The sequence below is a fragment of the Aythya fuligula genome, chromosome 8, assembly GCF_009819795.1.
Source record: "Aythya fuligula isolate bAytFul2 chromosome 8, bAytFul2.pri, whole genome shotgun sequence".
In the NCBI taxonomy this organism is placed as follows: Eukaryota; Metazoa; Chordata; class Aves; order Anseriformes; family Anatidae; genus Aythya; species Aythya fuligula.
In genome coordinates, this window is record NC_045566.1 from 16,119,707 (window position 1) to 16,263,885 (window position 144,179).

The following is a 144,179-nucleotide window of genomic DNA, read 5'->3' on the forward strand; positions in this document are numbered from 1 at the left end:
AGGTGATGCAAGTAAGAAAGCTGCATATGAACACACACAAACGTTTCGGTATTTTACCTGTATTATATCAAACACTGGTAACAACGTGAAGTAAACTCAAATTCTCAAGCACTTTAATTAAACTATTAATTCTAGTTGTCTAGCAATCTACATCATGTAATCTTCAGGAACATTAAGCATTAAGAAATATGAGGCAGTTTTCTCAGAGTATTATGCTCTCTATTCACCACTGACACAAGAGGAAGTGGTATCTTAGCCTTCACACTATTAAATATTTAGAGTTCTTCTATATCTTAAAACAGAACTGAGAATTAAGAAGATTTTGTACCAGCACATAAAAAAAAAAAAAAAACTCTTGACCTCATTAGTCAGAATTTCAATTTATATCAGTCCTATCTAAGATCCCTGCAGAACTGCCTGTGCCTTCTGTCAGCGTAAGACCAGAGTTGAACTGATGTCTATCTAAATTTCAAATACCAAGCAACAATTTACAATTGTTGACACCCAAAAATACTTCCTGGTAACATCAATCCGTACCTTGTAAAGGTGACATGTATGTTTAAAAAAAAAAAAATTAAACAGCAATGTTGTTGCCGAATGCAGTTCTGAGGCACCAAAGGAAGTAAATCCTCAATGATTACATAGGCCTTACAATCCTTCTTAAATACAGGATTTGCTGGGAAAAGGGGAAGCAATAAACAGTTAAAGGCAGCCCGTGAATGGCAAACCCACTACTGACCTCAGTTTCACCTTTTTCTTTTAAATGAATTCTGTTAATTATACTTACTAAATATTCATATTTTCAAAGTAAGTTTTGATAATCTGAATGCTATAAAAACAAGTTATAACATATTGACTGCTGTAACTAAAGTCTGCGTGCCTCCTCAGAATACAATACACAGCTTTATTACCATGCCTGTTATTGCACTCTTCTAATGTTAAATTAACTTCTACCTTCATGGCAGGTGTAAATAGGCACTGTATTAGCTATTGGGTTCAGGTCCATGGTGAAAATACAAGCTTTTAATGTCTAGACATGTTGCTTTCTTCTAATAATTGTTACTATTATCTTTCATGATTAATAAAAGAGCAAACATCAGGCTGATTATGCAACTCCTAATTATACACTTCTGTCACACAGTATTCGGTCATGGTTCCAAAGATACTGAGGACATATAATTGATATGGTCCTGTCATCTCCATCATTATTATGACCACATTACTCTTAGCTCCAATTAAGCTAAATTCTTCTACCTCAATCAAATAGTCTTTAAGGACACTGTAGCTGAAGATTGGCCTACTAGATGGATCTGAGGATGGAGAGAAAGAATATAGAACAGAGGGAAGGTAAGCCCTATTATTTTATTTTTAGATTATTACACTTCATTTTTATCCTTTGTTCCATCACTGCACTACTTCCAGTAAGGAGGGGGGGAAAGGGAAGAGACAGAAGGAAAAGGAAAAAAAAAAAAAAAAAAAAAAAGGAACAAGTCAAGGAAAGAATGAGAGCACGCTGAATAAGGCATTCCACTAGTTACAGACATTTCTAACACTTGTGTAAGAGCTACCTTCATTAAAACTAACGTCAGCACTGCAGCAAGCAAAGAGGTCAACGAATGTAAAGAAAATCCAGGTTATCACATTTCAAATACCAACCTAGAATATTTCAGCCTTCTCCTCCATTAACACCACCTCAATGTTTGCCTCTGGCTGACTGCTCCTTGACAGCAGAGATACAGAAAACAGATCAAGGCTCCAAAACATTTCTCCACACGTTCTTCACTAGTTTCTTCTTTGAACAAGAAATGAGACTAGTAGCAAGTTTACTGACTGCACACTACCTGCTAGGCAGCAAAGCAACTTTAAAGTGTTTTATATTTCTATTGATATATTTTGTTATGTGATTACAATAAATGGTTCAAATCTGAGGCCATACTTTGTGGGATTTCAGTGAATGCATTTCGAGATATCTCAAAGCTACTTAAATGAATTCAGCTTAGTCCTTTAGATATCCAGTATTTGCTCTATAATATAAAAACAGACTAAATCATAACATCAAATGTTTATAGGAAAATTAATTAAATTAAAAAAAAAAAATCACTAACATCCATGTACCTAAGTAAATTATGAGAAGCACAAGAACTTAATTGTTGTTTCTCTTTCAGATACCTAACCACTTTCCAATCAGAGCTACTCCACAATTAACTTTGTAGCTAGTCTGCAGTATATAAATCTCATCTGAGCCCTTCTACACTGCGTGTATTTTCAGGCATCACATGCCTGCAAATTTCTCCACGTAATAGATAATATCTTTGAAAACACCACAGATGTGTCAAAGTTTCAGTTACCACCAGGTAAAAAGGTATTGCAAGCAGAATGTGTGATTAATTTCCATGCCTCACCTCTATTATCACCATTCCACTCAAAAAGGAAAATAAAATGTAAAAAATAATAACACTCTTACTTCCTTACTGATGCTTAAACAACAGTGTACTAAGGTTACATGTGGAACACCGTAACAGCCACTCTCTGAACCATAGGGTTCAGAAGCAGAAGAACATGAATCAAAACAATCTGAAGCTGCACTAAATTACAAGAGAGTACGTTTGTTTGCCATAGCATGAGAATAAAAGACTGGAGGGATGCAGGGGGAGGATGGAGAAGAGGGAATGGGGTGGGAGGGAAGCAGAAACATATCTGGTATCAGCATGACCATTTTTTTCAAATGCATCTTTCCTTTTACACTTTTTGATGCAACTGTCCTTTCCTCTGAAAATTCTTCAGCTCTCTTCTCTCTTGGGGATGTCAATCCCAGCAGACCAAGAACTGTGGACCTTGTAATGTAAGGCACCTTTTATTTGATGAGCACGGAGAACACAATTAAAGCCAGGTATAAACCTGCCTGGTAACTCTCTTGTTTTAAGTGTTCATTAGATGAAGATAGATCTACCCTTTTAATTCAGGGACGTTGCACACTAAGAACAAGTTAATAACTACTTAGGACTTCAATCCCTGACAGAGTTACATATGCAGGCTACTGTCTCTGAGAAGAGATAAAGACATGGAGAGAAAAAACAGCCATCAAGTTAATCATGACCAAAAATCATTACCATCTAAGACTGAGTGTCTGATGAAGTCTGTTTCAGGATCATTTGGCATGGTTGTTTATAATACCCACAAACATATTAGAGCGAAAGAAAGCTTTGATGTATGGCCACTACATCACCAGATGTGGCACTGCAGCAGTACTTCTTTCCAAGCGAAGGGCTTAGTGCCTGCTTCTCTCAGTTTTTGCTCTACTTTTCAGAGCACCAAATCAAACTTGGCTGAAGACAGCCTCAACAATTCACGAGCCACACACACAAAGTTCCACAATACACAATGAGACCATCTGTCAGTACCATCATGCAGTGGAAAACGCACACAACCTTCTACCTCCTGCATACTCTGCTGGGAGCTGCTAGCAGATATGCGGAGGTTAGCACTGCTGGCAGTAACAAACTCATCAAACTTGGGTCAAATCCCAGCTCAGAAGCATGCAGAGACATCCCCACAGCAGATTTTCAAGTACAGATCCTCTGCTCAGTGGAGATTTCTCTGGAGATCCTCATACCTGACTCCCTCCCCTTACAATACATTTCCCTTCCCTCCAAACACAGCCTGGGACTTCAGCTACCTCACAACTCTCAAACTCTCTTGATTTTTAGTCTGTTTGTTTAAATTTGCTGGTGTTTTTTGTTTGTTTTAATATTTGCAAAGCCTTTTGTAAAAACCTGATTTTAGAATCACAGAATTATGGAAAACAGCACTCCCTAAAGACACACATGAAAATGCATTGATCACCACCAGAGCCCCAGTTTTCTGATGTCTCCTCACAACAACTTTAGGTAACGATCACCCACGTTTCTTCTGAAAGTCAGTCTTCTTCATAACAGCGTAACATACATTGAATCACTCTTGGATGCACCTTACCTTACTTTTGTAATGAACTAGGGTATTTTAGATCAGCTATCCTTGTAGCTGACAGAAGTAAAGGTGTAGTTACCTTGCCTGAACTGACCTCTTACCTGCATTCATGGAAAACAAGGCCTTAACGTTGCTCATGCTGCGCCAGGCCCTATTCACTTCACTGGGTTCTATAAAATCACAGAGCCCATCTGTGCTGAGCTCATTGCAGAAACAATGCTGAGTATGTTAAGCTTGATCCTATCATCAAGTTTAATTAGAATCACTGGGACTTAGCATAGGTGTAAAGATCCATCATGATGATCCACTTGTAGGATCATAGCCTTAATGTAAAGGCACATAGCATTTTGTTATTACATCAAATAATCCAAGTTGATCTCCTTTAAAGAAATATGGTCTGATCTTACAGCTGGTTCCGTACAGGTAGGGCACTTCGTCTCCACAGACATTAACTGGCATAAGTCAGAGTTTCCCTCATAAGTGGAGAAGGGAAAAGAACATGAATGAACCTCCTTCCCCTCCAGCACTCTTTTCTCACTGACTGCTAGTCTTCCCAGGGTCCAAAATTAATAAATGATAGTAAGATAAGGTCTGTTGTACTCCACTCCTCCTGGCATCTGCCTGCTTTGCTGGGTGATAATATCCTTACATGTAGCCCTGGGTAATAGTATGTAAATCCAGAAGACAATTTTTAACTATAAAGTGTGCAGCAACTGGTAGCAGAGCTACAATTACATCACAGTAATTTTCACTCAAAAGTTGTAAGATTAGCTACTTAATTAAAAGAGTATTAAAGGAATAGTTTAAAAAATAAATAAATAAATAAACAAACAAACAAACAAACTTGCAGGCACCAGAAGAGCTAAACAAACAAACAAACAAAAAAAAAACTTAAAGTGATTTTAGTTTTCTGCTTAGGATGTGTCATCTCTTCCCCTTCACTGCCAGAGGTATATCAGTAACAGCCTCAGAGTTCTCATGCTTTTTTAAAAAAATATTGGAATTCCCTTTAAGAAATTACTCACCTTTCATTCAGATTAACTTCTAAGAAATACTGTGGTAGAAATGAGTTTTCAATACAGGAAACAACATCTCAAGCTAAACACAATACAATTACATCTCTGAAACTCCCCCTTCCCCTTCACCGTTTGGCATTTTCATTACTAAACACCAGCCAGCTCTGGTCTAAAAAAAGATTATGATATTAAATTATTTTTTATCACAAATTTTAATCTAACCTAGACACATGTCACTCTAAATTTAATGCAGGGATTATTATTGGAAGCTCTTTGAAGCAAAGCATTCTCCTATCCCCACAGTGATCTGAGAAGCAAGACAGGAAGGTAAGAAGCTATTCCTCATTAATATACTATTCTTTAAACATCTCCAGGCTACCACGCTATTATTTAAAAAAAAAAAAAAAAGGCAAAGTTGTATACATTCTCCCATCTAATTTTTCCTATGCCTGACAGCTCCAGAACTTCACAGGATCCAATCTAGAAGGCCAACTATGGGAATACAAAAGTAATGCTACCATGTCTACAAGTCAGGGAGAACACATGCTAACACTATTGAAAAGCTTTTTTTTTTTTTTTAACTAACATCAGGATCACATTTTACATATGACTCTTTATTTTTAAGCAAAAGAACTAAAGAGAAAATGTTATCCTAAAGTAGACTTGTACTGTGAATTTTAGCATTCCCACTTTACCAGTGAACAAAGGAAAATGATTTTCTTTAACAAGTATCAATATTACTTAAAAATTAAATAATCTTCCCCCCCCCAGCCCCTCCCCCATCAAAAAACTCATTTATTTTTAGATCTTATTATGTGCCTAAAAATTAGTGGGCTGCACTACAAGTGCTGTGCCCTCACTCACTAATACAGTGCAGGTGGAATGCTATGTAATTTCTTCCTTCCAAGAATTTCATTTAATGCCAACCCAAACACATCTATGCATGGTTGTCCCTCTAGAATACAATACTAATTTAAACAAGACAGATTACAACACTAATTTAAACAAGACAGATTAACCAGAAGGTTAAAGGAAAACTTACTTCTTTCCCGGTAGTCTTGATGGCAGTAAACATAACATCATTATTACACCTGTTGGCTGTTCTTCACAAACCTTCCATCCTAATTTCTGTATGCATCACTCATTGAAGTCACACTCTTCCTTAGATAATGTATAGGACTAGCTAAACCTAATCCAAAAAATACCCTCGATTTTGCTTACAGTATCTTCGATATGTTACTAATTAGTTCCATAATATTCACAAGGATTCATAAGGCGTGCTTTGTCAAACTAGAACACCAGAAGTCACAGTACTTTTCCATCTCTTTGGGACAAAGGCCTTAATAATACAACCTCAAGAAAATAAATAATTAAAGGCAACTTAGCTAATGGTACTGACATTCCTCTTATTTATTTTGCTTTTTTGGCATGTTAACTGAGTACAGGGGATGAACTAACAGAATAAGGGCTGAAGAAAAAGCATTCAGATATTTTAAGGCAAGGGCTGAACTCAGGATTCCATATAATGCTAAATTCATGGACTTACATACTTAACTACCTTCTATTTTGGGACTCACTTGGAATGTTCTCGTTTGCTCAGTATTTCACTGTCATAGTACTTAAACGTAGAGCTACAGTTGTTCAGCACTGCCTTGTGCTTTCCAAAATCTGTAAGAAAAATGATTTAATTATCAGGTATTTAGAACAGATAATGTTGCTCTTTCGAACTGGTTCCTCTTTTGATTCCTGTACCAACACACTTCTAACAAAGAATCTAGCACTTCAGGAAAATGAGAAAGCTTATAGTCCCTGTCTTGGCAGGGATAACAGTATTTCTAGTCTACACCCAATTGGCAGACTAAACTGAGCATGAACTAAATCAGCTGCCTGTTTTACACTGAATCTCGGAGCTTCGCTAACTGTGGACACCTGCTTATACAGCTACAAGTTTTCTTTAGGGCACTTTCTGTGTTTGCCTCTGACCACAACTTGTAAATCATACACACCAGCACATGGACTCCTCCTCTGCAATAGGAGCATTCTAGTAGACAAGCTGCAGCAACGGAACATGTACATGATGACAAGTGTATGAAGTCATTAAATCACATAGTTTGGTCATTTCTGATTACTTCTATGTACCCTTAAACATCTGTTCTCAAAAATGGTTCAAGTTAACTTAAATACAATTTAGCATCACTCCAGCATGTTCAAAATGATAAATTATTGTATAAATATCTTGTCTTGCCTCCCCCACCTTGTCCAACAATGTGCCCCAATGTGCATCATGCTCCACAAGTAAAGCCAATTTACGCCTCTTGACTTCTGTCTGCTAAACTAAGACCACTTCATATAAATTACAGCAAAACTGTGCTAGCCTAGATTTTACTGGATAATCTGAAACTCTGTCCACAGTAAAAATTGAGCAAGAATGTCTGGTGAAGGCAATATAAGTACGATTCCCCCACTTTTTCACAACTGAGTTACATGAACAATTTCTGAAACTCTTCTTTATACCCAAGAAATGAGTTATGTACCTTGGGGCTTTCAATCACATAAAGATGTTTACATGATGCCCACAGACTCAGAAAAGAGACACCCCCCCCATGACCTTCCAAGTTAGAATTCTTTCAGTACTTTAAAATAGCACATTAAGTAAAAATCACTGAGGAGCCCAAAGCACACCTGAAGCACTTCTGTTCACCACAGAAGGCGTACACCTCAACAATTTTATCCAGCTGCTAAGGCAATTCCGGATATTATCTACAATTTAGCCTGGGATGGTGCACCTTCATCTATGATATCTAGTGTGCTTTCCTCACTGGTTGCTCTCACGTACTAGTGTGACAGCAAACGATAATTAAAACCTTGCCTTAAAACTGTTATCCGTGATTTATGAACTTTCAATATTCTTTGTAAAACAGTGACTGTTAGACAAATGGCAGGTAAAGTTTTCCTCCTTCCTTCCCCTTTTCTTCTTAGCCTATAATTGTCTGGCCACTCAAAACAAAAATTAAAGCCGCTGGCTTCAAGCGAACTAAGCCTATATGCAAATTTGCATATGTGCAAGCTTATGAACCATATCAACATAGTTTTGTATGCATAAGTCAGTGGAAAAAAATCTCATTTGTGTAAAGATCTGCATTGTCATTGTACAGCTATCTTAACATCTCTTTTATGTGAAATTAACTCCGTGAATATGTCCATAAACTTCTCTTGTAACGCACAATAGACAGTACTGCAGGTTGTTGGGTTTGTTTGGTGTTCAACGATGGAAGTCTAAGAACATTTAAAATGTTAATTTCTTTGCTTTTTTCAAAAAAAAAAAAAAAAAGAAAAAAGAAACTCCAAAATTTAACCAGCAGTTCTAGAGCACAGAGGCTATGATTAGGCCACAGCAATGCAGAGATGCACTACGACAAATAGAACAAATATCAATGCTTGCATGAAGATGTATCTAGCAAAAATGCCCCAGCTTGTGTGAGCCTGGCAGGAACTGCACAGACAAAAACAGTTTAATTGCTTTCACATAGCGTCCTGAATGAGCTCAATTAGCCTAATGCGACACCAGAAATTACGGTGGAATGGGAACGTGCGGGTGTGTACAGACCAGGCAGCAGAAAGCGTGTTCTTATGGGCAGGTGAAAAAACACACAGGCAGGAAACTACGAGTAAATACTAGGGCCACACGCCGCCGGGGGTTGGGGGAGAGAGACCATTTCTTCACAGGCGCTCACTTTGAAGCTCTGAGACTCCCCGGCCCCCCGAGCACCCCCAGGGCAGCTCGGCCCATTCGACTACCGAGCACCGCCCTGCCAGCCCCTCACTCACCTCGACCTCCTGGGCCGCCGCTGCAGCTCCCGGGGGCGGCAGGGGGCTGCCCCTACTCGGGGCGCCTGGGGCGAGCGAGCCCCGTCCTTCCCGAGCTAACTGCCTAGGCTACAAGCGGCTGGAGGAGGCTCCCGCCGGCCCGGGGGGTCTGCCACACGCACACCCCAGAGGAATCCCCACAGTACGGGGGAAACGGCGGGACACGGAGCTTCGCAAACGGGGCGGGAGCTGAGGGCGCTGAGGGGGCTGAGGAGCTGAGGGGGCTGAGGAGGTGGGGCGCTGAAGGGGTGGAGGGGGCTGAGGAGCTGGGGGTGCTGATGGGCTGAGGGGGCTCAGGAGCCAGGGGGCAAGGGCACCGAGGGGGCCCAGGAGCTGAGGGGATCTGAGCGCGCTGAGGAGCTGAGGGTGTGAGCAGGCTTAGAGCGCAGAGTAGGTTGAGGAGCCGAGGGGGCTCAGAGTGCGAGAGGGCTGAGGAGCAGAGGGCGCAAGTGGCCTCGCAGCGCCGAGGGAGCTAAGGAGCTGAGGGGGCTCAGAGAGATGAGGGGGCTGGGAGCGCTGAGGGTGCCAAGGGCACAAGGGGTTCGGAGGGGGCTGGGGGCGTCGAGGGTGCGAGGGGGCAGAGGGGGCTCGGGACACAAGCGGGCTCAGAGATCTGAGTAGGCTGAGGAGCTGAGGGGGCTGAAGTGGTGAGGTGGCCGAGGGAGCCGAGGGTGCAAGCAGGCTCACAGCGCTGAGGGAGCTGAGGAGCCGAGAAGGCTGAGGGCACTGAGGGGGCTCAGAAGACGAGGGGGCAAGGGCGCTGAGGGCGCCAACAGGGTTCTGAGGGGCCGAGGGGTTCTGAGGAGACGAGGGGGCTCAGAGCACTGAGGGGGCCGAGGGCGTGAGCAGGCAGAGGACGCAAGTGGCCTCACATCGCCGAGGGGGCTCAGAGTGATGAGGGGGCTGAGGGCAAGAGGGGGCTGGGGGTGCTGAGGGTGGGAGGGGTTCCGAGGGGGCTCAGGGCATGAGCGGGCTCAGAGCGCTGAGTAGGCTGAGAAGCCGAGGGGGCTGAAGCGGTGAGGCGGCCGAGGGAGCAAGCGGGCTCACAGCGCCAAGGGGGCTGAGGGCACTGAGGGGGCTCAGGAGCAGAGGGGATCTGAGCACGCTGAGGGACCGAGGGGGCTCAGAGTGCGAGAGGGCTGAGGAGCTGAGGGAGCTGAGGATGCAAGTGGGCTGAGGGTGCAAGAGGCCTCACAGCGCCGAGGGGGCTGAGGGGATCTGAGCGCACTGAGGTGGCGAGGGGGCTGAGGAGCCAAGGGGGCTCAGAGCACTGAGGGGGCTGAGGAGCCAAGGCCACAAGTGGGCTGAGGGCACAAGCGGCCTCACAGCGCCGAGGGAGCTAAGGAGCCAAGGGGGCTGAGGGGGCTCAGAGTGATGAGGGGGCTGAGGGCGGGAGGGTCTGGAAGCGCTGAGGGCACCAAGGGCGCGAGGGATTCCGAGGGGGCTGGGGACACCGAGGGCGTGAGGGGGCTGAGGGGGCTCAGGGCGCGAGCAGGCTCAGAGATCTGAGTAGGCTGAGGAGCTGAGGGGGCTGAAGCGGTGAGGGAGCCGAGGGTGCAAGCGGGCTCACAGCGCTGAGGAGCCGAGGGGATCTGAGCGCACTGAGGGGTTCTGAGGGGCCGAGGGGGCTCAGAGCGCGAGAGGGCTGGGGAGCCGAGGTAGCCGAGGGTGCAAGGGGGCTCAGAGTGATGAGGGGGCTGGGGGCGCTGAGAGCGCCGAGGTGGTTCAGGGGCCGAGGGGATCTGAGCACACTGAGGTGGCGAGGGGGCTGAGGGGGCCGAAGCGGTGAGGCGGCCGAGGGCGCGAGCCGGCTCACAGCGCCGAGGGGGCTGAGGAGCCGGGGGGGCTGGGGCGGCTGAGAGCGCTGAGGGGGACTGGGGGCTTCGGGCGCCGAGGGGTCGAGAGCGCTGAAGGGACCGAGGGCAGGGGGCTGAGACGCCCCCCCCCTCAACGGCCGCCGCCCGCTCGCGCCACTCATCCCGCAGGGGGTGGGCTGCGCGCGCCTCCAGCTCCCTCCAGAGAGCCCTTTCCGCCCCCCTGCCCTGCCCTCTCCGCCATCACGTGCTCCGGGAGCCGCAAAGCAGCGGCGCTTTTGCGACAGGGTGACAGCCAAATGGTGCGACATCGGCGGCGGCCGCAGGAGCAGCAGCAGCAGCCGCAGCGGTCCCGGCAGCAGCCCCAGCGCCAGCAGCAGCCGCGGCCGAGCGCCGCCAGGGCCGAGCGCCGCGGCAGGGCGGGGGAGCGCAGGGCGGCCCGGCGGGCAGCGCAGCGCCTCGGCGCGCCCCCCATGAGCGCTGAGGGGGCGGCAGCGGCCCCTCCCGCGCCCCCCCGTCTGGCTGCCTGAGCGCGGGGCGCTCCCCCCGCCCCCGATGCGCCCGTAGCGCCGGCCCCGGGCCCGCCTCCCTCGCTCCCCTCCCCGCCGGCAGCGGCAGCGGCCAGGTGCGGACTTCAAACCCCAGCGCGATGGCGTCCAACGCGGCCGAGAGGGAGATCCTCTTCACCGAGCTCCAGGTAAAGCCGCCGGGGTTGGGGGGTCAGGGGGGAGGCAGAGCCGGCCGAGGGGAAGGAGGGGAAGGGAAGGAGGCGGGGGCAGCCCGCGCCCACCCCGGGCCTCTTCCCGCCGCTCTCCCCTGGGAGCGGAGGCGCCGCCGCCCGGTCACGGCCCCACCCCGCTGCCGGCCGCGACCCGCTTTTGTCTGCCTGCCGCTGCTCCGGCCCTCCGGCACGGCTCGGCACGGCCCGGCCCGCAGCGCCCCCCGGCCGCAGGGGGCCGCCTCCCGCCGGGCAGCTTCGAGCCCGCGGCCCCGCCGCCGCTGTGCAGGCCTCGAGCTCAGCGCCCGGCAGCAGGAGAAAACGGGCCCGCCGGCGGCGTCCGGCACAAGGCGAGGGGTTTGTCGCTGCTGGGGGGTGTATAAATGAAGGCCTGGGGCCCCGGGGGCTGCGTGGTCGCGCTGCCCTGCCTGTCAGCTGCGGGCTCGGATACCACCCGGGAGCTCCGCTGCCGTGCCCTTATCTGTAAATGTCAGCTCAACCTGCCAGCTCTTCCGCTTCCTCGTCTGAAAGAAAGCTCCTTTTCCGTTTTTTTTTTTTTTTTTTTTTTTTTTTTTTGTTTTGTTTTGTTCTTTTTTTTTTTTTTTTTTAATCTGTGCGAGTTTATGGTTAATCGGGTAAAGAATGCCTTTCTGAATTTATTCCTTGGACAATTAGCCAAACTAACAAGTCCATAAATGGAAAGCATTGAATTTAGCATTCAAATCGAAATTAGAACAGCGTGCTTAAAAAAGGAGGAATTTATTTCATAAACACCGTCAAATTTTCCTGTAGTTTTAAATGTCAGCGCTCGAGTAACAAAGGAAGAGAAGGCACAATAGAGGTGTAGCACTTCTTCAGATTGGAGCACATGAGATGGCTGAAGGCTAAGAATCCATCCAAAACGCTAAACTTTAATCAGTGGCTTGTAAGTGTCTAGGAAGAATCAGTATGTTAATACAAACTTGATACGATGATATATAAGCTGGTAAACCTGTTTGAAGTGGTAAGCTGCGTGAATAAGTAACTATGGTAGTGTGACAGGTAAGCTAAGTGGAAGCAGAAGTTCTGCAAGTAGCACTGAAGAGGAGTAGGGTTATCTAAACAGAAATTAGCTGTGTTTTTTTGTTTAGGGGGTTTGGAGGTTAATTTTTTTTTTTTTTTTGGAAGATTGACTGATGATGCATATTTAAAAAATAAAAGAGAGTAGATCAGATCCTTTGGTTACCAAGTGTAACACAAGATAGGGTGCAACTTTTGTATCAGTACTTGTAGTCTTTGAGCAAAACAGAAAGGTCATGAAATTAACATGGAAACACCAGTGGGGCTTAAGTTTGTAAACTGTTATGTTCCGGTATTTTTTTTAGAGGAAGTTCCATATCAGGAAGAAACGTTTTAAAGGTATTGTTTTGATTTCAGTGGCATATACTAGCAAAAATTGTGATATCATTTTCCTTGTTAATTTTTCAAAACATATTACTCTTCATATACCTATGTATAAAAGTTGCTTCAGTGGCATGTTACCAAAGTAAGGAGAACCATAGTGCAGCATGAAATATACCATTTTGCTAATTTTTTTTTTTTTTCAGGAGAAAACTTCCTCAAACTAAAGGATGCTAACTTAAATAGTGTTCTTATTTTAAATAGGCTTTTACTTGCATATTGACCGCAATCTTATGTGGAAAGGGGAGGAAGTTGTAAAATGCATAGCTACAGTACAAGTTGAAAGCCTCACGTAAGTGGGTTGATCTAGATCATGAACCATGTGTGGTTTAGATGTTTCGATAATACTCTGAAGACCTACTGAGAACGAGCTAAAAACAGTGTTAATCCCGGGCTTGATCCCGACTTTGAATCAAAAGTGAGTATCAGTCAGTGATAAACGCGGCATGTTGCTTATTGACACCACATATTCTATATGTATTTGGTTATGATAGCCCTGAAAGCTCCAGTGTGATGCAAGTAGTTTCTGTGAGGTTTGGATGAAGTTAATAGACGTGTTTTGGTTCTTGTGAATCAGCTGGACTCCCTGGTATGAAGATTGGTAAACTTCCACAACAACTACTGACAGGATGAGAAGTGGGTTTGGGGGAAATACGGAAAACAGAAGGGCAAAATAGCTACCCACTGAGAAGAAAAAATGTGGTATATGCACTTGTTTCAATGCAAACTCCATTTAATTAAATGGGCCTTAGATTGCACTTCTCCTCACAATGACAGGTTTATATATATAAATATATATAAATACCCCATATCTGATTGAACAGTTTCTTAAAAACCTCTGCTGGCAAATGGCCACAAAGCATTTCTGTCCTGCTATTTCTGCAAGGCATTTTTTCCATTCTTCTATATCTCACTTAAACATTTCACAGACAGTAGGAACTATCTCCTGTTTCTAAGCAAGTTTTGACATAAGTTTGTTCAAGGCACAAAACGTAACACTTTTTCCTCAGTAATTACCAAACACGTAGTGCAAAATAAACTTGGTAGTAAACAAACACCCTTTTAGATAGTTTTGTTTAGTAGCTTCATCAGCAAAATTACCTGATTACCAAAGACTGAGAGCTTACATAAAGGCAGCTTACCTTTTTACTTCCTTTTTTATCTCCAGTACAGGTTCTTTTGTAGGAGGGGGAAGGAGCTTGGGTAAGAACCTGTATTGATGATGTTGTCTTCTCTTCCAAAACTCTGCTGTCCTTCTCTGAGCTTGCATCCTTTTAGAACTTTGTCCAGCAGGTAAACTGGCCTCTGAAATGCTTGCTTGCAGGTTAATTGCGTAGCCTTTAACTCTTTGCTTTCTAGCGGAAGTGGTAACTCTGTTTCCTCATAAAATACAATTTCAACTAACAATGCCCTAGGTCCTTAAGGCAAATATGAAATAAAATTTTTACAATTTTAAATGAAAAATGCCTTATTTTTTTTCAAAATCGGTTTTCCATTTCCAAATATATGTGCTTTTTCTTAAGTGGTGATAGCTGTCAGCTGTCAGGTTGATATGGCCTGGGTAACAGAAGTTACTAAGCTATTCAAATGCATCTATTGTTTGTGACTGTGCTTCTAGGTGTTCTCTAATGCTACTTTTCAGGACAGAAATGTAAAAGTTTTCATTTTCAGACTTTTATTGTTGATGTTACAGGATATAAGAATTTTTTTCATTAATTCAAAATTACGCTTCCAAAGTAATTCCTGTGTCTTTTTTTTAAAGTATGTGATTTTGTAACTAAAATGAAATACTTGATTAAATAGAGAACTTGGGCTATACCATATAGCAAATACAAATGTAACAGCCTCGCTTGCTTCAAATTGAAGTGTAAAATTTGAAAGAGTGTTTAAAACTCAGTCGAAAATAGGTATATCTAAAGACACAAAATATTTGCAAAAATGTCTTTATTTCTGGACTGGTCAGAATAAAGGGATTTTATTTTTTCGTCGCTGATATTTTGTTTTAATGGAAGCCCTACTCATCTAATCCATGATGATGCCGTAGCCAGAGCTCTTTGAACTATGTCACAACAGTCGTGTTCAAAGGCCATTGCTAACTTATTTTGTGTCTAAAGGAGTGATGAACAATACCATGACTGAAACAAAGGTAAAGTGAAGTTTACGCTTACTTGGATGGCACATCCTGTATAGTTTTGACTGTTTGCTTTTATTTTTCCATTTCATATCCGTTACAAGAATATCCATAAAATGAACATGTTTGAAAAATACTTGATATTTTGTTAGCCTATTTGAAATAAATTGGACAGTTGAGCTTCAGAGTACACAGCCACGTTTTACATATAAATGTGCACAAAATGAGGGACTTGTACCTTGCCATGTAGGACTAAACTACAAGTTATAACTCTGAAGACCTGCATTTCCTTCCTGGCTGCTCTAGTCTCTGCTAGGTGACATTAGGCAGATGACTTTGCCTGCTCATGTCTCAATTTCCCCATCTTTGGAATAGAGATAATGATGCTTGCTTTTTTAGAGATAAAAATGTACTGGGTATTTATTATTAGCTGTGGTCAAGTGCCTAAGGACATTTTAAAAAGGTACAAGTAACCTAATTAATTTGTTTTGAACAGACATTATAATTAGGCTGGATATTCAGCAGTAAGACTACCTTCAAATACTGTTCAGCTAGGACAGATTAGCCTCAGATAATTTTGAATTATCTTGTTTCTTCAGAACAAGAAAATGTCACATTCAGGTGAAAATATCCTAAACCGTTCTATTGCAGTTTAGACATGAAAATGTGTGTACAGCTGCTTGAACTTCTCAGCTCCCTACAAATGCTTCCAGAACTAGTGGGTTTAGGGAAGCACTTCAGTTTTTTTCCATTTGTGGATATATATTACTCTTTAAACAGTACTGTATTCAAAATTTGTATTAGTAAAATATACATCCTGTCCTCAGTGGAACATAAACAGTCCTTAAAATACCTTTAGGTAGGTGCATGGGTAGGGCTTTTGGTTTGGTTTTTGTTTTGTGTTGTCTTTTTTTATCCTTCCACATCTGAATCCTGTCGGTCTGCCTGTTAATGTTACAGGTTTATGTATGATGTGGACTTGTATACATTTGACTTAATTTTCTTTGTCAGAGCAGATGTCTTTCTAGGACCCTGATCTGTTATTTTAACTGAAAATAAATCATTAGTGACGGGTAGTAGAAAAGTAGATTTAGTTACAGTATGCTTAATAGCTCTGCTGGAGAAGTTTTACACGCTGAATGGTCATTCATTATAACGTAACCTAAAATCTGTAGCAGAATAACTAGATAAACATGTCCTTTACATTGGGGAACGGTGGTTTAAGGGCTTAATAATGGGATTAGGAATCTCTTCCTTCAGTGTCTCAGTGCTTTGCTGAATTAGAGGCTCAGACATTACATGGCCTCTGCTTAGATTCAGAGGAGTAAAGCCTTATGGTGGGTTGTATGCAGCACAAGGGGCTCTGCCTGCTTTTGATTTTTTGCTTTTTCCAGGATCACTTGTACAACTGGTACAAATTGGTGGTAGGTTTTTTGGTTTTAAAATGTATGTATAATATTTTCCCTTCATGGATCTAGTAAGCAAATGAGTTCAGGAACAGACTGAGCTGAAGTTTCTTTTCTCTCATGAAATAGTTTCTGTGTAGCACAGGCAAGGCATTTATATGGCATTTTGAAGCAAGCTTTAATTATTGGTGTGTTGGTTTGTATTTTTGTATTCTGTTTTCTCTTGTTTTTGCTGTTTTGTTTTTTGAAAACTGAGTCTGCAGTTCCTACCATAAGGAAAATAACTTTTTTGCTAGTGGTATGTTGGTTTTTTTTGTTACCTTTCCCCCCACAACAGAAATGAGATTTATGTTGTAAGGTCCAAAACTTCTGCTGCCTTGAGATACAATTCAGAAGTACTACATGAAAACAGGAACTAATAGCATCATTAGCCAAAATGCATTGGGCATGTCCTTACAGTAATGTTACATCTGATTAGTTTGTTTATTTGGAGCGCAGCAATATAATTAAGTCACACTGACAGAAGACTCTGCCATTTTTTGTTACTGCCATTTTGCAGTTCCTTGTTGCTTGCTATGTTTGACAGCTCACCAGTGATTTGAATCATTTGCATGGCAGTCTCGGCATGCATCCTATGAAACGACGTTCTGCTCTGTGGGTTTTCTCGTGGTGCTTCTTGGGATGCTTTCCAGAACCTTCAGGAATCCCGTGACTGTGTCAGACCAATGCAGTTTTGTGGCATCCCTTGACTTTGCCAGCCCAACTTCTGGCAGCTGGCATGGGGGATATGGTTGAGCTCTGTGGTGAGCGGACACTAATCTGAAGAGGACAGCGTGCAGCTGCAGAGTTTGGTTCCCCTACGTGGATCAGCTCCACTGGGAGTGGTGCTGCTGGTAACAGAAGAGGCAGTAAGTGAGCTGCTCCAGATAGGCACTTACCTTCACAGAGGGGGAGGGTGATCACTTGCTGTGGCTCACTTGTTGAATCCTGAAGTAGTGGTAGTTTGATTGCGTTTAAGCATGTGGCCACAACTTCTATTTTTGTTGATGCTAGCTACAGATGCGGGTTCCTGTGCTGGGTGTGAAAGTCATGGCTGCCTTGGTCGTTGTTCCTGAGCACTGCTGCAGTGGTGCACAGAGTGCTTCTGGCGTGGGTGCACCGTGATGGCAAACTGTGCTCTTCTTGTCAGTGTGCTTTTTTACTTCCGCTGGGCAACCAGGGAGAAAACAGGGAGATTACCATAAGCGTAGTTCTGCTAGGACGACTGTGTCTATACTAAAGGCCTTTGTTACACCATTATAGATGGCTGTTTGTGTTACTGTGGTGTCTGGGAGCTCGTTCTGGGTCGGGATCTAGGCTTTACTTAACACACAGCCAGTAAGAGTCTGTCCTCAAAGAGCTTACACAAGCAAGCGTGCAAAAAATGGGTGATGTAAATTCAGGGAGGAAGAGAAAGCACTGATATAGGTGGTAGTGCCTGAGCATCAGCGTCTCAGCTGTTCGTTTGGGGATGTGTTGTAGCAAGGGATTGCTTGAAGGAGTGTTGGAGGGAAGTGGCTTCATAGGCATTGGTCTGGAAAGCTCTTCCAAGGACTGAGGGGTGTGTGTTGTGGGTGGTGGAGAATGGTAGTGCAGCCTGATCAGAAGGAGAAATAACCCGAAAGTACCAAATAAGAATTGATTGGGGAAGGGCTGGGCTATGGAAGATTAATACATGCCAATCTTTTCCTGTTCAGGGTGTTTTTGTTATTTTTTGTGGAGGGGGGGTTGTTTGGGTTTTGCTATAAAGAAAGGCCAATATGTGGCAGGACCCAGAGAGTGTGTGCTCTGGCCTGTTAAGTAAATCCAGAAAACTGGGCTATGTTGTTTTTCTTCTTTAAAAGAAAAGAAATGCAACCGTGGGTAAATTAGCTAGCTTTTTCTGCCTCCAATTCTTGTGGGTTTCTGTAAGCCTTCCTACACCATTGGAGACGTGTTAGTTTTTAAATGACAGAGAATTCCTCATTCATTCTCTATATAAATACAGATCAGAGAGCTTGAATAGAAGACCTATCTGTTTCATGTATGTGGAGTACTGGTGTTTCTGCTGAGGATTTTCAAACGGCTGCAGTCCCACACCATGGTACAAGGAATCATAGATATTTAAACTGTGTTAAACAGAAGAACCCGATAATGAAATTAACAGAACCAACGGCTGTTTTTTTATTTATGTTGAGAGGAACCAGGGAACAGCTTTCCACTGAGTTCCAGGATAAATCTCAAGGATGATGTTAGGCTGTTAACGTGACAGGAGTACTTAAAAGCAGATCAGGTCAGAAAGGAGAACTTCTTATGTGGATTATAAGTCCACTAGACAGCAGGAATAGTTTTCTGAATTAGTGCTGGGCGTTAAACATGGAAAATGTTGTTCAGGTCTCAGAATGTAAGAGCTTTATTGATGTCTTTTAAAAATTAATGCTCAGAGCATGTAAAGATCCCCATAGTGTACAATATACTTATGTATGTACATTTTTTTTAAATATGAACTTCTCGTAATTTGAGGAGAAACTGGGAGTTGATGGCTGAAGGAAGCAGAAAAAAGGTTATGTGTTTGTTTCTGTTTTGAGGTTCTAAGCACAAACAACTTTATTAAGCAAGAAATAATATTAATGATATGGTTTAATGTGTCACTGGCACTGTAGTTTGCTTTTGAACTTAGGAACTCAAAGATATGTATATTTGAAAACTATAAAAAGGTTGATTCAGTTTGTTTTATTGTTGTAGATTGCTAAGACACAAGGCAAATCTGTGATAAATTTAGGATGGAAAAGTTCTAGTTGGTTCATTGTCCTCACTGTCTGCTATAACTGGAAGTTTTGCCCAGGCAGACTTGAGGCTGTTCAGAGAACGTGTCAGACTTTGTCAGCTGGTGCCGCTGCTAAAAGCGGTTCTGTGCCATGCTGTGTTGCTTTGCATTTGCACGAACAGCTATAGAGCGAACAGATTTTGTTGCTAGTTTTGATTTGATGTTCACTTGGTGGTTTGGTTTTGTTTTTCCTAAATCAGTTTTCAGCTAGATAAGTTTCACAGTCCAGTTCACGATGTGGCCCTATAAAGGTTTGCACTGGCATGCATCAGGGGGTAGTCTGGGGCAGGAACAAGCCTCTAGGAGAGGTTAGGACTGCTGGTTCTTCAGGGCGGGGTTTCTATTGTGTGCTTTTTTGGTGTGTTTTTCTGTTTTTCCCAGCAATGCTGGTTTATGCAGTAAAATGTTTTTCAGGTTACAGGCTTGATGCAGACAGATTTACTCTGTTTATGTGGCTTTTGCTAGGCACTATGAAGACAGTCCAATTCTGCTGGAGATGGATAGGCAGATAATGAACATCCATGCCCTGTCAGTGGCAATTCTTTTCTAGCTTCGCATTCTTCAGGCAGAAGGTCTCATGGTATGCTGCATGGGAGTGTAAGAACTTCTTTGTCTGAGAGAGCCTTGAAAATAGCATTGATTTGTGCATCATGCGTGGATGGAAGATGTAGTTTCATCTAGCTTGATGTCAAAGGTTGAAAACAGTGTTAAGGTTTTGTAGCAGTACGCTAGGTGCATGTGGGGATATTACCATGACTTTATTTATTGGTCTTCCATAGTTCATGTTAAAGCTTTTATATGCCTGGGGCAAAGAGTAGTTTTGAAAAATCATCAGTCTTTTTGTTATTTCTGTAACTAAGTGAAACAAAAAGCAAGGATACAATTAAAACAGTTGGGATCAAATTTTGGAGTGAAGAAAAGTTACTGTGCAAATAAATAACGTTACTTATCCATAAAGAAAGTGAAGCATGTGTTACAGTTAGGTATGGATACGTTTGTTATTAAATAGCTCAATAGCTGTGAGGCATTTGAATATTTAGTAAGAAAAAAAAAATGATTGCAATAACAATACCTCTGACTGGTCATATGAGCATCAATTAAAGCAGCACTTAGAGGACTTTGAAATCCTGTGTTATAAGATCAATGCTGTGCATGAGAGGTGTAGCCAAATTTGGGAAGGGGGAAGGCCTGAATATATGGTACAGAAATAACAAATTTGAGGTAGCAAAATAAATGTTTTCCAAGTTCTTACAGTGTCGAATTCATTTGTAAAATTATCAGTTTTCTCCTCTTCTTTGTACACATTGGCAAACAGTTTGCTTTTTTTTTTTTTTTTTTGTTATAACTCAGAAGTGCCATTAGAATTTAGGACATGATTTTTATGAGTTGTGCTGTTGGGGTGAGCATTATCTTCGGAATAAACAAGGAAAGATTTTGTTTTTTCAAAATCTTCTGGAGTGCTCTGCTAGCAGCTGGCTTATTTGTGTAACATGGGCAAGAAACTTTCTGCCAGTCCAAAAATAAAACAGAAGAAAACTTGCTTAGTTCTGTTCTCCTGCCCACTTTTCTTATTTCTCTTTCCCTGTAAGAAAAACATAGCCCCTGTTATGGTAGATTTATGACTCAACATGTTCACATCAGATTATTAGATGTGTGATTGAAATTGCTCTTTCATCATTGTGCTGCATATTATCACTTGGATTCTTAAGTAACACAAATCCAGAAGCCTCCCAAATTTGTCTTGAGAACTTAAAAGACATGCAGGATGACTTTGTGGCCTGGCTTTTTTTTTTTAACAAGCACTGTGTGTAAAGCCATCCATTGCTTTTCAACTTTATATGTTTATTTTTGTGGTAGAACTTTTCAAAACAATGAAGTAGAATGCATTGTAGGATAATGTTCCCTGCATAGATAAGCCTGCATGTGACATGACAGGATTATTTCTTCCCTAATTCTTCAATTTCGTGGGCTACACTTACAAGAGACATAATGACAAAGAACTGTCAGCTTTTTTTAAACACAAAAGACAAAAGTACATCATTGCTCTCTGCATTAGTGATGAGGTATCCTACTGACAGCTCGGAGTGCATGAGTAACTGCCTGGGCGTGATGGCGTGGGGGGAGAACACGGTACGCTAGCTCCTAGCAAAAGGTTATGGAAGACAGTCAGGCTGAAGGCAAGGTCTCAAAGGCCTGTATTGAAAATACCAAAAATAAGTGTACTACAGATCTGGAGAGCACTTTAAAATCAGGAAGGCCTTTTTGTAGGGCATGTTCTAAACTTAGTGACAGCAGTAGAAAAGTAAAAGTACTGTAAATCGTACATGCCTGACTACTAGTGTAGCATTCTTGAACTGCTGCCCATTTAGGACTCGGCAATCTCCTTTAATGGAAGCATGTTTTCTTCAATATTTGACTTTGTTTATTGCTTATAAATAAGCTCATATGAAGCTGGTGTTTTAGGCTGAGAATGACTAGATGTTGAAAGTTATCATTTGCAAATTCAAATATCTGTATAATTAGAGAACCTCAGGAAGATGATTTAAATTTTGTTCTTGAAACTTAACCCATTATTTAATGATTTTCCTTAAGTTGCTATCATTTGTGTCTTAAGTCTCTCTTCTCTTGAAGAGATGGAAACATGAAACTTTGTTAAAGGACCATTTTAATTTTCAAAATAATGCAATGTTAGTATAGTTGTTTTTTTTTATATTTATTTTTGTTCTCTACTTCCTAACTTATACCAGTTAGCCAGAGACAAACTATGTATTTATGAGTTGGGAGAAAAATTTCATCAGTTTTAACTCTTTGTCTTTATCAAGTTAGTTCAAATATGACCCCACAATACATAAGCCATTTCACAAACTAATATCTAAATCTGAATTTTTTCCTTTTCAAATTGTATGTGTAGATTTCATATAAAATGAGCATCTGTGAGAAAGTGTGTGCCATTCAACAAAAGCTTATTTTTGTTTTGAGGGGCAAACTCCTTTCCTGAACTCTGTCTTTGTTTCTGCATTTTACCGTATGTTACAACAAATTTGATAGTTAACCTAGATTCCTTCAAAACTGATGTTCACCTATACTGGAATCCTGTACAGAAGAGGGAATGTATTCTCAAACTTTTGATTAAACTACTTTAACAAATATTTTTTAAAAATCCTTATAAGTTTAAGTGCAGAAGGAAAAAGAATGTGGGTCTGCTGTAAAGTAGCATTCAGTACCATCTTCTGTTTTGCAGGCTAGCAGCCAGCACTAATATTAAAGTGTTCTTTCTGAAGTGTTTCTTCTTGATGGGAGTAACTCAGTGACACCGGCAGGGCAGCAGCTGCCACACGCATGGGAATTGGTTTCTTTAACTCCAATTTGAGTCTTGAACCAGATGACCTTGGGTACGAAAGAAAGACAAGGGAGATGCAAGTGCTATAAGTGGCCTCCCATTTTTGCAACTCTTTCCTTTCTATAGTAGATAATACTGCCTATGGACTTGAAAGTAAGATTTTCAGTTCTTCAGCCTTTTCATTTCTGCCTTCCTGTCTGTTGCATTTACTTGAATTAATTTACTGTCAGTTTAAAGTTTGTGCAGTTGTTCAAATAAGCACACTTTAAACTGAACTACTGGCATCTAGCACATAGTATTATCTGCAGATTTCAGTCCCTAATTTCTGTCTTGCACTTTGCTAACCATATATGTTGAAAACGTCAGATGTTCTAATTACTTTTATGAGTTTTTCCATTGTTATAAATTAAGCTGTCTACTGTCCCAAAGTATTTAAGTGTTTCTTTATTGCAATGAATATACTTGAAGCCTAGTACATAGTCAAGTATGTGTGCTGGAGGTTCCTACCAAACTGAAGTAGAGCAGCAAGAACCCTATCAGTGGCATGTACTGATACACTGGGGACAGTTGCCCTTCCTCCCTTATGGCTGGCAGAAGAAAGAGTGGGCTGGTGTGGTTCTGGCACATTCAGGAAATGGGGAGAACCTGTGCACTAAAGCACTGGCTGTACCCCAGAATATTTATTTAACATCTGTTTATTGCATCCTGTCTAGGTAAAGCAGTGGGAAGGGTGTGAAAAAGAAACCAGTAGTGTTAAGAGAGGTCAGAAAAATGTACGGTTGAGAGGGTGACAGCGTGAGCTAAATAGCATATGTTATTTCAGATGATGGTATAGACAGATTGAGACCAATGTTTATTTCTGTCTCTTTTTTTTTATTATTATTACTATTGGGACTAATCTTTATTTTTCTCACGTGTCTTAACATCTTGACATCTTTATTAGAATCCTTGAGAGAGCCTCGGTGCATGCCCATGCTCCCCCTTCTTTCAAATACAGCTGGGAGATGCAGCCTCCTGAAACCATGTGTTGAGTCAGAATATGCTGCTCTGATGGAGTAGAAGTCATCTTCCTGATGGTATTTCAGTCAAAAGTTAGTTTGTATATTTCTGTCTGCTAACGAAGGCACGCTTCAAATTAGATAGCTCATTATAGGGAAATACAGACTCGGGGGAACGCAGCAGGTTAAACTTCAACCATAAATAGATTTCTTCCTTTAGCTTGAAGGCCTTCTTGAAGGTTTTGCTGAATGTCAAATCTAGTCTTCATAGCTCCTGGTTGTTAATAAGCATAATATTCCCCTACTGTTCAACAAAATTTATATACTACAGTTTGGATTTTTAACTGAAGGTTTTCTTGGGATGATAACTAAAATGTTTCTGAACTGGAATGATGTGGAAATTCTTAAAAAGTTATGAGCATGTCAAAATTTGTTAGACCAGAATATTGGCAAGTAATATGCCTAGAACATTAAAACAAAAAAAAGAAGTGTGAAAACTACTTTGTATATATGCCCTGTAAAATAGGATGAGTCTTTAATATTTAAAAAGAGGTGAATTTAGGGTGAAAAGAAGTTAAATATCATATGAATGGATTCTTGAACATGATTGATGCTGGAAAGCACACACAAATGTATGCATGTTAGCGTCCAGTCTGAAAAAGGAAGTACATTGAAGTCACTAGCAAGTATACCTCATTGTGGGCTTTCTGAATACTAGACGGTGTAAAGACAATATATAATTTCTCAAGCTTAATGCAGTTGTAAGGTGATTATTTTTTTTGGGGGGGGACATCATTACTTTAACTCAGTTTTATAGCATACCCAGGAAGATTCACTTTTATGGGCACGCGTATACATGTTGTTGTTTTATGCTGTTTTATAACTGTTATGTTAGAGGTCTCCTTGGTGCATTGGTTATTTGGAAACTGGTGCTTCCCGTTTTCATTTTAGCTGATATTGGGACTTGGTAACGAGCTGATGGAAGAGCCGTACACAAGTGTATATGCAAAGTGAAGAACAGCTTGTTTGAGAGACAATTTGGATTACTGTGCTGTAGGTCAGTAGGGGATCAGGGCTCCTAAAAACTACAGAAAATGTAGAAAGCTTTAAAAACAAAACCCATAAGCAGATTTGTTTTTGAAATGTAAATGTATTAAGACTTTGTGTAGTCCACATAATCAGTAAGTGAATTCACCTGCCTCTCACAGCTTTTGCATATGAAGCAGTGGTCAGAAATTTTTCTTCTTGCTTTTATTGTAGGTTATGAGAGGCTTCTGGTTCTTCATGACTTCTGTAATACCTAGGGAATTCTTACATACAAACTGGATATTAGGAGCTAGTGAGAAATTTCATACCATGTTTCAAAGGTCAGAGAAAGAAGAAGATTGCAAAAACACTATTCAAATGTATCACAGCATACATCAGTGATGCTCTGTAGAAGTCTCAGACAAATGGGGATGTGAAGTAATGCTTCTATAAATAACTCACGGCTCATCCATAAACTTACTGGAAAGGCATGGAATGAGATGCCTGCATCTCTGCAAATGGAATTTTGGGTGTGGCAACAATACTTAATCCTGATCCCGAAACGTGAGGGGTTTTGGTTTGTGTGTGTTGTGGGTTTTGTTTGTTTGTTTTCCCACTGACCACCTGAAAAGATGAGGAAAGGATTTAAGGAGGCTTTTCCATCTTTCTTTTAGTGCTGGAGATTAACAGCAGTAGCTCTTTTAGCTGGTTGGAGTGGAGGGTGTGAGCTTTCTCTTAACTTACTTCAGAGATAATAGCTAAAACTGCTGTGACTGAGTTTCCTACAGCATAGTTTCTTGGTACAAATCAAAGTATATGTGCCATTCCTGTTTCAAAATAAGAAAAAAAGAGATTCAGCTACCAAGCTGAGGAACCCACAGGTTGCGGTGAAAGCACTGCTAAGCATCCTAGAAAGCAAAAAAATCTGGTCCCTTCACCAAGATCTTCTATATAGCCACCTGGCTTGTTGCCTCCTAAACAGATGTTAGTATTATCTCTGATATGTATTGCTGCATTTATAATGTACAAAATAGTTGGCCGCTAAACATGATGGCTCAATTAGAGTGGAATGTAGGCTCTCAGCTCTTCCATTAGTTTTGCAATGGCTAAAAATAGCTCTGCTAAAATATAGAGAAGTTAAATGGACTAACATATCAGTTGTCAGTGCTGGAAGCTGGAATTGCCAGAAACAAAGGTGTTGTTTTTTTTTCCAATCACAGTTACCAGTGTCCTGACATTTCTATGTGTTACTGAGAAATTCCTGTTTATTAGCTGGGGATTTCTTTTACATCATTTCAGTGACAAAATTTTTAACCTGCACTGAAAATACAGAGAAAAATTGTACTGACTTCTGTAGTAAGGCATTACAGATAGCATTCTTCTCCAGCAGTTTAGTTGGGATGTGGAACACTTCTACGTACCGCAACTTACAAGACATGTTAACAGTTGATATTGTAATTTGTGGGTGGGCAGAATGGTCAGAGTGTTGAATTATCTGAGCTAGATAATAATACATTTTAATTAAATAATAACTACAATTATTTAATTAATTTTTACCATAATACAAGAAAACCACCTTACAAATGGGACTAGGCCTGCTTGTCATTAAGTACTAATAACTGGGGTTTTGATTTTTTTTTTTTTTTGCTTTTATACTGTGCTATTTTGATATTTCTGCTTAGTGATTAAAACCTCACAAGTAAAAATTTAAGCATGCATGTTTATCTTAATGCTAACATTCCAGCCACTGAAAATGGGTGGTTGCAATGGTAACTTTGCATTAAGGTGAGTATATGCTTTGGATGCGTGCCCAAGTGTATAACCTTTGTACAGTGTACATTGTATTTGAGGAGGAGTTACCAAAGTCATAAGGCATGATTATGACTCATGTCTATTAACTGACCTTTTCACCCTTCAAAATCTCTTCCACCAAGTAAAATATCATATCCTGTAGCTTGTATGATATAGTATTACTATTTTTTCTTAACAACTTGACCTATATATATAATGTTACTTGGCTTTGAATGTTAGACAAAATTAGATAAATATTTTTCTCTGAAACATCAATAAGAGTATTTATATTGGGGTGAAGTAAAACAATTATTAACTTTCTGTAGCAGCAGGAATGCTTTATCTTAGGTGTTTATTTCAACACCTGCTTCAACAGATACTTGCCTGTAGTAATTGCCCATTTGGGGAATGGGGAGAGTGGTTATCTTTTGTGGACAGGTTACTAGCTTCTGTATTACATGAACTTAGAGGCAAATTCTCTGTACAACATCTGCATTAACTTAGTTTCATATCAAATAGTTCTGTTACATCAGAATTGTATTTGAACTTAAAGCATTTCAGAGCAGTAAAATAACTGCTTGCACCAAACCTGAGCTTCATGTAACTACAGGGAAATCAATCATGTCAAATTGAGACAAATCCAGTGATAAGAATTTCTCTCAAATAACTTTTCATCTCTAACAGTTGTTCAGAATGCATATTAATTTCTGAAAGAAATAGATACCATACACACCTGTATGTTGTATTTGTCTGGCAAAAATACTAAAATACAGACCTTATTTTAGAAGTCCATATAGTATATATTCAATAAATAATTCCAAGCCACTAGGATGAAGACGTGTTTTTTATATATATCTATATCTATATCTAAAACAGAAATTACAGATGGTCTCATGAAGAAAGCAATGACTCCCTGTTTATCTGAAAGTGGTTTTTTGTTTTTTGTTTGTTTTTTTTTTTTTTTTTTAAAAAAAACTAACCCTCTTTCAGTGATTACTTTTACTATTAGTTTTAAAATGGAAAAATATCTTTTCAAAGTAGCCTCACTGTCACACACGCAGAAATGTTGATTTCTCTGCCACTTACCAGTCTTTAGTTTATCTGTGAAATATATATTAATATATTTTTACCATATTCTGTCAGAAAATAAGATTATATTTTTCAGTTTAAATTTGGAAAATGCAAGATGCATGGAATTCATGTGTTGTCCATAGGAGATATGATATGCATGTAAGCCCATTTTTGCTTCCCAGTCCAGTATGTGAAATATCCAGCTGTAGTTCAGAATCTGTGACGAAGGGACTTCTTTTCTTCTTAAAATGCATATGCTTGTTTGAGCTTGCTTCTCTTTCATTTATCAAACTGTCATTTAATCCACCTGCTTTTCCTCATCTTTTAAACCAGAGTGTGTGCATTTATCGAATTATCAATACATGCTATGATAATGTTACAGGAATTAGATGAAAACTCATTATTTCAATGTTTTTACTGAATGCATCTGTGTGAGGCTGCATTTCAGGGGGAATTACTTCAGTCTCCTGGGTACAATTCTATGGTAAATAATTATTGGAGATGCTTCCAGCATACAGTATGGCATTAACAGTTCATAAAGTCATTTTCCCTTTATCTTGGAAGAACTAGTTTATATTTTTGGCATTTAATAGAGCTTCTAGTAGTGTGTGGTCTGTTTGAAACCATATTAGGTATGCTAAATGTAATTTTCCTCTGAATGTGTTCAGCTTCTTTGTCTTGTTATGCTGACTCAGTTACAGTAGCACCCCTGATACCATCAGTGTTTCACGTGCACCTAAAAATGAGAAGCTAAATTAAAACTAAGACAGCAAGGTCCCATAACAGAATGGAGGAATGACATTATTACAGGCTCAATTTCATAACCTGACCTTGTTCCTGGACACACGTAATGAAAGCTGTGACAGCAGGCTGTATTCATTGTATCCGAAGTTTGTGCCATTTCTGCCCTCCATCTGACAGTAGGCAGGGTAAGGTTCGGTTCCATTCTGCCAGGCTCCTTGGCACTTCTTTGTTGGGAGCTGCAAGTTACAGACAGAAGTTGGAAAGCTGCTGGAGTATCTGTACCGTGCCTGTTGGCAGAATTTGCAGTCATGTTTCTTGGACAGTGTGGCCATCTGCTGATTTCAGATTCAGGTGCTCACTGTTCGTGCTGTACCAGAGCCTTTGTCAAGTTCTTGCTATCGTGAGGAAGGAAACTGGGGGTGGTTCTTTTAATGTCATTTCTTTGCAAGCCTTCTTGCAGGTCCTTTTAGTGTAAGGTCTCCAGGAGCTGCTGCAGTGAGAAGCAGCTGAAGGCAATGTTTTTTAAAACGTTTCCTTCCCCTGCCACAGAAAGGAAGCTCTCTTCTGCTGCTTGCTGTGATTGCCGTTGGCACGGCGCTGGCACAACTTCCAGCTCTGCAGGCGAACCTTTTGGGGAGCGTACTTCTCGAGTCAGTAAGCTTTGGCCCAGTCAGACATTGCTTGTGGCTGGCAGCCTAGGCAGTAGCAAGGAACCCTGCACAAACAATTGCTGAATGTTTAGTTTTGGTTTTGTTTTGGAGTGTTTTTCAGACATAGAAGGTAAGGAAAAAATACCACTTGAGAAGGTGGCTTTGGGAGCACCAGCAGTTGTTTCTTACCCTCTAAGTGTAGTGTTCACATGGTGAACAGCATCATAGAGAACTTTAATACCTGTCTGGGCGTGATGGTGGGGCTGAGGCAGGACTGTCGGTGCAAGCTGAGGCTGTTGGCTGCAGCCCCGCCGCTGCCAGGCTTCCCCACTGGATGTTCATGGGGGCAACATGGGGGAGGGGCAGACAGGACCTGCTGATCGAGGGCTGTCGGTGGGACATCCCTATTTGAACAAACAGGCTTTGTACATATAACATCTCTGATAGGTGCAGCCAGGCCCTCACTGTATGCACCGTGGAACTGAACTCCATTTAATGAATGTCCTACTTGAATTTATCCATGTGTAATGCAATGCACTGCAGTTATTTGTACCTTAAGCAGCCTCTTGGTACAAAGAAGAGAACTGTGACTTGGATTAAATTTAAATCCTGATTTGCGACATGTTAGCACAGCAAACTAATGCCAAAATCTATTAAGCCTTCAAGGTTTTTTTGTTCTTGACATTGGGTGAGTGCTGAGATCTTGACCACAATCACATTTGCTTCTGGGCAGGAGGAAATAGTCCCTGTAGTTCCAGTAATCCAGACAAGCCGTCACATATGGTTTTCTGAATGACTTTAGGGGAAGGGGGGAAGGACAAGGTTTGCAATTGATTAACATTGTTCTTAAAATCAAAGACTACGGTAGTTTCAGAAATTACTCTTAGAGGGCTTCAGGGACCTTTGGCAGTTAGTTCAGAAAAACAACTCCAACCCCACCCCTCAAAAAAAGATTATTCAGAAAATTATACTAAGAGACCTAATAGTTCCAAATCTGTATTTCCAGCTCCTCAAAATGAAATGAAAAATGAATAAACATTTAGTCTTTCTGGATTATGGTAACTTTTTAAATTATACATGAGATTATTTTCATCTTTGTTTGAAATGAATATGCTTGCGTTAAACAACCAAACATTTTTGACTCTACATGTCAAACAGGATTTCTTATTCTTTCAACAGACTGTAATAGACAAAAAAAAAAAAAAAAAAAAGGAACCTATAATTCAAAGGTATATAAAAATGAATGGTAATACTTTTAGGAAAAATGTACTCAGTTTTACTGTGAGTTCTGATATGGCTTTTTCTTTTTTCCTGAAGGCAGATTGGGTGTATGTTAGTAGCAAGTCATCGTGAAGTGTAAATAATATTGTGCATAAGTACTCAGCAGGTGTCAAGCATTCTGTAGTTTAAGGCCCCACTTAGGTTTCTGTAAGAATTCCTACCAAAATTGAGCAATCTGAATTCTTACCCTGTCTGATATTTTCTCAGCCGAACACCGGATCACCCAGTGCCGCTGTACAGTGCTGTTAGAAGCAAGTCTTCGGCAGTTATTAATGCCCAGTATTTTAGGGTTATCTTTTCCTAAGTTGTGGCAATTTGAGGATCTCCTTTTAAATTGGAAGTCATTCAGTTTATCAGACAATCCCTTTCAGTTGCATATATTCACCTTTGTGGTAATTTCTTCTGTTCAGCGGTATCAAGTTCCATCATTGAGACAAATTCAGTTTGTCAAGGCACTTGCCTCATTCGTTATTTGGTTTAGAGTTGACCTGAGAAAAAGTGCAGGGACTTGATGGATTTTTATAAGCATTGCTGGTGTCTCTCACCACATCAGCCAAAACAGACTTTGTGTATTATTAGAAGACATGCCCAGACCACTACCCAGTATTTTCAGCAACTATACTTAAAACGTTTCCCAGGAGTACAGAAATTGAAGGCTGGCATCTAGCATTCATCTGTGCAAGTAGCTGGTCTTTGAGCCAGCAATCAAAGTGAGGTTGAGCTTTAGACCATTGCAATAGGATAGCTACGTATGTGGTTTCCTCGTCTGTTTCTCTAACACACACTTCCTCTTTTTAGAGCACTAATATCTAATTTGTGGTTCTTGATAGTTCATTGCATTAAACATAGCTTCAGTTTCATTACACACTGAAATATTTCAGAAATCTCCAGTCTGGCTCCTAAACATGTGTTTTCCCACTGCTAAGTGTGCCTTGCTGCCTGGAACTGCTTTCCCTGCAGCAGCCCAGGAGCAGGTTGTTGGGAGCAGCACGGAGCACCGCTGCCCTTTGCTGCTGCTGGTGCAAAGCAGTGGTCCTGGGCAGGTGGTATGGCACTGGGGGGGAAGGACAGTGTGCTGCCAGGGGGCCAATCCTGGGACCACCCAGTGGGGAACGGCTGCTCCCTTTTAACCAGCAGTCAGGGCATGACCAGAAGTCAAGAAAGGAAACTAAGCATCAAAAACTGGCTGCCCGTTCTTTTGTCTTAGAGCAGGTCCCACTGCTTTAAAAATCTAACTTTGTTAGGCCAGCAGGAGTGGTTTAATCATTACTTGCCTCTTAAGAGAGGAAATGCTCTGATGTTTCACATTAAGTGATTCTGGGAGGGAGAGTAAAGGAAGTAGCCATAAAAAAAAATAATAATAATAATTGATGGCTTCTTGATGTAGAAAATGTGAATGATTTTTTTCATCTTTGCACCCCTGCCTGCCTGAACAGTGCAAAGGAAAGGAGCTGGTCCCCACCCCCAGCTGATCTTTCTTTCCAATTACTGAATTTTCAGGCTGAGAGCACAGAACAGCTGTCTTCTGAAGGATGTGAGGCTCAGCCTGGGAGGGAATTCATCCAAATGGGGAGAAAGAGAATTTAAAAATAGAATAAAATAAAATAATTCAACTCTAACAAGAGGCTTTTGTAATAGGTTAATTCAGGTACCATCAAATAATGCTGGAGAACCCTGTGTTTTAAGTAATTTCTCGGTTTAATAGAGTTTCAGCTGGGGGGTTGGGCAGATGCCTTCCTCAAAGGAAAAAATCTTACTGTTCTTTCTCAACTCTGAGACGTTCTGCCCAGTGGTGTTCATCTTGGCATCAGCTCCATTTTGAGATGGAGCACTGCTGAGGGTGCTCATCCCTCTGGAACAAGGTCCTGTCTCCAGCCCTTGTTGCACCTCACAGCAAAACGTGTTGGAGCAGCAGTGGTGTGACTTTACTTGCAGAACGCCCTCTTGCTCTGTTCAGTGTTGCTGAGTCTGTGCTTTCCTCCTCTGAAGCCTGTTTGCTTCCCAGTGACCTTTGTGCCCAGTGAGATGTCTAGATAACTAGGTGACAGGATGCTTTCAGTTCAAAAGTGCTGTTAACTCAGGATGACAAGACAGTGTCATCCATGGTTTTGCTTGGGGTTTTCTTGTAGTAGCTCTAAAAAGTTTACGGTCTTGTAGCATAGCAAGCTTGTTGGACTTTGCTTAAAACACTGCATCCCGAGGCATTGGCAGCCACGTGGTGGTGGTGTCTGTGTATACGGATATAGAGAGATAAGCGATATTATATATGCATATGTATAAATACTTAGTTCCTTATAAAATTTTGTAACAACATTGAAATAGCATCAGCTCATAAAGCTTGTTGAAAGTCGTTGCTGTGGGATCAGCTCAAATGCACAGACTGTGACCTGCTACCTGTGTCCGCATCCATGCTGCTGGTGTCTCTGAAGCATGTTAAAGCTTTAAAGCTTCTGCGTCCTGAAACTCCAAGTCTAGGAACAGAGGGTGTGCTGAGACTGCTCAAACTGAGGAAAACTTTATCTTAGGTACTAGAAATCTGGAATGCAAATTCCTGATGAACGTGAAGAGTGAATTGAATTGAAGACTTGCTAGAGACACTAAGCATCTGGAACAGGGGCTGCATAAACCTCTTCACTGAAGAGCATAACCTCTTTAACAGGTGGGATGTGGGGCCAAAGAGGGATTAAAAACCTGCCCTGTAACAAAATATCTTATTGTTCAATAGATAAACAATTAACTCAAGTCACTTTGGGAAACCCTAGTCTAGAATATTTGTGAATTATTTATATTTTAATTACATTGTTCTGTTTGAGAAGTGCACGTTCTTGGCATATTCTTAGCATACTTTAGGTGCTATTATGGGAAAAAGGTTTTTAGTTTTGTCTTACATTTACCTTTCTTTCTGTGAGCTTTGAAAAGTGGGATATCATGCTTTGAAGGCAGTAAGATAAGTTTATATCTAGGATTCTTGCAGAGCAAGTGTAAACTGTCATGACTTAAAAATACGGTTTTCGTATTTACAAACAGTTTTGATTCTGGTTTGTAAAGGCTAAATAGTGGTATGCTAATCTTTAATCTTTTTTGTTTATTTTACATCCCTAAGTTTTTATCTGTTAGAGCAAACAGGGAAATCAGAGATAGCAATCTAATTTGGATGTATTCATTTAAACACCAACACATTATGTAACAATTGCTATACACATTTATTTTCAGTTTCAGTTGTTTCTCAACATGCACCGTTCAACACGTGGTTGTTGGTTTTCTTTGTGATTGATGCAAACCTTTGTACTAGTTGCTAATTGCTATTGATTATTCTAAAAAATAATCTCCATATGACTATATATGGAAGCAATGTCACGTATTTCCCAGTACAGCTATTAATAGCCTCTCTACATATGCATAATAAATTATTTATTTTAATCTGCAATGACAAAAGTGTACTTGCAAGAATCACGAGTGCCCTTTAAATATATATTTGCATGATTTTTTTCCTTTTGCATGTCTCGCTCGGTTTGTCATTTCTAAATGGCTTGTTTGTTGTCTCTTTCACAAATAGACAAATCTCGTGGCAAGGTGGTGATTCCAGCTACTTTTAATAGTTAAGAATCTTTCAATTACTAACTTTGTATTAAAAGTGACAGCTGTAGATGGAAATGTCTTAATAACAGGGGGTCTAAAGATGAGTTAGTGAACTTCTATAACTATGCTTACAGATTAGTAGATTGGATCTTACTTACAGAAGGCATTATCAGTGGAATGTGCGCAGATCTAAATATTTTGACTAGCATTATCTGTTGACATGCATGGCCGAGGCAGAACCTTCACGACCTTCATTTCCCCAGATTATTACAAAAGCAAACCCTGAAGTACATAACACAAAGCTGCAAGGGGTTCCTTATGGCTGTTAGTCATAGAACCAGAACCTCAGAGCTTTCCCACTTCTTTCATTTTTTGAAATGAATCTATCAGTGCTTGAAGTCACTGAATACTGTTCTGACTTTTTATCAACATACAAATGTGACTTTTATAATGATGACTTTTATAAATATTTCATAATTATTCATGTGGGGTTTTTTGTTTGGGATGGGTTTTTCTTTGTTTTTTTGGTTTTTTTTTTTGAAGAAAGATGCATGTCTGTAGTCTAAAAAATACAAATAGCTGTAAACTATATCTAGAGATCATGTGTTCTGGGACCTCATTACAGTTTATTATACTGATGCTATTCTTTTTGAATTCCTTTCCAAATGGTGGTATTTCTGGCAGCAAGTAGTGATGACAAATAATTTACACCAAAAACTTTTCTAATTATCCCTTCATATACCTCACTGTCTGTCCAAGTATCTAGGCGATTTCTTTATCGTGTCTAGGAAAATCTACAGGAATTTTGGTCTTTCAGTTAGTGAGCTTGCAGATCAGGCCACGTGTACACTAAATACATCCTGAATCGACAGTGGATCACATTCAGAGTTCAGGAGAGAGACACGCTGATCATCACTCGCTTAGCTAGCCTTCACTATGGCTGTGGGTGGGACCTAGTGTCTGCTTGTTGTACAGACTCCGTGTAGAAGACGACACACAGGAAGAATTACTACGTGTCGTTGTCTTGGTGTAGGTTCTATAATCACGCTCTTCGTACTTGTGAGGCACAAGCATGACCTCCAGCGGTACCGGGCACTTCATTCCCTATTCCCTTATTACAGCAACTCCCACTCATCATTGGATTTATTATTATTGATATTATTTCAGCCTAGTTTGCCTGCACAAAGAAAAGAAATTTTTTTTTTTAATTATTTTTTTTTAAGTGAAAGGCTTTATTTGAGTGTTTAAAGAAAAAGCTTAGCAAGCTTACTTTCAAGTAACATCTTGATACATCTTTATTGTCTATAAAGATGCCAGTACTTAAACATTTGTAAGCATCATGAAAGTTTTTTTTTCCTTTTTCCTTTTTTTTACTAAAGAAATACATTCTAATGAACATATAGAAATTCATCGTAGTTAATAATTGTTAGAATTTAGTCTTAATTCCTATATCCATCTGCTCTATTAAAACACACAATTAAATCTAGAAAGTTACAAATGTGAGTCATTAGCTCTGAGGCATATAAATGCCAGGCAGGCAGCCACGACAAATCCAGAAGTATTTAAATCTCTTGCTGTTAAAAATAGGCACAGTAAAGATGTCACTAAATTTAAAATAAATCTGGTGTAAAATGTAACTCCAGTTAACGTGTAATGTCTTTTGATAATGTTGCTTTAGGGCAACATGAATGGAGACCCATGGTCAATAAATGGTCTTAACAAAGTGAGCATTTAATATACAGAGGCCAAAAGTCTAGTCACTTCAATTTTTCAGCATGTGTTGTCAAGTAACCACATTTTCTGGTAGTTATATTAATGTTTTTCTTTCTAGGGGGATGCCAAGAGTCTTCTAGTCTCTGAGAATCTGAGCACTGGCCAAAAGTTGGACTTTTCAGATACAATGGTACAGCAGAAGCTGGATGAAATAAAGGACCAAATCAAACGGGAAATAAGGAAGGAACTTAAAATCAAGGAGGGAGCTGAGAACCTCAGGAAGGTCACAACGGATAAAAAGAACTTGGCATATGTGGACAACATATTGAAAAAATCAAATAAGAAGTTAGAAGACTTGCATCATAAGTTACAGGAGTTAAACGCACACATTGTTGTAACGGATCCAGAAGATGTTACAGGTACTGTATGTCACAGTGAAATTGTTTTTTCTTAGCTTAGATAAACTGTAGCCCATTTCACTTGAAAAAGCTGCTCGGGGAATAAGCGAATCTGGGAATAAGCAAATAAGGTGGAGAGTTTGTTCACCAATGTGTGCTTATTTATTTTGACTCACACAGAAATGTCTAGTCTCTTTCAGTTTTATATATTTTTTGGGGGGAGCAGTGTTCACAGGCTATTTGATGGTGCTCTAAAGACTAACTTAACCTGTGCTAGTTCTTCACTTTGGCTATTACCATATTAAAATATTTTCTCAATCTTTCTCTTATTTTCTAGTAGCTTTTCGCTATGTAAGAGCAAATTTTGGTGTGAAATAACCACTGTGGGGTTGCCATTTTTCAAATATTTTTACAGTTGTTTTAATTAGTATTTTCTGTGGCTTGATGATGGCTTGATATTAATTTTGAATAGACATGTTTTTTTACATACCAGTCCTGGTGTTTTAAGATGGAATGTTGTAAAAGTAAACAGTCCTTTTTTAAGTTTTACGGAATGACTTAGGAGGTGTTGCCAGCCTGCTGATTTCACATTACACAGACTCTTCTTGGCAAAAAGTTAATAAATGTACACATGCCATTGAAGGCGTTTGTAAAGTGAATGCCGAGCCTTAAGAAGCTTGTGCAATAGAGTTAATAGACTGCATGATCATTATTTTTGAAGTAAGCTTGGATACAGTGAGAAATTAGGAAAGTATTGGCACATAGTATCAGGAATTCATATAATCTGGCCCTGTGACATGCTACAGAAGTGTTGAAGTGTCTATGGTAGACTTGCACAGTGTTCTCTGCATTTGTTGCTTTTGAGGTTTGAGAGAGACAATACAGGGGGGAATGGAACTAGTGAGGCAGAGTAGTTGCTGCAGCATGAGATAGGAATACAGATAACATGCTTCATAGATAGCCACGTGTTGTTTTTTTTTAGTGGACATGAAGCATTCAGTTTCATATTGGCTAAGGTTTATGAAAGTCATCTTTGGTGTTGAGAGTAGTGGGGCTTTTAAGCTAACAGGAAAAAGGGAGAAGAAATAAAATTGGGTTCAATTTCTGTAGAAACAAATATAAAAGTCTGTATGGATATAAATGTGTCAAGTCACTGTAGTAGTGGAATTTGAAAAGTAGATGGCACAGGATGATGGCACATTAGAGCGCCCCTTTCAGTGCAGCATTTAAAAATTTTCCCCAATGAGTTAATCAGCAATATTGTCCATGTACATGGCTCAGGAAATACAATAGACCCTAAGAAAGCACTTAGTTTTAAAGAGATTGAGGTCTTTGGGTGCAAATAAATAATTAAACGATGCTGTTCAGAGCTGCAGTACATGGCTGAAAAAGCTGGCAGTGCCCATGGCTTTTGGGAAAACAGCAGCAGCCAGGCTCGGCAAGCCTTGTGCTCAACAACCAGAGCCTTCGTGAAGGGCTTATGGAAGAGATCAAAGCTGATAATCTTATGTGCTTCTAAGTGCTTTTGATGCATACTAAGCCCCTTAATACTATATTTTAACTTTTATTCTGTTCAAAGCATTGTTGGCAGAAAGCCTTTACAACCTTAATTATTAAAATGTGCCCTGAGAAAAGTACATTATTTCTTTAATACTTCAATTATTGCAGGTTACAAATTTATTAAAAAGAAACTTAAAACTTTGTGGAGATCTTTATATTAATTATTTAGTATCAGATCAGGTATTCCTATATAAGACCCATTTTAATACAATATACTTCACAACCTACTTTAAAAATACATGTATATCTTTTTCAGATCAATGATCTAAAACCTCCAAAGTAGAAATGATTGAGCTTTTGTGTGCCGTTTGCTTTATAATTTAATTGCCTGTCTCCTTCTTCATTCATGGTCACTAATTCATGGGGGAGGTATGCTATCACTAAACATTTGATCTAATTTCAAACTAATGTCTGCATGTCATCTAGGTGATATTCTGATTTTAATACTGAAGTACTAGTTTTAACTTGAGATATTAGTGAGATAGGCCCTTGTAAAATAAGTTTAGTAGCGTAAGATTTATGATACACATGCAGAGTTGGCTTAAGTATAAAATATTTACACAATATTCAACAAATACACAGAGATATGGCCCTAAACATCCCTATCATCTGTCAGTACAGCTCTGTGGAGAGGTCACAGCTTTCTGTCTGGTAATTCTTGCTTTTCCTCCAGAGTGATACAGTGAATTTAATAACTGTTTATTGCTGAATATGTGAGTTTCCCAAGTATAAGCGAGTTATTTCCAGAGGTTAGCTCTATTTTGAGTTACAGCTTTTCACTTTAGCTTGTATTTGACCTTTTTCTGATTCAGTTAAAATCTTTTTTAAAAGATAAGGACGTATATGGGAAACTTCTAGACTGTGCAAAGCATAAATACTGAAAATAAGGTAAAAAGGGTTCAAGAACTCTGGGAGTCAAAGCTTGTATTGTCTTTATATAGTTATGATTTTGTGTGTGTGTGTGTGTGTGGCCCTGGGTTTTCCTAGTCTTCTGCATTATGTTAGGTAGGTTATGGAGGGCTCTAAATAGTGAGGTCAGGACTGAAATCCATTGATAAATAACACTGAGAATGCCTGTAAGATGATGATCCTTTTGACCTGTCAGGCCTGACCTTTGAAGATTCTTGGACTGTTTCAGTTGTTTTCAATGAAAATTAGTGGCAGCTTGGAAAAGTCATTTATTCTTTTCCAGCTCCAGTGTTTGAAAAGTAGGTGTGAACACGTTTGTGAAGTACTCCAGATTTAGAGCTGGGAAGTGTTAGACAAGCTATTGTGACTCTTAATGTTGCTTAGGGTATCAGGCGGTGGCTTACATTACTTTTTTTTCTTTTTTTGTAGTCCGACTATTTTGTAATCAGTATAGTGTTATCAACGTATGTTAAAACCATTAAATGTAATCTTAAATCTGCTGTAGAAAAATGTGTTAATATCAGCCCATTTCAAGTAAGTTAAGATATTTTGATGGTAGCTTGCCCAGAATTGAAAGCTTCCCATGTTCTAATGCCATAGGAAATTATTTTCACAACCACTTGAATTGGTACTGTACTTTTTGTTTAAAGTTCAATATGCCAAAAAGCTATATTACTGAATGTGAGGATAGACTTTGCAGCTGATGTATGATTCAGAAACAACTATGACCATAATGTAGGTTTACTTTCCATTATGGGGTTGTTGGTAAATCTAGATATGTTTTAGAAGTGAGTCTTTGTACCCAGGCCTGTCCTTATCATGCAGTGCATTAGTCATACTAGGATGCAGGGCTTTAGAATTTGTAGGTCACCACTTAAAAGGGAAGCAGAGTGCAACAATAACAAAGTAGGACAAGCCTAGTGACCACTACTGCTGAGTATCTGCGACTTATTTGAATATATAACATGGGGATGATTACTTCACACTAGACATGAAGGCATTTCATATCCTGAAAATGTACTTCTACAGAGTAGTATGGATTAAATTGATATTATTTTCATATGTCTAAAAAATAACAGTAGAGACTGGGCTTTTGAATATGATTCAATGAGGTATAAGGTTGAACTAGCTAACCTGCAGCAAGTCCCCGACTGAATTAGGCATATAGTTGCTATGCGAGTTATATAACATGTATTATACTTATATGTGTATATACCTACGTATTTATGTAGATATGTAAAAATTGAGAAATGAATTTGGTCCATAGAACTAAAGTAAAGGGAGGTGAGATGATAGAAAGCTTTGAGGGAATGGAGGAGACTGGATATAACATGCATAAAATAAAATCAAAATGACTGAAGTTCATTCTTCTTTCATTCTCATATCTCTTAAACTGTCCATAACATATTTGGCTGAAGAGGTAGGTCACAAAGAAAATACATTCTCAGGTTGAAGAATATGAGTAGCTAACAGAAGAGAGACTTTTTTTTTTTTTTTTTTTTTTTTTTTAAATCCAAAAAGCCCATATAAAAGACCAGTTCTTGAAAATTGATGAGGTAGCAAGCAAGTTGGTCAGGGTAGTGACTTACTTAGACAGAAGATGCTACCTACAATGCTGATATCCATAGAAATGTCATGGTAATTCCTGGAAACCTTAATGTGGGATAATGTTCTTGAAGGAGTGTGAGTCAATCAGCTGTTGCTTTCTCAGTTGTTAAAATTTGCTGTTACCCAATCAAAATTCAGTTTGACTTCAGCAGTTTTCAGGTCAGTGCTAATGTTCTCTGTGTGTGTACGTCATCTTGGACTTACAGACAGCTTAGTTCAAGTGCTGTTGAAACCATGTGACTCCCTGAGACATGCCTGTTTTGTGTTTTTTTTTTTTTTTTGGTGGTTTGCTTGTTTGTTTGTTTTTCCCTAGCAATGCCTGAATGCATCACAGGTATTTCTGTTGGTTAAGACACTACAATTAAGAGTCCTCAAATAAATTAAAATTAACTATTTACCAACTTGCTGCTAATTGAATAGCATAGCAGCGTGGGAACCAAAACTCAGTTACATGGGATCCAGGATTTCACTCTGAGCTTATCAAGTAAAAATCGTGTACCTACCATGTGGGGAAGAGTCCCTAGAGAAATGAGAAGCAGTCTAGAAAAAATACAGTTGTCACTACTCTAACAAATATAGTTTAGATGGGAATGTTGGTAAAAGGCAATTTAGAAGCAAGGAGTATATGCTAGTAAGCAGTATGCATAGACCCAGTCAAACTGAAGAGGTTTTCAGAAGAGCAAGATAAACATTTCAAACTGAGAACTGCCATTATCCTGATGCAGTCCAGACACTTAAAAAAAAAAAAAAAAAAAAAAAAAAAAATCCATTAAGCATATTAAGCATCACTTTTAAGTTAAGTCTTATAAGTATATGTCCATGAAAACAGGATATCACAGGTGCTAGGGACATAGCATCACTGCTCTTCCAGCAGCCTGGATGTGCATTACCAGGCTGCAAAAAAAACATTAGTGTTAAGCAACAATATTCATAGCTGTTCAGCAAAAGTAACCTAGTTATATGAAATGAAGTCTAGTTCACTTGAAATACATGTTACTTCATTTCATATTCACAGTGTCAAGCAGAAAATGCCTAGGGGCACTAATCCATAGCCCAGCAAAGCTATTACTGTTTTATACAAAGTTAGACTTGAATGTCACATCCAAAGTGACTGGTCCTATACTGTTCTTACTGACCAACAAGCTTGGCAAACTAAAGGATCTGTCATTTTCCCTAGTCCCTACATACCTGCTAGTGTGAAGTATCAATTTGCTGTAAGTACTTAACTCTCGTTGAACTTTTAAGCATGTACATAAAATCCCATTGCTTGCGCTTAACCTGGATGAATGTATTGCTTGTTTGTATTAGGATGATGACTAAATGTCTCCAGATGAGATTCAAGACCCTCTGTATGGTGATTTACACAAATAGATAATCGCTTTGGTATGGCTAGTTATCTCTTACAACCGAAGCAGACATACAAAGAGAGGGGAACAGATGTAGCTTGTAGTGCTGCTGCTAAGATTGTCAACACTTTCCATAATAGGACCAGTTAGACTGGCTGACTTAAACTTTAATCTGAATTCAGCCTCAGGCTGTTTATTGTAATGGGGTCGGGGAGGTGGAGGGGGGGGGGGGGAGAGGAGGAGTCACTTGGAAGCCATTTCTGAAAAATTATAGTAAATAAATTTACAAATAAATATATTTTTCCATATTCAGGAGTTTGGTGAGCAGCTATTATGTCTGCAAGTGTATTTAAAAAAAAAAAAAAAAGTTTTCTTTGCTGCTGGTTACTAACAAAACATTCAGTAGCTCCATTTAAAGTAAATGGTAGAGGGGAATTTAGGTCCACAAGTGCAGACCCACTCTTTAGATGACCCAGGTAAGTGATGTGGTTAGACCTTCACAGTGCAGACAGGCAAAGGGAGATAATAACAGCTGCATGGACAGCCTGAATCGTGGTATCTCTAATTAGTGCTTGACTTGCAACTGGGTGTTGTTTTAATGCAAAGGAAGAGTGCTGGTTTGCATCTTTAAAAGCTATGAAAACAGACTTCAGGAGCACCACAATCTTCCACATGCATCATCAGAGGACTGGGATCTTTAAATGGCGGAGGCCTGCATCATAAATCTAAAGTTGGTAAATATTCATTTACACAATTAATTTACTTTATAAGGAGACCTGACACTGTGACTTTCAAGTTTCATGTTTGTTTTAATTTTGAACAGATTATTAGGTGAGGATTAGTTAAATGTGAAGACATAAATGGGGGAAAAGTGTGTTGTTAATCTTTGTTTTATTAATAACAGATTTAAGCTAAATCTGTGCAAGTGCAGTGTTTCACAAACCAAGCCAAAATGCAGAGAGGAAGAATGAGAAAACAGATGCAGAATAGCATAGGCGGGTGTTTCTTTAAAACATTTGGAGTTTTTTGTACTACCTTTAAGTAGTGAGGGTGCAGGAAGAGTCTTAAAGTAGCTTGAACTGAAGAGTGAATTAACAGTAGAGGAAATTAAAAGTTCTCCTTACATGAAATCAGTGTTCAGCCTTGTCAAAGACTGCAATTTAAAAGAAGGAAATTACATGGCAAACTTGAAAGTAAAATGTATTAAATCTCAAAAATTAGTTATTAGAAGCTTCTGTAGGAGAAATATGAAATGGCAGATAAGACACCCCCATCCCCCTGATAACTCACCATTAATAATTTGTAAGTTATTGGTGCAATGCCTGTGTTTTCTAATAATTGAGGATTTCAGGAACTTGATCCATTATCCTAGTTTTAATTCAAAGAAAATTAATTAAAATTTAAAAAGACCATACTGTTGATGTCAGATAAATATTATCTTCCAGGACACCAACTAATGTCCTTTGTCTGTAGAGAAGGTATTCTCTCAATTGCTAGGGTAAAAGAAATCATCAACAACAACAACAAAAAAAACATTACTGTAGTTGGACATAATTTATCCTCTTTTTGTAAAAGTTTGAAGGAGATGCCATTGGGGCTGTTAGGGAAGATAATCAGCTATAGCTGAAAGGCTGATTTTGTTGGAAATTACAGAATAGTTAACCACTAGGAAACAGTCTGGTGACCATGTATTCTCAGTTCATTAACAGTTCATGATGCAGAAGCTGAATATGAACCAGTGATTAATAGATTTTTCTGGAGGACAGTAGCAAAGTTAAGGATTTTGAGTATACAATTTGATTGAAAGCTAGCTTGCATTCTGTTTAATCCAGCAAGATGGAGATCCATCAGCAAGATGGATAGTCTCAAACAAAAAAAAACCTTCTTCCCGCAAATCATAGCCATTCAATTAACTGCCTGTATATCCAATTACCCTGTGATTTGGTTAGGATTGCAGAGCAAAAATCGTTCAGTCCTATGTCTGCATTCTTTAAGGAAAGGAAAATACATTATTCTTAATTCTGTCATAAACTCCGTCTGCAGTGGTGCTAGCTGAAATAATACATTCAAATCAATGAGGAAATGAATCTTTATTTAGGCTGTGTTTACTGGTACTGAATATCATTGTCCAAGTTGGTTTGTTATATATTTCAAATCAGGAGTGTAAGAAAGGTCAATGGTAAACTGAATCTTTAAGTGACATGAGACATGGCAGAAGAAATAAATGTGTGAACGAAGAGCAGACCTCACAGCCAGGCTGCCTGCATTACTGCTCCCGGAAGTGATTCATGGGAACTGGGACGGGTGTGGGAGTCGCTCTGCCTTCGCCAGGCTTTTTGTGCTAAGGCGCATTTGCAAAGTAGCTCAGGACAGGACGGTCAGTCTTAAGTGTGATGTTCCAGCTTTGTTTAATCTATAACTTAATAGAATAGATGCGTTTTTGTTGGCTTTTTCTTTTGTTTTGAGCAGTGGTGGTGGTGGTTTTGTTTGGTTTTTTTTCTTTTTTTCCTTGCTGCACACATTACATATTGCATTTAATTCACAGATTGTCCTAGGACTCCTGATACTCCAAATAGCGATCCTCGTTTTTCTACTAACAACAGATTGATGGCCTTAAAGAAGCAATTGGATATAGAACTGAAGGTAAAACAAGGAGCAGAAAATATGATACAGATGTACTCAAATGGCTCTTCAAAGGTAAGGCTTTGGAACGCTTAAGGAACATGAAAATAATTGTGGATTTTCATATTGCTGTGGTGTGAACATACAATGTATAAACTGTATGCAGTGTTGGTGTTTTAGGGTTGGTTTATTCTTTGTTGTTAAGTAGCACTGTAAAGTCAGCTACAAATTGTTACACTGTTTTTGTTGTCCTTTGATACCCACTCAGGATGCTTGTTAAATGTGGTTGTTTTTATCAATTTGTCCACATGCAGTTCAACTTAAGTAATAAATCCGGCTTACTAAATTTAGTACCTCTAGTAATCTTTGATCATGTGTGATTTACAAAGCAGCAAAGCTCAGTATGACATGGCATGGTGGCTGATGCTTTTTCTAGCTCAACTGAAAAACGATCCATTAATTTAAAGCTGTAATGTGCATGACAATTACATAAAAGGTGGCACTGCCAAATATGCTTCTGAAATGGATGTCTAGTTTTAGTTGGCAGTAAAAAGACTTGTACCAAAAATCCCTTGTAATAAGAAATGCATAATATTCAGATAGAGTTATTATAATCACCATTAGAACACAGATGCATAAAATACTTTGTTGAAATACACTTTCCCTCTCCCTTTTTTTTTTTTTTTTTTTTTTTTTATAACAGAAGAGGGTATTCTAGAAGTAGTATCTGATAGCATCAAACTGAAACTATGAGTTCTCCAAGGGGCGGGGAAGAATACAGGGAAGGGGCTTGCTAACTCCTAAATGGATCTGACTTGTTACACAGTCTGACCTAGGTAATAAAATTCATCAGACACTAAAAGAGTCCTTTAACTCCACTCTGAAAGACTAACCAAACATTTTAAATGGGGGCAGGAGGGAGAGACGTACTTTCTGAGTATGAGGGAGTCACGGTTCTCAAATGAGTAAAACTGTATATATGTTGAGGGGGTCCCTACTTACAGACCCTTCTGTCTTCATTAGTTACTCATTACCTTTTCTTTCCATTTACTTTTATTAGATCTTTAAAGAGATGAATTGCATCCTCAAACTAAGGGGGAAAAACAAACATAGGTATAGCAAATAATACATAGAGGCTTGGTTAGCTATTTCTGTCCAGAAGACAGCAAATACAATTGAGACATTTGAAGTTCTTAACTGGCAGGCCCAACACGTCGCTGAGTCAGTGAACATACTCAAAAGAAATCTTTAATTAGAAGAGCAGACATCTGTAAATTGTATTGCTACCAGCTGTTAATTGATACTAACCAAAAAGTATTGGCAAGGAACTTCATGTTTCTGGATGAATTTCTGCCAGGGACTGGCGGAGAGGCAGATGACCTGCCTGCTTGTACCTTTCAAAAACCACAGGCACTGCTGTGCTCACTCCCCGAAAAATCATTTTAGACTGGATGGATCATAAGTACCATCAAGTTCATTCTGTCCCAGCAGCACTTCTGAGCCAGCTGGTATGCTGGTAGCCTTAGCTGAAAGTGACCTGTCACCTACTAGCCTGGGGCAGGTGGAAGAAATAATCTGGAGTGCACCTTATGACTAATGGCCTGGGAATGCTGTCCTTGCACTGCAGTCCCCAGATCCTGGAAACCCTGGAGTCTGCATTCTCTGGGGCAGTATACTTAACATCAGGTACGCTTAAAAATAATAATCAGCTGATCCAGATGGATCAGAAGTCATACATGCATTATATCCCTAATAAGCCCTCAGTACGTAACCTTATAACATCCTGAAAAAACTTAACTAAACACTCAGGCTATAATATTAGACATCGTTAGCAAGCTTTGATCAGACTAGGTAGAAGAGATAAATTCTAGCTTGCTTTATGATTGAGGTATGTAATTAAAATTCTTGATTGAATCTGGTACTTGCAATTGGTAAATGTTTAACTTACCAATGTAACAGGCACTGTCAGTTCTTCTGTGCAAAGAAGATGCCTTGAAATATTTTTTTTTTTCAGGCCCCAACTGAAAGAGCTGCTAAGTATAACACATCCGTTCTGATGATGTGGATAGGATTTTCTTGTGTAGGGATATCTCTATAATCCTGAATTACCTCCATTTTACACATTGAAGTTGCCCCGAGCAAGCAAATCAATTTGAGTGACAGGATGTGGGAGGTGATCAAGTGCAGCAAGATGAAAAATAAGATAAAAATGAAAATGAAGACACAGGCAAGAAATGCTTAGAGTATGTGTGCATCGGAATGATGCACAAATAAGGCTTAAAACAGTATTCCAGAGTTCTTTCTAATCTGTTAGTTAGATCCTATACTCTGCTGTAGGCAGTGTTTATTTCAAAAGTTGATATTTGTATTTGAGAAGCCATTGCTTTAAGAAATTCAGTGTACTGATTAAATAATTGGATAGCTAATATGGAATCCTCAGCATAAGGACTCTAAAGGCCTAAATATGAAAGCTAGCAGAGTATTATTATGAAATATTGATTAATATTAAGACCTAAAAATGAGAGTTCTTATACAACCATATGCAGTGGTGCATAATTTCTTCCAGTGCAGTCAAAGCTTCTTCCCATGTATCTTGTGGTGGTGTATGTACCCTGCAGAACATAGGGTAGCTTAAAAATATCAGAGTGAGTAAAATACATCAGGTACAAGGTCATAGTGGAGCTCTGTGTAGTTAAATTGTGAGATGATTTCATATTTATAATTTTGAGATTGAAATTAAACTCAAGTGAATGAGTACAGTTACTTTTTTATGGATTCAGTCTAGCAAATGTGTTTGTTGGAAGAATTATTAGAAGAGTTCTCATCATCTTCACTGTACACTTGAGTCATCCTCCATAGCATAGAGGAGGTATTTTGCACTTAGTATCATGTTCTGTCTTTAGAATCAGCTTACAAAATATTCATCTACGCACGTGGCGTTTCTAGATCATGCCTTTTATTCAGCTTTAAACAGATACAGTCTCCATAGGAGTGGTTTGTAGTCTTTAATCAATCTGAAAATGCATCTGTCCTAACTTAATTTCCTCTAGTATCTTACTGTGGTTAGTTAAATTGGTCTGCTCTACCTCATGAACTACATAGACTTAGTTCCTATTCCCTAAGCATGTGGGTTTTAAAGCTTTTGATGGGTTTTGTTACATGAAGAGTTTACAGTTTTAACTTTTTTGTTTTAATAGGACCGAAAACTTCTTGCCACAGCTCAACAGATGCTCCAAGACAGCAAGACAAAAATAGAAGTTATAAGGATGCAGATTCTTCAGGCAGTTCAGACCAATGAATTGGCTTTTGATAATGGTGATGGAGTAGAGAAGAAATATTAATCTTGTTAATGTCAAATGCCACATAGATATGTACCCATATGCACACAGAGCTATGATAAATTTCTAGTGGGAAGGTTAGACAAAACTTGCATGAACCGAAAGTAATCAGAGACCAGGCATACCAGTGTTAGGATGCTAAATGCATCAGACTTAAAGCAAAATACCTTGAAGCTTAAGGACCAGAAAAACAATTTCTCTTCATCTTCTTTATACCTTACACAGTCCAATCTTGCTTTGTGGTCTTCATTCTTGCTCTATGTATGTCTTCTTTTGTCTTGACAATAACTAGCAATTTTATTTAAAGTTTATTTAAAGTTTTTATTTAATCTTTTCACTGTCCTAAAAATAATTTCTGACACAGGTATAAAGCCTGTCATACTTGAATAGGTTGACCTTGCTTCTACTAGTGGGAACACAGTTACAGGGAAACTTACTATCTTTATATTAGTATTTAGGCTTGACTGAGAAATAATCACCTTCTCAAAAAAAAATATTTTTCTAAAAAGATGTCTGATTTGAAACAGGTATACTGCATTCAAAAATAGTTTTAAAATTGCTTATCTTTATTTTAAAAAAGGCAAACAAAAACTAACCTTGAGCTATAATAGCATGAGCATACTAAAAGTTGTGGGCATATTGGTACATCTCTATGTTTAGAACTTCATTTGTATGCATCTCTGAGTACTGAAGTTGTATGATGATGCTTGTAATCAGGGCCTCAATGTGTCCTAGGTACTGAAATGCTTGTGTTTGTTTTGTTTTGTGGAGTTGGCTTTGTTTCGTTTGTTTTCACGCTTATGAGGCTTCTGGCCTTTGTAATACCCCATGTTAGTACATGGATTATGCATGTCATGTGTTCAAGAGGAAAACAAAAAATCCTCAAAATGTATAGCCCCCTTTTCAACACAGACTTGCAAGAAAATTAGCAGTATGAGCAGGACAAAGTGAGCATCTATGAAGCTGTATATTGTTGTATCTGTATTACGTGTTACAGGTAGGAAGGGCTTTCAAATGCCTGTTCTAAGAACAGTAGGAACACAAACAGTAAGAGATAAATCTTTTCTAACTCTGTTTTTGAATCTTAACACCATTAGAAGTGGATATTTAAGTTCTTAACCCAAACTGTTCTGATAAGGCATTGTATGAGACCTTACATCCTCCCTGCTTGCACAACCAGATAGCCTGAGATTTAGATGTATGTGTAAGTATACATATATCAGGAATATAAGTAGCTACAGAATAGTGTGAGAGAGAAATCCTCAGAACATGATTTGGAAATGTCTAAGTCTCAAAGCCTCTTTTTTGCCAGATGAGTGATGTAAGGGAGGTTTGGCTTTATACAAAGGCATTTGTCCCATAACTCCCCTAATGACATCTTCTATTTCTTGTATCTTCTAGCAATTATAGCCCTGCAAGGAGTAGTATCTGGTTTTTTGGACTGAGTCTTGATTACTTATTTATTTCTTCAAAATGCAGATGCTTAACATTTTACTGTTGCTTTTATGACATACTTTTACTTGATCTACCAAATCTGCATTATTTTCCCCTCTGTGTGCATGGGGGAGGGGTTAGTACATACAAATTAAACAAGGTCATGGTCTTCAATGAAGTCTGTTTCTATTTCTTTGCAGCAAAACCTGTAATAAGCCCTCTTGAACTCCGAATGGAAGAATTACGGCATCATTTTAGGATAGAGTATGCTGTAGCAGAAGGTGCAAAAAATGTGATGAAATTACTTGGATCTGGGAAGGTTACCGACAGAAAGGCACTTTCAGAAGTAATTTATGTCATTACAATTTCTGAAAATTTACTTTAAATGTTCTTTCAAGAAATGAAAAAAATATATATTTTAATTTTTGTATTTCAAAAAGGCACAAGCAAGATTTAATGAATCAAGTCAGAAGTTGGACCTCTTAAAGTATTCACTGGAACAGAGATTGAATGAACTTCCTAAAAACCATCCCAAAAGCAGTATAATTATCGAGGAACTTTCATTGGTCTCTTCGCCCACATTAAGTCCCCGTCAAAGTGTAATATCTACTCAGAATCAATACAGTACACTGTCCAAGCCAGCAGCTTTAACAGGTATGATTTATGGAGTTCTTTGTTTTTGTTAGAGGATTTAGAAGAAGTCTTTAGTACTAACTTTGATGTCTTTCTGGATATTCTTCATTGTTCTTTTTCTAGACTAAGGCATTTAGAATTTTCAAGCATCTATGAACCAAAAAATGCAGAAAAGTTTCCTAGATTTATTTGTTGACTGTTTTATGATCCTGTTGGAAAAAAGTGAAGTTCTGCCCTTAAGTTAGGTCACTAGGGAATAATATTAAATAGTGTTGACCTTTTTTTTTTTTTTTTTTTTTTTTTTTTTTAATCTTTAGATTATCAAGGACTTTAAAAGGTGAATAAGTATCATTATCCCCATTTTACAGGTGGGGAAGCTGCCGCAAAAGGGTTAAATGACTAGTCCGTGGTCATACACCTAGTATGGCAGAGCTAGAAATAAGTACCATATGTCCTTCTACTCCCTATTTTACCCCCTGGACCATACTGGCTTCCTAGAAGGTGATTTATGCTACTAGAAACTTAGGATCTCCCTCTTTGGTTTATAAATATAACTAACAAAAGTGCACAGAGCTATCAACCTGCCTGGTTTAGGGATAGATTTAATTTACTGCAAGGGAACATATTTACAAGATGTAACACAATTTTTCATAGTTGGGTTCACCTGGAATTGTTGTCCTTCATTAGAAGTAAACGATTTTAAAAGATGAGACATAATTTAACAAAATTTTTAAATATTTACCTTCTGATGTTCTTAAAGAAAAGCAATACTTCGGACCTCTTTGAGAGTATGTTGGTTTACGAAATTTATTTAATAAGTGTTCACATAGGAATCGCTTGTACCAGTAGTGTTCGTTTTGTTTTGTGTCCTAAAAAGTTGTATATGCAACTCTTACACCAACTGCCAACAGAGAAAGTTTGCTAAAATCTCTAATTTAAATGTTAATTCTCTTTACATGTGTATAACTGACATCAAAATTTAGTTCTGAAGTAAGGTTATATTTTAAAAGAAAAGAGGAACTCTTCTGCCAAGCTGCAACAATAATACAATGGAGGAAGTCTACCTGTCTTATATTTTGGTTCAGTAAGATGAGTAACAGAGGGTAAAAAATATCAGAACCTCCGACAAGAGCCCTTGTGAAGATGCAGAGTGGGGAAATTTCATCTAACAAAAAAAAAAAAATCCCCTCAGATGATCAGTAACCATGGGCAGGCACAAAGTATCATGCCTGTGTTTTAAAACAGCTTTTTTTTTTTTTTGTCTTTTCTTGTAATACATAATCATAGTAACAAATAATTCCTCTTGAAAGTGGATCAACTGATACATATTAGGATATATATTAGCACTTTCTAATAGGAACTATCAGAACAGAGCTATATGCTTGTAAAGTTCTTAATGGTTTCACTTTCCTATTAGCTAGACAAAGAGCCTTTGTATTGAACTGGATTTAAATGAAGAGTGTCTTGGTATTTTGTGTCTAACATATTGTGAAGAATAGATCAATGCTACTGTCATACTTCTTAAAATGCACTAACAGGACTTTCTGATACGTATCCACTCCTTTTACAAGATTACAACCTTTCTGTTTATTAAATTCTTAGGAAAATAAGCAGAGATTTGGAATGAAGTTTTCTTTTGCTTTTTATCCTGTTTTGAGAGCCAATAGAATCTCTTTTGCTATGTCTTTTATTATGTCCTCATAGCATAATATTTAGAGCTGTCACTTACGATTGTTAGTTCCTTACAAGATTGGATTTCTTCTTGAACTGGTTTATCAGTGTCTGTTCTGTGCGCTTTAGTGTTGCCAGGCCATTTGTAGGTCAGGCCCGACTTAAGTTTCTGTTACAAAAGATTACTTCTAGGTTTTGCAGTTACGTACATCTAGCACAGGAGCTGCATTACCCTAGTAGCTGTGTTTCTGGATGACTATATGATTTTGAACTGACTAATTTCACCATTTTTGATAATCAGTTTTATTCCTGTTAGTCGTGTCATAGTTGTACAGATAATGTCTTTTCATGATGAGGTAAGCCTACCATTCTTGAAACCATCTGTTATGTTCAGATCCTTCTGTACTGCTGGAGGAAGCTCTTTCAAATTAAAACTGAGGCTCTATACCTCATCTGTTTGAAAAAGTTGAAGAGTAGCTTCCTGTCTCAGCTTTTATAAAGCCAGATTCAGTCATGTTAGAACAATTCAATTACGTACTAACTCCTGTTAGACTTCAGCATCAAGCAAGCAAATTTGATTTATTTGTTTTAAACAAATGCGTAGTCAATATGTTCATTTTAATTATCTAAGTGATTTATCCAATATTACGTGGTTATGTAAGACTCACGGAAAAACTAATACTCTCCCATCAGCAAGGAGACCCATCACTTTAACTTCTCATTTTAAAAAATGACATCACTTACAACTTGAACCAATGTCAGTTAGATTCCGAGGAGAAGTATTTCAGAGGCTAACATTGTAGGACAAAAATTTATTGTGTGGCGTTGTAGTAAACTGTTGCTCCTTTTAGAAGGTTGACTCCCACATGTTTGACCTTTTTTAATGCTTATTTTCAGTAGGTTTGTCTTTCTTGAGTCTATCTCGTGATTTTGTCTGATATTTCCATTATTCCCAGCAGGGGTTAGAATATGAGCTATTGCTCTAAAATCAATCATTAATCATTCACTTTGTACACTTGAGCACAGATTTGTTTGTGTTTTTTTTTTTTTGACAAATAATTGCGTGTCTTGTTCTAGGTACCCTGGAAGTCAGGCTAATGGGTTGCCAAGACATTTTAGAAAATGTCCCTGGTCGATCAAAAGCCACCTCAATTACACTACCTGGTTGGAGTCCAAATGAAGCCAGATCATCTTTCATGAGCAGAACCAGTAAAAGTAAAAGTGGGAGTAGTAGAAACCTTCTGAAAACTGACGACTTGTCCAGTTCAGTATACTCTTACTTCTCATATTTTTATGCTTATCTTTTATTTACACTTTAATGTACATGCTGTATTCTTTAATTAAAAATACTAAGTTGTTTTGAGACTTTAAACATAGCTGTTCCTTCAGCTGTCATGTTGTGATGGATTTTAAAAAAAAAAAAAAAAAAGCAACGAAAGCCCACGCTATTATGCCCATAAGAACCAATTAAATATGAGTACTTTATTCTTTTTTTTTTTTTCTTTTTGAAGAAAATTACTGAAGATTTTTGTTTGAAGAAAATCCTCTTATAACTTTAATCTGAATTTGTGTACTTTACTTACAGATGAAGTCTGTGCTGTACTGAAGCTGGATAACACTGTGGTTGGTCAAACCAGCTGGAAACCTATTTCCAATCAGTCATGGGATCAGAAATTTACACTGGAACTAGACAGGGTAAAGATGTGGTCTTACTTCATTGACAGCTATAGTTGATTATGTAGATTAGTGTCATGTTGCTTTCTACCATTTTTTCCTGTTGTTGTGATTATGTGCAAATTTCACATATGCAAGTATTCCTGTGCTTAACAGAATGAGTTCCCTGGAGATAAGCTGATTTGCTGGGTTGCCATTCTACATTTTTTACCTCTTCTGAAATGTGAAGAGACATAATATTTTTGTCTAAGACATAATACTTGAGATCTTTTTAGTCTGTAATGAAGGTGCTTAAATTTTTATTCAGATCATCATCATCAACTTCTCTTTGTTCATCAGGAACTTCTCATATTTGATGGAGTTTAGATATTTTGAAAAGTTGTATCACAGATTTTTTTAGTATTTATCCATAAATACTAAACATGTTCTCATGTGAGGCAGATCGATTCCTTTTTCAGGAGTAATAAACACTATTAGTGAATTCGGTTTCCTACAACTTTAAATGTTATTTGTATGGACTTAAGTATATAGAATGATGCTCTTCTTGACACACCTTTTGAAGAGAATTTCTGTCACGTAAATTTAAGTATTTTTTTAATAGATACCTGATACTCATGCTATCATAAGGGAATACAAGGACTTTTTTTCATCAGCGTTTAAAGTAGGCTGAATATTAAGATATATGCCTCAGGAATATATTTAGAACAAGTGAACAACAGCAACAAAAAATCATCCCTACCTCTCCCTGGTTATATATTGACCAGTATTTCTCTTTCCACAACCCAACTCACCCCACCACTCTGAGCCCCAGACCAAACTCCTTCCATGTAGGAAGGAAGCAGATTTAGACCTGCAGCTAGTGACGGTCAGTTTCCTGTTAGTACTGCAGAACAGAACTAGCAGTTGTGGAGTCCTGAAGTCTTAATTATTTTCAGTTTAAGACTAGAACTAGTTAAAGTTTAGTAGTTGCTCTTACGAGCCTCATATGGGTCCTCTATCTAAGAACTCTAAATACAAAGTGGCTTTTTGGTGCTGGAAAAGAATCTTCTTGCTGGGCATGGCAACATATCTTCCCATGGTTGATACCCATGTTGCCAACTGCATCACGTTTGTATCTGTTGCTTCCTTTTAACTTTTGTTTCTTTGAAAACCTACTCTTAGCACATAAAGATAGTAAGTTGATGCATTGTGATGAAATTAAGTTATGCTAACTGATATTAGTACTATGCAATACTGATGTATGGTGCTGTAGGAGTTCTTCAGTTTGTAGCAGCTTTTGTAATAAGCCTATGACACTCTTAAGAACATATAATCCCAACAGCAAGATACAGAAGCAGTTCTTGTTAAAGTTTTTGGCCCCTCTTCATGACCAGGTTAAAAAAAAAAAAAAAAGCATGTGTTTCTACAGATACTGTGTAGTCTTGCATCATGATGTATATCCAGATACAAAAGTGCCACTGTACAACCATGAAATACAATTTATACTTGTTAATTAAATGGAAAACTAGCAAAGTTGACCTTTCTAAACACATTTAAAAATCTCTTCCTGGAGCTTAAGCTAAGATGCATTCAATTAGCACTTTTGACTGAAAAAGTGTGTGTGTTTGTGCCTCTCTCCTTCTATTTTGGGGAGTATTACACTTATGATTCTTATTTGTAAACTGGATATCACATTTGAACTGAAGCAAAGTGAGAGTTTGCTCTGTACAGTTAGTTAGCCTTGACACTTTTTTTTTCAAAGTAAAAACTCTGCATCTTGATCCTTGAGGTACTAGATCTTATGACTGTGGAGAGGTAACTATAGCAGAACAATTACTAATAAGTAATTTCCTGTGTGTGTTTACTGTCATAGTCACGTGAACTGGAAATCTCAGTTTATTGGCGTGACTGGAGATCTCTGTGTGCAGTGAAGTTTCTGAGGTTGGAAGACTTTCTGGATAACCAACGACATGGCATGTGTCTCTATCTCGAACCCCAGGGCACTCTGTTTGCAGAGGTAAGAACATTTCATTGAAACACTTGGGCATACGTGCAGCTATTATCTTGCAAAATAATGCAAGCATTTTTCTTAAACATTTAAGAACATGTTTTGTTCTGAAACTTAAATTATGATGTGCATTATTTGAACTGCAGGTTACATTTTTTAATCCAGTTATTGAAAGAAGACCGAAACTCCAGAGGCAGAAGAAAATTTTTTCAAAACAGCAAGGTAATTGTTTAATATAAATATATAAAGATATTTTTTTTTTTTTAGGGAGACTTAATGTTTGTCTGTGAATAAAATGGCTGATAATCAAGTATTTCGTATTGCACTTAGAAATGTTTTGGTTTAGAATTCCTTATTATGCATTAGCATTTAATACTGAATAATTAGGAATTGCTAAGGAATATGACATTCAGTTGGTTCCTCATAAACTATAAACTAATGAATATGAATTTTTGTTTTTAATTATAGCTTTTCGTAATAAGTAAGGAAATTACTTGCACTCTTTCTTTTTTCACAATATCCACAGGCAAAACATTTCTCAGAGCTCCTCAAATGAATATTAATATAGCCACTTGGGGAAGGCTGGTGAGAAGAGCTATTCCTACAGTAAATCACTCTGGCACCTTCAGCCCTCAAGCACCAGTGCCTGCTACAGTGCCAGTGGTTGATGTACGCATTCCTGAACTAGCACTGCCAGCCAGGTAGGCATATCTGCCATTTTAAAGTACTTTTATGAGTAAGAGTAATGGTGACATGTTTACACACTGATGTATACATTTTAAAATCCATTTTATAGACATACACACACAGGATGTTCTCTAGGAGAAATACAAGTAACATGTTTTTAAGTTGGTTTTCATATTACTAAAACTTTCCTTGCTGTATAGTGAGGAGTTATTTATTTTCTTGCCAGTGACTCTCCTGTAGCTAAATTGGACTTCGAACTTGAGCCCGAGCCCCCACCTGCTCCACCCCGTGCATCCTCCCTTGGTGAAATATGTGAATCTTCCTCTGAGATGAAGGCTCCTGATATGCCAGCTCAGGTAAGTTGATTTAAGAATTTGGGGCTATTTAGTTTAACAAAGTTGTAATATTGGTATCTTTATGATGGACTTTTTCCTGTGCACTTCAGTGTTATGCTCCCTGTTGAGAGAATTCTGTATGTGCAAGTTATGGATGCCCTGATTACTTGTTTCCATGGTTGGTATGTTTAACTTTCCACGCCATTTTTTCCATCGGGGAAAAAAAAAATAAAACCGCTTTTTCCCTGAATACTCTGATGGATTTTATATTAACAAAGGGCAGAATAATTGGAGGAACAGGTTTCATCGTCCTGTGAAAACCTTGTTTACCTATATCATCTTGCGATATAATGTTTTAGCTTAGATAATTCTTGAGTTCAGAATTTCTTTATCCGTTTACTTTAGTAATCTTTTAAATTTTCAGACTTATTTTTCTTTCCAGGATGAAGTAACAGCTTTTGATTTTGAAAATGGCAGAAATAGTATCGTTCCAAAACTCCAGCCTGAAATAATCTGTGAGCCTGATGTTCCACATTCAGACATAAAATACAGCAATGTCCGAGAGCCTGAAGATAGAAGGTAAAAATACAATATTTTTAGTGTTGATTATGAACTTTTTTTAAAGTTAACAAACCAGAAGACTTTTTTTTTAATGCTTATTTATTTATTTATACAGAACACAACAACGGTTTCAGTTCAATCTGAAGGATTTCAGGTGTTGTGCTGTACTGGGTAGAGGACATTTTGGAAAGGTAAATGCCAAAAGGCTATATCAAATGTCAAGATTATATCAAAAACTAGATATAAGATTAAATAAATCACTTATCTTCTGTTTTAGGTGCTGCTGGCAGAGTACAAAAACACAAATGAGATGTTTGCTATTAAAGCCTTAAAGAAAGGAGATATTGTCGCTCGTGATGAAGTAGACAGGTCAGTTTGTAAAATTTAATATGTGGATTACCTGAATCAATTGCTTTCTTTCTGCATGCAACACAAGTATAAACCCTACCAAACGGTAGTTAAATTCCATGACAGAGCAAAACAAGTCATCTTCCTGCATAGTTTGCTGTTACAGACCCTTAGCCCTTGTTCTGGGGCAAGTAGTGTTGGTTACTTTAGTGCCCCTCTTACCATGCCTGTATTTTTAATTTTTTCATCCATTCAGATTCTCTTGTAATCATTACTTCTAATTACTTGTTTTATAGACTTCCATCACATTCCAGGAGGACAGTGACTATGTTTTCTTTGCTGGCAGAAACATATGATGGTATTTCTCAACCTGTAACATACTGTCATACTCTGTCCATCATATTTTGCTTTAAGTCCCATGTATACTCCACTATTATGTTTTTAATCTCTTTGCCCAAGAACTACAATCCTTCTCTGTCTGGAAGTGAAATGGCAGTTAGAAAACGGTCTAGGTTCATTGCAAGTAGATGCTTTTACAACTGTTTAATAATCACTGTTTTAATTTGAATTGTAGGAAGACAGATAACAGTATTAAGAATAAGCTACAAATTAACCAATTGGCTTACAGAGAAATAATCAGGAATGATTTTATTATTGATTATTGAATGATTATTACAGATATCTGTAATATCATTGCTTTTTTTTGACTATATATTATATATACACAATTAAAATAAATGGATTAATACTAATGCCACACGACATTGATGCATACTGATTTGGAAGGAAAACTAGCAGGATTTAGTCTTTGTGGAACACTGGGTTGCCTATTTCATTTGTGAAAGACAAATGCAACTTCTTGAGTATCCTAGCATCAACTTACTATGTGTGGAAATATTAAGAGTTCTCTCCTAAAAGGGAAAATATTCTTATCTTTGAGGAATAGAGGAAAAAGCATAAGATCTGTGGTTTGGGATTCAGCTTTAAATTTTACTGATTTTTCTGTTTGCAGCTTGATGTGTGAAAAGCGAATATTTGAAACTGTGAATAGTGTAAGGCATCCCTTCCTGGTGAACCTTTTTGCTTGTTTCCAAACCAAAGACCACGTTTGCTTTGTAATGGAGTATGCTGCTGGTGGGGATCTGATGATGCACATTCATACTGATGTCTTCTCTGAACCAAGAGCAGTGTGAGTATTCCATTTTTGTGGAATTAATGGAAGGGCATTTTCTTCTGTTTCATCGAACAAGAACTGAAATATGCATCACCACGCGCCTCTGTGTTATGTCACTTCAGAAAATACTGTTCAGTTCTTAAAAAGGGCAAAGATTCTAACTGATTTTATTATAAAAATACATATGCAGGTTTAATGTTCATGAAGCTAAGTTGAATGCAAAAATGGTAGGTAATTAATGTTTATAATACTTTTTTTGGCAAAGATTATATTAAAAACTTAAAACAGTAATTAAAATAACAGGCAAAAAAAGTGAGACAAATTAAAAATTCTTCAGTGGCATGGCAATGAACACTACAGGAAAACTTACCTTCCAACTTGAAAGCTGCAAGTTTAAATATTTTCAATATTTGACTTCAGAATCCTGACCCTCTATAAAGCTAATGTAATGGGTAGTATTAGTGGTGGGGGACAGGTAAATCAGATGATCTTGAAGGTCTTTTCCAACCTTAATGATTCTATGATTCTCTGATTCTAAGCTGTAGCTGAAAAGGCAAAACATATAATCTTCAGAGGATGGCTAATAAAAGATAAATTATGATGACCTTCACATTCTGAAAAACAGGACTAGAATCCATTAAAACTTTAAACTTTTTCAACAGATTCTATGCTGCATGTGTTGTTCTTGGACTTCAGTATTTACACGAGCACAAAATAGTATATAGGTAAGTAGTGATTGATGCATTTCTAACAGATGAGTTTCAGCTATTCAGAATAGTACTAAAAAATTCTTTCTTGAATGTTCATTTAGAGATCTTAAGTTGGATAACTTATTGCTGGACACAGAAGGCTTTGTGAAAATTGCTGACTTTGGTCTTTGCAAAGAAGGTAATGGCTCTTAAATTTCTTTCTTTATTCCTAGGAAAGTTCTGTCATCTTACTTGCTGTTGACTGTTCTGTGAGATTTGTGAACTGCCAAATGTATACAGAAGGAAAAATACATCACCTGATTGTACACAGGGAGAGATGGAAGGAAGGTCCTTAGTAGGAAAATACCAAGAACATCGGAGCATAGCTTTTTTTTTTTTATCTCAGTTGTGACAAACACCTATTCTGACTCTTAAATAATTTTCTTCATTCTAAAGCTAAGTTGACAATGAAATCAAACCACACCTCAACTTTTACAGTGGTTTGTTTTTCTTTACTCTCAAATAGTTGCATATAAGTATACAGAAATGACAGGCTAAATATACTATAGCTAAAAATGAGAAATTCACTCCAAAAGGGAAGCTTAGATGCTAGAAAGTAACTCTCAAGCATCCAGCTACTGGCAACTACCTTTCAAATATGACAAAAAGTATTTTTCTGCATTGAGGAAAGTGCCTTTGTCAAACCCCATCGGAGGATATGGGGAGGGAAGATCTGACAAGGTATACTTCCTTCTCCAGTTTGTATAGCCTGTCTCCCAAATGTTCCTCTTTCAGTTAGCCTAAGAGGGAGAGGAATTTTGTAAATTTGGTTGGTGGTCAAACATGATTATTGCTTTTAATATCGTAGGGCAAGCTGTATGAGTTCACCTACAAACTCCGTAAATGATGAAAGGAGATGAGGACCAAGAAAGCTCTTTAGTTTACTGACTGCTGCTATAACTGGTTATCTTAAGCTCTCCGTAGCATTTCCACTCACACAGTGGCACATCAGTGCTTGTGCTGCTGTTTCTAACTGTGCCTCTCTTGCACAGGGCTCATTTTGCTCAAGGTTGTTTCACTGCACTCCCTGTTTTACTTTACTATGTGTAGCCTTGCCATTGCAGAAGGATCTGCAGTAGGCATGTTTGACTGAACTAGGGTACCACATTTTCCTGTACAAGCTAATAAAAACATAGCATAGAATTGTTTGTATCTTTCCCAACAAAGGTAACTGGGTGACAAAACTGTAATTGGAAGCTTGATTTGGCTCATTGTATAGGGATAGAAAAGCTTATACTGAAGTACACTTGGAACAAGGGCATGAGAGAGTTGGGGGAAATGTTTTATTTACCTCATTTAGAGTGAGGTAACTGAGACAGACCATGGAACCTCAGTATTACTTTGGTGAAGTTGTGTTAGAGGTTTTACTTGCTGAAGGAATAGTTTGTGGACTTGCAGAAAATACTGCTTGCTTTTCATTAATTGTAACCTTTCAGGAATGGGATTTGGAGACAGAACAAGCACATTCTGTGGCACACCAGAATTTCTTGCTCCAGAAGTGCTGACAGAAACTTCCTATACAAGAGCTGTAGACTGGTGGGGTCTTGGTGTACTTATCTATGAGATGCTAGTGGGTGAGGTAAGTTCTAGTAGAGATACAACACAGTCATAAGACAAATATATGTTTAAAATGTTACAAAACTATCATCCTGTCAACATCTAATATGCCCCTATATGCCATAATTATATCAGTATACAGTATGTGTAGGCATACCTAGTTTTATCATGAACATTCTAGTTTCATCAAGTAGGAATAAATTCTGAGCAGCTCTTTATCTGATACTAGCTACTATAACGCTATAGAAATCGATCAGTCATGTCAGGGGCTTGAGTTACCAGCTGCTGTGGAAGTGGATTAGTCATAGTTGGTCTAAGACTTGATCTCTAGATTTTTTTGTTTTGCTTTTAATTACATCATTACACCTTAAAATCATATGATGGTAATAGTATATTAATGCCAGTGACTCTAAACAAGAAAACAGCACATTTGGATGGGGGAGCTCAGTTTCTTGCATGCAGGGCACAGCAATCCTAACTTTGATTTCAGTTTCCTTGTCTGTTATTGGCAAATTTGGATGCGCACAGTTTATAGCAGGCTTCTGCTTTTAAATGTTCTAGGGAAGAAAACCAACTCCTTAACTTGTGCAGCTTGAATGCACATAAACCTTAATTCATAGAACTGGATAGTCATGAAAGACTATGCTGAATGCAAAGTTACTTATGATTAGAATTGCACATGCACTAAAACAGAATGCCCCTGTTCCGTGTAAATGAGATGATAAATAACTACTCAGTTGTTCACTGCTACTGCGTACATAACCTGGCCTCCTGGTATCATGGAGTTATCTCCATGGTATCTCCATTTTTGTCTTTGATGATAACCAATACGTTAACTCTTTTCAGGTCTGGGGGGGGGAGAGGGAGAAAAAGAGTGTGTGCTGCATCTTTCAAGCCACCTTATAGTAGTTTCTGTTCTTAAGCTATAACGTGCTAGAGGTATTACAAAAATAAAGTCTTCCACATGTTACTCATCTCACAGAAGAGCTAATAGAGGCCTTCCATATTTCCTGTGTATCTTGTGTCAGAGTTCAAAAAATATACTACTTATAGATTTTACTACTTTTACAAGCACACTTTAAAGCATAGTCCTTTGATTAAAAAAAGAAGGGGTGAGGATAATGACTTTGCTCTCTTCCTTATGGAAAAGGACTGTATATTTCTGGGACAAAGGAAAGTTTAATTTTAGGGAGTCTAACTCCAAGTTGTCATCTGAATATCTTGTTTTAAATTGTAAACGATTTTTAAGCCTGTTTAATAGTTTTGTGGTTTTTATTACTTACGTTATAGTCTCCTTTCCCTGGAGATGATGAAGAAGAGGTGTTTGACAGTATTGTAAATGATGAAGTAAGATATCCACGCTTTCTGTCCACAGAAGCCATCTCTATAATGAGACGGGTAAGAAAGTAATAAAATATATTACACTATTCCCCTCTTACGCTGTTTTGTCTTCTACCTTAAGAAAATTAATCGCTTTTATGAAGAACAAAGTACTCTTAAGAACCTATATGCAACAATCTTTGCTACAATTAAGTTTCAGACTTGCTTCATTTATGCTGTGCCCTGCTGCCTATCACCATTTTTTTTTTTTTTTTTTGCCTTAAATGTAATCTCAATGCCATCTCACTTGATTATTCAGGAACAAGTTTTTCTTTTTGAAATGTGAAACACTAAGATCAATTTTCTCCCTGAACTAAGTTTCAACGTCATCTCTAACTAGAGAAGTTCCAGTTTCATTTTCTAGCAGAATACTGCTGCATTGACCTGCTTGGTAGATTAATGTAGTCACATGAACATTTTAATTCAAAGACTTTAGAACTCTTTTTGGTTTCATTCCAACTAGGGTAGGGAACTTTATACACGTGGCATCTACAGCTCTGTTCTTGGCAAAGAAAGGCTGATTTTGATTTTTATTAGTGCTATTCCTTATTGTAATGTCTCTACTAGCTTCAGACATCATCTTTAAATGTCTCAGAGGCTTATCTCAGTTGATGGAAAGGCATTTCCTGGGGAGGGTTCCAAGTCTTGGGAAGCAGTCTTTTTGCTTAAGTTCAGCAACATGAAACAGCATGAAAGTTAAAGCATGTCACAGTAACTACTGTTACTTACTATTTAAGTTAGAGCATAAATATAGTTCAAAATGCATGCTTCCTTTCAGATTGTTTTTCTAGAGTAAGGAAAAAGAATACAGCTTTAAGGCAGTACTGGAAAAAGGTAGTTTTATCGTGAAGTGCCTCTATCTATATTAGCAGGTGGAGAGCATACTGCTATACTGCACCCAGAATGTGCACAAAGGGAACTTTGCATTTATAGTTTGCTAGTTTTATCTCTGTGTACTGTTTCCATCTGAACCAATCCTATACTCTCAAATAGTGGGCTTTCATGGGGCCCTTCGTCTACAATTTCATGTTACTTTGATTCCATTGTAGAAAAAGTCTGTAGTGACAAGGTAGCCTCAACTAGAGGCTACCCAGAAAACTGTTGTATTTGGGTGTATAAAGCAGTATCCACCCCTCTCCTGGTAAATCAACTGCTGTGAAATAGCTGAACACAGCAGACAACAGCCTAGTCTCTCTTGAGCCAACCAAGCTGAAATACCAGCTTATATAGATTCTCTGTCCTCTCCAGCAGAAATCACACTTAATCTCTCTGTGCTGAATGCGAGCCCCACAGATTACTGCAGGTACTAAGATGCAGTGCATATTTGCAGAGTAAGACAGGTGAGTCTGTTCAGTACACATTCAGAGCTAGGCTGCTTGTGGAATCTTGCTGTGATCCAGGTGTCTCTAAAAGAATACTGCTGTCTCTGTCTACAGCTTTGTTCTTACCTTTCTTTTGAGGACTAAGAGTTTTTCATCGGTCAGGCAGTATGAACAGCACTGTCCATCCAGTCTTAGTGTTGACTCTTACATGGTAGCATTACCCATGAATTTTCACACTAAAATACCACTTATTTTGTCAGCTGCTACGAAGAAATCCAGAGCGGCGTCTTGGAGCTGGAGAGAAAGATGCTGAGGATGTGAAAAAGCATCACTTCTTCCGGGTAAGTCCAAGTTAGTGTTATTTCTGATGACATTAATGAGTAGAGATGGGAAACTAAACATCAGTTGGATTATTTTACAGCTAATAGATTGGAATGCTTTACTGGCCAAGAAAGTGAAACCTCCTTTTGTACCTACCATTAGAGGACGAGAAGATGTTAGTAATTTCGATGATGAATTTACCTCTGAAGCACCTATCCTCACTCCACCTCGGGAACCAAGGATACTTTCAGAAGAAGAGCAGGAGATGTTCAGAGATTTTGATTACATTGCTGATTGGTGTTAACTTCTAGACACTGTGAAATCCTAGCTGACTGGCTCACAAGAATGCCTCTCTCAGAAGAATACCAACCCTTCAATTGCTCTCTGTGCCACCTGTAGCTTTTTTTTTTTTTAAATCACATGAAGACCCTTTTAAGTACTGTTTTAACACTCTTGTGAAGAGTGGCCTCTTTGTATATTGTTTTTTATCTGAGCACTGGAAAGCAGTTCTATGGAGTTCTTAAGCTGAGTGGGTGAATCCAGGCTGTATTGAGCTTCCCACACATGGGCACACTTGGATCTGTACTTTCTCTCACTCTTCTACGGCAGATTACATTGTTTTTTAAGTATCTGCCTGAAGTGGGAAAAGCAGACTTTGAGCTAGGTAATCACTTAACTCTACTCAGCCACATTGAAACAGAAGTTTGGGATACTGATGACACTCTCACAGAACATGGTTCTATCTGGAGAAGGCAAACGATTTCAGTTAAATATTATCTTGTGCAGTCTATAAAACTACACATTTCTATGTACACCTTCCTCTTGTGTTCTTAAAATAACGGTATTGAGATCAGCTATGCCTTGTTTTATAAATTTTCTATGGTATTTATTAGGAAAAATGTTAAATGCCTTGCCTCTGAGATAACAACAGTGTAAGTGCTTCCACTGAAAAGAAAAATTGAGGAAAGACCCAGGAAGTTTACCAAAGCCACTTGCCAAACAGTTTTGCCTTCAAGCTTTTTAAGCATGGCTTAAAACCCTGGTTGAAATGAAGAATGTAACAAGGACGTTGCTCAGTCTAACCACAAAGAGCAAAGCATATGCATTTCCCAAGCCCATCCACTTCTATACTCAAACTTAGGCCTTTTCCACTCCTGGAGTGGACAGATAAGTTAACCATTCTGTATTTAACCACCTAAATCATCCTGTATCTGCTGTACAAATCATATCACCTTTAGAAAACATAAGGATTTTCAATGTATACATGCTGTGAACATGTATATTTGGAAGTTGTAATGTATTCTTATGTCCAGGCAAGTAATTTAATTATACCACTTCATTAATTTTGCACAGTGGCCATCTGAACAACATAGAACTCGAGTGAAAAAAACGCTCATATACCTTTAGGCCACTGAACTCCAGAACTTAGATTGGCAGTTACCAAGGGTAAAAGCAATATGTTGTAACAGAATGTATAAATATTTTTGATAAAAACTGTATATTTTATAAACTTCCTAACACTAAAGCTGTACCTCAAAAGTTGGAAAACAGTTTAGACCAGACACTGTGTGTACTTGGAAACCAAGACCTGTTTTTGGCACCTGGTGTTCCGCAGGCAACCATGAATTGTTAGAAAATAAATTTTCATGATGTCCTTAGCTCTCACACCATTCAGAGTTTGTGTATTCAATCTCACAGGTGCATCCTAGCCTGGAGTTTGCTGTTGGTGGGCTAAGACAGTAAGAATGAGCACTCAAATGAATTCAAAATCCCTAATTCTGTTCATTCAAAGAAAAAATGGAAACCACTTGAGCGTGCAACACTAAGGTGGTTGTTTAAAATTCTGATGCTGGACAGACCTGCAGGGTCAGGCAGAAGAAAGGCTTAAGAAAAAAGGGGTAGTGGTTCTAAATCAGGCTTGCCCCACCCTAGAAAGCAGGAAGGCACCTTCACCAGCTCTACAAATCATGTCAGGAAGAGGGAATGAACTTTTCAGCATTACTTCTTTCCAAATTACAATAAATAAGAAACAAATTGTGTTCCTATATCAAGTGGAAACTAAATGCTAAATACTTTTGAGGTACAGTCAGCTTACCCCTTTTTGGTTCCCAAGTATACATATGAGCATCTAACGGGGTGCTTAACGCTTATGAAAGTATCCTGAAAAATACCTTTTTTTGTAACTACATCTTGTACAGAAATTTTTTTTTTTTTTAAATCTAAGTAAATCACTAAAAAAAAAAAAAATTAGATGGCAGGGTATGTTCACCCAGTTAAGCTGAAAGAAAGCACTAATTTTATCTCTGTAGTTTTTTAAATATTTTTAGGCAGATTAAGATTTTAAACCCTAGATTGTAAATATATTTTGCTATACTTTATCTGTATGTGGCTGCTCAAGCACTTTGTAAGGAAATTAGGATATTTTAGAATGGTACACTATGCATTAAAATGAAATGTGCCTTTAACAACGTCATTTTAAGTGTTTTGCAGTCATTAATATCACAAATTAAAGTTTTAAATAGAGTAATTTGTAAATTGTGTCCCAAACATGATTTTGCTCTTTCTTGAAGTGACAAGTCCTGTTTTTTTTCTACAGGTAACTTCAGAAAAGAACTTGCACTCAGGAAGGGACTTACAGAAAACCAGTCTCCTAGGGCTAGTTCAGTGTCCTCTGCCCCCCCCCCCTCTACACTTCCGCCCCTTTTTTTTTTTTTTTTCAGTCTGAGTAAGTGACCAGCTCTGAATATACCTTCTTTGAAACTGAAGGAAAGTCCTCTTCTCTTGTTTGGGTGAGCAGTGCTGAACGGAGCAGAAGATCCCATACGTTAGGTTGGCCAGCTTGACTTGGCCTTCTTCCCTCACAAGATTCCTTTGAGGACAGTGGGAGACAACCCTCCCTCCTGGGTATTTCTTCATTATTTTCCCCCCATTACAGAAGGCAGCTCTGTAAACAAACAAAAGCCTGCACAGAACCCCCAGTAAACCTCTTCTTTAAGCAAGAACGAAACTTTCTTTTCTGAGTTCATTTAGACAATAAATCTTTTCTACAACTTTTAATAACAAGCTAAGGTTTCATAAGGCTATTGCTTAGAGCCACCTACCTTCAGTACTTAGCTAAGCAGTCATTCCAGAAAGGGCTGGATACAAATGAAGATTACAGGGAGTTTTAAATAGTCTAAATTACAGTTAAATTAACATAGGAAGCACCTAAAGATACCATGCCATGTCCTTTGTTGTCTGTGCAGAATGCAATCCTTCAGCTCACCTGTCTTGTCCCAGGCTCCGTGCAGCTACCACCTGTACTTCTTAGTGGAGAACCCAAAGCCTACCACCGCCCCTACCTGCTGCTGGCCTCCTTGCCATGCTCTTTAGACTCTGCTCATCATACAGGCTTGGTGGCAGCTTGGCTTCAGTAATACAAGGTAGTTAGCTAGGAGCCTGGAAGTGCTCAGAGACCTCTTTGAACCTAGGAATGTACCCCAAATCAGGCTGCTTAGGTGCCATGATTCTTCCCACTAACAGTAAACACCCAGCTCAGAAGCACACCACCAAGAAGGCACGGCTCCTGCTACACCATCAGAGAGTGGCTCTTCCTGCCATCCACCCCCACTAGCCTTTTCCCTTGCTGCTTTTATTCAGGAAATAGGAAGAGAGCAGCCTCATCATCTAGCAAGTGGTTGCCTTGTGTTTAGCTCAGTACTCAGATTGTCCACCAGGAAGTCTCTGGCACCCCAATAATGGGCTCTTTTTGCTGTTCCTAAAAAAACAGCACTACTCACTGCTTGCAGTTCCTGGAGGAAGACAGTCTGGGGCCATGTCCTTAACAGCAAAACGCAGACAAGCAAGCACATGTGCCTGTTCTCCATCTATCAAGTGACCACACAGAGCCAGCTGGCTCCCGTGCCACACTGAGCCTACGAGGACAGCTCGAGTCCCAGTAGAAAGGTTCTCACAGAACAGCATCTCTTCAGCCTCACGTCCAGCCACCACCAGTCCAGTTCACAGCAACTGAGTCCCTCTTCAAAGGCAAGAAGTGTCTGACCTAGATAAAACACACATGAGAAAGTATGGTAGCTTGCCTCAGGGACATGCATAAAGTTTAAACTCAATCTGAAGATACACAGCTATCGCTTGTGGCTTTAAGGAGATTTAAGATGCCAACAGATGTTTAGAGTGTTTTTTCAAGGAGCTATGACTACTGCCCAGACCAAAGCTGCCTTTGAGTGATTGGAGGCTTCCAATTTGTGACTATTAACAGCAGTCTCTGCTGGACCAAAGCTGCTCTCAGCTTCCGTTGCTATAGCCTCAATCATCTCTTCCTTTATACAATTTCCAATTGACACAAGGTAAGAACACACCTCCCTTTCAACCAGCAGATGCAACATTTGCATCTTCTCCAGCTGAAGGCCTTGGAAGAAACCTGCCCACAGAGCATCCCAAAGCACTGCATTGCCCAAAACCCAGAAGAGGAAGGATGTCACCCTTCAGCACAGGGCCTTCAACGGCAAGACAAGGTGTCACAGCTCCAGAGGTCAGAGGCAATTACAACAGCTACAAGAGTGCAGCAGAGCTCCCAGAAGCCACAGAGCTTCCTTACAGAACAAAAACCTTGCCTCCAGCAGCTTGCACCTTTCCCTGCACTGAGAACTTCTGAGGGGGAACAGCCAGGAACACAAAGAGCTCATTCCTGAAGGAGAAGCTTCTGTGAGAAAAGACAAATTTCTTACCCTCATTAAAGCAGCTTACCAAAGTGGTCATAACTGCCCCAAAATGAATTCAAAGTTGTATTATTTTTTTCCCCTAAAATGCTATACATTAAGTTTAGTCTATCGGGATAAGAAATAACTGTTTTCCCAGAGCATACAGTCCCTTCAAGCATATTCCTCATTACACCTCTTCAGGCTGCAGTCAGTGCCATCTCCACAGCACAGGTGGCACCTGAACTGCCTGCACAAGTGCAGGAGGAGGCAGGGCCCAGCCAGGACAGCGTATCCCTGCCTCTATCTACTATATTCCCTTTTAAATTTCAATCCAGACAGCTTCTGCTGTATGTAACAAACTGCACTCACCCCTCATGTGTCAACTGATCATTCATAATACCTGAAAGCATTTCTAGTAAGAGCATTATCATAAACGTAAGGTTTCAGGAAAAGTACTCCCTGTCTTTCACCTCTACATTTCCAAGCTCTAACAGGGCACTTAAGGCAGGACCCTGTCCCCTCAAAGCACCACGCCTGATCCCACAAAGGAGGCTGCAGAAGCATCGCAAACCGAGACCAGGAAAGCCCAGGTAACAGAAAAAGCTGCAACCAAGGTTAAGGAAATAGATGACATTAGAACCCTCCCAACAACAGGAATGCCACCTTTCACATCTGCACCACAATCATTTTTCACAACTGCAACCAACCGCCTCGGTGCTGTAAAACAACTGCACAGCCTTTGTAATTTAAGAAAAAATGGTGAGCTGCCACGTTTCAGTAGTCTCACTTGGCAGAACAGGATTAAAACCAAACCACCAGGAAAACAGCATGGCCTGTTGACAGTCAGTGCTGTTAGCTTTGGACACAAAGCCCTCCCTCTGGATGGCTCAGGACCAGATGTGAAGCAAGCTGACCCCTCAGATGTTCAGTTTGGAAATTAAAATGAATTTGCACCTGTGAGGCAAAATTAGTTCAGGAACCAGAAGACTCCCAGTTAAGGACATTTGTTGCTTTGCACACAAAAAGGAACACTGTCAAGAAGCAGCCAGTTTTCAGAGCTATTACAGTTTGGGAAGGGCCAAACAATTTCTGGCCTTCGCTTTTTCGCATCTGATGCATTATTTCACAAGAGTCAAGTGCCCAAGTAGAACATAACAGTGCCAAAGCTTAACCACTGGCCAGCCAGACCACAAGGCAAAAAGACATGTCAGAACATTGAACAGCAGTATCAAAAATACTTTTGATCTTCCTTTGTACGAAACAAAGCACCACAAAATTGCCAGGAATTCAACCAAAACTAAGCCTGTTTTGTCATTACAAATTCAGAGAAGCAAAGCACTAAGACATCAGTGAAAATCAAGGAGAGTCTGATATTTCAATACAAGGTTAGAGACGTTCAGCAGCAGTTGTGCAAATATTCAAACTGCTTTTCACCAACTGCTTGCACTCTGGGTTAAGTCTCCCATAAATTGTAGCTCACTACAAATATTAAAGCCACTGCAGACATTGAAAATTGTGAGGAAGGTGAGCCTTGTGACTAAGTCTGTAAGCATGAAGCTAGCTCAACCATTCTCTGGCCTGCATTCCAGTTCTCAGTATGCAGAACAGCACGTGCACGTCCACTTGGAGTGATATTCACAAGATGTAAGTGTTTTTGGAAAACAGTTTATTCAGGAATTACAGAATATTTTCAATTTTCCAAAATACATTTTACTAGATCCCTACAAAAGAAATCTAAGTAAGTACAACAATATGAAATTAAGTTTGTTGCAAGTCATTAAATATTTACTTCCACTAATATATACATACAAAATGCCACACAACGAGCTTGTTTACCCTTGGAATGTGTGCTGCGTTCTGGCAGTATCCTCCAGTTCCACAACATGAAGACTCAATATTAACACTTTGTACATCCTTTATTATAGGCAAAAAAAAAAAAAAATCAGAAGTTTTTCTTTTTGTTAATAGAAATTAAAGGAGCCTTCAGCAATCTCACAGCTGTGGTAGCTTGTCTACTGGGGTATCGAACTTGAAGTCTGCTGGGAAGAGATCAGGAGCCCGAGGATAGATCAGCCTATACGACTGTCTGATCGTAACATCAGCCACACCAGCAATATCACCAATTTCTAAGACAAAAAGCAAAAAAATGATTAACAGTTTTTATTTTGTTGCCATTTTTATTGAAGAAAACAGCAAACACCACCATTTACAAAAGGAACTTAAATTGATTCAAGATTTAACAAAGGTTGAAATTTCAAACCTTGAGATGACTGAAAGCCCCAGCATCATCCCAGGACTCTGCAGGAATATGAGGCATGTATGTGTCAACTGCAGACAGATGTATTCTCATTTAACAAAGACTCTTAAGAGATAATCAAATAGCTCGAGGTGAGCAAGGATGAAGGCACAGTACTGCTTGGGTTCTAGATCACTCTCATGCCCAGGAAACTGCCAACACAGTGAAAGTTCCAGGGACAGAATGAACAGCACTCGACGCAGAACAGAACATCACAACCCAACAGATAAAGACTATTACTTACCTAAAAGAATCTCTCCTCTAAAGGATTGCTAAATTTTTAACATCTCTGATCTGAACTGGACCAGACAAAGCGACAGAACTTCTATCCATGCACCACACCAAGTCCTAATCAAGGCAGCCATTGTTCCCTTCCCTCCCCACACGGGCCCAGTTCTCTTGCAACCCACAGGCCAATCACTGCTGTTCTGAAGCTCAGGAACAGGCCTGAGCTCTTCACTGGCTTTCTAAGGGCTACCCTACCAGAAGAGGATAATGCTGAGGTGATCCATGGCCAAGCTGCCCCACAATCTAGGTGATCTGGGGCTGCCAGAATGATTTGAGACCAGGAATGTAAGCTAAGGCCTCAATACTAGCTACAACTGCCACCGAGTTTGCATTTGGAGTATTTTGTAGCAGCAGAATGCACACGTGCCAACATTAGCATGGGTGAAGTTAAAGTTATGCTCATGTGAACATACTCAAATGCAGCAGAGCAGTAAGAATCCAATTCCTAGTGCCAGATAACGTGAGTTCAGTTTCACTAAGCACAGCTCACCATTCCATTTTTATTGGGGGGAGGGCAGAAGAGACATTCTGGTTTGGTCTCTGCCTCATGCTGCTATAACACCAGCTTACCACTACCTCCAGTGACTTCACTCAAGTTCTACAGTAACCTCAAATTCTCTTTTGAACCGTAAGACATTTGAATACAGTGAAGTTTTACCTTTTTGTGTCCTTTTCTCTGCAGAAGCTTGCGATGCCATATAAATCGCTGCAGCTGCTACGGAGATAGGGCTTCTCCCAGGAACCAAATCTAATTCCACGGCCTTACGGGCAATGTGCGTGGCTGCCATTTGCACTTGTTTCGGAAGACCCAGATTTGAACAGAATCTTGACATGAAGTCTCCAGTTGTAATCAGATCAACACTGGTTTCCAGAGCTTTCAAAATGAGTTTAAAACACCGGCCTATTTCCTTCTTTGAAATCCTGGACACTGCACATATTTCTAAACAAAGAGAAAAAATGAACTTTAGCTTGACAGCTTGCACATACTTACTGCAGAGCTGTTGGTTCAAATTCAGTTGGAAAAGTCCCCACTGTCCTCAGATCAAGCAATATCTTAAATTTCACCGACAATCAGAATGACCCTCAGGTGCCAATTTTTAAATGCATTATCACCAAAAATCCCGTGCCTGAGAGCCTTATGAACATAGCAATTTTTTTCTAGACTGCCTCCACCCCCCAACAAGGTGTACTACAGTGGAGAACAACCAATTCAGCAAAGTCCAGAAATGAGAAAATTACCTTCCTTCAGTAACAATGACTAGATAGTTCACAGCAAAATTGAATCTGTATCACTGAAAGCTTACCTTTAAATGTTCTTGGAACACCCTCTTGCCTACAGGCTATGTAGAGACAAGCAGAAGCAATAGCATCATTACTCCTTCCCTTCAGGCTCTTCTGCTCATACACTTGCTTGAATAAATTATTTGTTCTATCCTTCAAAGCAAAAAGACAAAATTTAATTAACTCTAGGCCATTTAATTAGCAGCAATATCAAAAATTCATGTGCTCATTATATTATGCTAACTAAGTCAATGCCAGAACAATTAAAGAAAGAGAGACATGAACTTACAACTATATTTCTAGGGAGGTTGATTCTGTCTGCCATATTCGTGATTTCTTTAAAAGCGTTCATCATTGCACGATCAGAGCTACTCATAGTTCTACGATTCTGGTACTTTGAATTCCCAAATTCATCAAAACTTGCTGCACCTGTGCCCTGAAAAGAAAAATTTTATTGTCAGTAAAACATAATCAACTTCCTCCTCATTTCAAGAACGAACAAGTTCCAGCTTTATAAATCCCAATTCATGACATTAGGTTGGAACAACTGCACAAATACACGACTGAAGTAAATCATACAATTGAGCACTGTGCCAACCATCACGCTCTATGCGATGCACAAGTCTCGAATCATGAATTGATTTCCAAGGACTACCAATCATGCAAGTATTTTTCTTTCCTAATGTAACAATGGCTTAAAATATGAGCAACACGTAGCCAGCGTATGCATTTCAATACTCCAATCACCAACGCTGAGGTCCAAGACTCAGTTTTATGCAACCCATGTGTCACTGGGCTACATCTGCAGCATGGCAGACTGGCAATTGAGAAAAACAAAACTTTATGGCCAACCGGAGACCACTTGTTACAATGACAACTCAAATATGGTAGTGAAGACGTGACCCAAGAGAACATCTAAATCAATGACCAATTCAAAACTAATTTGAGGCTTTGCCTACAAGCAGTAGCAAGTGTTCGTTGTGGCAAATGTAAAAACCCATATATTCTGCCTTTACAATACAACCAAAGGACCTCTTAAAAGAAAAGCTTCAAGTCTTAGGAGAAGTAAAAGCCACCGACTCAACCCAGGAGCTTCAAAACAAGGTTCTGACAGGCATTGTCTTGTACCTTGTAACTGACAGTGCAAATCACATACTTCTGAAAACTCCCAACTCTACCCAGCTAAGAGGGTTTAAAATGTTTAAGGTGTTCAATTACTTATCGTGCTGAAATATGCCTTTAACAAATAAAACCATGTCAGATTAGCAATGGCCGATAACAACAATGCAGCCTGTGAGTTCAGGGGAGCAATCTCTGTAATTGCACCACACCCTGGCACCACGTTACTCCCCTGAGCTGCCCAGGCAGAGCCAGAGCACTCATGTCTTCTTTCCCAACCCAAGCTCTCTGGAGCTGCTGCTCTATTTTAAAGCAGCCTCTAATTCTGTCCTCTCCCCTTGGTGTATCTGCACATAATATACGTTCTTTGGCTGACACTAACAATGCTTGCTCCTTACATTCACTTACACTGTTCCACTTCGCTGTACTGAGGACTCCAGCTACATTCCATTCTCAGCGAACTCAGTGCATCCCTCTGTCATGAAGACCCACATCTCTGGTGCACACATACTTTGGTACTGCTGTGGAAAGCTATGGCTCTAGCTAAGAAACCTCTTTCTCATGTTTCCCTATAGGTTAGCCCCTTGAACAGGCCTTCTATGACAGCTGTTAGATCCCGAGACTGTTCTTGGCTTTTTTCCTACTCCTTCAAACATCCTTGCCAATTAAAGAACCACAGAGAAACAATCCTGGCACCAACACAGCAGAGGGAGCTCCAAAGGCAATCCTACTTCCCTGACTGGGTGAATACCTCCAGCTACGCAAAGGTTCCCAGAAAGGTTTAAAGGTAAACAATGAGCACAAAGAGGGCACAACAGCCTTCAGGCCTGTTCAGGCCTTTAAAGAGCTTTACAAACACATCTGCAGCGCTAGCCCTTTCTTTTAGGACCCATGCCAGAACAACACTCCTCAGCCCAGAACACGTCTCTGGTCAAAAGACTCCTTCCTGGTCATTGCTCACGTTCCTGCTCCCTACAACATTCCCTGCAACATTCACATGCATCACGGCCTCCTGGCCTAGTGCTATGCAGAAATACTTACCAGAATGGCATTTGCTCAAAATCTTGTGAATAATAGAGTAATGGCCGCAGCCAAAGGTCCCCTGTCCCTGTTCATTCAGACCTCACACCAGGTAACCCTTAGGAAACAGTGCTCTGTTCTCGTGCCATGAAGTACACCCTGTCACCACAGGGATTTTCACCAGTCCACCATACAGCACATGAAATATATATATGTTGTTGTTTTTTTTTTTCGTTTTTTTAATGTTCTCGTTAACCTCCCCATTTTTAACTTTCTGGTTAGTTACTTTTTCCTTTGAATGTCTGCTTACACGTACCAAACCAACAGTGCAGCCACATGCAAGTACTGCTAGCCAGAGGACTTCACCCTGACTGCATCAACACCTTCCAAGAGTGATTCCAAGAGCGATCCCCAACATACAGCTTGCAACTATAAAAGGGTTGGAAAATACTCTTCCATTTCAACCGCTTAAGTTAAACCACAGCAATTCTCCCTGCATTTGCTATTTAAATGCATCATCTACTTTCCTTCTGAATCCTTCAATTGAGGGACAATGCTTCATTGGCTTCAGCTCCTGACAACCATGTTAGGAGTCCCTTCCCCTACATGGGCAAAACCAGAAGCCATAGAGTTTTAACTAAAATCCAATAAGCTTTAAGAATTAAGCATCTTTTGGCCGTGTCCTTTATAAGATGTCTACTCAAACCTCAGCAAGAAAGGTGTGAAAGTCAGGAGTTCCAACTTTTTGGCTTTCAAACAGAGCTGAAACCTTCATGCACTATTTTTCTGTCCTGAAAACTGCCTCTAAGACAGCTGGAGTCAAAAACCAGTTCAATAAACAGTGGTGATCTCTGGAGACGCTCAGCGGAGGTTAGGTTTACAGCACTGGCATCCAACAGCTTTGCAGCCTAGCATATCTTCTTTAAGAGCAGAAGGGAGAAATATCTCCAGCATCACCGACTTGAGGCTATCCACAGCACCAAGGAATGCACCCATATCAGGCAGTTTGCTTGCCCAGTATAACCAGCTCATTATACAGTCTGGAGGTAACCATGGATCCTTTCTTCTTTCACATTCATCAGCCCTTGGTATCTTGCCACTGCTTATCAATACGGCACTTTGAGATCCAGGCCACGCCGTCTGACAACATCCAGCTTCCTTTCAGAGGCACCTGATCAAAGGATAGGAATTCTATACTAAGAGAATGCATTAGTTTCCTGTTCAGCCAACCTACATTCTCTTGTACCTGCAGTCACTACAAAAAGGACTAAATTAACAACAAAGCATGACAAAAGGCAACTTCTCCCACAAGATCGGTAGCAAAACTGCAAGTTTTCTTCTTAGACTCCGGGAAAAGGGGCTGATATATATTTAAGCTGCTTGCTCAGTTACTGCTCTTGAATTTTGCATGAAGATTTTAGAAATAACCACGATATCCTGGCAATCGAGTCACGACACCAGACCTCACCACGTCTCCAATTGATCTGCAGCATCACAGAATCAATCGCAGCACACTGCTTCAGAGGCATACAGTTCTGTGTCAATACCCTAAAGATCTGTCTGAAGAATGCCAGCCACTTCCACCACAGCCAGCTACGCTATTCATCCTCCTCTTCACAGACAAATTAATCTTTCTTCCAGCACAGGCTTTTGCTACTTCAGACAGATGGGTCCCATAAGTACTAAAACCAATTAGGAATTAATCCATTTGTACGGGCAGAACAGCCTCTCTCCTGCTGCTAGCAGACACAGACCATGCTCCTGCAGCAGGAGTCCCAGAGCAGGACCTCCTGGCTCCAAAGAGGACGACTAGCAAACCATTCTGAGAAGCAGAACTGACCCCCTTCTTTTACTATTTCAAGTTCCATTGTAACTGGCAAGTGGTTCGGACTCCGTTTTCCCCTATATCCTCAGAAGTTTGCAATGGATGTGTTTTGTTATTTGCTACATATAAAATAATTAATCTTCACTTCTGGCTTTTCCATAACACAGGTTATATTTCTGTTGCTGTTGTTTTATTCGCTTGTTTTGACAATTCCATTGCCAACAGCTCTACCCCAAGCAGACAGAAATAACTGTTTCCTGCCTCATGTGAAAGGCTAAAGGGATTTCAGACACAGACATCTGAAGTCCACTCCAAGCCATTCTAGGAATTGTTGTTAACCAAGAAAACAGGATCTCATCCTGCTTCATTGCCTGGAATTCCTGAAGGCTGTTCTTTGTTCTTTTGGATAGTATTTACCTTCCTCTTGATTACACCAATTTCACTGCTTGACTACTCTACACATTCAGGTCAATCCTCACACCAGACTACTGCTGGTGCAGACTCCGGAAGACTGCTTTAAAAGTGTGCTACTTGCTTGGTTTAGTTATTTTTGCTGCAAAATTCACTCTTCCTGCACTGACAGAAATCTTCAGCATCTTCTGATGAACTATCCTCTTCCTTCCAAATAACTGATGAAGAAGGCAGCTCCTGATACAAAGTTCACATCAGTGAGCTGACATTCCAGAGCTCCTGGTTCAGTGGCAACACAAAGACAGGAACTCTTGTCCAGAACATATCCTGGTTTGTCACAATTTCCTGTAGAAAACAACATCTCTTCTTTGGTTCCTCCCCTTCTAAATGAAATACCCACAGCAAGACAGACTGTACCCCAAAATTCTCCATGGCAGTTCTAGTGCTTGGACATTTTCACTCACAGTTCTCATAGGTTGTATCATGCCTCTGACAATCCTGCCTCTGACACACCAACTTCACTGAATTGCACTCTGCTACTGCTAGTTTAGTCACGTCTGTCCTGGGGTGTTCTGGTTTAATGGCAAAGCTGTTTCACTCATTCAATCTTCCTCTCTGATCATTTTTATTTTTTTATTGAAAAAGCAAACTTTCACAGGTGTTTCTCTAGGTCTTTAATTCTCTCATTGAGGCTACTATCACTGTTAGTGATACGGATACAAATGCTCTCTAGTGGAAACATTTTTTTGTCTTCTCCAACATGCAGGTTCTGAGAAGGTCATCCTACCTACCGAATCAAACCAAGTTCCCAGAAACAAACCCTGTATTGGCACAGTCCCAGAAATAAGACAACCCTGTGTGAACCCAGAGCAAACTGGCTCTTTCTCTGCCTGTTTATAAAGGTGCATTTCTGATCTTTACCATAGCTCACCAAATCTATGACAGAAATCCAAGTCCTGAGGATTATAATCTTCATGGATCTATTAAGGAACCATTAAAACTCCAATGACTCATTTTTCCATTAGGATTTATTGAAAAGAGAACTAACATCATTCATAAAGGTGGTAATGACTCTCTCTAAGCACCCACCTGACTGCTACCAGAGTGGTTAATGCGTATATGTATTGCACAATTATCTAATTCTTTCTAGGACTGCAAGAAATTCACTCAGTTACTAGAAGATTACCCAAACTTTGCACAGTTTTAAGAAAATAACTATTTCTTTGGCAATCATTAAGTATTACAGGATCCCAATTAATGGCTGAAGACCATCTCCCTAACATGTATGAATATCTACGAAATGGACACTTAAAATCAAATGGAAATAATCTACTAAAAACAGGCTATAATTGCATATGCTCATTTCATTAAGTTATTGGGAAAGATATCAGATGACATCTGTAAAGATTAGACAGAAAGAAACATTCAAGAAATGCACAAATATGAATTTGCAACTTGCAGTAGGAAATATAACAAAGTACAACAATGAAAGCTTGTCTGGGTCACTATTTCATTAAGGGCAGCGTATTTGTGCTATTAATCTTGCTCTCTCTCATGGGAAACATCAGGATAAGTCTGTATCACAAAACTTCAAGTGAAACATGCATCAAGTACTTTCTTCTGCAGCAGTTATGCTATAGAAAATTCTACATTTAGTGCTTTAATATTAACTGAGAGAGAAGGTACAACATGCATGTAGCTCTCAGGTTCTCATCCAATATAGATTTAATTACAAAAAGGTAGCTCGAGTTGGCAGTACAAGCCATTGAGACCCCAAAACTATGTCTCTGTTAATTCACAATTACCTCAAATACACAAAGTATTAGAATGCTAAGTCACAGTATTTGTTGTTTTGTTGGTTGTAATTAAACATTACAACATCAGCTCTTCTATTTATAGCAGCATATCAAGGGGTGGCAACTAACACCACAGCACTTAAAACTCTTCTTGAAGTGTTCAGCCCCTTCCTGCTACCAGCCAGAGCCAGCCCCTGTTACACACCGCTGAAATGCAAGTGTACCATTTAGACAGAACACTTCTGTAAATACATTCTCTGAATAGTTTCAGTATGGACATACAAATACATACTTGACATTAAAATGTTCAAACTCAGTAGAATTTTGTATTTTAAATTTTACCTTGCCAATCATTGTACTCAAGTCACCATCACTCAACAAAGGATTCTGGGTATCCCCAACTCGAGATGGGTCTTTTGTCGCTTTGTCATTGCTGAAAGTTCTCCATTCTGACCCAACGTCTATGACCCGGTCACCTGAGATCACAGAAAGCAATAGTTTGCATTAATGTATTATTCTGAAACATCAAGTCAGGCATCTGAGCCCTCAGTTATAAAAACGCAACCTTTGTCATTTGCAAACAGAACAGTAACTTGCAGGACAATGTACCAAAATGTTTAGGCTTTCCAAGTTAAGTAGAAGGCAATAATAAATAAAAAAATATGCAACAGGAGCTGTATAGAAAAATTAAATATCTAGAGAGATGCATCCAGAACACCAGGAGTTACAGCCATGCCTGATGAATACAACAGGTTATCTTCAATACAAAATAAGAATCAAGACTTTGACTTCCAGCTGCAGCTTATGGTTGCCTATGGACATCCTCAGCGCTTACACAAGTGAGTAAGTTATCTTACATTTTCCAAGTGATACAACTGCTTGTGAATTATCAGGCACCATGTCATCAAGCCGTAGCAAATCAGTTCTGTGTGTGAGCTCCAGGTCCTTGGTACTCCAAAATACATGCGCCACCTCTAACCCACGATACCATTTTGTAGCTCTATTTTGTTCCTTAAGGGAGTTCTTACCCTGCCCAACTCCATTTATGATACTTGACAGAATGGACTCAAAATCCATACACACAACCCTTTCTTAAACTTGAACTACCCCTAGAACTGTATCTGGAAGAGTTTAAATACAAATTCAGAGCAAGCAGAAAAAGCACTAAAGCCCCAGTCTCTGAATGAACGAAAACTTTCCTCGAGTCCTCTCCGATTCATCTAAACATTCCCAGCAGCAGCTATTCACATTGACAAATATCTCTAATCAACACTCTGATACCAGCAAAAAAAAAAAAAATCACAATGACACTAATTTAAAAAAATAATAATAATCCTGTTGGCAGTGCAGTTCATTCTATCCGCAGGTCTGGTAAAACCTGCATCTCAAAGGTGAGGTCTCCAGAGCAGTATTACAATACTACAGAGTTTTTAGGAATGCATGTACAAAAAAGCATCAAAAGAACACTTTTTTTGGTGTGTGTTTCGCAGTTAAACAGATTACAGCTCTGTGAAGGAGAGGGTATCAGGAGAAACTTCAATGTAATTGTCACCTCTGCTTTGCTAAACCTGAGGGAAAATTCACTACCTTCCTCAATGCTTACATGTGTTATGAAGGGAACATTTGCAAGAAATAAACAGCACTGACAGCAAGAAAAACTTCTGGTATGAAGTCCAAATATGAACCCACAAAAGCTGGTTTATCCTAGTGAAAACATAAGCTGTCAGACAAAAGAACTCTCCACCAAACAATGATAATATAAAAGATATGAAGTGGGGAAAAAATGCAAGAGCAATGGACAGAGCAGTGTAACTGCAAAATTACTGGTGGAAAAAGAAATATCTAATCTGAATCTAAGGAATATTATTCGTAACAAATGATGATGCAAGGAGTATGTTTGAAATTGAAAGGCGTGACTGAACCGTAAGAAATCACCACAGACTAAAAAGAATAAATTCAGATTAGAAGTGTTCTCACCAGCGTTTGTCCACTATACCCACAGCTATGTTCCAACTTTATTTATTTAATGCTCTAATGAAGACCAAGAGAGGTTGTGGAAATACCAAAAGCTAGAAGATCAAGAAGATAGCAAGGGGGCACACATCCATTCTTTCCACCATGAAGGTCTCTGCCTTGCAAGGTTAAATTAGCAGATGGCATGCTCCTCTGGCTCCCGGACTCTCTCTAAATATTTGATTCAGTAATGCTCCTTCTATGGCCTAGCAGTAACTTTACTTTAAGACAACCCCCCAATACTGTTTACAGCATCTAAAAAAAGCAAAATGTACTTAAAATTCTGGCATGGTATAAATAGAACACTGAGTACAGAGCAATGATGTAATATTTTTTCCACACAAGTGGGAATGACCTAAATGACTCACTCAAGGATCTGCCTCTTGTGAGTTATGAACCATTCCTGCTCTAACAAAAAAGTGTTATATCACTGCCTGCTTTGGCAAACGTATTACAAACAGAGGATTGAGACTACTATTTCAGAGTGAGAAAAGATTAAGCAGAACAAATCGCTGGGTACAAAACATGTGCGAGGATGAGGTATGCAAATACCTTTACTTTGCCAAGACATCTAATATTGCAGAAAAATGGTTCTTCTGTATATTCTGTTTTACTTAAAATATACAGAGATCCTAGGGATTGCATTCCACCTTTCAGAAGGCTTCTATAAAAGTGTGACACAAGCTAGAAATACCAACAAAAATGCAACAAATACGCCAAGTATTTCCACAAATGGAAAACATATTCAACTACAAGCAACTAATTATCCAATTCTACACGCTCAAAAAAGCATGGCATTTACTATTTTTAACTTTTCAAAAAATAAAATTCGCTTTGAAACTGTCCTGTTAGTACAGATGCACTTAAGGCCCACCTGTAAGTGACAAAAACAAAACCTTAATATGCTAAAGTCAGTCCTCTCAGAAGTAGTGCAAAACAGTAGTGTTCAGAGAATGAGCCTTACACACTGCTCACTAAGCTGTCATTTCAAGCTCTGAGCTGGATTTCCTGGGTCATACCTTATTGATTGGCTGTCCCAAAGCACCTGGAAAATGGGTCTGGAGTGGCAAATGCCAGAGTAACAAAAGCTCCCCAGAACCACCACCTAAATTCTCTGCTTTCTCCCATTACTATTATATGGGTTTTGGCAACTGTATCCAGCTATGATTAAGGATGGGAGTGGTTGAATATTCCCTTCACTGCTTCCTTTTGATGCAGTCTTTTTGAACAGAAATAAAATCCACCAGATATGGTGATATTAGGCATATCTTTTCTTAATTTTCAGAAAAGAGATGAGCTCATCCTTTCCTCTCCTGAAGGGACAAAAACACAGTGTACAGGACTGAATCCTTGTGGAAACCCACCTCCAGACTAACAGCATGAAGCATCTTTACGAACATGTGAGTTTTTCTTCACTGCCCCATCTCATTTCATTTTGTATGCCATTCTTCCAGTATAGAGCTACTCTTTAAAATTACAGTCTGGTTGACTGACACGTGAACCGTACTGGAAATAACCACAGCAACCTTCAGTGACTGGAGTTACCCACCATTGAAAAAATCAGTTAGTGAAACACAAAGCTGCTGTTACTCAGAAGAGAAGACCTCAGACCAAAGTTACTTTTCTTCATAACTGCCAAATGCAACAAGCAACTGCCGCAGAAGTGCAAGAGTAAATTCAGACCAGTATCAAAAATTTAAATGTCATTTTGAACAGATTTTAATAATTAGTTTTAAATGTGTACACATCACCAATTATGTTTGTTTACTTCCTCCCCCAATAGAAAGTGCTTTATGAAAGGGAAGCATTTTCACTTGACAAGCTCTGAACTCAGTTACATATTTTCAGAGAAATAATACAAGCTATTTTAGTGTCACACTCCACTCATGATACATATGTATTTTATTCTCTATTTGCATTTCGCATTTTTTTATATAAATAAAATAAAGCTGCAATCTGAAGATGCTTAATCAAAACAAGTGGGATGAAATTCAAGCCTCAAATGTTATCCTCCATATTCAGTCTTGAAGCAGTTCTGAGAAGTATGCCTTAAGTCTTCTTAAGAGGACTATAACATTAGCTGTACATTAAATCAAGTTACAAACATTAACAATTAGTACTTCAATCTTAAATACAGTATTATATTTATTTGCACTTTAAAATACCTACACCACTTGAACAGAATGTTTGTTTCATTCTTACAGTTAGCTAAGGAATCTGCTGCCATCTAGTGAACATATATATGGAAACACATTTTACAATGTTAAATTTAAAAATTTATAAGAATTATAATTAATTTGTCAGCTCCTTATTAAGGAAAGTACTGACATGCTGAGACAGAGTACAATGAAGAACTTAGGTGGCAGACTACAAACCAAGGCGAATTGTGAAGACTTTCAAGAGTGCCAAGAGACTTGTGAAGAGATTTGTGGAAACTTACCCTGCTTCCAGCAGAAACACAGCTGAAATGGGTTAGACTTAAGACAAACTATTTGAAATGCTTACTGCTAAATGGTAATGGATGGTTCTTTTGGTAATACAAATCACCTATGTAAATTAGGCAGCCACGAATACCCATGCATTCAACTGCTCAGAATTTCTGCAAGTATAAGCATACCTTATAATGAGCTTTTCTGTGGATGCAAAGCAGTTTACTTGCAAGCACAAACTTGTCAAACACTTTTTAGTGCTCTGGACACCAAGTGCAAAAGCAGTAACCAGACGCTAACGCAGCATCCATAACTAAATGTTTTTGACTGTTCATGTAACATGTTAAATTAAAATCTTCATTTTTAAATGTTAATAATACTTACAGAAAGAGGTAGCCATAAAAAAAAAAAAAAACACAGAGATATGAAGAAGACTGTCACCATTTTGAGGTATAAAGGTATTAGAATAGCCATAAGTGCCATCTACTGGACCTAAGTCAGAAGTACTTACATTCCTTCACTTACAGGTTGCTCCAAAAAAAAAAAAAATAATTAAATAAATAATAAAAAATTATTTGGTTTATTTTAGAAAAGCAGCATTTATGTACATGTGCAATCAATCTTATCCCTGACAACAGACATCATAACGTGCTGGCAGAGTAACAGTCAGGCCACCAGCCAATCATGACACCCATTTCATCCTATATTGTGAAGAAAAAAATATCTGTGGCAAAGTTAAATCTTACCTTTACCACGCAGACTACACCTAAATTTAAGACACACCATTTAGATCTTGAACTCTTGACCAACATTAGCCAACTAATAACGTGTCAATTTTATAACAGCATTACCTCTCTGACCAAAAGCCATTGAACCTTTTTCCCCAAAACTAAGTATTCAGGCACAAATGTCTGAATATAGGTCACAATCTGATTCAAACCTTTAACAAGTTGCTATGCATCCAAAGATTCCCATCAGGTGAAGACAGGCTTCAACTTTTTTTTTTTTTTTTTTTTTTTTTAATTTAAGAAGGTTATCCAGGAAGACTCCATACATGAGCTTGTTCTTCTCTATGCCACACCTGTCTCCTGAAGCAGAGGGAGCTAACCAGTTCAAGAAAAACTTACTGCTCACAGCTGCAACTCCTGCATGCTTTGACACAGTAGTTTAAGGAAAGTCCTCAGAAGTACTCCTGCCTAGCCGAGAAGCTACACAGCTGCACAGACTTAATCACCCTCTGAAAGCCAGCTCATCACTTCCCTGCAGCAGGAAGTCAGTGCTTCGTATTCCACTTCTGTTCTGCTTTCTTCCACCCCTTCTGGTATCAGCTGACTTCCAGCCTTTTTACTGCCTAAAAGGTAGCAAGCAAAATATTTACCTGTCAAGGAAGAGGATTTACTAGTTTACTAGCCTGTGTTCTTGAACAAAAGACTTCCCCACCACAAAGTGTACCTGAAGAATGACATAGGGTCAATATTTCTAAATTAACACAGACTTATTTATTCCTCCAAAGCCTAAGAACTGTGTTCGTGAGCTGTTGAGCCAGCACATTAACAATTACTGTACTACACATCCCAGAATGATTTGAGAAATTTAATGAAACACCAGACACACAACAGCAAATAATCTAGGACACACACTTGTCACAATTCTGATTTATGTCAATCCAGAATGCAAAAACACCACAGATAATTGCAATTTAATCTCTGATTGATTTTCATGCAAAAAAAAAAAAAAAAAAAAACAAAGTATCTAATGGGGGAAGTTAGCAAATTCAAAACAGTTACCATGAAAAGACAAAACACATGCTATGGCAGAAAAAAGCTGCAGTAAGAAGGTAGATGGAAGTTTTTCATAAACAGAAGCTATATTTTGAAGCCACAATAAAACAACTATCAGCTTCACTTAAAATGTTCTTAAAAGATTTGATTACTTTAATGCTGCACAGTGAAGCAGTACGGTTTATTTAGAACAAGTGAAAATTACTGTGCAAAGAAAAAGCACCATACCAGATTTAACTTAAATTTGCACTCTCATTAAGACACTAAGACCACCTGATGAGTACAGAACGACACCAGGTAAAAAACCTTTTCCTGTTGCTTCACTCCTCCCTTTCAGCTACATACCCCATAAATGCAACCTCAGCCATAACACTAGTAGTACTGATTTCACCTCACACTCCCAGAAAAGATAGTTTTCACACTTTGGAATCGATGTACAAGCTGCTTTAACCACAGACACATTGTTTTAAATAACAACAAAAAAAACAACTTTTTCCTCAAATATGTGAAAAATTATTATCTTACCACAAGCAAGAAAAACATCAAGTGGAAACACACTTAGTTTAGTCAAAAGATTCTTTGACCTCATTTCCAGCCAAACTGTACTAAAAATCAGTCAAGTCACATACTACATACTTTATGGCAGTAGAATATGCACACGTTTAGTATGTACCCTTCTGCCACACCAGGACACTCACAGCACTCCCCAGGCACCAAAACCAGAGTATTTTTAAGTGAAACTGGAACATTTCTTTGAACACGGAGTGTATCAGATCTTTCCCTTTCTTTAACCTTTCTAATGGATCCCCTCCAGCGATCTCCCCAACTCTGTACCCACCTCCATCCAAACATACGAGGCAGACCTAACTCCCATCAGCTACACATCCCGACCACAAGTCTGAAGAAATCTGAACACAAATATGTGACTTCATTGTGTAGGAACAGGAAGTGAAATCACAACTCTCTAAGGGGAACCTGCAACAAATGTATAGAAGTTTGACAATTTGAAACAAAATTTTGTCTTCACTTTATACATCCTAGAAAACATCCCTATGCCATGAACCTCAAGAAAAACAGGCATCAACAATAGGAGCTGTTCTTCTCCTTCACTGAATTTCCTAACAAACCAGAAGAAATGTGCAATGTTCACACCTCTGTTTAGCCATGCACTCTTCAATTATTTACCTTCATCTCCTTTAATTAGTTTTCCAAACTAGCTGCTAGATACACCAGCTCATGAATTGGACATATGGAGGAAGACTCAATTACTCAAGGATGGAAAACAAAACAAGAGCAATCAGCACAAGAGAAAATGTTAAAACATTTTAATGATAAATCCATAGAAAGACCTGCTTAAAAAAAATCCATGCTTACAGGAGAAAAAACAAAAACAAAAAACAAAAAAACAAAAACAAAAAAAAAAACACACTTTTTTTACCCTACCAGTAATGTTAGCTCTAAAGAAGACTAGGTTCAGTTTATACACATTTTGAAAATTCAGCTCAGTGAAAGGCTGCATTACTAGTCTAAGGATTTTGTCCAAGAATACCGAGCATTTCAACTAAGAAAAGCTGCAAAGCTACTGAATCAGAAGAGAACAAAGAGCAAATCTCTAAAGCACAAAAACCTTGAGACTAGATAACAAGAAAATATGTGAAAGCAAGGTTTCTCATGTATTTCAAAAGTTCCTGAAAAAGAAATGTAACAACAGGCAAGCAAAACCTTTCCCCCTCTTCTTCTAAAGCGAGTATTATCTTAGAAGTTATGAAATGATCGAGATGGACTTCTAAACTTCGGTTCAACTTCCAGAGTGGCTGTGCCAAGAGCTTAACACAGACCAAATTATTGTAAATAACAGCTTAAGAACATGATAGTATGTTTTAACAGGAAATATTGTTGTGGATATTTGCGTTTTCTAACAGCAGATTTATCATAGTTCATACATTTTCATCAGAATTCACGCAATCTAAACCAGCCTTTCTGTAATAATGCAAGTAACAGTGGAGCTTTTTCAGCCTTTTATATGGGTTCATCATTTTAAATAAAACTGGTACCCAAGTTAAAATATTTTAGCAACTGTTTTAATAAAACATATGAAAGTTTGTTTTCTGCATGAACAAAAATACGTATTTTAGTCACCTGGCTAAGTTAGTGCTGTATTTGTTGCAATTTATTAAGCCTTTAGCTTCACGCTAGAAGTTGTACAAGAACTTCATTGCAAGAGTAGAACCAGTATAAAATCATTGCAGTCTAGGAGAAAGGGTTATGATGCTATCAGAAAATTTTTGTACTATTGAATTGATTGAATATTAATTATTGAACACACACCCTCAAAGACAGAGTACTTTCTTTTGGTCACCGCATCTCTAAATAAAACTTAATAGACATAAATGATGTTTAAAGAATGACTATAACACAAGCACAAACAGTTTTCCCACAAAGAGTTGCATAAAAATGAATATACAACATATTTTATGATACAATTTTCTCTATCATTCAAATAAAGACAATGCCTAAAAAGCCTTTCATTTTAAATATGCGTTATACTTATAAATACAGTTTAGCCTGTGAAAGTTGCTGCCACATGAACTAAGTGAAAGAGATCAGTAAAATTCCAGGAGAAAAACTGGATATTTACTTTGGATAGCGTTAAAAGCCTTTGGAGAAGTAATTAACAAATACAAGCAATGATATAAAGAATCATCCTTCAGGGCAGAAGATAACCTAGGAACAGATTTTTTTTTTATTTTATAAGCAAGGTATTTGACTAAGAGCTTTGATTACAGTTCTTTTACTTTCCTATCTGAAATGGCAGTCATGATTAAAGACCAAGCACCGGACTAGACAGCACAATATTCTAGCTCAATATTGCAAAATAATTCAAGTTTTCAATCTTTAAAGCAAGTGTTTTTTTCACCATAATGCAAGTTACTAGAAGATGGACAATTCAAAATAGTACGCTCTTAGTCAACACAACATCATAAAAGCAAACATTTAGGTATCAAGAAAAAAGCTTTTAATACTGAAACTATACACCACTCTTGGGGAAAAAACAGAACTACATGCGAAATTTAAGTTACATGGTAAGTCATTAAAACATGAATACCTACTTACCTACTACTAGCCCACACTCAGAACAGATCATATCACCGGCTCTGTAATCCTCTACCAAAATGGAGTCCGGATGGTTTGGACAAGTCACTCGTGGAAGCACATCCAAACTAAGAAAAGGAAAAAAAAAAAAGCATTAATTCTTAATCATGTTTAATCGAGCAGGTTGCATATCCAAGTATGAGTTCCTCCGCAAAAAAAGAATGATTTAGTAATACTGGATTTACTGTGTTTTGAATCATAGTATGTTAACCCAAACACCTGAACTTCACCTTCTATTCAAAGGCTGTAGCACTACATTTGACAATCAAGACTTCAGGTCATCTTAAATTCCAGAATTTTTGCAATAAAACTCATTATCAGAAACATAAAATGCCTCCAATTAGAACATCAAAAACTTAAATGTAGACATGATTAAGTGTAGTCTAACTCACAGTCTACCACTAAATGAAGGTCCCCAGGAAGTCAGTGGTGATTGCTTCACTCTAAATGACTGTTCCTACTTGTTCTTATCAGACCAATATTATTTATCAGGTTCTCTAATCAGCAAGTAATGCACACATACAACCTTTTTTTTTTTTTTTAAAAGACAAAAAGAGAATACATGATTCTGACCTTATTTTTTCAAACATTTAAAGAAAAACACCCATTTTAAATAAAATCAGAACTAGATCATGCAAACTAGGCAAGCCATTACTTGTGAGATCTTCACAGAAAAACCATCAGCTCACAAAAGGGACTGCATGAAAACAAATTCTGAGAACAGGGAACTGCTTCTTGCACACCCATGCACATTCAAGAGCTACAGCAGATATAAAAACCTTCCCATAAAACATTAGCATTATTTAACGCGTGCATAAACACAACAACTTTAGTTACTGGCTAGATCAGTGACCAATTGTTTCTAGTCAAATGTTTTAACAGCAAATGGCTCCTTCAAATTAATAGTGACCCCTCAGTAATTCCACTAGAAATGTTTCCTTTAAAAAATAGAACCATCTCTGCTTCCAGATGTAATCATTTACAATTACGTTCAACAAAGCCATTCTCCTTGAGCTGAAAACACCGGATACAGAGAGCGATCGCAAGAAAACTTCTCGCAGGTACTTGCCAACCTAAACGTGACTGTGTCATAAAATGTCTACTCATCTTTTAAACCGTAGAAAATGTCCTATTAAAGAGTTTGGTTAATCTGAGCTTCCCCCTTCCCAGTAGCTCGTTACTTCAGCCTAATCCGTGTACAGCCCCAGCTTAGTTTTCATGTTTTAGGTATTTCTGATATGTCAAAAAGAGGAAAACAACACTCTAACATTTTAACCCAATGGCTCTTCAGAAAACTCCAACCAAAACCGAAGAACAGCAGCAGCAGCATTAATATTAAAAACCTGCGGAAAGGACGTGTTCGTGCAGGCCACTCCGATGTAAACTGCGCTGGAAGCAGCGCACCAAACCCGCCCGCACCACCTCACTTCGCTGCTCCTCTCCGGGCGGCCGGCTCACACACACACCGCTGCTGACAAAGCGCCGTGCCCGGCACCTGGCGCTCGGCGTCATGCAAAGTATCAGCGGCGCGGTAAGGGGGAGAAGAAAACCTAAACAGCTTCAGTGAGCCCGAAGAGCGTTGCGTTGAGGCTTCACCTCCACGAACTGCTGCCACAAAGGGGCTTTCCTGTGCGAGCAGTAACCGGGTTACCGGGAGACACAGGGCCGGGGGCCCAGCAGCCGCTCCGCGCGGCGCCGAGGGCGGCAGGAGCGCCGCCGCCTCCGCAGGCCGGCTCCCGGCGAGACGCGGCCTGGGCCCGCTCCTGGCGCGGGAGGGCAGCACCGGGCGAGGCCTGGGCCCGGCCGCCGGCAGCGCTGCCCCTCACACCGCGCCCCCCCTCCGGCACCCCTCCCCCAGCCCGTTCCTCAGGGTCAAGGCCGCGGAGGCCCGGCCGGCCGCCAGCCGGAGCGGCCCCAAGCCGGCCCCGCGGCTCCTCGGCTCAGCGGGGCGCTGCAGCCATTTTGTGCCGCGGGGACGTGGCGCAGCGGCCCCCCCCCCTCCCAAATGGCCCCCCCGCCCCGCCCGGCGCTCACCGGCTGGTGGACGCCATGTCAGCGCCCGGCCGCAGCGCTGCGTGGAGTCGGGCGGCCGCGCAGCGCTGCCCCTTATGTAGCGCCGCCGGGGGGCGGGGCCAGGCCGCTCGCTACGGGCCGCGCCAGGGCACATACCGCGGGGGGGGGGGGCTCGCTGACAGGGCCGCGGCGGGGCTGAGACAGCCGGGGGGGGCCGGGGGTTACCCCAGGGGGCTGCTCACAGCCCTGAGGAGGGCTAAGCGGAGTATTTTCCCCGTGGGTAGCTCAAAGGAAATTCAGCAAGGCTGGAAAGTCCTGCTACTACCACCACTATTCACACAACTGCTGGGCACCCTTCTGCTTAGGGCTCTGTCCAGTTGTGGTAGAGTCCCATGGTAAAGGAGACAGAGGAAGAACCTTCACTTAGCCCTAAACAGAGCTTTATTGTGCTTACCAACATATATTTCACTAATAGAAGCAAAGAGGTAGAAATTATAAATGTGTAATAAAATTGCACTTCTTTTTATTCTTGGTGTGAGGGGTAAATAGTTCCTGAAACTTGTATTCAACATTAACTTAAATGTCTTACTACATTAAAGACCTGATACAACTCTGAAATTAGTTTAACACAGACCAGAGCCCCCAAACAGCAACCACACCCAAACACACACTTTCAGTTTTCGTTTTAAAACTGGACAGCAGGGTTTCCGTTTGAAGAACGCCCCTGCCCCAGACTGCACGGTAGTGTGCACACGCTGAGCTCAGGGTGGATTTGCCAAGAGCCTCTTTTTACTTCAGATAAATAAACAGAAGCTTTAGGATAAAAAGAAGATGAACTACTAGAAGATACGGACACTTAGAAAAATTTAGAATTTACTTTTTCCCCTTTGCAATGACCCTTTTCACAAATCCTCGATAAAACCAAAAGATGAAATAGTACTTAAAGCAGTTGGTTTTTGTTGTTTCCACCTCATCTCCCCCACTAAACACATCTTCCTATATTACATTTCCCTGTAACTTCTGAAATTTGGGTGTAGCTGTCTGCAACAGCTGTACCACATCAGCACTGTCAGTCCCATCAAGCTTTCAAGGTTTGTCATGGCTTTTCATATAATCTGTTCTTTGAAAAAGGTCTTCTGCTGACAACCACTGTCAACAGCAGGTCCTTCCTGACCATATTGTCATTAATGAGAATTGAAAGAGTTTAACTTCCAGTACAGAAAGACAATCAGTTTTAGAACTGTTGCAAAAAATACAATAGATCATATCTCAGCACTTCTTTATTTCTTGTCTGCAGCAATTTTTCAAGTGCTTTGTCCCCAAGCAGCCAAAAATAGTGGTTGATACGGCAGATCAGAACAGCACTATTGACAGTCTCAACAACAGACTGTTTTCATAGCTTCTGGAAAGTTCACCTTGCTATCCCCAGCTGTTTCTGTTGTTTCTCATTGCTGTAGTTGCAACAATAATCCTATTTTCAAACCATTCTACTTCACTGGTCATTCTGGGGTTTCTTAAAATTTCATCCAAAGTTATCTCATGGTGGCTACTGTCAGTGATGAAAGCATAATTAAATTGCAATTCTTACATTACTAACAATACCAGCATCATTCCATCAAGAACACAACGGGATATTCAGCTGCCTTTGTGAACACAATGAATAGTACATTAATGAAAATAAGTCATCAGATCTTACTTGTTTGTCTAAAAGTCCTTTGAAATTGGTTTGTTGATTTATCCAATGTTCATTTTGTTAAAATAGCAGATGTCAGTCAAATGTCTCAAAGGAGCAAACGAAGAAAACAATGGACAGCCAGAGCAGCTGAATTATGCTTGGTACATTAATTCATCTCTGTACTCTATCTTACATGTTCAAACCTTTGATGAAACAAAGAGATTAGCATATTAACAGCACCTGGACAACATGGGAAAAAAATAAAACTAACTGAAGACTAATACAATGGGTCCCATAGCATGAGAAAGTCTCTGGACCTGTACAAAATGCAGAGGTATCTTCAAACATCAGCCACCTGTGTGTCCCCACTCAGATTTGGTGCTTTAGCATATGAGTTATTAGCATACCAATGAAGTGTTTGAAACACAGTAAGATGTAGCAGTAGAAAAACAATTATTTTGCTGTACTTTCCTTAATTTCCTCTTGAGCCCTGCATATCATTTTTCTTTCATGCATATTCTAGACTGATTTTACACGATATCCCATTTGCCAATGAGAGTAATATAAGCAGAGATATTAATAGTCTTGTTGGATCAAGTCTTTTGGAAGCAGAGGGGCTTTTGTTTAAAGGGCAATGAAAACACAGTGAAGAGGTGACTAGAAGAACCCTTGGTACCTTTCTACTTTTGTGAGGATACATAACCTAGTTTTTATGGGTGCTCACACGCTAACAACTATCTCTTTTTGGGAAACCTTAGATAGCACAAACAGGGTTTTAAAAATACTTAGAGAATTGTGTTCTGTAGCTGCTATATTTAAGACAAGCATAATGACAAAAATAACATTACTGGCATAAGATTTAATTGCATTGCAAAGCACTGCTTCCATAGACAAGAAAACAAAATTCAAATATTTATTATTTTGTATCAAATGAGAGGCTAATCAGCTGGGAAGTTTTGATTCACATGATCATAACTGAAAACATTTCATAAAAGACCTACGTTTTAAATTTGCATTTATGCTAGCAAAGATTTGTTTAATGTTATGAGTATTCACTTTTCAATTAAAATAGTAGTCCATCTTACATTTTCTTTGCCCAAATTATCATGCAGCTCAACAGACTTGGGCTACCCCCTTAGTTCTTGCAACACCACAACTCTCTAGTGCAACTTATACAAATGGATTTTAAAGGCCCGGTAAAACAGTGTAAATTTCACAGAAATGCGGTATCTTAAAACAGCATATTCTTCCTGGAATTTCTGGGATTTTGTATAGGAATTTCCATGTGAAATTCATGCTGAAATTTCATTCAAGTCATTTTAATTACTAAATTTATTTTTCTACACAAAGACTACAGGCTCCCTTGAAAGTATCAGGTAACAATTTTCTGGTGAGATCTGGGGAATGGCAGTGCAAGACAAATGAAAAGAGACTACGGAACTCCCAGCTCCTGGCCTCAAAAAGCCAAAGAACTCCCAACAAAGCAGCCTAGCAGCTGTTCTCGCAGCCCAGTTTCCATCCTTTATTTTTAGGCCTTGCCATAGTCACAGACAAATGGAATTCTGCTAGATTCCAGCTCTGTGACCACAGAATAGCTGCAAAAACTAGCTATTGAGTTTGTTTAGACTTTCTACCATAAGGCCTGTGGGAACAATGTAAAATAACATGAAGAACATTAACACAGACTTAAAAGGTTACCTACCTGGATTGCTTCTGCTAGTGGAAAACCATCCAGAGATTAAGAAGATCGGACAGGAGGCAACAATGATAGAATTCTCCACATTGATCTCTTTTGAATCAGTCCTTTATCCACTGAGATTGAAATAGTCAAAAATGGATCTCCATAGCACAATATTAGGTTCATCTCCATGTTCCTAGATCTTAACGGTTTAAAATAAATTTGGTGTGAAGTTACCAATAGCTTTTGTGAACATGCAAAGAGCGGAAAAGAGATTACAGGATTAATTTTCTCAGTGTACATCTGATTGTGAAGGAGCCTCTATAGCAAGTTCTTTTATTTCTCTTTGTAGGTTCATGCACGTAGTAAACAAGAGGGTAGACATAAACAAAAGAATTCCTATTCTAGATGTCACTTTTGTAATTTTATTAAGGAATGAATACCTTCCGAACAGCATGAGTACTGAGAGAAAATGAAATAGTGATTATGCAACTTAGCGTTTTATATCTTGCCTATATATAAACACTATATTGATTTAACTCAATCACTTTACCTAAACTGATGCCTTTTGTGCACAGATATGGTAGGCAGGTACTTTGCAGAAATTGCAGAAAGGAACTGCAATTACCTTATTTGTGATGTCTTAGTTTTCCTCCACTGCAAGCTATTGGGTTTCACAAATCACAATGTTGAAGTCTCACCCGTAATTCCTATATATAACCCCACACCAAAATTGTAGAATACCTGTATCATATATTTATTCTTACACAATCCCAGAAATCTTTGTATTTCAGTAAAAGATGTGAATACCACTTTTTTTTTTTTTTTTTTTAATTAAGGAAAAAATAATTTTGAAAAGACTGAAAATAACTTGTGTTGCTATCCTGGGTCTGTCACCTCCCAGCTTCTGCTGCACCCCCAGCCTGCCACTGGCAGGACAGAGCAAGAAGGTGAAAAGTCCTTAGCTTGATGTAAGCACTGCTCTGCAACAACTAAAACATCAGTGTGTTATCAGCACTCTTCTCATCCTAAGCCAAAACAGAACACCCTACCAGCTACTAGGAGGAAAATTAACTCTATCCTAACTGAAACCAGGACAGCTGCATTATACATTTCAGTAAATCCACATTTTAACTCCTCAGCAGGTGGTAGCACAGTTATTTACAATATCATTAATTCTGTACTGTAAATTATTTAATAATTAAATCTTAAATTTGCAATAAAAAACTCTAGTGTAAGATAATTATACCAGATGGAAGAGTTAATTAATGTATATATATACATATATCAATTTTTCTGTTTAGTCCAGTTCTTCAGGATCACTTCAGCTGCATCCAGTGTGCTGTCTTCCTGCAAAAACATGGAATACCACTATTACTACAAGTACAGAGTTCTTGAAAACAGAGTAGAAGTCAGAATTACATGATCCCCAATCAGTATTTGGCAGTGTCACTTATATCCTGTAAATATCCCAGTCAGTTTTCCCATTAACAGTTATAGCTACAAGTCTATATTAGTAGAAATTAAAGAGTTTGCACACATTCCATCGTGTTAAGTCTGTGACAAAGCAATAGGAGAAACATCTATTAGGGGAGTCAGTTTATCAAAGCTTATGCACATCCCCAAAGTCTTTCTTCTCAAGAACAGAAGCAGGTGAAACAGGAGTAAGAAAATGTGAAAAACAAGTGCTCACAAAATGGCAGATGTCAGCCAAGTCACAATTTCTGTTTTCTTCAAAAACAAAAATGGGTGAGATTCCTTCCTGTGTCTTTGTTTTCTTTTGTAATTTGCAGCCTCTGAAAAATCCTTGGTATTTTCAGGTAAGTGAGCTAAACTTGAAGCTGATCTACTAAAAAAAACTATTTTTGTTTTTGGAAACTGAATGGACATGCGGTATACAAGTCTCCTATGCATTGTTATTGATTCTAGATTAGAGAATCCACCTTAATTGATAGCATACCTGCCTCATACATTTTCACTGTCACTGTCAGTCAAGAATGTTTTACAAATCAGTAGAAAAAGCTAAAAGACTAACCACCAAGTTGTTTTCTGGCAGCTGCCCTTCTTAACCACGCTGCCCATATTTATGGTTTCAAGTCTCTCAGGGAAAAAAAAAAAAAAAGCTGAAGCTAATTTGTGCTGAATTTTACACCAAACTAACTTTCTGCCTCAAAAACCATCCAACTCAGATCCTGGGCAAAAACGTAACAAATAGCCTCTTACAGTTTTGGTACTGCATTGATTTTTGAGCCTCAGGTCTTCCCACAACACATATTTACCTTAATGAAGCAAAAACGTATATATTTTTCAAACTGCCCTTTTGTCTCAGGACCACAGAACGCTGAAAGAGGAATCGCTGAGAGTTTCTGGAAAATAAAACAGAAATATTATTTGTTTATACATACATACTTCAAAATAGTTTTAAGCATGATTTTACTATTCCATTTCTGTAACTCTCCAAACATTAAAAGGAAATACAAGGTTGGATTTTGTATTTACTAACTAGGCTTAACTAAATTCAAATTACTTTTCTGAGGCAAAACAGTTTAAAGGTACTTTTCTACAACTAGCATCTAAGCGCGGAGAAAGAACAAGTGCTGGGACTTAACACAAAGCATGCTTAGCAATATTTTAGCCACAACATTTCCAGCAGTTAGTATAAACAAACAATATTTTGGATGTAGTATCCCTACTATGTTATTGAGTAAGCATGGTTGCACTGCTCTTGGTTTCATTAGAAAAGCATTTCTAAAAACAGAGTACAACTAGGATACCTTACCTTAGATTTTATCATCCATCTGACAAATTTATAATCATAAGGTTGATTCCCATCTTCATCAGAGAGATCCACATCTAAAAAAAAAAATAAGTTTAAAACAGACATCATGTTGTAAGATTTCCTAGACTCCGGTGGGAAGGCATTCACTAACAGCACTCTTACAGTTAATGCTACAGAATAAAGATATAATTTAATAATATTTTTAAATAAAATCATATAACAATTGAGTACAAACTCAGGATATAAAGCCAGGTGCTTGGCTCCCAAACTTTTCATAATCATAGACTTATAAAAAAAAAAAAAAAAAAAAAAGAAATTGTTTTTATCGATCTCCTTTGCCCTTCCTAAAACTTTACCTAAGCTTTGCAAAACAAGGACAGTACTTAGAATCGCAAATGTTTTGCTAAAGCTTGTAAAATCTAGCTCCTGGCTAAAGTCAAATAGAAAATTCCAGTCTCAGTATTTCTGACAAGCGTTATGTGACTATGAAATGAGAAGTTAAGCTGAAAATGGAGCTTTCATTTTGAACTAACTTCCCAACTGCTTTCCACACATTTTTGAATAAGCTTTTTACTAACGTAATGTAGAAACATCGGCAATCATAAAGTATCCTCCATCTGGAATGACAGGCTTCAGTCCAACTTCTTGAAGTAGCTGAGCCATCCGATCACGCTTGCTTTCCAGCTCTCGAGACAGTGAGTAAAAATAGCAGTCTGGGTCATCCATGCGTTTATAGTCTATCCAAAATGCTCGTGCCAAAGCCTCCTGGAAACACAAATGTTCAAAAACACTCAGACACACACGCCTCCTACTGAAATCATATAGATTTTTCCCTGATCCTGTAGCAGGATCTGGCCCTTATTAAGCAAATGAGCAAATTAGACAAGCTACATCCAGTAGCATCATTTGTTTGTCTCTTTGTACTGTGGCAACATCCCAAGCACCCAAGTACTCACTAGTCAGTAATCACATATATAATACTAATAAAAAAATGTGATCTAACAGGTAGAGATAATGCTCAGTAAAACAAGACCTTATTGCAACAACGTTTACTTCTGTTTGGTAGAAAACTACAAAGATTGTCATGTTTGTCTTATGCAACAAGCAGCAGTTTGTAGCTGAAAGAGTTCTGTTGTTCTTTAAAACATTTGGTGAGCTGATTGAGTTTATCTTCCTCTTTTAGCACCCCAGAAAATTAATTGCTGTGATTGTTTTATCATAGATTGTTTTATCATAGGCCTACAGATTTGCTATGCCCAGAAAAATAACCTCCTCGGCTTAATCTGTACCTACCTGTAATGGAGTTGGGCAAGTATACAGTGTATTTTGATGAACGACTTGCAAATGCTTAATCAGGTTCTGGGGGCCAATAGACCAACCAAGCTAAGGGAAGAAAACATGCATAAGTTATACTTACAGCAATGCTGTTACTTCAAATTAACATTAAAGTTAAACATCTTGAGTTTTTCTTTTTTTCAGAATTAGTCATAAAATAGTTATGATAAAGAATCCAGAAAAAGGCTAGCTTACCCAAACTTTGCTGAATGATGCCATTAAGAAAGTCTAAATATGAGGCAACAGTTACAGCTTCACCTACCCACATCTCTCAAATGGTACTGAGCAAACTTTGATTTCTAAACCCTGTTATACGAAGACTTAAAACAAAGTTTTCATTAGGAATGCTATTCCTTATTGGTTTAGGATCTTTCCATCTCACAGGGGTCCACATCCAGTGTAGTTTGAGCTTAAAACAAGGGCTTGCTATTGAATCAAACTCTTAACCAGATATAACTCAAATGTCATGTGTCAGTTGGACCACGGGTGGTGATAAAGAAAGAATTTAGCCGTCAAACGTTTAAATATTTTGTTTACTTTCTGATATGTATTTTAAAGTCAAGCAAAACATTATTATTAAATATTTACAGAAATATAAACCATTCTAAAATACTACCTCAATCTGAAAATAGCACCACAAAACTGGAATATTAAAATATGAGAGTGTTCTCCATTAATTTTGATTGATTTTGAACAAACCATGCAGTGTTTTTTTTTTTTATTATTATTTTCTCACAAGAAAATATTAATCAAGAGATAAGAATAGACTTAAAACATGGATGTTCTAAGTAGACAGTTGTTCCAATTGAATGTTATCTTCACTTTTTGGAGACACAGATATTTGCCAGATGCTTTCAAAAGACAGGTAACAAAAACAGAGCATGATAGATGCATTTTGTAATTCATATAACAAAATTCTTTTCTATTGATTCTTCTTACCTTCCAGCCAGTTACACTGTAAGTTTTTCCAGCACTTCCTATAGTTATTGTTCTTTCCCACATACCCGGCAATGTAGCTGTATATAAAATAAGAGGAATTGGTTACATGTACACTCACATATTCCATGTAATTAGAAAAACTGTACTGCCCCTAGCTAAGAACTACAGTATGTTCATACACCATTGCAGGGAGAACATTCTAAAATTACGGCAACTGTAACAAGTGAGAAAGAATATATGGGCCAATGATTCTGGTATAAAAATAAGATCAGAATTAATGAAAGGAGAAAGAGAAAGTTTTCACTAACTGTGCCTCTATTTTTCTTATTTTTTCTCAGCTAAGATGCAAAATTATTCATAAGAGATATGATCTAGTAAGTGCTACACATTCATCTCAGTACAGCATTATTTCTGATGCCTGGTAACAACACTATACACAACATGAACTCAAGTACTCACAGCCATCTTAACAGACTTGTTTAGCAAACAGTTCAGCAATGGATATCTCAGAAATCAGAAAGTTTCTAAAGACGTCTAACCCGGAACCAAATGCCACAAAAATCAGAAAGTCAGCAGAGACACATTACGTTTTGTTCAACAGGTCTGGGACTGACAAGCAATAAAAGCCAGCTAAGGATGTCTGCAAGGATTAAGGGATTCATGGAGGCCTATGTCCATCTCTGTATTTGTATCTTGTAGGAGACTAAAACCTCTGCTTTCTTTCAAAAGAGGTGACAGAGCAGAAGTCTTTTCTGTCAGCTTGCAATTTTCTTTTGTATATTGCTTCACAGTTTGGACTCTAACTCAACTCGTTTTCAGTAGAAACAGGTAAATCAAGACACACTTAAGTCTGAGAGAAAAAACTAAATAAGGTCATAACATTACTGCAGCTGCAGTTACAGTGCTCAACACCACCTGACTCCACCACACCTGTATATTACAATGCTACCAGTGAATTTGTCAATTGTTAAATTCCCTCTCTGGGGAAACCAGTGAACACAGATTTTTCCAAACAAAAACGCTGATTTTCATAAGGAAGTTTTTGCAGCAGTTACATTCATTAGCATGGTACAGGTCTTCGCAATTATTTGAAAACATGCATTGTACTCTTTTGAGCACACTTGCCAATAAAAGAACCAAAACAATTAGCACGAAAGAGACTCATATTCTTATTAGCTCACCCATATTCACTCAACTGCTCTGTGACCTTGAAAACAGAAAGGCAGTTTGAACAGATGCATCTTCTAGCTAGCTAGGTCAAGTGTATATACATCACTTCCCAAAGATGACCAAACTAGTTCTCACAAACTGCAAAGACTTGAATTTCAAAGCAAATGCCCTCTAGTGATACTGTTTTGCCACACAGTCACAGGAATTCAACCTGGGAGACAGAAAGCATTTCAAACAATAGCTGCAGCAAAAGGGCACAGAGGAAAGATCAGCTCCATCACTTTTACAAGCAGCAGGTTTTAAATAGGCAAATTCTTTCATGCCATATGGCAGCATCATTATATGACACCACAGCCAACTCTGATTATAATTTATAACTAACAAAGTACAAACCGACACACATAAGCCTGTTACTTGGGCTTGCACTCAGCTTGTTGGGATGCTTGTTTTGAATCCTCAGTTACAACACGCAACCCCTAAATCTGCCAGTGCAACACTAATCATTACTTAGAGGAGGTTCACTGTTTTTACAGAAGTTGGATAGCGATGAGAAACATGACTGAGTGCTCCGCACAGCAGAAAACTGCCTCAGTGACAGCAGACTGCACTAATTTTATGACCTGTGGCTAGCAACTCCATGATTTCTTAATATAATTTAACAAATCAGACGCTAAATTGATGCAATAACCATTTTGTACCTCTCACAAAGGAAATGTCACTGCATTTGATGGAACATGTAAAGGTTAATATGGAAACAGGAGCTTTTAGAGACATAACATTCATTTTTTTCTTGTATTATCTTTTTGTAGATTTAAAGAAGCCTAAGAAACTGAAGTTAATAGATCTTGTTTCTTTTACTGAAATAACACTATTTTTCACAGTTTTATCCTGAAAGCTGTACGGTCATTTTAACAATAAAGTTAAAAGCTAATGTCATGGGATCCATTACAGAGTATATACCAAAACCAAGTTGACTAGCTTTCCAGGCTTTAACTTGCATTATCATCACAAGGGATTTTTACATTTTCTGCTAAACTACAGAATGTCTTTTGTTCAACTGTAAATGTTTTGGTTTGAAGCATTAACATGACAATACTGACACTAATGAACAATGAAGTTACTGTGCTTTAAGAATTCACCACCTGTCTACTAAGACAAAGTGCAACTGACAACATCAGTGTTCAAACTTGCTGCCATGGCAAAGGAAAATGGATTACCTTGCACCACCCACAGAGACTTTGGTTCTAAAGATGGCTATTTGCATGAACCACCTGCTAAGTCCACGAAGAAAGCTTTAATCTAACTCATTTTACTTTGTAATTGGGACAGGATAAAGCACCAGTTACTGTGGTAACTTCGTATGATGCACTAACTCAGATTACGATCGCATGAAGGTATCTCTATCAAGCCACCACAACAGCCATGAAGACAGGCCTTTCAAAACAGACTCAGCCCATGCATGGCCAATCCAATCAGCATAGTACAGCTGTATGACCAGCAGCTGTGTAGCTGAGCACTGCAAGGTCATTTAGATATGTATTTTTTTTTGTTATTTTTAAGAATCAATTTCTACAGTAATGCCATGCTCCTACTATAGCCCTCACTAAATGGAGAAAATACCATTCCACAGCCACTTCTACAATACCACACAAAAAAAAAAATCAGTACCTATTTTGATGTGCTTTTTTCCTTTGTACACCAGCCATTCATACACCTCATCACTGATGCACAGGGTATCATGTTTAATGCAGAGATCAGCTATTACCTGGAGCTCTTCTCTGGTAAATACCTGGAATGCAAGAAAGCAAGGGCAATGCATTAATCATAGTCTTTAAGGCATGCTCTGAAATTACAATAGCGTTAAAAGAGGACTCTTACCTTGCCTATAGGGTTGTGTGGGGTATTCAGAATAATTGCTTTTGTTTTGGAGTTAAATTTCTTTGCAAGTTCAGCAGGATCCAAGACCCAATCAGCACTAGATGCAGAGTTTCCATCATTTTTCTTAAAAATAAATAAATAAGAACTTAACATGCATTACTGGGATGCAACATGTTACAGACTAAACAGAGATGCTCAAGTTATCACCCTCTGACACTTTACTAACCACACACAACTTATCCCACCTGTCCTGTTCTCCTGGGAGAAGGCACCTCCAGGAACAGGCAGTGAGGCAAAGAACAAGATACATTTCTATGACAGCGACAGTCTTCTCCTGGCCACTGTCTGTCTTACCCACACACTGACCATATAGTGTGTAATGCAGGAAATCACACAACAGGAGAGTTTATGGCCTTCCCATACACTAGAACAAGTGTGTGCATGTTTGGCTGGAAAGACTTATCACTGCCTGCTGGACTAGGACATCAGCTCTTTCCTTCCTCATCTACAGGAAAACAGCCTAACAGTTAAAAATCCATTCCACTGAGACATTACATGAGGATGACAAAAGTTTGGGTCTGTTTCTGCTGAGAACAATGAGCCTGGCAGTAATAACTTTCTGACACCTGTGCATTACTGGGAGAGGGCCAAGCAAAGAAAGCATGAAACAGAAAATCCATGGAGGAACCCCATTCCTAAGAAGGAGGGCACCACAAGGAGTAGTCTCACCTACTCCCTCCAGTACTGCATAAACAGCCCCTCAGCCCTCCTCCGGTAACAGCATCAACACTTTGCATCCATAAAAGTCCTTCCAAGCTGCCAATAAGGAAAATGTCTACCACATAAATGCTTCTTATTTAGTAAGTGGATTTTAGAAAATAAATTACATTCTATCACTATACAAGTTGCTGAAGGGATCAGAAACCGAACATTTTGAGATGTGGCAGATACAGAAATTGCACTGATATGATCATCCTTCCTGTATTTCTACTGAAAACATTTTCTGATCACATCCAAACAAAGGAACATTAGCTTGTGCATTCTGAAAGCTGATTACACTAAATGAGAAATGTTGTCCTACTTTTACTAATACCAGGAAAATATTTTACCTGCTTTGGATTATCATCACTTTAGATCACTATAGCGTGAGTCTCTCTCATTTTTCTATAATTGGATATTATGAAAAACTATAGAGAAAAGCATCTCCTACAAGGTGTTCATCAAACTGTATTAGGTATGGAAGAACAGTTGAATATAATAAATATATTTTTAAAAGCTACTCACATTTCTCAAAGGAATAAAAACAGGCTTCGCACCCGCCATCTTTACCATTGGTTCATAACAGTCATAAAATGGCTCTATTATTATTACCTGAAATTATAATCATGAGTATCAGAAACAGAAAATCTTCAGTGTGTGATGCCATCATATTTCCAGATTTGCTTTGGTAATATAGCTTGATAATGTTTCTGGCACTCCTGCCTGGTTTTAAAATTGCAGAACGTTCCTCTTCCATCACATAACTTCATATAAAATGCCCTCAGTTTAAGTATGATAAGCACTACTCTTTTTTTTTTTTTTTTTTTTTTTTTTTTTTTGACAAACACAGGCTGTTCTCTAGTTACTTTACAGATGTCAACATATAACATCAGGGTTGCTTGGATCTTGCACAGAGATGTGAAAGTGCCAGACAAAGATGGGAGATAACCAAAGATGGCAGATAAACAAACATGAAGAGCTAAGAGCAGAGAACTGTTAAAGAAAAAAAAGTGACTATCAGAGCAACAAAAAAGGAATAAAGGATACAGATGAGAATACGATATACAAATGAAACTGACGAAACACTGAAAGCAAAATGCAACAACAAACTCTTGTGCACTGTAGGCACAAGGAAATATCCCCCCCCCATTAATTTCAGTATCATTATCAACAAGGCATATGAGTTGTCATTTCAGTGAGAATTTTAAATAAAAAACTTACTTCATCTCCCTCTTCAATTAAAGCCTGTATTGTACTAAAGAGAGATCCATAACCTCCTACTGTCACCAGGATATCTGTGAGAGGGTCAATCTTTCTTCCACAAACTCTCTCATACACTTGAGACAAAGCTTTCACCAGCAACGGATGCCCCTGTCCAAAGCAAAGAAATGCAACTGATGGGCTTTGTACATTCTCAGGAATGCAACACATTTTTTGCTGTTTTTTCCCCTCCCAACATGGAAGGAAATTACACATTTTGGAGCATAAGAATGAGAGATGGATGCTCAGTATTAATGGTTTTTAACAGGTGGTATGGTTTAAAATTTTTATACATGGGGAAGAAAAGTTATTTGATTTTATTTGTATCTTCGGGGATTTTTTTTTATCTAGTTCTTTTGAATTTTTGTCTTACTATTTGTCTTAAGCTCAGGATAGCTTCAGGTAGCCTACAGAATAGCTAGAACAAGAGATAGGAGGAGAGAAGCAAATACTAGTTCATCCTCATTCCTTTTAGAGTCTTTTTTTCCTACCTGACCATATCTCCATCTGAAGCTCCTTCTGTTTCTTTTGTTTTCTTTCAACTAAGTTTTTTTTGGTGCATTGGAAATTTATTTTAAACCTTTTTATATACTCCTGATAAACAGCACTTGTGATCAAAATTACGATTCCTATAATGATACCCCAAACCTCAGAGCACCATTTACCATTTGTCTCCTACAGGAACACAGTCGTTAATGTATTCTTCCCAAAATGTGCAAAGAACAATAAAACAATAAAACAAAGACCACCTACAACATATAAATAAGGCGGCACACTTCTATTTACTCAGGAGGACTAGAGATTTCCTGTTCTGAAAATCTCTTATCTTTTCTATCTTTATACCAAGTATAAAAAACAGCTCTGTAGGAAAATGCAGCTATGTAACAAAAAAGCCCTTCGCTAAAATATTGAATATTGTACCTCCACATGTAAGGTAAAAAATCTTGAACCCCTCCATAAACAAAAACATTACCACGAATTAAGGCTTGCAAATCATTGCTGATTCAAATGACAGCCATTTCTTCCCATGAGTGTGTCAACTACACAGGAATGCTGCACCACCCAGCTCACATTAGGTCACTCTATAGACCACAGCCCTACAGGCAATGAGAGGCCCAAGTGCTGCAGAGACTTGGGACAACGTCTCAATTATCAGATGGATGTGCATCATTCATATTCCTCCCTCCCACATTTGCTATCCACAAATACTTGTGCTCAAAAAAAACTTAGAATTGCAGGAGTTTGTAGAGAATGCACAAAAGCAGAAGATGAGAATATTGGTTAAAAAATCCTCTTTAATTACTATTCATAGTATAACAACTGCAAACATTCATAAATATCAAGGGAATTTAGAAGTAAGGAGCAAAAGGACAGAACTAAATACAACTAAATACTGAATAATTGCACACAGTGGAAAAATTATACTTATGCTTAACTCACAAATTGTTTTAGGGAATCGCTCTGTGGTTATTTGCTCAGCAGGGGACCGTAGCCCATTCTGTCTGTAACAATTCTGTGCCACAGCTCCTCCATAACGCAGTCTGGCTGGCAAGCATAGACTTTTCAGTTAACTTATTGTGGCTGGTAAACATATTCACATTTAGTCCAGAAGGTCACTAAATTCCGGCTGTCTTCTGAGTGCCATGAAACAATGGCTTTACACTTTTGAGATTTACACATACACACACACACACACTTGCCATCAGCTAAAGGTGACTAAACAAAGTGACCCAAATGGGGATGATAATGAGACTGTATTAAGTACGGAATTTTTTGTTCTATTCTTATCAGGGTCCCAAGTATCCTAATATGCCTTAATGACCCTCACCAGCCTCACCTGTGTCCTCTACCCATACAACTGCTCCTGGTCCAAAGGCTCCATGTAAGTGCTATGCTTTCGTATTTGCCGGCCTGCAATTGTTACAGCCATGCCTGTACCTGTCCACGGCCTCTGCTGATCCTAGGCCCCTACCTGCGGGCTTGACCTTGCACCCGCCTTCTTCCTCTAGACCTGCCCAGCAACCACTGGATTGTGTCTAACCGTGGTTAACACTGCTGGGCCTGGTTTGTGTGCTGACCCCCTGGCTTAACCTCAGACCATCTCACCACCACAAGCTTCCTGGCCATCTGGGCTCACCTCACCTCAGCTACCACCTCCTGGCCTGCCTTGCTCAGGTACCACAGCACTAGGCCCTGGCTGATGCAGCCTCTGCTCCGCTCATTGTGATAGTTTGTCCCTGAGGGAGCTGCTGGCCATTGCTGCTCCCTCCCAGTTCTAATACATGCTGATCCTCAGAAAACAGGCAAGAGGTTATATTGGAATATATGAGCAATGACGCTACAAGTACCAACTCAATCACTGGTTTACCAGTCTGTACGATGCTTTCCTATCACTGCTACATCATGTAATCATCTAGAAAAACATTAGATTGACTCCTTAGGATCTTGTAGCAACCCTAACACATGATTCTCAGTTGGGCAGTATGGTTTATCTTTACCACAAAAAGTGAGAAAGACAAACCAAACAGGAACAAGAAAACAATCATAGTAAAAGAGAGTAACAGGCATTGCCCTGCCTTGGACAATGACAAATGCCACACATTCACACTCAGCTCAGGACTTAAATGCTACAAGACAACTTATCCAACGTGTAGTGACTGTCCTCCAGAGGCAAAACCTTACTCTTTCAGCCACTTCCTCATTTCTACTAATGTTATGGGTGAATCTTTTCTTGATCCAGGAGGTTGTCTCAGCAAGTATTTCTGTCTCATTCTAGGCTTAGCCTATCTGACTCATGTTTACACTGACCATAATCAGCGGTAAATTTGTAATTTACAATCTTTAACCTTTGCATTGATTTATATAATCTTTGAAGGGTCATGCAATCTCATGCTCTACCATTTTGCTCTTGCTAAAAGTTTCTGCCTTGAAGAAGCCTATACAGAGGACGCTGGTTAGTAACTGATAAATCTGTTAAGAAAACTAGGGACATAAGAGTACAAACTACTGGTAAAACCAAGTTAAAGTCTTAAATTTTCTGCCTGAACTTGGATCCTCCAGTTTCACAGTACTTACAAAGCCTCGCGTGTACTGGTTCAGTCTGTCAACTGCTGCTACATTTGCCAGCTCTTCTTTAACATAGCTGGGAGGGGATATATCAGGAAGGCCTTGACCAAGATTAACAATTGAGGGATCTGCTGCCACCTTTGTAAATTCAACCCTAAAGGGAAAAAAACAGCTTAAATTTAACATACCAAACAGAATTATCTTCTCCTTCATCAACATTAGAAGACAAAAAAAAAGTATTTTGCTTTGCCAAACTCACAGCAGTGTAAACATCTTTAGGTAGAGTGCGAGACGGGTATTGGGACAATGTTAAGTAAGCAGAGGAGTCACACAAGAACCCAGTAAACGGTTTATTTCCTGCCTCCACAGAATAACTTTCTTGCCAGCAGAACTGTGCTTGGATGTGTGGTATCTCTGGACATGGGCAGAAATGAAATACTACCCTCTTCACAAAATGAAGTAGACCCAATTAGAACAGGTATGTTAAATGATTTAAAGGTTAGATACCGTCAAGTGAAGGTGTCACTTAAACTGTTGAGTCATCTCAGAGCACTATAATTTTGTGTGTGATTTTAGAGAACAAACTGCTGCAAGCTCTTTATTAACTGTTACTAGTTCCCTGCCAGAAACTAATGTTAGGATTCTTGAACAACTACTTTTTCCCTCGTTTCATGAAGGAGTCTTACATTTCACCCTTATCCACGTTAAAGACTAGAAAAAAAAAGAAAAAAACAACAACAACAAAAAATGCATCACAGCTCAATCAAAAACAAACACAAATTGCTAAAAAATGAGTCTGAGGACAGATGACAAAATACCTTACATGTGTATGTATATACGCACACGTACATACACACTAATGTAAGCCCAAAACATCATTATCATCATCTAACAAAATCCCATCTTTACCAATGATGGCAATAGTGCTTTGAGACCAATTTAATACCTACCAAAAAAAAGCGTATTGAAATGAACGATTTAAATTATCAAGGCAATTATAATGGTTTAAAAATAAAATCAGATTAATTTGGGAAACAAAAAGCGAGTGTAAGTGAAATAATTAGTCAACAATACTAGCATTTAAATTTGAAAGCCAGAAATACTACCACACCCAAGAGCCATCCTTCTCTCATGTGGTTTACTAAATACACAGAATCCTAAGCCTAATGCTAAAAGGTAAATTAAATTATTATTTTTGAGATTTAACAGAATTTATTTAATTGCTTCTGTCTTGAACAGATGCCAAATATATTTCAGCAGAGACAGCAAGTGCTATGCATGTTCTTATTAGTAGTAATTATGAATTTGGAAAGAAAATATATCCACCAAAGATATTTTCTGAATTTGCTGATATTTTCCTTTTACTTACCACACATTGCTGTCAAGGCCTTCAATTCGTCTTGTGTTTTTGTGTCTGAAGGCCATTGTCTGCAAGATCGAGATATACAGACATAAGGGTTTTGTTAAGAAAGACAAAATACTTTATTGTTGGATTATGCAGGACAAACCCTCTTTCATGCTTTCTCAAATACAGCATTGCCAGTTGCATTCAGTTGTTACCCACAATTATAGACATGGTCTTTCATTAAAGCTTCTATAATAGCTTGAATACGGACTAAGAAGAAAATACACAAAAATGTCCTAAATTCTCATTCATTATCATCTAAACCCACTGAACTTGCAGCAAGAATGGAGCAGAGGCATAATGTAGGTCAATTACTTGAGAAGATGACCTAAAAATAAAATAATTAAAAAAGGATACATTAATTCTTCTTCTTTTATATGATACGCTAAGGATTTAAAGACTGATTTATTTCTAGCCCAATCCAGTTTGGGAAGTGTGTTTTCTATGCAATTTTATTTGTTAAATTGGTAGCTAACAAGGAAATAGGATAGACATTTCATGTTTTCATTCAGACTTTCAACACTTTTAAGTATTTAATTACAACACAGCAAAATCACATTAGAGCATGTTTTTTTTGCTGTATATTCTGAACTTTAGCTAAGGCCTTAGACAACATAGTTAGAATAGCCTTTCATTGAGTCCTCCCTATAAAGGCAGAGCAAAACTTACTGACAGTTCAGGTATATTTAAGCTAAAAAAGAAAAAATGAAAATAAAATCAACAGATTTATTTGTATGTACAAACAACAACAACAAAAAAGCAGTGCATGCCCGTTTCTATCTGTAAACCAGCTAGATACTGAGGAGAAAAAAAAAATCACACAGAAAACAAGTCCCGCAAAACTCCAGAATACTGCTGTTTCTTTTAGTCAGACTACTCATTTTAGTGGCTTTCATGTAAGACTGCTTGCTATTATCATACCATGAGAAATTTTAAAAAACCATAGTCCATCTAGCACACTGTGAGATGTCTGAGTTGCCATTACACTCAAAGTTTCAACTTTGAATTGATGGAATTAACTCGTAGTTGAAGTATTACACAGGCACACATTTGTACTCAACTTGTTTACAGTAAAAATAAAAATAAAAAAACTACCACATATGTAAAGTTTTGAAAAATGGAAAATCATATTATTAAGCTAACAGATATTTCTTTGCTTACTGTACATCTTCTGTACAAATTTAATTCTGACCTCATCCGTAAAACATAAGTACCAGAGGAACCAAACAGTGATATCTTTCATTTATCCTCAGGAAGAAAAAATATATATTTAAAGTAACTAGACAGGTGAAGTTGTACTTCCTGATATGGAACATACAACATAGTTAAGAGAGAGTTCTGAGTAGGTGATCTGTACTGCATCTATTGAAAAACACATATGGTTTAAAAGATGAATCCAATTTTCCAACGTTTGCCTTAGTAAATTAACCCCTGGCTATACTATATAAATATCAATAACACAAGTATTAGTCTGAGCCTCTCTAACACGCACTTTTTTTTTTCCACATACCAGACCACTACTCACACTACAAGGAAAAGGAAATCTCACCTTGAATCTTCAGTTAAAAAATGAGAATTCTGTATGGTACCATGGGAAATTTGTTCTGTTGACAAACTCTTCTTGAAATTGCTTCAATTTACTAAAAGCTAAAGACTTATCCACACTGTAGGAAGTTATCCTTAAATGTAACAGAAATTTTAATTGCAGTAACTAACTTTCCCTTGCCAAAAAAGTACAGTCAAGAAAAAAAGCCTTTGAGTGTTACAGCCCTCATACTATTTTAAGTTTAAATACTTAGTATTTTATGTCTTCCTATTTAATTTTTCTTGTACCTTGAAACTAGCTTTAAAATGGAATAGCTGGACCTGCATTAGTCATCAGGGGTTCAACTTACAGCAGACTTCAGAGCCACCTCATTACCTTGAGAAAGTAAACAAAATACCTTGCATTTATAAATGATACCTTAAGAAGCATTCTTTCTCCCAGAAGAGATTCTCTCCTTAAGAATCTTTTTTGCTTTAACCTAGTTACATCATAGCTTGATCATCTTCAAGCCATTTTTAGGCACAAGGATAGGATTTCCATGACTTTAAGATCAGCATTAAACAAGAGAGGCATGTCCTCATCAAGTTCTAATTCCAACCTCCTGCTTTCCCTATCACTGATTGCTTTAGATGGAAAGTCAGATGCTACTTGTATTTATCTTTCCTCATAATACAAAGAAACTCATGATTAAATTGAATGGGAATATGTTTAATGACAAAAGTAAATACTTTTACATGGTATATAATTAAATTGTGAAATTCAATGTTGAAAATTACAGCTGAAGCCAAAACCTTAAGTAAATTCAAAAAGAAAAACAGTATTAGATTTCAGCATAGTCAGTAAGAACATCCAGGTACATTAAGTAGAATACAAATACTTACAGAAAACGAAAAACTGACTCAGGTAAAATCCAGTCCCCAAAGTGGCTTGTATGTTAAAAGAAGCCTCTCATATGAGCAAACTATGCTACAGTTGTCTGCATAAAAGTTTCAACACCTGTTTTGGACAATCTCACATGTGCGTTGGCTGACACAAGCTGCTGACTAGATGAACTCCTGTTCTGACCTCGGAGGACAATTTACATTCCAGTCTTCTACATGCAATGCAGAGCATAACCTCCAGCCACCCATCATGTTGCAATGCTTTTTTCTCTCAACAAAACTGAAAGACTTAAACTGGAGTTACACAACCTCATAAGCAGTTAAGCTGGGAAATGAAGAAGATTCTGTATAAAATTAAGTTTGAGGTACTTATACATCCCTTGTTATTGCAGCATCAAGAAGCACAACTACTTGCGTTTCATTAGCAGAAAACTGACAAAAGAATTAACTGACTTACCAAGAGTCTGTGATAAAGGTGGGATCGAATCAGTCTCCTATATTTCAGGCTAGTGCCCTAACAACTAGGCGATCCTCCTGGCCTGGTACCTGCAGCTCTGACTTTAAAGACTGAAAAGGATACACAAAGCCATGATTGCCTAACTGTTGTGCTAGTGTGGCTAAATATTTCACTGGTTGGAATAACTTACTGGAGTCTTAATGTTAAAAGTTTGAGTCAATGTAACAAGAAGTAAAGAAAGTACAGCTAATATATGTTTATTGGCAACATTACAAAATCAGTGCATCTCTAAAATATTGTGTTAAATAGTTTTATCTATGAAGTTGATGGAATACTTACATCAGAGGCTGAAAGCTTGATAGATCTAGAAAGCAAATCTGCTCGTAGCTGGTATGTTCTAATGCCAAGGTAACTGAAGCTTCGTGAAGCACATAGCATGCCTGTATAATAAATACATAACCTGAAAAAAACTTACAGATTCCAGGAACAAGCTTCCTAAACTAAGGAAACCTAAGTAAACTAAAGAATCACTAAGTAATTTTAAAAGATAAGACCTTCTTTTCCTCCTTTCAGCAATTTTCTTTCATTGAAATCAGTTCTAGTAAATTATTACCAGGGCTTAAAAATGTTTCTGAATGTCATACAAAGGAAAAGTTTCCTCTATCTGAAAACACTGTTTTGTTGTTGTCGTTGTTTTCCTTTGGATGAAAATTAAGACTAAATGCATTTCAAAGTCTCTGTTAGAATTGTGAAAATATGTTTGTGTAATAAAATTTGTTATCCGAGTTGCCAGTTAAGACGCAAAATAAAAATAATCTTTTTTTTTTTTTTTTAAAGTCACGCCCCATTAAAACTGGTCTCAATTTTCAAGTGTTTAAAATCATGTACTTTGCAACTGAGATACTCAAGATCACCAGTCACACTGCAGATGCAGGCCTACACAATTTATGTAACTATTCTAAGTTTTGCCTCAGTGACTGGGCAAACATCAAATATCTGCAATGGGAGAAAACAGAGAGCTAGGAAAGATGTTCCATGTGGTGTAACGGGTCATTCACGGACTACAGAAAACGAGCCCTGTTAATCAATAAGCATAAAAAAGAAGTAAGAGCTAGGACTTAAGTTAACTGCTTTCAGGATGTATGTTTAAACACGTGCATTGGATGATGTTGTCAAAATGACTGGAATTTGTAAGAGAAAAATATATAACCCATACACCTAAATTAGAAATACAGTAGGCACAGATATACGATTATTAAATTTGTTTTCCAAAGCTTACTTATTTAGGAATAGGCAGCCCCCACTTCCCTCCAGACTTTGCTACCTGAAAACAGAAAGAAAATTAAAAAAGAAAAAATAATACACTACTTTTATTAGAAAATATTAACATTGTCACCTGTAAAACAATACCATGCAAGCTTTTCAGAGAGAAGCTGAGAGGGTAATTAAATATAATAGTACAGCATGACTTTTTCATGAAGAATTGATTTATTACAACAAGAAAGTGTTCCTTCTATTTTAAATGTAAGCTAACATAAAAGGTCCACAAATATTCCTTTTAAAGGTGTCCCATTGAATGAGTTAAGTTTTAAAAGTATGTTCATTTTGCCTCTTTTACACCAGTGCTACAAACTCAGCGTCAGCTCTGAAAATACAGGCTTTCCCACACACTACTGAGTTGTAGCTAACTCAATTAGATCCTCAGTAATATCAGTGTTAGCCCACTTAGTGACCTGCAAGTATGCAATTCACTGACATTTCCTTCAAAAGGAGAAACACTATCATTTTCCTCAACTCCGCTGGCCTAACGAGTAGCAAAAATAAACAAGAATTGAATATTTCACACTAGTCAGCAGATACTCTGAAAGAAACAAATTAAATATATATGTTTTATAAGACCTGCAAATACATTTTAAGTCACTTTTAATAATACAGTTTTAATAACACACCAATATGCACTTGGTATATTTGACATAATCTCTCACAAGTACAGAGTGAAGCCTTTCTCGCTGCATATTTTGACAAAAACTACTTGCATAATGTATGGATATTATCTTATCTTATAATGTAACTGCAACAGTGCTGTTCTCCCAAGAGTCAGCCTTACTTGTACTGCAAACAACTGCAGTAGTTACTGCAGTGTGGCAAATATGCGTATCTTTACCTCTTTCATTTTGTACTGAGGAATAGCAAAATGAAATCCAAATTTTCCAAACAAAACTAACTTGCAACCTTAATTAAAAAATAAAAATAAAAATCTGTAAATATTTCTCACATTATTGCTGCATGAAAATATGGTATGTGACAGGTCATTATTTTATGTGAGGCAATCACACAAAACCACACTGCATGAGGGGCACCAGATCCGTATCACACCGATCTCAAGGTACCTGGAACACCTGAGTTAAAAACTGATATCCATGTTTAATTTAACTCCACAGAACTGTAGAAATTGTCAAAACTTTATAAGGAACATAATGGAAAAAATATTTTGTAAAACAACCTCAAAAAGCCAAGTCCAGGCCCCAGTATGGAAAATTTGTCCTGCTGCATTTAAATCTTTATGATGATTTTCCAGGAAATACTCTTCTCTCTGCAGTTCTGCAACACTGAATGCTTCCATTTAAGCTACTCAAGGAAGTAAAGGCAAAGGCCTCCTTAATATACCCAGACAATTCCCCACACTGATGTCAAAAAGCAAGCACGACCTGCTCTTTTTTTCCACACACACACATTCACACTATTATTTTATATGACATAGTAACACATATTACAGGGTCAAGAGAATTATTGTTACTTTTAGGATGATTGCATGCTTAATTATTACCTCTACGCATTTTGTAAATGGGATGTTTTATAATGTCCTATGGTAAGTTTTTCTCATCCAGACAGAAAGTTTCTTCCACTTCAGGAAAGTTACACAGTGCTTGACAGCTACAAGAGTGTTGCAAATCCTATTCAACTCTTCTAAAAATTTGTAAGGTTACTTCAAACACAGACAACACACTGGTCTTTGTGGGGAAATGGAAAGGTATTAATTTTTTCTTTCTTAATGTTTCCTTTTTCAATCTTGGAACCAGACACAAACTTTTTGACCAAGAGTCATGTCTGAAATTCAGAAATTAACGTTTAGGAATACTTTTCATCTCATTCTAATTTTCATTGCTCTAAAGTATTCATGCTTTTAGTCATAGTCAGTCCTTCTGGAATTTAGGCTTGCATACTCGTACAGAAAACAGGAAAGTCAACATACTTGGGAAAGAAGGATAAAAAATGACTATTCCTGCAGCTTCCTTTATTTTTATTTATTTATTTATTCAGGGTTGAGAAGCTAAGAAGGCTATTAGAAAGACCAACATGATGTTTTTAGTGGGGCTGAGAGGAAGATACACGTGTTTTTGATTCTGGTTGTCAATCTGGTTTAAACTCAGGAGATTTGGTGACTTCAACCAACCTAGAATATGCAAGAAGACTTTGTCATGTGAACTCTGAGAATACATCTGTGCATTAACAACCATTTAGCTCATGCTGTGCTTTATAAGCACTGAAATAGAGACAGCCTCAGAGTTGTAGGGTCTCTAACTCACTTTACAGCAGCTGCACAGCTTCCTGGACATACAGTGCCCTAACCTGTGATGCTGCTGTAGCACTGGAAAATCTTTTGTGAAGTTACATGTTTCTGATTAAGTCATTTTTTTTTCCCTGTTGAAACTGTACCAAATGCCACTGTCCCTTAATTTTTGAACTTCAGTTGTACCATCTCTATAATAACGCCTTTGAGTTTGAAAAACTTATGGTCAGCTCTCTTCAGCTGGTGCATTTTCTCCATGCAGAAAGTAGTCTCATTTACTCTGCACTCTCAGTAACAATCAAGGTATTAAAACCAGCGCCAGTCCTTCAGCCACCACAGTAATCTAAATGCAATCACTATTATGCTTGAGTTGGATTTAGTACCCATTGGATATGCCAACGTGTAGGTTTCTCAGCCAAACTTTGTGAAGTCTTTGAAGGACTGCATCTTCATACGTGCCCAGAGTGCAAAAGCTTCAGAGAAGGAAAGGGCGCCATCTCACCAGCCCCTCTCCACAGATTTTTTGTGCCACATATAACTAATTCCTGACAGGACAAGCCAACAGAACTTGTTAAACACGCTGGCCTGAGGGAAGCTGCTTATTCTTACTAAGGACACTGAACTTAAAAAGTGCCGTATGCGGAGATTTGCCACACTACAGTATTTTGTCACTTCACCTTATGTAGCCTCCACGAAATGGAGAAAACCAAGCATGGAAAAACAAACTTTACAATGTAAAGGGAAGAAATGGATCAGGTTTTGTTTTACTCTTCTCCCTCATGCTGCAGCTGTGGCACTCGGACATTTTACACGGCACTTGGCATGCTTTCACTGGCAGCTCGGAGCACTCCGCGTTCGCAGTACGAAGTCTGAAAGGCCACAAAGCGCCGGCCACTAGCGGACCTCCCTCCCTCCCTCCCTCCCTGACGGGCCCTGCTCCATCGGCTCTGGCTGGGTTTTGGGGAAAAGGCACGCGCCCGGCGCAGCGACACAACTCAGGGCGGACCGAGGCCGCCACGAGGGCTCCAGGCCCCGCTCCCTGCACGGGGCAGCGGCCGGCCGCCACCCCACCGCCGGCCGGGAGCGGACTACGAGGCCCAGCTCGCCCCGGGGCCCCTTCCCCCGCCGGGCCGGGCCGGGCCGCAGCCTGCCGCCACAACTCACCGCCCGTAGCCGCCGCGCTCCCGCCCGCAAGGGGAGGGCGCGGAGCCGCCAGGGCGGAGCCGGTCACCGGTACGGCCCTGAGGAGCCGGGGGAGCGAGGAGCGGGGCGCCACGGCGGCGGTGCCTGGGCGAGCGGGGGCTGTGGTGGGGCCGGAGGTTTCCCTCCCGAGGGGAAGGTGGGCGGGGAGCGCGCAATGGCTCGGGACATGGCGACAGGCAAGCGAGTGGGACTGCACACGGGGCTCGGCGGAGTGTGGTGAAACAGCGGGTGAAACGCTGGTGAAAGGCTCGCAAGGACGCAATCAGCTTGGCTGAACCTTTTAGAAAAGCCTCTGAATTTTCAAGTTCTGGTTGTTATAAATGAAGTCTCAACTCAATCTGAATTTAGTAATATTTATAAAAGAATATTTATAAAAGGTATAAAAGGCAACTAAAAAGCGCTGGGTGTGCAGAGAGTCTACACTCCACCAACACGCACACACAAACATCAAACATTCTAAATATACAGAACATTGCTTTTACATACTAAACCCAAGTATGCCTATACATATGTACAATCAGAAAAGGTAACAAACAATCCTTTAAGTTCCATGACTTAGCAGTCTCCATTTTCCGTTCCTTTTGAGCAATATCTCTTGCTTTAAGTTGTCAAGCAACTCAGCCTTCAGGCCTTATGTATCCCGTTCTTCCCGGATCAAAGAAAAGCATATCCATCTCCTTTTCAAGGCCAATAGGGCCTGGGTCAAAAGGCACGTCCAGGTCAGCAGGGGGCGTAACAGCAAAAGCCTTCGATGGCTGTAGCGGCAGAGGGGTCGGTGGCGTAGCAGTCGGATCAGTAAAGGAGCCCGCAGCTCCCTCACTGTCTGCCAAACCACACGTTTCTGACTGTGGTCCCACAGGGCTCTTCAAGGCCTCAGAGACTGCTCGCCAGGTGCTGAGCAATCCTGCCGCAATCTTGTCATTTTTAGATGCAGAGTCCCATACCTTGACCTCAATTTGGTCCCATAATTCAGGATCGCAAACTGTCCGACTGTTAATAAAGAGAATAAACTGTAAGGTTACCAGGACAGTCTTTGTTTCTAAGGACGTATGATTCCCCATAATGCCCGGCTGCTTACCAGCGAGGGGCAGTTGTGTGCGCGGGTCCTCTTCTCTCAGCTTGAGCTTCTTCCCAGCTCCGGTGTGCCTGTTTCCAGTGACTTTCAGTACGAGCTTCTCTGAGTGGTTTGCTGAGTTTGGCTGAACCTATCTTCATGAGGCGATCAATGTGCCTGCTCCCGTCCTGATCTCCGTTCTACTAGCCTGTTCCTTTTCATTCCTTCTTTCTACTTCTTTATTGATGACGTAACTTCATCGTGTTTCCTTTTTTTTTTTTATTATTTTTTTTATCTCAAGGACAGGCTCCCCTCTTATACCCTTCTCCCCACAGCAATGCTTTTCAAAAACAACTTCTCATTGGTCAAACAACTTTGCATATAACAACAGCAGCAAACACCCAGAAACTTCTATGCCTCAACGGCCAGAGAACAAGAAACCCGAAACTGCATGGAGTCTCCTGAATCACCCTTCTTAGTTCCCTCTAAACTCTTTTATATTCCTGATGGCCTCATCGTTAAGAGTCTGATGTTATCATCAACCACGGGGCTTTCTGACTCCCATGGCCACACTCCCACATCTCCCCCTTCTTTATTAATATCAATCATCTTATCAACACGAATTACCACTCCATATATAACATGGTGGATTTATATTTTTTTTTTGGCCAAAGCTTAATTTATAATTTTCCCAATCAACTTGTGCACAATACTTCTTGATGTGAACCCACACGCATGCAGTGTCCCGAAAAATGTAAGAATTGGTGCTAGGCTGGTGTAAACTGGGCTGGTTACCCAACTCGTTACCCTCTTGGGACATTCTGTCAGGAAGGAATGAAACGTCTAACTTGTTAACAACGATGTCATATGAGAGTTCACCCCTTACTGAGAAAATAAGGGATTTGCGGGATTCTCAAGGTATTCCACGAATTCACAGGATTTACATTTCTAAGATTCTTTTCATATCCACATAGGGCAAATAGAACCTTACTTAATTTTTAACTGAAGGCTGAAGTCAGAGGAGAAAAAGAGCTGTTGGTACCCGTGTTTGGGCACACCCAGATTGTTCCTGAATCTTGCTCCAAATAGGTGTATGTGGTTCCCTTTAATCAGCACCTCATCATCGCTAAATTAATGAGGGAAAATGTGTTTCAAATATCTCTTTGCAACCTTTTTCTGCTTTTTTATAAAACCTCACAAAAACAGTTTGCCTTAATACCAGCATCACCATAGAGAGTTTTGAGAAAGGACATATGCGTTCTTTAACGTGGTGATCTTAACATCCAGGGTCTTAGACCACTGCAGAGTTGAGGGAGCCTCACACACCAGATTTCTGTGGGGCCCTGTGGAAGTGGCAAGACATTACATGTCAAATTCATCTCTTGTTCTAAAATATCCGGTAATACAGATAAATATTTTTAGAGGAACTGTGTGTGACAGAAATAAAACACTTAACCTAGCAAGTCTTCATGGTTTTATTTTTAAACATTAATGCTAAACTGAGGTCTAGGATATCAATAATAATCATGAAGAGATTATTAGCAGGCAGAATGCAGGTATCAGATGCAATACTGGGATATCATTACTGCACCGAGCCTGTCTGAATTTAAGAAGAGATTGGACTGTGAACTTAGGCACATGGTCTGAACTTTTGGGTAGACCTGTGCGGTGTCAAGAGTTGGACTTGATGATCCTTAAGAGTCCCTTCCAACTTAGGATATTCTATGATTCTATGAATGTGTTATGTTACATATGTAATCATAATGAAAGAGTGAGAGCTGATTGAAAAGGATCGATGTGTCATAGAACGAACTAGAAAATGTCTACTTGGATGTAAAAGTGCCCTGACCAAAAAAAAAAAAAAAAAAAAAAGGCAATGTTAAGAAATGAGACCCAGATATGATTTTTGATGCTAAATGTGGTACACAATATGTACCACATATAATATAATATGTACCTATATATATAATATATAATATAATTAGCACTTTATTAATTTTTTTTTCTTTTTCTTTTTTTTTTTTTTTTTCCTGTAGTGCTTTTTAAAGAAGTTTAATGGCCTCAAGCATGGTGCTCCTGCTGTGCCTGCACAGTCCTGCTCTTTTAGACGTAACCTCTGTAAGTATCCATCGGAGGGCAGCAGATCACAAACCTTGTCGCACCACAAGGCGGTTCCAAAAAAAATCAAGCAAGAAAAATTCAGCCTTCCATTGGCCATTCATGACATTAATGCCCAGATTTTTCACTTAATTTGTTGTACAGACATAATTGGGAAATCCGTACAATGACATATTCTCTGGGGTAACCTCTGCACAACAGCACTACTCTAGGTCCGTGATGCAGATAGTTGAAGAGATGTTATTAAGATCCTGCTGATTCATCCTCAGCTGATGAAACAAGCACTACTTTATTCTTTCTCCCTTTAAGTGATGATTAGTGTCTACCAGATCAGCTGATACAGTGAAGAATAAAGGGGGTTTTAAAGGCTCGTCTACCCCATCTCCTCTCTGGTTCTGACATTTAATGTCTTGCAAGACATCTGATTATTTGACTTTAACAAACAACACATCTATTAAATGGAATCTTAAGAGAACATGAGTTAATAGAACTCACTGTAGTTAATTAATGTGGTAAAGGCAATATTGTCTGCTTTTTTAGTTTTAATTTTGTAGTATCTGGTGCAACAGTTTTGGTTTAAATTTCAGTTGAAATAATAAGAAAAAATTATAGCAGTTCTGACTTAAGCAACAAACAAAGCCTGCTGTAATGATAGACAACTATGAAAACCTTAGTTGCTTCTATACTGAGTAGTGTTTTTTCAAGTTATCACCCAAAATTTACAATTTAATTTAACTTAATGGAATTTTGTGCTTTAAGTGGGAAAGTCTCACTTCATATCTCAATCAGGTCTTGCAGGGGCCTGTCTCCTGGTGTTAAAGAAATGGATTGAATAGTTCAGTCTTGACAGTGTCATCAGCGTGAGGGCCTAAAGCTTCTGTTTCAAAGACTGCTAACTCTAAAGGCTCTTCCAAGTTCTGTCATGGCAGGGAAAATGGGGACACCAAGTGAGCCTAATGATTAAATAAGTTAAATCTTTTAAATTCAGCGTTCAATATTGTTCATAAAATGAAAATGGTCCAGCATCACAGGACTCAGCTGAAGTAATAAATTTAGGCATAGTGAGGTATTTGCATTTTCAAATTCACCTAAGTGAATTTGAAGTAATATTTATCATCATATTTAAAATAATAATTATTTTTCCCAGCACCCTCATTAAATTGTTCTGGCTTTATTTAAGCACCCCAACTACCTCATACTGACTTTCAATTTAGAGTCATCTCATTCATTTTGTGACTGCATTGTATGACCTATTCTTTTTTTTATATATATATATATATAAAAGTCTTGCATGGATGGTCTAGCTGTTTAACACATTCTCATTCTTTGAAAGTGAGAATTTGTGCATTTTTAGATTAATTTATTCTAATATAACTCAAGTAAGTCTTATTTATAAAGGAGGAACAGTAACCAGGAATCTCTACACTTCAAAAAAGATTAGTGAGAGGCATCCCAGTTGAAAAGGAAAAAATTCCTTGGCAGGACTTGGATGCACAAATGCTACTGAGAGTCCATAGAAAATCAGCTGATTTCAGCTAAGTTTTGTCTGTTAGAGTTTTCTAGCCTAGCTGCAGTACGTAAGTTTTTAATGAACCTGGATATTGGTCAAATCAAGGTAGAGATGAAAAAAAAAAATGTAGATCAGCTTTCCCTTGGGATATTGCCAGTGCTTTCCAAAGTGGTGTTATGCAAATCATAAAAATAAAACTTTTCACTTAATGGTTCAAAAAGGCACATATGTGTTGTAATTTCCTTTTTATGTGAATTTAGGACCCCAAGATTGTGAGTTTGTGGTTTTGTTTTGTTTTTTGACAAAAGGAATAAGTATTAAATTACCAAAGGGGCATTGAGGTCTTTGACAGTTTTTTTTTGCTAACAAGAAATGATAACAAGAATGCTAACAAGATAATCCTGTTTTTCTGTTCCTAAAAGCAGCTGGACAGCAGATGAGAGACTTTCTTTGCTCGTCATTTCTGTTCTTAGTGTTTTCTTCTATTCCTCTTCTTCCTCGGGACTGCACAACTATGTTGTACTACCAGTCCTGCTTTTCAAGCAAAAGCACAGGAAGACATGCTGATGTCTGCAGCAGTTTATTGCCCAGTCCTATACCCATGCCTCTGCAGTAGGTTAGGCAGGACATCCCCATGCCTTTTAACCACAAATAACTTGGAGTCTCTCAGCTGGGAGGTACCCTCCTTATTCCCAGCCCATTGCTAAGATGATACTTTACAGTCTGCCTTGTGGCTGTAAGCCCTGTTCAAGAAAAATAGTATGAATCTTTTCTTCAGGAACTGTTTATTAAAGAGATGTTCTGAGAAATCAGTGAGCTATTTTAAATAAAATGTATGATAAGGCAGGTGAAGGAATACAGCCCAAATATCTCACAGCTTTATTGCTAAAGGCTGAATTCAGCCAGCATCTGAATCAGGGAAGAGGATGTGGCTATCTGAGTGCTCCCACACCGTGTGACTAACACTGGATTGCATCAGGGGACTCTACTAAGCTGGAAATACTTCAGGGAGAATTTCCTGTATTACTCACGGTACACAGTATTAAACAAATGCATAAGATTTTTCAGTCATTTGGGGTGAGCTGTATGACTCGTGTCTAACTACATTTTTTTATGATTAAACATTCCAATTATGTGCCAAAGAACTCCTCATATCACACTGTGCTTTATGCATTTATTATTTACTTTGATTCTCATTCAAAAATAATATTTGGGATTTGTATGTGCATTTTTTTTTTTTTTTTTTTTTTTGTCTGGTAGGCTGCACTGGAACAATTTACTTATCAGATAGTAGCTACAGTATATGCTTGGCACTGTTTTAAAAAAGGCATCATAGCCAATTAGCTTGATCCTGGAGTTCAGATTATGCTGGCTTTATTGCCTCTAAAGATCTAATCTTAGCAGGTGCTGAGAATGCTCCAATTCTAAATGACCTCATACATTTTGTATATCTCAGAGAAAATTGAATACAATTGCAGAGTGAAGCAGGTGGTGGGTAATTCTGGCATTTCTTATCATTATCTATATCCAAATTAATATTCATTTATTTGTATATTGTTCACACTGCCAAGGCTGATTATGTGCTGACAAATTCCAGAGGTGCCTTCTCTGCTTATAAATTTGGAAAGAGATGCTTAAGTCAACCTTTTCATGTTTTCTTTTTCATATTCTCCAGAAAGAAAAAGGTGAGTTTCTGCTTGAGATGTAGGATCTGATCATCTACCAGAAAGTAAGTCTGTGGCATTTTTGTTGTCAGGGGCTGCAAATAGCACAGAACTAATGTTTTCACTTTCTGTAGGGGCATTGGGAATATATTTTTCAGATAAATCACTGACCAAACCACACTGAAATGACTGAGAAATAAAGGCCCAGAATGAAAGTGTGCTGAAAGACAAAGATACTGGTTTTGGTCATTTGATCCAACATCTCTGAGGATCTGAGGCTGCAGAGTGCAGAGCAAGTCCTTCTCTATTGTAAGGGCAAATTAAATGGGAAAAATGTTGTATTGGTTGATCCCAAATTGTTTCTTTAATTGATCAGATCAGTTTTGGTCAAACCAAACTGGGGAGTGACATCACACAAACAAAACTGCAGTTCTGACAGTAACTTTTGGTGAAAAAATAGTCGGGGACTACCAGCAGCAGCAGGAAATTAGTTGAAGGAGGTGACCGTCTTGAGTTGTCTCAACTGAAATCAGAGCTGCATGTCTGCAGCCTAACAATTAAAGCAACAGTGATTTCATAAAACAGCACAACAAGTAGTTTCCTACTGGAGAACTTCCGATTTCTAGTCTGTGAACTTCTACAGTAAGCATAAAGCTGTCTCCAGACAAGTTCTGGATTAACTAGAAACACAAGACTTCGCAAGAGGGCTGAGCAAACAGAAACTGACATTAATGAAATAGTTACTCAGTGTAAAATTCTTTCATCTCCGTACAAGGCAAGTGAAATACAAAAACTAGCATAGCATAAAAGAAGGTAAGATCTAGTATGCTTGTGAGAAATCTGAGTCTGCATAAGAATTTCCTGTGTTTTCTGCAGAAAATAAAGTGATGTAGAGTTTCAAGAGCTAGAATCGTATTTTTATTGACTTGTAGTTTCAATGTACAGTAGAGTCAAAGCATTTGTAAACAACAGAAGTGAATGGCAGGGGAATCCCTAAGCACTGAAAAAAAAAAAAAAAACACACTTAAATTTCGTTAGTAACTATCTAGTAGGCACTCATCAATGATTAGCAATGCAGTATTGTGTCATGTGTGAACTGTTTATGCCTATAGGTTTTGTAGAGCTAATAAATGTTTACTTTGTGTTGAAAGCAATTAGGGGGCAAGTACTCATCATTAGTTGCTCTGTTTACTGGGAGTCCATCTCATATATGTTTTCTTGAAAATCATCAGAAAAGACTTCATGATTAATCAGTAAGAATAAGATAGCAGGAGACAAGAATGCAATACTGTTGAAGAGAAGCAGAAAGCAATCCATATTCTTCAGCATTTAAAATGTAAGTGATGGCTGGAGAACATCCTGCTTAGAAAAGCATTGTCTATGCTACATTATGCTGTACGTTTATTTCCTTTACTTCATGCTGTTACTTAGGATTTCACCTGGATTCCAGCATTATGGTTTCTTCCTTATTCAAGCCTTTTGTTTCCTCTCCACGTTCTTTGAAAACATTATTTCATGAGAAATATTTCTTATCCAATCTTTTCTAACTAGACCTTCAGTATGCTTAGTACAGGCTTTGTTCTGAACACAAATCAGGAATTACTTACTGTATAATCATCTGTTTCCTGCTTTCTTGTGAACGTTTATTCCATTTAACCTCAGCCTTAAGCACTGTTCTCTCTTCTACGTTTTAACACTGAGTACTACTTTGATCCAATCTTTTGATGATTTTTTCTGGGGAACTTCTCTGCTTCCTGTTTCAAAGTAAATTTCTCTGACTGGGAATATTGTTTTAGGAATATATATCTGTATTGTCTACTCCTCTTCCTCCACGTTTCATTTATTCATCATCTTCCTATGTTTTGACATCCACCAAAATCCTTCATTCAGCAGAGTATGTGAATGGAATCTTTGTGCAGCAGAATGCTTAGTTACGAGTTTGAGTTGTGCTTGTACAAGTGAGTTAGGAGCACGTGTACTATTGCACTGGGACCAGTTCCTGTCCACGGAGAACATGAATGAAGCACAACTTTAGTCAGTTGTCTCCACAATCGTCTCTCTCCCCTCTCTCTGACTCTCCCTCCTCCCTCAGTTATGGACATTGTTCCTGTAATAGTAAAATTCGAACTCAGGCTGTATCTGAATATGGTAGTTTCCATCAAAAACTACCATAAAATGTCATACTCTGGTTATTACTAGCAGTTTTGAACAGATGGCCAGATAGGAAGTATAGCACCCAATTAAAATTCAGTGTACCACTCTTTCTCGGTTTCTATCAGAGTCATAAAAACTGTGGCCAATATTTCTCTCTGAAAAAAGTTAACCTTTTCCTGTAGTGCTGTATATACACACACTCTACAAAAGAATGCCTGTTTGTCTGAGTAAAAGGTATTTTCACTTAGTTTTATCTGGCCTGAGGCTCCCTTTGTCACTTAAGAATGAAAACTCCTTAATTTGTCAATTAAAATCAGCACTGGCTGCATAAGAAAGTCTTTGCAGACAATGGATCCATATGTAGGCATTGTCTGCCATGCAGGGTTCATGCTAACAGCCCTGTATGTTACATGTTTCTGTTTTTTATGCTGCTGGCTTTCTAACAGGACAAAAAATGATGTTAACATGCTGCTGTCGCTTTGTCTGTGCTCACTTCCTCACAGATGAAAAGGTAGCAGCACATAACAGGGAATGAAGAAGAACAAGCTTTCTTCTCAAACACCCTGTATTTCGCAGGATGTCCTGTGTATGGTGTCTTTCTTGGGATACCCTAAGATCCTAATGCTTTTTCACTGAAGTACATCCAGCCAAGGTATATCTCCTATTCCAGTTCTCTTATGCTTAAATGTTTTTGTATTATCAGAGTTTATCTGGTCTCTCTTTATTCTATAAACTATTGCAGCTCAAGATCCAATGTGTCTGGGTTTTAGCCTGAATAAAAAATGACAGGCCCTACGACTCCTGATTTTAGTAATATCTACAGCTTTGAGATAGTTCTGTGTTGAACAGAAATTAAATTCATATTCCTGATCAGCTGATGCTGGATTAAACTGTTATCATATTTATTTGATAAATTAAGAATACCCTTACTAGTGCCTTACTGTCCAAAGCTGTCTGGAAGGAGCAGGGATCCTGCCTAAGCCAGTGGCACAGAATTTGGGCAGATCCCTCCAGCTCAGGGACAGCTGTCGCTGCCCACAGATCCAGCAGAGGGAAGTGTTGTTCTAAAATACCCACCCCTGCGGTGAGTGCCTTATTTACAAGCTGCAAGTCACAGTATTGCACCAGGAGATCAGTGATCTGGAGCCTGTGTAATGTGTGATTTATAAATTCTCAGCAGGAGACAAAGAAGCTTTAGCAATGCCAGAAATAGTAAGCATGGTAACAATTGGGATGTGCCAAGGACTGATAGGAAATTATCTTTATATCTATGGAGCTTAAATGTGTTTTATTCCCTTCAGGAGAACAAATGTTTGTATGGCATTTTAGAGGTTGAAGGGTTATGATGTGTTGGTTCATGCTTCAGCTAACTTTGAAGCTGTAGCCTTTCATATGAAAAGATGGGATCTTGAAAAACAGATGGTCAGGAGTCCACTTGGTGATCACAAGGCAAGTCATCACAGAGTGCTTTATTCAAAAGGACTGGCCCAGTTTCAGATAACTGCTTCCAGAGCAATTGTCAATCACGATGCTTTTGCTCCTGCAAATCCAAGCGGTGCTGGAGGGTTAAAAGTCAAGTCACCTGTCTGATCTGAGAAAGAATATTTATTTAGAGATATTTTAAAGTGAAATTTCAACTCCAAATATTACCCTCTTAAGTATACAGGACGCTGCCATGTAGCTTTCCCTTTCTTACTGCATCAGATTTCCCAGAGTTGTGCATGTGGAGGGACTGAAGTACATGCTCAAGACACCCCTTAGTCACACTGAGCATAGCATTTGAAACTGTTAATTCTTTTGAGATTCAAAGCTGGTTTTGTAACATCTAAATATCAAGTTAAAAAAGATGAAGGGATGGCATGATGTGTGAAATGAAACTCAACTTTTCTTGGATTGTCAAGCTGTTGTTTTTCAGTATCTTATAAATGTCTGTGATGAACAACTAGAAAGGGTGTTAGAACTTGAAGAATGTTTTCTGGATAGTGCTGCTTGAAAAAGACTGGAAGAAATTAATCCTAATGTAATAGCACTAAAATAACTCTGAAGATGAACTTGATCTGCTGGATTTACAGTCAGGAGCTGCACAGCTAAAAACAGAGTTGGTTTTGAGTAGGTGGGTAACAGAATATTCCCTTTGCTCAGGTATCATCACTGGGAGATTTGTGGAGAGTGATCGGTGAGAGGAGTGCTCCCCTTGTGGATCCCCAGGAGCCACTCAGCAGTGGAGTAAATAAAAACCAAACCTAGAAAGTTAGGTTTCAGTCTGTTACTCAAGCAATTATGAGCCTTATAGCCATTGGGTTTTGTGTTCTGACTTAATATTTTCCTTTTATTTTTAGCACAACAAAGTGTTCCTGGTTTTATAATTTAATGAAATATTAATTTGTCCTCCTAGCCTATTGCTGACAAAAAAAGAAAAGCGTGACAGATCATAGAGACAGACATCTCATTTTAAGTAAGTAGAAATAAAAATTATAGAATAAGATATACTTTTATTTACTTTGCTCACAGAAAGGGTAAACAGTTCCAAGAAGGGAAAACGGATGAAATCATTAATCAGGCAAATGCTAGCAGAGCAGATGATTTATCTTGATGGTGGAAGTCAAGATACACGAAGGGTATGAAGGTGGCAGGTCAGGAGACAGAAGGGTCTCTTAGGAAGATTGCTGGCCTAGCTAATGCTTACCAAACTTTAAGAATGCTTCTTAGAGAAGAAATTGCAGAAAATGTCTCACTACTGTCACCTCTGACATTAAATTACTATTCATCAAATTGTATCATCATAAGTAACACCAATCAGCCTGAAACAAACGCAAAACACACACATTCTCTACTATGCTACCAATATGGCTGCAAACTGGAAAAACAAATGTGTGCTTTTTTTACAACATACATATTTGCATTGGCAGGTCTGTACGTTTGGGTTAAAACACCAGTTTCACTTTTATTTGTAAGTAGTTTCAGTTTTGGCTCAACGGCAACGTTTGTGTTCCAAAACTTGTTTTGCACAGAAATATGTTGTATTTTAATAGTTCTTTTAAGTTGAATAATAATAGATAATTGTGTGCTCCATATAATTTGCAATTTATTTCCACAAAATCTAGAGCCTGTGCTGCTTAAACGAAGGGGGGGTTGTTAAGCTGTGAGGAAAAGGGTTTTGGTGTTTTGTGGGGGAAAAGCAGTATTTTGAAAACAGATCCTTTTTCCTAGCTGACGACTAGACAATTAACAAACATTATTGTAGCAGAATGAATGTAAGGAGTATAATTATGTTGTAAATATGTTTCTGAATAGATTTGTTGCAGTGGGGTGGCTAAGAATGAAAATATTGCAGGAAAATTTATTGAGCAGAATGAGATGTTTGTGCGTGTGACTAAGAGGAGGCAGAAACACCCCATTTGCTGAGGTATTGAGAGGAATACGGGCAGAAATCAGCCCTTTTTTTCAGGCTTTCTCGCATTTAGCCCTGCAGAAGCAGCTTTTCAGACAGGGCTGAGGGTGGGAATTGCACTGTCAGCTGGAGAAAGAGGAAGTGAGGCAGGAAAGTCAAAAAACTTACGGTGCGTGGGTTGGTTTTTTAAGCGTGCATACTTGTGAAGTTCTGTACGCGTTACCTGCTTTGGGCTGGATCTGACCGGCCGCGGTAGGGTCTGGCCCCGCAGCAGCGCGGCGTTGGGCTGTGCCTCTCAGCAGGAGGACGGGCACCGCGCGCACCCGACCCGGTGACGGGACCGGTGCCGGACGAGCCTGGTTGCGCCCACAGGGCCCCGGGGGGGGTCTCCGGGGCCGGGCGGGGCGGGCCCTTCCCTCGGCCGAGCCTCCCGCCCGGTGCCTGCCGGGCTGCCCTCAGGCCGGGCCGGGCCGCAGGTGCGCGGCGCCGCCTTTGTCCGCCCGGGCCGCCGCCGCCCCGCGGCCTGTCAGCGGGCCCGCCGGCCGCAAGCCCCATTGGGCGGCGCGGGCGGTGACGCGCGGCGGGGCGGGTCCGGAGCCGAGGAGCGCCGGTTGCAGCCGGTGCCTCGCGCTGCGCTGCGCTGCGCTGCGGGCTGGCGGGCGCTGGCGGGCGGCGGGCGCGGCTCGGGGCGGCTCGGCTCGGGGCGAGGAGAGACGAGGCGAGGCTCGGCGGCGCGGCCAGGTGAGCGCGGGGCAGCCGCCGCCGGCAGGTGCCGCATCGCCACGGCCTGCGGGGAGCGGCCCCGCGCCCTCCCGCTCGCCCCAGGGGAGCGGGGCTGGGGCTGGGGCTGGGGCTGGCGCCGTGCGGGTGGGGCCGGGAGGAGGCGCCGCGCCCGGGGCCGGTAGCGCCGCGCGCCCGCCTCCAGGGCCAGGTGTGGCGGCGGCACCTGCCCCTGCCCCTGCCCCTGCCCCTGCCCCTGCCCTGCCCCGCCCCGGGCTCCGCTGGGCTCTGGCCGCGGCCTCCGCGCTGCCGCCCGGCCCGGCTGCTCCGCCCGGACACCGGGGAACCCTCCTGGCGCCCGGTGGCCGCGTGTCCGGGGGGCGATCAGCCCGTGCTGCGGGGCCTGGGGGATAAAGCACCGAACCGGGCTTCCCCGGGGCTCGGGTCTACGTGGAGGCTGTCGTTAACCGCGCCGCTGGGCTCGCTGTGCTCGCCTTAGCACCTGGTGCGGTCCTGTCAAGCAGCAGCCCTGGGTAACGCTGCAGCGAGCCGGGAGCTCCGTGCTCACTTGCGTTTTCAGGCGTTTCAGCGGCGTGTTCTGCTGACTCCTGGCTTCCCCTGCCTGCTAGCTGAAGCGATAAGATAAGGCATCGCTCCCTTCCCCGTGTCTCACAAGTCTCCTCTCTGTACCTGCTTAGCAGGGAGAGCGACTGGTCAAAGGGTTGCTTATCTGTTTTGTCTGCGTTCATAAAGTTTTTTTGGGGGGAGGGAGAGAGCTCACAAAGCTTAAGTAATGTAACATTACAATATATCACTCATATAATTTATTATGTATTGTCTCTGTAAATTGTATGCATTTTCTTCGCTCAGCAGGCCCTGGGAGGAGTGGAAGAGTTCTCCCAAGTAGGACTTTTCTTCAGCAGCTGCGGTGCTGACCACAGCGAGGGATGTGGTAGGAGAGAGAGCGGGAGGGAGAAGGGCTGCAGTGTAGAACCGGGAGTTAGGATAGGCTACAAGTTCTCTTAAGGGTTTTCCCTAGTGTTTTTAAAACATCCTGTTGTAGCTAGGTAACAGTGCTTATCGCAGAGTTTCATGCTAGCACATATTTTACGTAGTAACCATTTCAATTTCAGTAGGTTTCATGTAATTCATTGAAATTTGCATGTTTGTTCTCTTACAGTCTTGAGAGAAAAAAGTTGTTGGTCTGACCACTATTTTTTTTTTTTTTTAAGGAAGATAGTATTATCATGGGGACAAAAGTAAAATTAATTTCCTTTTGTTTCTCACAAGGTACCTGTACAAGTGCTCTTTGAAGTTGGTGACAGCATGTTGTATAAATTTAAGGCAGAGCAGTAATACTAAAGAGGCATCTATCTGTAATTCAATATTATAAAATGAGCCTCGCAGAGCAGTATATCACTGCCAAAGAAGCATTCTTATAATGGATTTCTTGAATGAGAGGAGGGAGGAAGAAAGTCTTGGGTTCCTTTAGTTGCTTTTGCACTTGCCCTGCCTGCCACACTAGAGGTAGCGAAGGAGGCTGTAGCTCTAGTAATACTACTACAGGCTGCTAAAGCCATAAAGCTTTACTCTGCTGGGATTAGAAATGGGTATTTCATGTGACTAAGGGGGATACAGCATGGTTTGTACTGGTCTCAGCTGCCTGTTTCACACTGCTGCCTTTATTTCCTCCTCTAACCTGTGGGCTGTATTTATCCTTCCTGTAGACATCCTCACAACAGCTGTTCAGCTGTTGTCTTGCAAATAGCATTATTCTGCCAGTTGCTCTTGCAGTCTTTTTTTCTTTTTAAGAAGTTAGAAGCCTGTGCTATGATTACAGAGATGATTGGTTAGATTACTAGGGTAGCTACGTAAAAGGAGAGGGAATGTAAAGTGGAATTAATATTTGAATCTTTAAATATGCTGGAATGTTAATGTTTGAGTGGGATAGGCTATGCTACTTTAGGAACAGAGGAATCTATTCTTAATTTGCTAATTAACTAATGAAACATTCTCTTGATTCTTCTTAACTGGTGACAAGCTATGGCAAGTCCTATCTGACCAAGGTTTGTGTTCTGTATGGAGTGAGTTCAGAGCCACGTACTAGGAGCTCGTAACTCAGCTTTGTTGTAGCTGGTAAATGTAGCTTTACATTCACACCCCTGTTACCATGTGGACGTTCAGTCTCAATGTCAGGTTGTTATGAATCATGTGGTCTTAACTTATTGATAACTAAATTGCATATTTGTGTGCTCTCTCTCTCTCTCTCTCTCTCTCTTCATACATATATATATATATATAGTGTCTATGTCCCGGTTAGAGTTGTAGCAGACTTGGTATGCAGACTTCATTTCATCATAGTTATGCTTGGATTTGTTGTTGCTTTTCACCAAGAGATGCTAGCATGCTGTGTGCTGGTTCTCGATTCAGGTTTGAACTTGTTGAAATCAAATTGTGTTCTATATTGAACTAAAGCTTTAGAATTCATATGAATAGTTTCCCCAGTTAATTGGTATGAGAAGACTAATTTCTATTGATGTTGTACTTTGCAAGAAAGGTAGACAGTACAGCTATCAAGGAAGCCATTGCAAATGTAGTTTGGTGCATGACACAGGCATGCTCTCCTCCAGTGTACACCAGAGAGGGTTCTATGGTCTTCCAACAATCAGAAAGGAATTGCGGAGAGAACACCTAATGGAGTGTCTTCCATTTAATTCCTACTGGTGCCATTCTGTGTCAAAGTAATGCATGTCTGAATTAGATGGTGTAAGTGCACTTCCATGAGAAGTGTTCAACTTTTCATTGTGTTCTAGTATTGTAAGCTGGAATGCAGTTTCTCATAAATAAATTGTGGACTTTCAATGTAGGAAACTGGCCTTTTTGATCCCTTCAATAAGGAATCCAGTGATACCAATAAAAAATGTTAGCAAGGCAATCTTTTTTTTGTTGTTGCTAATTGTTAGTGGGCTTAGGAGTTGTTTTGGGTTGCTGTGTTGCAAACACTATTTGCTTGCTTGGGAGATACTTGCTTGAGTTGTGGCTTTTGTTTAATATGGAAGCCAAATTTCAGTTTTATGCAATAACAACTACAAAACTATGGTCATGTAGTTCATTTAGCAATAATTAGTGACATCAATTTTAATGCTCTCACTTAAAAACCTTGGAAATATAACCCATGATTTCCCAGACCTTACTGCTATAGTTTGCTCGGGAAAATATTGGTATTTTGTGAGTAGTTGAGGTTTTCAGATATTTATCTAGATATTTTATGGTAGGTTAAATTCTCCTGCATGTAAACGTAGATATCTACTGAGCTGGAATTTGAGAACTGCAAATTTAGATTCTGTTGTTAATGTATTTATCCTTAAAATTCTTTTTTGTGAATGAAGGCAAAATCTTGATATGCAGTTATAGTGTAATCCAAAATACTTGAAGAAGGGAGGTGCTTGAAAACCTTCAACAGAAACTGCCTGTTTCTGGGCTGTTTAAATTATTAACAGGGGTGATAATCTATTGCTTTCCACCCCCAACAAATGGAAGTGTGAAAGTGATTATTACTCAGCCAGTGTCCTTGCAAGTAAAGGCACTTGTTTTCTAAGTAAATGTCTTTTATTAAACATTAACGCTGTTTAAATACTAATTTTACAATGACACTGGCTCAAAGTCAGGAAAGCACCAAAACATTGCCTAGTTGACTCCGGGCACATCCTGGCTCAGTTCAAGTGCATTTTCAAACAGGAGTTCAGTAACGTTGGCTTTGCTTGGAGCTGTTAACTCAGTTTCGTATAAACTGGGGGGTGGAGGTTTTTTTTGTTTTGTTTTGTTTTTTCTCACTTCAAAGCTCTTAATTGACTCAAGCGGTGGTAAAACCTTGACTTCTGTTTTTGAAGTTACTACATTTGGCTTCATACTGAAAAGTGGCATTTGTTCTTGTAGAAATGCTGTCTGGAAGGAAAAAAAACAAAACAACGTTGCCAGTTGTTAGGTTTGCTCAGACAGCCTGCTCATAAAGGGGATTTGGTGTGGTGGAGGACTGTTGTGCAGCATGCTTCAACTTGACAGAAGTATAAAGAGAAAGTTTAAGTACTAAGCTAACTGTCTGTCAAGGTATCAAAGCAGGATTACTGCAGATTTACTGTAGTGCTCAATACTGATCACTTGTACCTTGTTCTGAAACAGCGTTTTTCTAGGAGATGCTTCTGGTAGGTAACTGTAACCGTGCTTTTAGCTCTAGTGATTGCATGCAGACGTGTTCTCAGAAAATGTAGTATTGCGTAGGACATGCAATGTGGAAACTTGTCCTTCAGTCCTTTAATTTCATTAAAGAAAAATGGCTGCTTGGTTGAATAGATAATACAGAGAAATATAGAGATGGAAAAGATGCTTAGAAGATTGAGGGGATTGTGCAGTCAGTATGCACCCTGCTGGATGGTTAGTAAAACCTATTCCGCTTCCATTTCAGGGGAGTTTTTTATTAGAGCTTCACAACTTGTTGGTTTTTTTTGTTTTTTTTTTGTTTTTTTTTTTTTTTAATTTTAACTTTGAGGTGTGGAGGTTCTATAAAATGTTAGCAAGATGGGTTTGGGGAGAATTCACATACACAGAGTAGCTGAGTTTGAATCAGATGTATGTTGGATATTTATCTGTTCTTGTTAATTTTTATAGGTATTTAGTTGGAATATCTAGAATCGAGTGTTTCAGCTTGTCATCTGGCTTTTGGCAGTAACTGTCTTTCCAATTAAACAAGAAGAAATGCTTTTTCTTCTAAGAAGAGATACTAGCCATGCTGTATGTTTGTTCTTAAGTCTTGTGTTTATGTTTAAGTGTGGTAATAATTATCTTGCACAGGCAGAGTGTATTTATTTTTCATTTGTTAACTTGATGCTTCTGTTTTTTTTAAAATCTGTTATCCTGATAGGACGTGTTTGGTCTTGGCAGTCTATAACTATTGAAAAATCATCAGTTTCCCTAACTAAAAACTTTCCCAACATAAAATAATTACTTAAATACATTGAATTTCAATACTCTGCTCTCAGCAAAACAGGCAAGATTTCCCATCATGTGTCGCACGTTGGCCACTTTGTTCTTGATCTCAGCTCAGTGCTGCTGAATTCCTCCTAGGCCCTTTATCCAGAAGTACCAAATCAGAACATGACCGTGCTTAGTGAATGCATCAGTACCCACGGTGCTGATTTACAGCAGCATGTATGCTGCTGTGCTGCCTAGCCGTAGCACCACAATATCCTTGTGGATTGCAAAACTGGCCCAATGCTTACTAGGATTTGTAGTCCACTCTGTTGTGCTGTGACAGCAGCACTGCTGGTGCTGGTTGGAAAACTAATTCAGAGCTAGCTCAGGTGTGTGTACATACTCTATGGTTCCTCTTTCTCAGAATACTTCTTTACTTAGACTTGATTTCTGTAGACTCACTGGGAACATCTTGGATATTACTAGGGTTTCTAGCCATTTACAGTTTTTTCAAGAGTCAGTTTATTGGAAAGTACACTGAAAATGGAAGGGCACGTACGCATAATTCCCTGCCTTTTCCCAGGGGAGGATGGTCTTTTGTTAAGTATTCTTAACTTCTTTATGCAGCTGGCCTCTCTTGTACTTGTACTGCTCTTGAAGACTGAAGATAATAAACTATATTATAATTAAAGAATCTGCTGGTAGAGGAACCCTGTAGCATTTAAGTAATGAGTATTCTCTAGTGTTATCTTGGTATGCTTTGCTTTCTGATGTCCTGAGCATAGCAGCACAATGAATGGACGTGGTGAGTATCTGTCTGATTTCTGGAAACTAAGAGGATAAGAATTAATTTTCTATTGTAGCACTTATCTTGGTATGCAGAATTAAGTAGATACTATTGAGACTTCCTTTAGTATGCTGGAGGGATCCTGCTGATACCATTGTTTTATGGTTATGTATTCATATTTCTCAGCATGAGGAAGACTTGGGGATGTGGATACAAGAATAAAAAGGCATTAAAAGTGAGCTTGAAAAGCTAGTTCCATGCAGTTGAGAGATGTCTGACTGTGCTAGCCACGTCAGTATTGGGATGAAAGACTTGGTGTACTGTTCTATAAGATGGTTTCTGAGAAAGTTATAAAAGGTACAGCATGCCACAGATACTGGTCCCAGTCTAGACATGTTGAGATTTCTTCCCTAAGCAAGATTACACCAAAGGCATGGGTGAAGAGCCAAGGAGACTTTTCGTACTTACTGCTTCAAACTTGCTCAGATGTTTCTTTGGAACTCAGAAGCATGGACTGCTTGTAGTATTGGCAAAGAATTTCTGTCTTCAGCATTGCAGTACTGATTTCAAAGCCGGGACTTGAGGGGACAGCAAAGGAGGCCCATTCTTACCTCTTTCTAGGCACCACTTGAGAGTGTAATCTGTGCTGCTTCCCTGATACCTTCCATGGCACGCTTGGGCTGGAATGTCTGACTGCTTGACATGCCTGCAGTCATTCCTGGAGAGAGTGGTCTCCTCCCACGCTGGTTGGAATAAGCATTAGCTGAGCACAGATGGGCTGTGTGCATCTGTCCTGAGAAGGCAGATGTGTTTCCCAGGCTGTTCTGTTCTCGCCTCTTCACCCCCAGTAATTTCTCACTCATCTCTTCTGTACTAGAAAGACAGCTTCCTGTAATCTACTTGCTTAAGAACCACCAGTCCTCTGAGCGTTCTTAGTCTTGCAGTCCTGATTGTTTTTTTTTGTTTTGTTTTTTTTCCTAAATGAGATGCTAATGATCTTTCATAATGCAAATGAGGTTTGTACAGGGATGTTACCCTTCTATGGTGGAAGTGTTTTCTTTGGTACTAATGTAGGACAGCCTTTCCTGCTCCTAGGGCTGCATCCTTGGTGGTGTGTATCTTTCCTACCAAAGATCAGTCCAGGCAGGATTTTTCCCCTCTTCTGGTTGCTTCCAACACATGGCTCAAGTCACAGCAAAAATATGTAGTTCTTTGCCTGTTTCAATTCAATCTCTTATGTTTGGCTTGTTTAGAAAAACATTTACTTTATCAAAGAAATGCACCTAGCTGGTCTGGCAAGCTCCATTTAATTTTTGCTTCCACATCTACAATGTTGACTGCCATAGTTTTTTTTTGTTTTGTTTTTTGTTTTTTTAAGTGGACTTATTAAAGTTTATGTGAAGTTCATGATTGTATGCTTGGGTGATAGCATGAGCTGTTCTAGGGTGATGTTGATAATGAGAGTACATAGCTGTGGTTAACGCAATCTGGTTCCTCAGTGCTGTCAATCCTATTCCACAAATCCATTACCAATTCACAAAAAGGTAGCTTGTCTACAAAGGGATCTTTCATACATTCTTTGAACATTCTTGGCTTCAAATTTATATTTAAATGAGTCTTGTGTACAGTTTGGGTGCTGATCCTGCTTATGAATCTGTGTCCCCTTTTTGAGACTAATGTGAACTGACTTTTCTGTTGTGTACGTCATTATGGGCTAATGCCAAGCTTAAAAGAATAGACTTCTTTGGGTTCTTACAAGTGTGTATGTCTTCAGAAATAGCAGATCTTTTGCTAGCAAGAATCCATGCCCTTCTCCTATATTTTTCTTAATACTGAAAAATTTTGTTTACTTCAAAATGTTACGGGGCTGAAAAAGAAGCTGCTGGAAGACAGTGCTTCACTGTGGATACTGACCTCTTTGTGTTAAAAATGAATGAATGTGACTAGACTGCATGGTGCTGCACAACAAATATTTGGGACTTATTTTTTGTTGGGTGGTCCTAGGCTCCCCAATGCCCTCCTCTTCCAGTCAGCAGTGCTACACTTTGTTATGCTCACTTAAAAATATATATATATAAATAAATAAAAATAATAAGAATTTAAATCCTCATGGAACTCTGCAGTTACTTGTCATGCGTTAATAGGTTTTGCTGTTCCTTCAGCAATTGCCAAGCAGACTCTTGATGGTAGATCTTCAAGTGGCTGATACTTTCAAGTTTGGAATGCCAATGTGAAACTTTTGGTGCACTACTTATAATTTCCTTTTACAGGGAAATAAGTGAAACATACAAGTGTCTGAAGAAATGGAGATTAATGGAGTGCAAAAAACCCACTCTGTTTTCTATGGAAGAAGTGCTGGTTTCCTGTGAGAATACAAACTAAATAAGTTGGTTGAATCACTAATTAAATATTAGGGTGAAACAAAACATGTCTCTAACTGAATTTACCATTTGGCTTCTCTGCTTTTTCCATATTGACTGTAATCAATATTTTAGATGCTAATATGTATTTTATTAATTTTAAGCTAATGTATTTATATTGTTAATTAAAGATGAGAGCACAAGCTGAAAATAAATCCATAGTCCAGGGAAGTTACTGCATACAGCTTGGCTGAAGATTTACATTGCCTCCTTAAGGAAGGTAGAGGCCACAATGCTAACATCTGTCAGTTTAGTGGAAACCCTTCCTCTGTTATACTACCATCACTATCTGATATAACCTTAATTTATAGATTTTTAAATATATGTGTCTGAGTTTGAAAATATTGCTGGGCCACTGAAGCTATACAAACTACTACTCACTAGAAAAGTAAATCAGAATTGATGCAGAGTCCAGATTTTGCGTGGGTTGGTAGGGATCTCAGAAAGCACCCTGCGTGGTGAGAAAGCATCCCTGTGAGGATCACTGCCCAGAATGTAGAAAGCTTACTTTCAGAGAGGTCAGTCATGATGCAATGACTTGCAAGACAGACAAAGCAGGTCTACTTCTCAATTTCCTTGCATGTTCGTTACCATCAGGTTGCTGTTCAGCTCAAACGTGCCCATCCAGAAATGTAGCTTTGTGCCTACTCGCCACTTCTGTTTTGCAGTGATTTTTCTGTAAGCTCCCAACTACTGTCTGTCTAGCCTTAAACTTGGATTTAAACTGGGTAGTTTGTTTTTATTTTTAGCTTGCGTGCATAAATGTTTCTCAGCAGTACAGTCCTTTCTAGGAGCATAGGTTGTGACCTTCTGGTTTGGCTAGAAGGCAACATCTTGAGGAGAGGGCTGGAGAAGTGCTTTTACTAAAGTTGAAGCATGTATTTAGAATTGTTCTCCAAGCTAACTTAGTATGAGACTAAAAGTACTGTTTTTCCCTAAATGTATGTGTCTTGATGACTTGTAATATGACTTCATTAGAAAGTTTAACCCTCAAAATATTTAACTTGGTTTCTCCCTCCCATCCAGTATTGAGAATTAAGCCCAGGTAACCCCATGCACTTGGGCAGACCTCACTGATGCAATCCATTGTCATGTGCCTACAGGCAGGTAACGGGAACTGGCTGTGTGACCAGACTGTTGGGAGGTGATCCACCTCCTAGTGAGCATTTGACCAGGGACCTGTTTTAATACCACAGACTAATTCTTTACTGGACTTTCTTAAACACGGAACAGATTAAATCCTTGCATATTGATGACATTTAAGGAGAAGTTAGCTACCTATGGTTTGAGGAAGACTGGTGTTTTCAGGAGTGCTGCAGCATAGCTTGGAAATGTATAATGTGATGCAGGTAATCCTGCTCAGTCAGATTTCAAGAATAAGGCTTTTGCTTGTAAAGCAAGTCAATTTGGAATAAAGCTTACTTCTAATTTAGATTAGGTGGCAAGATAAAGTATTTCCCTTGAATTAAGCATAGCAGAGAAAGGAAGTAATAAAAATCAACACTGATATTCTGTGTTTAGGTGAAGCTGCCTTCAAGACACCTTTTTTCACCTGCTCAAAGGCCTGTGTTGAGCCTAGGAATGTTCAAGCTATTGGGTAGTTGGGGAAACTACTTATTATATCCTTGCCAAATTACATGCTAATCTAGTTTCTCAGCTTACGGAAGTTTTGGTAGTGGCAGTGTTAGATAGTTTAATTTTGCAAGGCTTTTTTTCTTTTATCAGCTTGTGTGCTAGGCAGTTAACTTTGAAGCAGTAGCAGGGAAGGAGGGCAACCCATGTAAAGTGAAAGTGTAAGCATAGCCTAATTTACTAAATTTTTGTACTAAAAACATGTTTGACTTCCCAGAAATGAATGTCTAAATAGCTTGATATAAGTAGCCTTCTCTAGAGAGAAAGGACTACCTTAAACAGTGGAAGACTTTGCAATTACTGGTCCACATTTTATGTTCAGCAGTACTGTCCTGAGCACAGCAGTGCTTAAGGACTAGCTGGTCTGTATGCAGAGAGTTGAGGTTGCCTACTTGTGGTTAAGATCCTAGACTGTTTGAAAGGTCTTCAGGTATTCAATGGTTTGAAAGTTTGTAAAACTTGTAACACTGTTGTTACTGTAGTATTGAACATCCAGTGCTTGAGCAACATTTATTGTAGAGTTTGGGAGTGTCTTGAGGCTTATTTTGAATACAGAAGGATAATCACTTAAGTTTAATCATCACTTGTGACCTTCTTCAGAAGGAGCTAGAAAGAAGCTTTCTCTAATCTTGTTTGCATGTTGTTTGGCATTCAGTGGAATTCAGATGCAAAAATACAGTCCCCATCTAAAAGATCCTAAAACTACGTCTCTGTGCATGCAAGTGACCAAAGTACAGGTTTTGGAAGACCATATATCAAATGGATTGGATTGAGTATTCTATCACTTGGATTGAGTATTCTATCACTTCTCAGTAGAAAGCTGAAACAAAAAGCAGTAGGTGTGTGAAGGCATCTGCTGAGGCTGTGCAGCAGTTGCGTTCTTCATGAATTCTGAGCTGCCCTAGAACACTTGCGGTACCTGGGCTTTTTGTTGTTTTGGGATGCTTAAAAAAGGAGATGGTGGCATGCCTATAGATGGGGAAGTTCTAACCAGAAAAGACATGTTGGGGGTGAATGAGCAAGGTTTGTGCCTTTTTTTTGCTTTTGTAATATTCATGAGGATTTATTTACTTATCTATTCCAGTGTCACTGGGATACCTGTCAAAGTATACTTTAGTTGTGTAAAATATATTTTGATTAAGTGTCAGAAAAATCTGTTCAATACTGAAGGTTATTTTTTTGAGTTGTGTAAAACAAAACCTCCTGTCAGGTATTGGCTTTTGTAGCCCATCATCATCTGGGGACAAGTGTCACGTGTCAGAGCCACCCCAACCAAGTGTGCCTACAGTTATATAAGCATTGACCAAGGGGAGGAGTAATGCAATACTAAGCAACCTTTTGGAGGAAGATAGAGTTTCTAGTGGTAATAGGTAATATTTTTTCAGAATGATAGCCTCTTACTCATATGCTGGATTTGTTTCTATTGAAGTTGTAAGTAATTAAAAATTGCCTAGTTAGTAGTGAATGCTACTATTTTATTTTTCTGGCCTGAGACATGGTTCCAGCCTGGGGTAACTCCTGAAGTCATCACTTAGCTTGGGGCTAAATTTCTTTCTCTCATCTTCTGAGAAAGAGTGCCAATTGAATTAGGCCACTTTGAAAAGCTTTTATGGCTCTGATATGGGTTGAAAGCAGCTGGAGATGAGAGTCATCAAGCCCATTACACTTCAGCTTCTTTCCATTTGATTAGTCAGTCTTGGCATACAGATCAGATCTGAAAGAAAACTGTCTTGAGCAAAATTATCATTAATAATTCACATGTTTATATTATACTTGTATATACTGTGTATTTCTCCAATAGGGGAGTTTATTTTGCATACATGGAATTGTAATAAATACACGTTTCATCAGGAGGTTTCAAAAGTGGTCATTAGGATAACTGGAGTTTAAGTATCTAAGCACTTAATACTGTGACACTCACTTTCTGCTAGAAACAGTTCTAAAACCCCAGTAAGAACTTTTCTTTTCTAGGATATGTGATAGGGACTAACAATTTTCTAGTGTGAGGCAGAGAGATGACAAAGAAAGCATTTTTGTAGGAAGCAAACCTGATGGAATTACATGGGTCAGTCTCACTCTGAGTTCTCTGACTACATAAGCACAAACCACTTTGAGCATTAAAGCATTGCTTGAAGATGATGTACTGGGTTATGCATATACTCAAGTACAGACAGTATGTTTTTAGCAGAATTGACTTAAGTTCAGTTTTTCTGGTTTTCTTTGTAATTTAAATACAAAGCTAAAATAACAAAACCAACCAGTGTTAATTGTTGTAGTATAAGTTAATATTTTTTCATACTCTGAATTCTGTGCCTTGATTATTCCCCAAGACAAGTCTGTTACCAGGAGAGTTTTCTTCCATGTATCAAAATACACATGCATTATTAAGTTGTATTACTTGTAGCTTTCTCTAGGTGCTTAGTTATAAAAGCAATTTCTTAAAATGTTAGTATGCGCCCGTGCCCTTGGCAAGGTCCATGTGTTTGTCAGGAAAAACATACTTCCATCCTTCTGCAAATGATTTTTCACATTATTCCAGACTCTCAGCCAATTCTGCTATCACCTCAACTTTTCAAATTTTCTTTGTTAAATATATACTATTTATGGTTTTTGCACTTCTGTTTCATCTTCAACATATTAATCTCTTGGTGTGTTCTTTACAACTTTAACAGGGGTCCTAAATACTTCTTTTTATTATAAAGTTCTGTTTTAATTCTAGGTTAGAAATGGGAAAAAAAAACTTTTTTTTTGAACTTTGTTCAAATCAAGCATTTATGGCTTGAGTAGAGACAGTATCCAGATACTTTTAGTGAAATGAGAGCCTTAATTTGATGTGTTTAGTACCTTTCTGTGTTTTTACACCTGTGAATTTATGTCCAAGTGCCAAAGAATTATTCCAAAAGAGCTGATTTTAGAGATACTTACAGATCTGTTTTTGCAAGTTGAGCTGCAGTGAATGAAAAAATTGCTATTTCTCAGCTGTGGTTATAACACCTCAGCTGCAGGAGTAGCAACTTCTTATGTAAATGCAAAACCGTTTGTGCTTAAATGGCTTTTAGCACTTAGGTGACAATGACAAGGGCTGTTACTCCATCTCTACTTCAGGGAAAGCAATGCTTGGTTAGTGACCCAGTAAATATTTCACAGGGATGGTATCTTAAAGGATTCTAACTAGAACTTTGGCTTATTAAATGTTAGATTTTTTAAAACACTGCTGTGGAAAGACTACTGAAGTGCTGTTGAATTACTCAGTTGTGGAGAACCAAATGTTTCATGATCTGATGAAACCTTTTTTCTCTCCAGGAGCATATTACAACCATCCTGTCCTTCTTCAGCTGCTTTACCTTGAGCAGGCCTGGTAAGTTTCTGCATTTTGTTAAAAGCTGCCTTGTCAAATGAAGAAATACTAATTTAATTTTGGCCATTCCTCTCTCTTCAAACGTGAATGTAGGATAAGAATAGGGTTCTGCCTCAGTCCTGCTATTTGTATTTTTATAGCAGCTTGTCAATTGTGTTGGAAATTAAAAGTGCAGTAAGAGTACATCAGGACAAATACAGAACATCATCAGTCCTTGTTATCTGTAGTGCTTAACAAAATTTTGTAGTAAGTTTGCCTCAAAACTGGTAGTGTCTGTGGTATTGCTTTTGACAGTGGATAATTTGTTTTATGAAGTAAAATATGGCCCTCAATTTTTGAGAAACCTACCTTTCTGCCAAACTTTGGTGTATCAAAACTGACTGAACTATTTCTCAGAGTAATGTATGGTGCATATTTTATTTTCACAGAGCTGTTTGGCTGAAAAAAAAAATACTTTCCAGTGAAATAGTTAGCTGTAGGCTGTTTGCTCTTTTTTCTTGTGTTGATATGATGGTGTAAAACTTTGACTTTACGCTCAAGATGTTCATGTCCAAGTGTGCTCTGTTCCATTTTGTGTAGCTGTAGCAGTGCAGAGCTTACCAGCTCCTGATGTCTGCAGTAAGGCAGTAGTTGTGCTGAAAGCTGAATATTTGCTCTGTATTTTAATGGCTTCACCCAAGTAAGTATATTCAATGTTTTTCCATGCAGAATGAAGACAAATGTAAAGATGGCATGTCCAAGGAATTTTAAAAGGTGTAGACCTCCTGACTGAGAGGTGCTGTATATTTCATTCTCTTTAATAAAGTAAGTATTAATCAAATGTATGCTGCTAGGGGTTAAATTTGACAATTACATACATGTGTGTGCATGAGAATGACAATAATGCACAATAAAAATGTTAGAAAAGCTACATTTTCAAATCTCTTGGTAGGAGAAGGGGAATTATATGTAAGGATATGTAATGCAGAACTGTTCTTACAAGAAATTTTGTTCACTCATTATTCTGTACGAATTGGGTGGAATGATTTAATTCAGTAGAAAATTCTAAATTACAAGAGCAGTCCTGTTACCATATTGCTCTGATTTTTGGCATTCTTAATAAAAGATAAATAACTTTAGTTACATAAACTTAGGATAGAGGTCAAGGACTGCTAGTAATATCTCAGGCACTCAACTCGTACCTGCTTGTTCTTGACTAGTACCCAAATGCAAAAAAGCATTTCTCCTAATTTCTGATGCTATTTTAATATTAAATAAAAAATAAAATAAAATGAAATCATGGCTATGGTGTTAAGTACCAGGAATTCTTGGATCCTTTCGCTGTACTTTGAATACTAGGCCAATATTTCATATTAGATCTACAAATCATGAAAACAGTGATAAGCTTCAAGTGTTTAATGGTGAAATAAATTGTTTTTAACCATTCTCTAAGGATGTCTTTTCTTTTTTCCTCTACCAGCTGCTGTTCTCTCACAGGTGAAAGTCATGATCACGCTAACAGAACTCAAATACTTAGCAGATGCCCAGTCATCCTACCACATACTAAAACCATGGTGGGATGTCTTCTGGTATTACCTCACCATGATAATGCTGCTAGTTGCTGTGCTTGCTGGGGCTCTCCAGCTTACTCAAACCAGAGTGTTGTGTTGTCTTCCTTGCAAGCTAGAATTTGACAATCATTGTGCCGTGCCTTGGGATTTAGTTAAAACCAACCTTAACATGTCTGCTAGCTCTACAGCACAGATAATCATCCCGCTTAAAATCCAGAATGATCTCCATCGGCAGCAGTATTCCTATATTGACGCAGTATGTTATGAGAGAGAGCTTCATTGGTTTGCCAAATTTTTTCCATACCTAGTGCTTCTGCATACCTTTATTTTTGCAGCTTGCAGTAATTTCTGGCTTTACTATCCTAGTACAAGTTCCAGGCTTGAGCACTTTGTAGCAATTCTTCAGAAGTGTTTTGATTCTCCATGGACAACGCGTGCCCTCTCAGAAACAGTTGCCGAGCAGTCTGTGAGGAAGTTGCCAATATCCAAATCCAAAGCAGTGATTTCATCACCTGGGAGTTCAGTAGATATAGGGGCTAGCAGACAGTCCCTGCCATATACGCAGCCTGGCTTGGAAACAACTGGAAGAGAAAATTCCTCAAGTGTTCTTGACAAAAAAGAAGGGGAACAAGCTAAAGCTATATTTGAAAAAGTGAAGAAATTCAGAGTACACGTTGAAGAGAAGGATGTCATATATAAAGTGTATATGAAACAGATCATAGTCAAAGTCATTGTGTTTGTAATAATAATAATTTATGTTCCCTATTATTTATCTTTTATTACACTTGAAATAGATTGTGTAGTTAATGTTCAAGCCTTTACAGGCTACAAAAGGTACCAGTGTGTTTATTCACTAGCAGAAATTTTTAAAGTTCTGGCTTCGTTTTATGTTGTTTTAGTGATCTTCTATGGCTTAACTTGTACGTACAGTTTGTGGTGGATGTTAAGAAGTTCACTTAAGCAATATTCTTTTGAGAAGCTGAGAGAGAAAAGTAACTACAGCGATATACCTGATGTAAAGAATGACTTTGCATTTATTCTCCACTTGGCAGATCAGTATGATCCTCTTTATTCCCAACGATTCTCAATATTCCTGTCTGATTTGAGTGAAAACAAACTGAAACAGATTAATCTGAACAATGAATGGTCAGTGGAAAAACTGAAAAATAAACTAGTAAGAAATGCCCAGGACAATATTGAACTTAACCTTTTTATGTTAAACGGTCTTCCAGACAGTGTATTTGAACTGACAGAAATAGAAGTCCTAAGCTTGGAACTTATTCCCGAAGCCAAACTTCCTTCAGCTGTGACCCAGCTAGTCAATCTCAAAGAACTCAACGTTTATCATTCATCACTAACTATGGATTATCCAGCAGTGAGCTTTTTAGAAGAAAATCTGAAAACATTGCGTCTGAAATCAAGTGAGATGGGAAGAATTCCCTTTTGGGTCTTTCATCTGAAAAACCTTAAAGAATTGTGCTTAACGGGATATTTTGTGCTAGATCATCACAACTCCATTTACAATGAAAGCTTTCAGGGACTAAAAAATCTGAGATCAATTCACTTAAAAACCAACCTTTCCCGTATACCTCAAGTGGTTACAGATCTTCTGCCTTCTTTGCAACACTTGTCTATCAACAACGAGGGAAATAAATTGATAGTGCTAAATAACTTGAAGAAGCTGGTAAACCTGAGAACCTTGGAATTAATCTGCTGTGATCTAGAGCGCATACCCCATTCTATTTTTACCCTAAACAATTTGCATGAAATTGACTTAAAAGAAAATAATCTCAGAACAGTGGAAGAAATAATTAGTTTTCAGCATCTTAAGAACCTTTCTTGCTTAAAACTGTGGCACAACAGCATTTCATATGTTCCAGTGCAGATTGGTGCGTTATCAAACCTGGAACAACTGTATCTAAATTACAATAATATTAAAAATGTTCCATTGCAGCTATTTCTTTGCAAAAAGTTGCAATATTTGGATCTTAGCTATAATAAGCTAACCTCTATACCTGAAGAAATCAGTTATCTGACCAATCTGCAGTACTTGGCTTTGACAAAAAACCATGTAAGTAGAACTTTGAATTACTACTTAAAAAAAGAAAATCAAATA

At 39.0% G+C, this 144,179-nt stretch overlaps 4 protein-coding genes across 8 annotated transcripts in view; 2 read left to right on the forward strand and 2 right to left on the reverse strand.

Moving 5' to 3' along the window:
• Nucleotides 1-11,142: 11,142 nt before the first annotated feature.
• PKN2 (protein kinase N2) lies at nucleotides 11,143-65,483 on the forward strand. 2 transcript variants are annotated; one of them, XM_032192204.1, is made up of 22 exons: nucleotides 11,143-11,360; nucleotides 35,515-35,815; nucleotides 43,763-43,914; nucleotides 47,037-47,154; nucleotides 48,812-48,957; nucleotides 49,052-49,265; nucleotides 51,993-52,178; nucleotides 52,501-52,610; nucleotides 54,442-54,585; nucleotides 54,723-54,798; nucleotides 55,103-55,277; nucleotides 55,490-55,619; nucleotides 56,041-56,177; nucleotides 56,275-56,350; nucleotides 56,437-56,528; nucleotides 57,520-57,696; nucleotides 58,344-58,406; nucleotides 58,493-58,569; nucleotides 59,867-60,009; nucleotides 61,278-61,385; nucleotides 62,950-63,030; nucleotides 63,111-65,483. In XM_032192204.1, exons 1-22 carry the CDS (start codon nucleotides 11,313-11,315, stop codon nucleotides 63,312-63,314), a joined length of 2,958 nt encoding a protein of 985 aa, XP_032048095.1. In that variant the 5' UTR covers nucleotides 11,143-11,312; the 3' UTR covers nucleotides 63,315-65,483. The 2 variants fall into 2 exon arrangements, with proteins under 2 accessions (XP_032048095.1, XP_032048096.1); XM_032192205.1 differs by lacking the exon at nucleotides 11,143-11,360 and adding an exon at nucleotides 14,100-14,114.
• A 3,928-nt stretch (nucleotides 65,484-69,411) lies between these two features.
• GTF2B (general transcription factor IIB) lies at nucleotides 69,412-93,314 on the reverse strand. Of its 3 annotated transcripts, XM_032191986.1 has the most exons (8): nucleotides 92,513-93,314; nucleotides 90,832-91,013; nucleotides 87,084-87,190; nucleotides 78,089-78,222; nucleotides 71,865-72,011; nucleotides 71,599-71,728; nucleotides 70,953-71,234; nucleotides 69,414-69,836 (listed from the first exon to the last, which is right to left on the reverse strand). In XM_032191986.1, the coding sequence occupies exons 3-8, from the start codon at nucleotides 87,112-87,114 to the stop codon at nucleotides 69,703-69,705; spliced, it is 858 nt and encodes a 285-aa protein (XP_032047877.1). In that variant the 5' UTR covers nucleotides 87,115-87,190; nucleotides 90,832-91,013; nucleotides 92,513-93,314; the 3' UTR covers nucleotides 69,414-69,702. The 3 variants fall into 3 exon arrangements, with proteins under 3 accessions (XP_032047875.1, XP_032047877.1, XP_032047876.1); XM_032191984.1 differs by lacking the exons at nucleotides 90,832-91,013; nucleotides 92,513-93,314 and adding an exon at nucleotides 89,157-89,221 and having other exon boundaries at nucleotides 69,412-69,836; XM_032191985.1 differs by having other exon boundaries at nucleotides 90,832-93,314.
• A 227-nt stretch (nucleotides 93,315-93,541) lies between these two features.
• On the reverse strand, nucleotides 93,542-114,810 carry KYAT3 (kynurenine aminotransferase 3). 2 transcript variants are annotated; one of them, XM_032191982.1, is made up of 15 exons: nucleotides 114,699-114,810; nucleotides 111,243-111,287; nucleotides 110,303-110,403; nucleotides 107,044-107,102; nucleotides 105,684-105,828; nucleotides 102,570-102,719; nucleotides 101,874-101,960; nucleotides 100,590-100,712; nucleotides 100,380-100,500; nucleotides 97,542-97,618; nucleotides 96,561-96,650; nucleotides 95,846-96,032; nucleotides 95,268-95,341; nucleotides 94,768-94,854; nucleotides 93,542-93,838 (listed from the first exon to the last, which is right to left on the reverse strand). In XM_032191982.1, exons 3-15 carry the CDS (start codon nucleotides 110,399-110,401, stop codon nucleotides 93,776-93,778), a joined length of 1,362 nt encoding a protein of 453 aa, XP_032047873.1. In that variant the 5' UTR covers nucleotides 110,402-110,403; nucleotides 111,243-111,287; nucleotides 114,699-114,810; the 3' UTR covers nucleotides 93,542-93,775. The 2 variants fall into 2 exon arrangements, with proteins under 2 accessions (XP_032047873.1, XP_032047874.1); XM_032191983.1 differs by lacking the exons at nucleotides 111,243-111,287; nucleotides 114,699-114,810 and adding an exon at nucleotides 109,964-110,073 and having other exon boundaries at nucleotides 110,303-110,368.
• Nucleotides 114,811-127,251: 12,441 nt separating this feature from the next.
• LRRC8B (leucine rich repeat containing 8 VRAC subunit B) overlaps nucleotides 127,252-144,179 on the forward strand; it is a 19,541-nt gene continuing 2,613 nt past the window's right edge. The window contains exons 1-4 of the mRNA XM_032191916.1: nucleotides 127,252-127,369; nucleotides 140,459-140,513; nucleotides 141,222-141,317; nucleotides 141,973-144,134. Coding sequence (XP_032047807.1) covers nucleotides 141,999-144,134 — 2,136 coding nt within the window. The 5' untranslated portion in view covers nucleotides 127,252-127,369; nucleotides 140,459-140,513; nucleotides 141,222-141,317; nucleotides 141,973-141,998. The remainder of the gene's footprint in view (nucleotides 127,370-140,458; nucleotides 140,514-141,221; nucleotides 141,318-141,972; nucleotides 144,135-144,179) is intronic.

Bases quoted from the DNA above. Each gene is read 5' to 3' on its own strand.
- PKN2 (XM_032192204.1), top strand. From the start codon at position 11,313: ATGGCGTCCAACGCGGCCGAGAGGGAGATCCTCTTCACCGAGCTCCAG. The intron at 52,179-52,500 runs GTTCAGTATACT...CTTTACTTACAG, and splicing joins GAAAACTGACGACTTGTCCA to ATGAAGTCTGTGCTGTACTG. The intron at 56,529-57,519 runs GTCAGTTTGTAA...TTCTGTTTGCAG, and splicing joins GCTCGTGATGAAGTAGACAG to CTTGATGTGTGAAAAGCGAA.
- KYAT3 (XM_032191982.1), bottom strand. From the start codon at position 110,401: ATGCTATGTGCTTCACGAAGCTTCAGTTACCTTGGCATTAGAACATAC. The intron at 96,651-97,541 runs GTAAGAAGAATC...TTCTTCCCTTAG, and splicing joins ACAGTGTAACTGGCTGGAAG to CTTGGTTGGTCTATTGGCCC. The intron at 93,839-94,767 runs GTAAATATGTGT...ATGTTTTTGCAG, and splicing joins TACGTTTTTGCTTCATTAAG to GAAGACAGCACACTGGATGC.
- GTF2B (XM_032191984.1), bottom strand. The intron at 72,012-78,088 runs GTAAAATTTAAA...TTTTCTTTTCAG, and splicing joins TGAGTACAATGATTGGCAAG to GGCACAGGTGCAGCAAGTTT. The intron at 71,729-71,864 runs GTAAGTTCATGT...TTTGCTTTGAAG, and splicing joins ACCTCCCTAGAAATATAGTT to GATAGAACAAATAATTTATT.